The 144,179-nt window shown below is 45.6% G+C and overlaps 1 protein-coding gene across 1 annotated transcript; it reads left to right on the top strand.

Annotated features, from left to right (window-relative positions):
* The first annotated feature begins 41,304 nt into the window (after positions 1–41,304).
* RGS9 (regulator of G protein signaling 9) lies at positions 41,305–100,160 on the top strand. Its single transcript, XM_038757228.1, has 19 exons — positions 41,305–41,573; positions 47,585–47,681; positions 50,858–50,908; positions 52,634–52,740; positions 52,950–53,001; positions 53,555–53,613; positions 54,231–54,307; positions 56,773–56,854; positions 58,739–58,801; positions 63,903–63,932; positions 66,190–66,251; positions 73,384–73,497; positions 75,612–75,727; positions 80,643–80,730; positions 81,839–81,977; positions 83,596–83,681; positions 90,056–90,173; positions 98,348–98,826; positions 99,980–100,160. Exons 1-19 carry the CDS (start codon positions 41,517–41,519, stop codon positions 100,158–100,160), a joined length of 2,058 nt encoding a protein of 685 aa, XP_038613156.1. The 5' UTR covers positions 41,305–41,516.
* The last annotated feature ends 44,019 nt before the right edge of the window (positions 100,161–144,179 follow it).

Raw genomic sequence — 144,179 nt, forward strand, 5'->3', positions numbered from 1 at the left:
CATTCAATCGCATTTAATAATAATAATGTTGGTATTTGTTAAGCGCTTACTATGTGCAAAGCACTGTTCTAAGCGCTGGGGGGGGGGGAACACAAGGAGATGAGGTTGTCCCGTGTGGGGCCCACAGTCTTAATCCCCATTTTACAGATGAGGGAACTGAGGCACAGAGAAGTGAAGTGACGTGGCTTTCATTCATTCATTCCCTCACTCACTCATTCATTCATTCATTCCCTCACTCACTCATTCATTCATTCATTCCCTCACTCACTCACTCATTCATTCAATCGCATTTAATAATAATAATGTTGGTATTTATTAAGCGCTTACTATGTGCAAAGCACTGTTCTAAGCGCTGGGGGGGGGAACACAAGGAGATGAGGTTGTCCCGTGTGGGGCCCACAGTCTTAATCCCCATTTTACAGATGAGGGAACTGAGGCACAGAGAAGTGATGTGGCTTTCATTCATTCATTCACTCACTCATTCATTCAATCGCATTTAATAATAATAATGTTGGTATTTATTAAGTGCTTACTATGCGCAAAGCACTGTTCTAAGCACTGGGGGGGGGAACACAAGGAGATGAGATTGTCCCGTGTGGGGCCCACAGTCTTAATGCCCATTTTACAGATGAGGAAACTGAGGCATAGAGAAGTGAAGTGACGTGGCTTTCATTCATTCATTCCCTCACTCACTCATTCATTCATTCAGTCGCATTTAATAATAATAATGTTGGTATTTGTTAAGCGCTTACTATGTGTAAAGCACTGTTCTGAGCGCTGGGGGGGAACACAAGGAGATGAGGTTGTGCCGTGTGGGGCCCACAGTCGTAATCCCCATTTTACAGATGAGGGAACTGAGGCACAGAGAAGTGAAGTGACGTGCTTTCATTCATTCATTCCCTCACTCATTCATTCATTCAATCGCATTTAATAATAATAACGTTGGTATTTGTTAAGCGCTTACTATGTGCGAAGCACTGTTCTGAGCGCTGGGGGGGGGGAACACAAGGAGATGAGGTTGTCCCGTGTGGGGCCCACAGTCTTAATCCCCATTTTACAGATGAGGGAACTGAGGCACAGAGAAGTGAAGCGACGTGGCTTTCATTCATTCATTCACTCATTCATTCATTCAATCGCATTTAATAATAATAATGTTGGTATTTGTTAAGCGCTTACTATGCGCAAAGCACTGTTCTAAGCGCTGTGGGGGGGAACACAAGGATATGAGGTTGTCCCGTGTGGGGCCCACAGTCTTAATCCCCATTTTACAGATGAGGGAACTGAGGCACAGAGAAGTGAAGTGACGTGGCTTTCATTCATTCATTCACTCATTCATTCATTCAATCGCATTTAATAATAATAATGTTGGTATTTGTTAAGCGCTTACTATGTGCAAGGCACTGTTCTAAGCGCTGGAGGGGGGAACACAAGGAGACGAGGTTGTCCCGTGTGGGGCCCACAGTCTTAATCCCCATTTTACAGATGAGGGAACTGAGGCACAGTGAAGTGAAGTGATGTGGCTTTCATTCATTCATTCACTCATTCATTCAATCGCATTTAATAATAATAATGTTGGTATTTGTTAAGCGCTTACTATGTGCGAAGCACTGTTCTGAGCGCTGGGGGGGGGGGAAGCACAAGGAGATGAAGTGGTCCCATGTGGGGCCCACAGTCGTAATCCCCATTTTACAGATGAGGGAACTGAGGCACAGAGAAGTGAAGTGACGTGGATTTCATTCATTCACTCACTCATTCATTCATTCAATCGCATTTAATAATAATAATGTTGGTATTTGTTAAGCGCTTACTATGTGCGAAGCACTGTTCTGAGCGCTGGGGGGGGGGGGAACACAAGGAGATGAGGTTGTCCCGTGTGGGGCCCACAGTCTTAATCCCCATTTTACAGATGAGGGAACTGAGGCACAGAGAAGTGAAGTGATGTGGCTTTCATTCATTCATTCCCTCACTCACTCATTCATTCATTCATTCCCTCACTCATTCATTCATTCCCTCACTCATTCATTCATTCAATCGCATTTAGTAATAATAATATTGGTATTTGTTAAGCGCTTACTATGTGCAAAGCACTGTTCTGAGCACTGGGGGGGAACACAAGGAGATGAGGTTGTCCCGTGTGGGGCCCACAGTCTTAATCCCCATTTTACAGATGAGGGAACTGAGGCACAGAGAAGTGAAGTGACGTGCTTTCATTCATTCACTCACTCACTCACTCACTCATTCAATCGCATTTAATAATAATAATGTTGGTATTTGTTAAGCGCTTACTATGCGCGAAGCACTGTTCTGAGCGCTGGGGGGGGGGAACACAAGGAGATGAGGTTGTCCCGTGTGGGGCCCACAGTCTTAATCCCCATTTTACAGATGAGGGAACTGAGGCACAGAGAAGTGAAGTGACGTGGCTTTCATTCATTCATTCACTCACTCATTCAATCGCATTTAATAATAATAATGTTGGTATTTGTTAAGCACTTACTATGCGCAAAGCACTGTTCTAAGCGCTGTGGGGGGGGGGGAACACAAGGAGATGAGGTTGTCCCGTGTGGGGCCCACAGTCTTAATCCACATTTTACAGATGAGGGAACTGAGGCACAGAGAAGTGAAGTGACATGGCTTTCATTCATTCACTCACTCACTCATTCATTCATTCAATCGCATTTAATAATAATAATGTTGGTATTTATCAAGCGCTTACTGTGCACAAAGCACTGTTCTAAGCGCTGGGGGGGGGGGGACACAAGGAGATGAGGTTGTCCCGTGTGGGGCCCAGAGTCTTAATCCCCATTTTACAGATGAGGGAACTGAGGCACAGAGAAGTGAAGTGACGTGGCTTTCATTCATTCATTCCCTCACTCACTCATTCATTCATTCAATCGCATTTAATAATAATAATGTTGGTATTTGTTAAGCGCTTACTATGTGCAAAGCACTGTTCTGAGCGCTGGGGCGGGGGGAACACAAGGAGATGAGGTTGTCCCGTGTGGGGCCCACAGTCTTAATCCCCATTTTACAGATGAGGGAACTGAGGCACAGAGAAGTGAAGTGACGTGGCTTTCATTCATTCATTCCCTCCCTCACTCATTCATTCATTCAATCGCATTTAATAATAATAATGTTGGTATTTGTTAAGCGCTTACTATGTGCAAAGCACTGTTCTGAGTGCTGGGGCGGGGGAAACACAAGGAGATGAGGTTGTCCCGTGTGGGGCCCACAGTCTTAATCCCCATTTTACAGATGAGGGAACTGAGGCACAGAGAAGTGAAGTGACTTTCCCAAGGTCACACAGCAGACCTGTGGGGGAGGTGGGATTCGAACCCATGACCTCTGCCTCCCAAGCCCGCGCTCTTTCCACTGAGCCATGTGCTGACTGTGTGCAGAGCACTGTACTGAGCGCTTGGGAATTCCAAGGCAGCCACATATAGAGATGATCCCTACCCATCAATGGGTTTACAGTCATCATCATCAATCGTATTTATTGAGCGCTTACTATGTGCAGAGCACTGTACTAAGCGCTTGGGAAGTACAAATTGGCAACATAGAGAGACAGTCCCTACCCAACAGTGGGCTCACAGTCTAGAAGGGGGAGACAGACAACAAAACAAGTAAACAGGTGGCAAAACTGTCAGAATAAATAGAATTATAGATATACGCACATCATTAATAAAATAGAGTAGTAAATATGTACAAGTAAAATAAAGTAATAAATGTGTACAAATATATACAAGTGCTGAGGGGAGGGGAAGGGAAGGGCAGGTTCAATCGTATTTAATCAATCAATCAATCAATCGTATTTATTGAGCGCTTACTGTGCGCAGAGCACTGGGCTAAGCGCTTGGGAAGTCCAAGTTGGCAACGTATAGAGATGGTCCCTACCCAACAGCGGGCTCACAGTCTAGAAGGGGGAGACGGAGAACAAAACCAAACATATTAACAAAATAAATAAATAGAGTAATAAATACGTACAAACATATATACATATATATAGAGAAGCAGCGTGGCTCAGTGGAAAGAGCCCGGGCTTTGGAGTCAGAGGTCATGGGTTTGAATCCCGACTCCGCCACATGTCTGCTGTGTGATCTTGGGCAAGTCACTTAACTTCTCTGGGCCTCAGTTACCTCATCTGTAAAATGGGGATGAAGACTGTGAGCCCCACGTGGGACAACCTGATCACCCTGTATCCTCCCCAGCGCTTAGAACAGTGCTTTGCACATAGTAAGCGCTTAACAAATGCCAATTATTATTATTATTATTATTATTATATACATATATCCCTGACGTTTCCCCAGATTGAGCGGGGGGGAAAAAGGGCAATCGACATCCAGGGGGTCAAAGAGGTTCCTTCCTCTCCCCCTCTCCATCCGCCCCCCCGCCTTACCTCCTTCCCTTCCCCACAGCACCTCTATATATGTATATATCTTTGTACGGATTTATTGCTCTATTTATTTATTCTACTTGTCCATATCTAGTCTATGTATTTTATTTTGTTAATATGTTTTGTTTTGTTGTCTGTCTCCCCCTTCTAGACTGTGAGCCTGCTGTTGGGTAGGGACCGTCTCTATATGTTGCCAACTTGTACTTCCCAAGCGCTTAGTACAGTGCTCTGCACACAGTAAGCGCTCAATAAATACGATTGATTGATTGATTGATTTGGGCAAGTGACTTTATTCATTCATGCATTCAATCATATTTATTGAGCGCTTACTGAGTGCAGAGCACTGTACTGAGCACTTGGAAAGTACAATTCAGCAACAGAGACAATCCCTACCCAACAACGGGCTCACCATCTAGAAGGGGGGAGGCAGACATCAAAACCAGTCAACAGACATCAATAGCATAATAATAATGATGGCATTTGTTAAGCGCTTACTATGTGCCAAGCACTGTTCTAAGCTCTGGGGTAAATACAAGGTAATCAGGTTGCCCCAAATGGGGCTCATAGTCTTCATCCCCATTTTACAAATGAGGTAACTGAGGCACTTCCTTCCTCTCCCCCTCATCCCCCTCTCCATCCCCCCAATCTTACCTCCTTCCCTTCCCCACAGCACCTGTATATATGTTTGTACATATTTATTACTCTATTTATTTATTTATTTTACTTGTACATATCTATTCTATTTATTTTATTTTGTTAGTATGTTTGGTTTTGTTCTCTGTCTCCCCCTTTTAGACTGTGAGCCCACTGTTGGGTAGGGACTGTCTCTATATGTTGCCAACTTGTACTTCCCAAGTGCTTAGTACAGTGCTCTGCACACAGTAAGCGCTCAATAAATACGATTGATTGATTAAGTGGCTTGCCCAAAGTCACAGAGCTGACAAGGGCCCACTGTTGGTAGGGACTGTCTCTATATATTGCCAACTTGTACTTCCTAAGCGCTTAGTACAGTGCTCTGCACACAGTAAGCACTCAATAAATATGATTGATTGATTGATTGACAAGGGGCGGAGCCGAGATTAGAACCCATGTCCTCTGACTCCCAAACCCTTGCTCTTTCCACTAAGCCATGCGCTTCTCTAATCCATATCAATAAATAGAATTATAGACATCCATCCCAGCCCCTCCCAGCCTCCATCAATAATAATAATAATAATAATAGTGGCATTTGTTAAGTGCTTACTATGTGCAAAGCACTGTTCTAAGCGCTGGGGGGGAGTACAAGGTGATCAGGTTGTCCCACGTGGGGCTCACAGTCAATACCCGTTTTAGAGATGAGGTAACTGGGCTCAGAGAAGTTAAGTGACTTGCCCAAAGTCACACAGTTGATAAGTAGCAGAGCTGGGATTAGAACCCATGACCTCTGACTCCCAAGCCTGGGCTCTTTCCACGGAGCCACACTGCTCAATTCATCAGCCACAGAACTAATCAATGGAACTGATGGAGCGAGAGTCCAATAGAGAATCAATCAATCAATAGAGAGTCCAATCAATCAATCAGTGCCCTGGGGGCAGGGCACTGCACTAAGCGTTTGGGGGGAGTACAATAGAGTTGGTAGGCACTTTCTCATCTGCTGTGTGACCTTGGGCAAGTGACTTTACTTCTCCGTGCCTCAGTTACCTCATCTGTTAAATGGGGATGAGATCGCGAGCCTCCACATGGAGCAACTCGGTTTGCTTGGATCCACCCCAGCGCTATGTTCAGTGCTCGGCACAGAGTAAACGCTTAACAAATACCATCATTACTGTCCCCTGCCCATAATGAGACTGTGAGCCCACTGTTGGGTAGGGACTGTCTCTCTATGTTGCCAACTTGTACTTCCCAAGCGCTTAGTACAGTGCTCTGCACACAGTAAGTGCTCAATAAATACGATTGATTGATTGATTGATTTACAGTCTAGAGGCGAGACAGTCATTAATATAAATTATGGGGATGTAGTGCTGTGGGGCTGAGGGAGGGGTGAATAAAGAGTGCAAAGTCCAGAAGCAGCATGTCCTAGTAGAAAGAGCCTGGGCCTGAGAGACAGGCCCATTTGCCAACTTGTACTTCCCAAGCGCTTAGTACAGTGCTCTGCACACAGTAAGCGCTCAATAAATACGATTGATTGATTGATTGATTGACCTGGGTTTTAATCCCGGCTCCACCACCTGCCTGTTCTGTGACATGAGGTCACTTTCACTCATTCATCCATTCATTCATTCAATCATTCATATTTATTGAGTGCTTACTGTGTGCAGAGCACTGTACTAAGCGCTTGGGAAGTACAAGCTGGCAACAGATAGAGACGGTCCCTACCCAACACTGGGCTCACAGTCTGGAAGGGGGAGACAGACAACAAAACAATACATATCTCTATATGTTGCCAATTTGTACTTCCCAAGCGCTTAGTACAGTGCTCTGCACATAGGAAGCGCTCAATAAATACGATTGATGATGATATTAACAAAATAAAATAAGTAGGATAAATATGTACGAGTAAAATTAATAAATTATTAAATTGTTCAGCGCTTACTATATGCAAAGCACTGTTCTAAGCGCTGAGGGGATCCAAGGTGATCAGGTTGTCCCACGGGGGGCTCCCAGTCTTCATCCCCATTTTACAGATGAGGGAACTGAGGCCCAGAGAATAATAATGATAGCACTAATGATAGTCACTTCATTTCTCTGGACCCCAGTTTCCTCCCTTGTAAATGGGGATTCAATTCCCGGCCTCCCCATAAATTCACTGTGGGCAGGGAACAGCTACCAACTCTATCATACTGTGCTCTTCAAGGGCTTACAACAGTGCTCTGCATATAGTAAGCCCTCAATAAATGCCATCGAATGATTATTCATTCCTTCAATCGTATTTATTGGGGACTTTCTGGATGCAGAGCTCTGTACTAAGCGCTTGGAAAAGTATAATACAACAGTGAAGAGTGACATGCCCTGCCCACAGACCAGAAGGGAGGAGACAGACATCAATCAAATAAATAAAATTACAGATCTGTTCATAAGTGCTGTACCTAAGTACTGTGGGGCGAGGAGGTGGGGGGAATGGAGAGCAAAGGGAGCAAGTCAGTGTGACTCAGAAGGGAGTGGGAGACGAGGAAAAGACTGATTACTTATTCCAGCTCCACCACTTGTCTGCTGTGTGATCTCGAGGAAATCACTCAACATCTCTGTGCCACAGTTACCTCATCCATAAAACGGGGATTAAGACTGTGAGCCCCATGTGGGGCATAGACTGCGTATAACCTGATTAGCTCGTATCTATCCCTGCGCTTAGAACAGTGCCTGGCACATAGAAAACACTTAAATACCATTTAAAAAAAAATTATGCAGCCAATGAACTGTGTCCAACCTGATTAGGTTGTGCCTACTCCAGCCCTTAGTAAAATGCCTGGCACACAGAAAGTGTTTAACAAATACCACAACTATTATTATTCTTCCCTGCCTTCCATTTGCATTTGGGAACCCAGTTCCTGAGTGGCAATATATGCATAGTTACTGTTCCTCTTTTTTTTTTTAATGATATTTCTTAAGCACTTCCCATGTGTCAAGTACTGTTCTAAGTGCTGGGGAAGGTACAAGTTAATCACGTTGGAACAATTTAATCATGTTGGAACAAGTTAATCATGCTGCTGATCTGGGCACTTAACATGTGAATTGCTTTTTTCCCAGCGTGGCACAACTATAATAGGGAACATCTTTTTTTTTATATATACCGGAGCCAAGAAGATATAAAATGTGGTTAATTCATTGGCAATGCTGTGTTAGGTCTTCATGTGGGAGAGGACAAGCAACAGGACACAGGGAGCCCTAGGCTGAATAGAGCATCAACTAACCACCTCTGGGAAGGAATTTTATTAGCGTGTAATCAAACTGTACAGGCAAAGCTCTTGACCCTTTGAATGTTCAATAGCACTGAAATCGCTGAATCGTAGCAGCAGATGAGGTCAGGGAAAACCCCCAAATTCCGGACCTTGTCTACACGCAGGGTCTTCCCTATGAAGAAGCAGATAGTTAAACACCCGGGGATTGAAATGACAGGAGAAAACTTTCCTGCCAGATGAGGTTGGGTTCTGACCCTCCCTGGGACCCTTCTGTCCTGACGGCAAACTCACAATCAATCAATCAATCAATCAGTCGCATTTATTGAGCACTTACTGTGTGCAGAGCACTGTACTAAGCGCTTGGGAAGTCCAAGTTGGCAACATATAGAGGCAGTCCCTACCCAACTGTGGGCTCACAGTCTATAAGGGGGAGACAGAGAACAAAAACATACTAACAAAATAAAATAGAATAGATATGTACAAGTAAAATAGAGTAATAAATATGTATAAACATATATACAGGTGCTGCGGGGAAGGGAAGGAGGTAAAATGAGGGGGATGGAGAGGGGGACGAGGGGGAGAGGAAGGAAGGGGCTCAGTCTGGGAAGGCCTCCTGGAGGAGGTGAGCTCTCAGTAGGGCCTTGAAGGGAGGAAGAGAGCTAGCTTGGCGGATGGGCAAAGGGAGGGCATTCCAGGCCTGGGGGAGGATGTGGGCCGGGGGTCGACGGCAGGACAGGTGAGAACGAGGCACGGTGAGGAGATTGGCGGCAGAGGAGCGGAGGGTGCGGGCTGGGCCATCCCGCGGCCTTTGCCTCAGTGTGTTGGTTCTGGTTGTAGAGCGGGCATCTGGCCTTCTGGGCAGAAAGGCACGCGGGTTGCTGCTGCTGCTGCTGCTCCTCCTGCTGCTGCTTGTCCTCAGCCTCCTGGTCCTGGTCACCGCCTGACTCCCGACCCAGGTCCCACTCTGGTAGTACTTCACCATCGTCCCGGCGGTGGGTCGGGGGTGGTAGGACCAGCGCCAGCCTCGCCGCCCGTCGCTCACCTCGCCGCCGCCGCCGCCATGAGGAGGCCTCTGAAGCGTTCTTAGTTAGACACTGAGGCCAATTAGTGATGACAGTTCGTCTGGGAGGGAGATGGAGTTCGTTCTCCATCACTAAATCACTAAATCCTGTCGGTCCCACCTTCACAACATCGCTAAAATCTGCCCTTCATCTCCATCCAAACTGCCACCACATTAATACAATCACTCATCCTCTCCCGCCTGGACTTCTGCATCAGCCTCTTTGCAGACCTCCCAGACTCCTGTTTTTCCTCACTCCGGGCCATTTTTCACTCTGCTGCCAGGATCATTTTTCTACAAAACGTTCAGGACTTGTCATCCTGCTTCTCAAAAAATTCCCTTGGTTGCCCATCCACCTCCAGGTCAAACAAAAACTCCTCACCATTGGCTTTAAAGCAGTCCACCACCTCACCTCGCTACTCTCCTTCTACAACCCAGCCCACGCACATTACTTCGCTAATGCCAACCTTCTCACTGGGCCGCAAACTTCGCCTATCTCATCGCCAACCCCCCGCCCACGTACCGCCTCAAGCCTGGAACGCCGTCCGTCCTCAAATCTGAAAAACAATTACTCTCCCCCTTTTCAAAGCCTTATTAAAGGCAATCTCCTCCAAGAGGCCTTCCCAGGCAAGCCCCCCTTTCCTTTTCTCCCACTCCCTTCTGCGTTGCCCTGACTTGCTCCCTTTGCTCTACCCCTGCCCCAGCCCCACAGCACTTATCTGCAATTTACTTATTTGTATTGATGTCCGTCTCTCCCACTCTAGACTGTAAGGTCGTTGTAAGTAGGGAGGGTGTCTGTTGATTTTTGTATCGTACTCTCCCAAGTGCTCAGTACGGTGCTCTGCACACAGGAAGCTCTCAGTAAATACGACGGAATGAATAATTCTATTTCAAATGGAAAAGACATTTAATGTATACAATTGCTGATGGTGACCATTGTCACTTTGAGGCTTGGAAAACCTAGAATTGCAGAATAATACTGCTGGAGGGGACCCTGTGAGGTCATCTGGGCCATCCCCCTGCCTCGAAACAGGTGACTGAACCCCTTGGAAAATAGGATGATCTATTTTCTTAAAGATCTTCAGTAATGGAAATTCCACAACCTTCCCTAGTCTTGCCTGTCTTGCATTGTGCATCACCTAGAGAAGCTAAAAGTTCTTCCTTCTAACCAGTGGAACTCCCTTCTGTTTAAGCAAATTTCCTCTTGTTTCGTGCCTTTTTACTTATTAAAAACAATTGGTCAGCCTCCTCACAAAAAACCCAGTTCAACAACACCAATTGCTTTAACTTTTTCCCAAAGGACCAACTTTCCAACCCTTTATTCTTTTTTTTTTTTTGGTCATTCTCCCCTGGACCCTATCCAGTTTTTCCATATCCTTTTTACAATTTGATAACAAAAACTGGACACAATACTTTATTAATAGCCTGTCTATTGCAGCATATAGCAGAAGGATTACTGCTGAGCTCTTGCATGTCACTTTCCTGTTGAAACATCCAAGTATCCTGTTGGTTTTTTTAATAGTGACATTCAATTGGAGGCAGATAGCTTGTGGATGACTCTGTCTTCCAGATCTTTCTCTGCCTGATGTGTGACCAAACCAATACTATTCTGGCATAACGTTTGTCTTTTCATCACCATGATTATCAGTGGTATTTATTGAGCACTTACTATGTACTAAGTGTTTGGGAAAGTACAACAGAGTTGGCAGGCACATGCCCTGCTGACAGCGAGCTTACAGTCTAGAGGGGGAGGCAGACAATCTTTTGTCCCCACAGGCACCATTCTTGCTCTTGTTTCTCTTGAATTACTTCCAATTTTGAAACAAAAGTTTTCTAACTCTAAAGGACCCTTTGAATTTTATTCTGGTCATTCAAAAGCAGTTTACTATGAACTGCGGATTTGATGAGCCTTCTCTCCATTCCCCTGTGTAGGTCATTAATAAAGATGTGGAATATAATTAGTCTCAGGAATTGATCCTTTGGGATCAGTAGGCCTCACTGGGTAGTTACTGAACCATTGAATCTGTCAATGGTTCAGTAACTACCCAGTGAGGCCTACTGATTGACAGATTCACTTAATGGGCCCCCCTGAGTCAGCTATAATGATAACGGTAGTGATATTTGTTAAGTGCTTACCATGTGCTGAGCTGGAGTAGATACAAGGTAATCAGGTCAGACACAACCCCTGTCCAAGATGGAGCTCACAATCTAAGTTGGAGGGAACAGGATTTAGTCCTCATTTTACAGATGAAGAAACTGAGGCACAGAGAAGTTACACTAATTGTCCAAGGTCACACAGCAGCCAAGGGATAGAGAGAAGATTAAGCCCCAGATCCTCTGACTCCCAGACTCGTGTACTTTCCACTAGGCCTTTCCCTTTGTCTTCTCTATTTCATCTATTGCTTCTCCCTTGCCCTGTCACTGCATAAAAGGAGATTAATTGGTCTGCCAGGGGGTTACTTTTAACAAATCTGGGTGGTTTGAGAACTTTATTCTCTTTTAAGCAGCTACAAACTGGTTGATGATTTCTCAAAGTATTTGCAGAGATGTCAAGGTTAAGATGACAGATCTGTAATTCTCTGGGTCTTTTTTTCCCCATTTTTAAAGATATTTTAATGGCTGTTTCCCCCTCCCAACTGTAAACTCCTTGTGGGCAGGGAACTTGACTCTGTTATATTGTACTGTACAATACACTGTTGTCTTGTACTCACCCTAGCACTTAGTAGTTTAGTGAACACTGTAAGCTCTCAATACTATTGATTGATTGATTGATTGACAAAGATAAAACAGTAGTATTTGCCCTTTTCTAATCCTCAGAGACTTTTGCAGTAGCGTTTTAGATTCAAATTCAAGACAGTGCTTTGCACATAGTAGGGGCTCAGTAAGTACTACTGGTACTTTGCTGATTTATAGATCCATTTCTTAAAGATCCTTTCTAATTATTTCTGTCCTTGGTCTAGTTTGGCTTCCCAACATTCTGGTTGGTACTCCATATTTACTTTTGGTCCATAAAGACTACAAAGAAAATGCAAAGCCTCTCAGCCTTTATGTATTCATCTGTAATCCAGTGAGACAATGAGGACTTTGCTCATCCTCTTTTACTTTAATATAATTGAAAATGGTTTTTTTGATACCTATTGAGTTGTACTGCTCAACGTGGGCAGGGAGTGCAAGTTTGTTATATTGTATTCTCCCAAGCAACTTAGTTCAGTGCTTTGTACACAGTAAGCACTCAGTACATAGGACAGACTAACCCCTTTCCACATTAGCTGTTTGGGGAATCAGGCTATTTCTCTGGATTCATTTTTAGCCAGCCGGCTGCATTTCCACTTTCTCATTTTCTCATTAGTCATTCAGGTTTCTGTTGTGATCCTTCTTGTGGTTCCCTTTCTCTGATTTGGTTAAGGCGGAATTAAAGTTCTGCCTTAAGCAGAAGGAGCCCTAGGCAACAGTTCACCCTCTACCGTGCCCCCTGGAACACATAGTTACTCCTCTTGATCTTCTTTATCTCCGCAGACAACAAAAATGCCTCCCTGACACACTCTCTTTAGAGGGGAAGGGAGAGAAGTGGGGAAATAAAGGAGATCGATGGTCCCGCAACCTTGGTGTCATCCTCGACTCCGCTCTCTCGTTCGCCCCACACATCCAAGTGGATTGTGCTCAGTGGAAACAGCACCAGCTTGGGAGTCAGAAGTCGTGGGTTCGAATCCCAGCTCCACCACTTGTCAGCTGTGTGACTTTAGGCTAGTCACTTAACTTCTCTGTGCCTCTGTTATCTCATCTGTAAAATGGGGATTAAGACTGTGAGCCCCATGTGGGGCAACCTGATAACCTTGTATCTACCCCAGTGCTTAGAACAGTGCTTGGCACTTATTAAAGTGATTAACAAATACCATCATTACTATGACGATGATAATAATTGTAAGTACTTACTATGAGCTGAGTGCTAATAATAATTGCGGTATTTGTTAAGCGCTTACTATGAGTCATGCGCTGTACGAGGGTGGATTCAAGCACATCAGGTCCAACACAGTGCCTGTCATTCATTCATTCATTCAATCAATCGTATTTATTGAGAGTTTACTGTGTGCAGAGCACTGTACTGTCCCGTATGGGGCTCACAATGTCAATATCCGTTTTACAGATGAGGGAACTGAGACCCGAAGAAATGAAGCTTCACTGCCAATCTAATAAACCAGGTACTGCAGGGAACATCCTTTTGGGTACAAGCTTTCGGTTCAGCGGCAAAATCACCGACCAGGACACTGGATTCCCAACCAACCAGGCTAATGCCAAGTTCCAGGAGGTGATGAAGATCCCCCTGCCCCTCTCCAGCACCCACGTCTAGTGAATCAGCAAGGTCACACAGTATTCCAGTACTGCCAAAGTTAACACAGCAGACATGGGACAGAGCCGGCATTAGAACCCAGGTCCTTCTAAGTCCCAGGCCTGTGCTCGATCCACTAGGCCATGCTGTTTCAGCGCTGTGCCCTGAGGTAGACACAATACAATCAGTTCAGACACCATCCCTACCCCACATGGGTCTCACATGCTAAGGGGGAGGGAGAACAGGGTATTGAATCCCCATGTTACAGATGAGGCCCAAAGAAGTTCAGTGACTTGGCCAAGGTCACACAGCAGGCAAGCGACGGAACCAGGGATTAGAGCCCGATCTTCTGATTCCCAGCCCCGTGCTAGACATTAATATAAATTATTCATAATCTATCATTTGAAGATACAGATGAAATGAGCCCTTCACTTCGATCTGAAGAAAAATTCTCCCCGGAGATAGGCGTGCCGAGACCCACAGAGGCCGACCTGTCCTCTAACTGAAAAATCTGTGTTCCCCAAAGGTAAAGGAGAGAATCCGGTAAATCAGGTACTTCGCATCCTGTCCCGGAAGCGTGCATTCAGCCCTCAGAAGTCAAGGGGATCCAGAAGCAGGAGAGCCTCCCTGCCGAGCCAGTTCTTGTTTCTACCTGCCCCTTGTCAGACAGAGGCGCCGGAGTCCTGACGGGAGGAAGCCTCCGCCGTGGAACCGCTTGGCAGGCCTAAGAGCATTTCTTCTGAGACAAGCTACGCGTGAAGCCTGAAATTTTGTCGGCCACTGCCCCTGGGGCATGGCACCCAGCCTGGATTCAAGTCACAAAGGATTCTGGAAACCTGAACTCTGCTGCCCCAAATCTGTACTCAAACTGTCAGTCAGTTGTATTGATTGAGTGCTTACTGTGGGCAAGGCACTGGACTAAGCACTTGGGAGAGAACAATATAAGAGTAACAGGCACATTTCCTGCCCACAGTGAACTTGAGCCTCCTGTGGATCCTTGCTGATTACCTTGTAGAGTTCCTTGATTTTATACAGCACTGTTTTCCTCCAAAGTACTTTCACAACACTTAGGTCCTTTTCATCTTAACAACAACCAAGTGTGGGAAGGAAAGGCTGGTTTTATTATCCCCCTTTTGCAGTTGGGGAAACTGAGCCATGGAGAGATTGAAGTGACCAGAAGGTAAGTGACAGGCCTGCGATTCAAACCTAGGTCCTCTGACTCTCAGACCCAAGCTTTTTTCACTATACTGAGCTGCCCAGTGCTTAGCCCAGTTCTTTGGCACATAATCCCTTACTCTCCCAACCTCTTAGTACAGTGCTCTGCATAAAGTAAGTGCTCAATAGATACCACTGATTAGTAAATACCACTATTTTCCCCATAACACCTAGATATGCTGTGACAGATAACTGAAGAAAAGTGTGTAGCAACTCAGTGTTCTTCTATCTTATTACAATAGTAATAATAATAATCATAATAATTGTTAAGTGCTTACTATGTGCCCAACACTGTACTAAGTTAAGCTTTGAGGTAGATACATGATAATCAGTCAGTCACAGTCCCAATCCCACCTGGGGCTCACAGTCTAAATAGGAGGTAGAGCAGGTATTAAATCCCCACTTTACAGATGAGGAAACAGAGGCCCAGAGAAGTTAAGTGACTTGCCTGTGGCCACACAGCAGGCCGTGGATTAGATTAGAACCCAGGTCCTCTGACTGCCAGACCCAAGCTCTTTCCTGTGGGCTCTGCTGCTCCTTATGGAACAGATCTGCAACCCAGTAATAATAACAATAATAATGATGGTATTTATTAAGCACTTACTATGTGCAAAGCACTGTTCTAAGCGCTGGGGAGGTTACAAGGTGATCAGGTTGTCCCACAGGGGGTTCACAGTCACAGTACCCACCAGAGGGGGTCAAGATGTCCAGAAACGGGGCTGCATGTTTTTGATGGAGTCAATTTCCCATGGAACAACCTCTCCTAGGAAAATCCTCCAGGAGAAACTGTAAGAAGCTGCTTTAAACTGACTTCTAGTCTCTGCCCTGCCTTAGCTTTTCCACTGCTTGGAGCTCAGGCGTATCCCCTCCCCAATCTGGGCGGGAGGAGAGGAGAGAGAAGGATGGTTGTTGTCCCACGCCCCCAGGCAGTCTGGGAGACTTTGTCAACGAGGTGTTAACATCAGCTGTCCAGCACCCTGCTCTCCTTGTGCATTAATAGTAATAAGAACAGAATTCATTAAGGATACCCGGATGAGAATCAGCCGCGGTCCTCAGTCCTCAAGAGGCTCGTAAGACTACAAGGTAAGCAGACTGGCCACAGACACAGAAGGAAAGGTGAAACAATAAAACATTCAAGCACCATACCTCACAAGACCAAATACAAAAAGTGGTAAGGTCTTAAGGCTAGAGGAGTAGAATTTCTGCGGTGGGCCTACTAGCAGCAGTTTGGGAAACAGATGCTCAGCTGGCCAACTGAAAGGAAGAAAATATGCTATCTGAAGGGTTGTTGTGATGATTCATATGGCTAGTTTGTTATGGTCTTTCTTAAGTGCTTAGTCCATGTTGAGCACTGAACTGTGCGCAGGGAGTATATTCAATGGATTGAGTGCTCAATAAATATCACTAACTGACACTGTCCCTTGTGGGAATTGGTGGTTTAAGGAAGAGGAAGACTGTCATCATCAATGGTATTCATTGAGCACTTTCAGTGCACTGTACTATGACCTTGGGAGAGTACAATACAACAGAGTTCATTCATTCAATTGTATTTATTGAGCACTTACTCTGTTCAGAGCACTGTACTAAGCACTTGGGAAGTACAAGTTGGCAACACATAGAGACGGTCCCTACCCAACAATGGGCTCACTTAGCAGACATGTTCCCTGCCCACGATAAGCTTACAGCCTAGAGGAAAGTAAAGACACTTGAGTGATTTTTTTCTCAGGAAAAAGGCAGCAACCAAGTTTTCCTTGTGGATCAGAGATTGGGAACACAGTTGCTTTGAGAACATGGGAGAAGATGTGGCAGAAACCCCTTCCATCCCAAAGAATCCTCTAAGATGGCAGCACCAGGCCAAAGGCCTACTAGCCCATATCTTAACCTGGCCACCCAGGGCGACTGTCCTTAATGGCATCTGGATTTCTGGGAGAGAAAAAGAGTCTGGCATCAGTGGGAGGGCAAATATCTCACTCTTCAAACCCTCAATTTTCTCCCCTACCTCACCCTCTCCACCTCCCACTTCTTCCCCACTTTCACATCTCCAGGAGAGAGCTCACCTTTTAAAGATGATGTTGAGGTAGTGGAAAGCTGCGGACCTTTGCTTAGAGGAAAAGCCATTATCCTTAACTAGACTAATAGCCTGATCAAATGCCAGGGGGGGCGGCAGGAGCCGGGACTGTGGAGAGACTGAAGAGAGACCGACTGGGGAGTAGTAGTGAGAGCTGGGTCTTGGGGAGGGGTATGGAAATGGGAAGAAAAGAGGGGGTCCCTATGAAGCCCCCTGGAAAGATTCAACCTCTTTGGGCTCCTCCTTTAAGCCCTCCAGGTCTTTTTTTTTTGCCAGCCTTTGGCAGGGAAATCGATTGGTCCTAAATGGATGCTTCTGATGTCTGAAGCTAAATTGCCTTCAGTTTTGATGCACCCTGGAGCCAATAATATAGTAGACTCACAGCGGGGTTCGTCAGCATGATGAAGGAAAATTCGGAGGCTACTTGGCTCCTATCCTGAGTGCTTAAGCACTTAGTACAGTGCTCTGCACACAAAGTAAGCAATCAATAAATACCACTGATTGGTTGATGGTGCTTGTGGTATTTTATCTTTAATCACAAGGATGATGACGGTACTTGTTAAAAGGCTCACTATGTATCAAGCACTAAACTTAAGTGCTGGAGTAGATTGAGACTATCCAACTGGACATGGTCTTTGCCTCACATGGGGCTCTAAGTAGGAAGGAGTAGGATTTAAACCCCATTTTACAGATGAAGAAACCGAGGCACAGAAAACTTAGGTGTCTTGCCTAAAAACCACACAGCATTAGAACTCCACCCCTCTGCTATTGTAGCCCCCTGTTCAGCATACAAGTTCCTTATTAATGCATTTAAATGGTCCGGCATGCCCATTTTCCTTAATGTGCTCCATGGTTTCTCATGATACACGCAAAGGCCTTACTGCAATAAAGCACATACTGACTTCTTTTGATATTCTCTTGTCCTTTCGATTACCTAACAGTCCTCAGCAATAATAACTCGCGTCCCTCATCCTTTCCAGAATCCTGCTTGAACATTGGGCAATTACCGTTCCATGTTGGTCTCGATCGATGCTGCATAACTTTTAGCAGTACCTTGCTGGTGCGTTAGATCAAGGAAACCGTATGATAATTGTCACATTTAGTTTTATCACCTTTCTTCAGTGTTGGACCATAAACTGATCTCTTCCAGTCAGATGGCCATTGAGTGGTTAGCCATACAAGTTGACGTAATTTGGTAAGGACTTTAATGGATTCCTCTCCAGCTGCATGAAACACCTCAATAGGAAGCCTATCAAAGACAGGCACTTTATTTTTGGCAAGACAGTGTAAAGTTGATCTAACTTGACTTTCCATGATGAGTGGCTCTAATTCAAAAGGAACATCTTCAGATACTTCTTGTATATTGCTATCTTTCTGGTACAGCTCTTCTGTGTATTCCTTCCATCTCTGTTTGATTCCACTGGCATCATTTATCATCAGTCCATCTTTGCTTTTTGACAAAGCCAATCTGAGGATGAAATGTTCCCTTAATTTTCTTAATCTGAAATAGTGATCTTGTTTGCCCACATTTGTTATTGACTTCCATTTCTGTACCTATGCTGTTATAATAGTCACATTTGTCCTTCCTGGAAGAGAACTGGAATTCTTGGCTCAGTTCCTTAACCAGATTCTTTTGTCCTCTAATTTTTGCTTCCTTCTTTTTTTTTGGCTACTTTCAGAGTTATGTTGGACATCCATTTTGGCTTTTTCTTCTTCCTGACCTTTTGCAATACTGTGTCACTTTCTTGATGACATTTTTAATTTCCATCCACATTTTCTCTCCTTCCTTGTCTGCGATGTTAAGTGACTCAAGTCTATTTTTTACATGATCCTTAAATGCAGGGGGAATATTCGTCAAGTCATATTTGGGCAGCTGTAAGACATGATTGATCTTTCTAAGTTTTAGCCTGAGTTTACATATTAACAGCTCATAATCTGTTCCACAATTAGCTCCAGACCATATTTTTGCTGCCAAAATAGAATTCCTCCATCTTTTTCTATGAATAATATAGTCTATTTGATTTCTATATTGTCCATTTGGTGAAGCCCATGTACACAGTTATCATTTGGGTTGGATAAGGAAGGCGTTGGCAATAAAAAAGGTCATTTGATTCACAGAAATCAGTGTTAGTCCCCAGCTTGAGTGCGATTTCCAAGGCCATATTTTCCAACAACCTTCATTTCCATTCCTTTTCCAACTTTTGTATTCCAATCACCAGTGATAACCAACATATTTTGCTTGCAGCTTTTATCAATCTGTCTCTGCCCTTCATCATAAAACCTATTTCTTCTTGCTCTGCATCTGTTGTTGGGGTTTATCTCTGAAGTACTGTCATGTTGAATGGTTTTCCTCTGAATCTAACAGATATCAATTGGTCACTGACAGCGTTATATCCAATAACTGTGTTAGCATTTTTCTTTGTCACAATTACTGCTATGCCACTTCTTCTTTTTCAGCATGGGCAGAGTAGTAGATGATGTGCTCATTCGATTCGATATGCCCAATACCTGTCCATTTCAGTTCAGCTATTCTGAGGATGTCGGTCTTCAATCGGTCCATTTCATTCTTGACGCTTTCCAAGTTTCCTTAGTTCATACTCCGCACATTCCACGTTCCAATAATAAAGATACCTTCACAGCTTCGAATATTCATTTCTCGTATGGCAACATCAGCGACCGGAGGTCCCGAAGGCTTAATTCTGGCCGCATAATAAACACCCATGATACTCTGAGACATCACAGTCCTTCTGGTATGTGTATCCATTGAATTTTCTTGGTAAAACACAGAAGTGGTTTACCATTGCCTCCTTCCGCTCAGTGAAAACTTGAGTGTCTGCCGTCATCTTTGAAAAGCATTTTGATTATTTGATCAACTGCTTTTGACTCTTTCCCAGGCCACTGCTGCCCAGCACGGGTGAATCAACTTTAATGCTTCCATTTAGACCTTTCCATTTTGGGTAACCCTAGCAACAGCCTCTCTCAGTGGCATAGCTCTAAGCTTCACTGGCATATGCAAACTCCCCTGCCACAAGTAAAGCACTGATTCATAGGAGACGACAGGACAAATAATAATGATTAATACCCTTAAAGCACTTACCATGTGCCAAGCCCTGTAGTAGATACAGGATAATCAGAACCCACTTGATGGGGCTCGTAGTCTATCTTCTTCCCATTTCCCTCCTGAGGGAACTGAAGCTTAGAGAAGTTAGGTGACTTGCCCACAATCACACAGCAAGCAAGTGGCGCCCCAGGTCCAAACTCCCAGGTCTAAACTCCCAACTCCCTGCTCTTTTCACCAGACAGCACTGTCCCTCGATCCCAAATATCTCCACAGAGATCTCCCGCTCTCCAGCATCATTTACACGTACAGATTCTGGACTTGCTCCTGGGAGATAAAATCCCAACGGGGGAAGCAGCATGGCCTAGAGGATGAGCATGGGCCTGGACATCAGAAGAACCTGGGTTCTAATCCCAGCTCTGCCGCTTGCCTGCTGTGTGACCTTGGGCGAGTCACTTCACTTCTCTAAGCCTCAGTTCCCTCAACTGTAAAATGGGGATGAAGACTGAGAGGCCTGTGTGGGACAGGGATTCTGTCCAACTTGATTTACTTGTATCCACCCCAGCACGTAGTACAGTGCCTGGCACATTAGAAAGCATCACAATTTCTTGTTATTATTAAAAATCACTGGGTGTCCCTAACCCACCCCACCAAAGCCTTGGCTGAGCACAAATCAGCTGTATTTCCTCTCTCTCTCTCTCTTTTTCTCCAGGAAGATCCTGGCTCAACGGGCCCCGGCCTGCCATCTCACTGGACCACACCCGTGGCTGTTGGACTCAGGTCGGGGCCGGGCCCTGTTGGGACCTGCCTTTCTTCCCCTCCCCGCCTCGGCCAGAGCCAGAAGAGCAGACTCCTGTATCTTCTTCTTCACCACTTATGCCCTCACGGCCTTCGGGAGCACTTACACACCGATCAATCAGCCAATCAGTGGTATTTATTGAGCGCTTATTGTGTGAGCAGAGCACTGTATTAAGCATTTGGGAGAGGACAATCGAGAACAGGCACTTTCCCTCTATAGACTGTGAGCAGGGAATGTGTCTGTTATACTGTAATCTCCCAAGCACTTAATGCAGTGTTCTGCACACAGTAAGTGCTCAATAAATATCCTCAAGGAGCTCATTTGTACATATTTATTACTCTATTAATTTATTTATTTATTTTACTCGTACATATCTATCCTATTTATTTTATTTTGCTAGTATGTTTGGTTTTATTCTCTGTCTCCCCCTTTTAGACTGTGAGCCCACTGTTGGGTAGGGACTGTCTCTATATGTTGCCAATTTGTACTTCCCAAGCGCTTAGTACAGTGCTCTGCACATAGTAAGCGCTCAATAAATACGATTGATTGATTGATTGATTGATTGATTAAAGGTCAGGGAACATGTCTGCTCATTCTGTTGAACTGTACTCCAAGTGTTTAGTACAGTGCTCAGCACAACTGCTCAATAAATACGATTGAAGGAGCTTACTGATCTTATAGACCATAATAATAATAATAATAATAATGGTATTTAAGTGCTTACTATGTGCCAGACACTGTACTAAGCACTGGGGTAGATACAAGCAAATTAGATTGGACACAGTCCCTGTACCCTGTGGGGCTCACAGTCTCAATTCCCACTCTACTTCTCTGTGCCTTAGTTACCTCATCTGTAAAGTGACTTGTCCAAGGTCACACAGCAGACAAGTGGCAGAGCCCGGATTAGAACCAGTGACCTTCTGACTCCCATGCCTGTGCTCTATTCACTACACCACACTGCTTCTCATAGCAGCATAGTACTATTATTTAACCACTAGAACGCTGATACAAATCTCCTTTTCTTTCTCTCTTCTCTCCATAGATTATTTCAGTGCCTCTCTAGACTGTAGGCAATTTCAGGGCAAGGATGTCTGCTAACTTTATTGCACTGTCCCAAGCATTTAGCACAGCACTCTGCCCATGGTAGGTGCTCTACAAATACAATCGAGTGATGGACTGATTGCTTCCGCTGAGGAGGTTGCCAAAGTAGCCTTCATCAAACCTGGAAATTGGGATATCAATCGTATTTATTACATGCTTACCACGTGCGGAGCACTGTATTAAGCGCCTGGGAAAGTGCAATACAAATGAGCTGGCACACACAATCCCTGCCCTCAGTGAGCTTACAATCTAGGGGATAGCAGTCAATCAATGGAATTTGTTGAGCACTTAGAGCGCATAGCCCCATACTAGGCACTGGGCTAGATACAAGGTAATTGGATTGGACATACTAGTAGTAGGACATCAATCAATCAATCAAATTTATTGAGTGCTTTCTGTGTGCAGAGCACTGTAGTAAGTGCTTGGAAGAATGCAATTCCATGAAGTCGGCAGATACGTTCCCTACCATATCACCCAAAAGACACTGCCAGAAAGACAGGAACTTGGAACTCCCAGGGTGAGCAACTGGAATGTGAGGGGAATAATCAATCTCCTGTAGGAGAGAGTGTTTTCTTTCTCTTTGCTGCTGCTTTCAATAGTGGTGGTGTCAGAGAAGACCAAGCCAACCGAACAAATCATCCCAGTTGACTCAAGCCTACAACTTGTGGTGTATGGAATTATTTCCTGCCTCCTGCCTTCCACCCCCGCTATGGGAAAGAAACAACCAACCCCCAGGATGGGGCCTCCAGAAAACCTCGGGGAGACCAGTGACTGCTAGAGTGGTTGTTGGGGCTGTGGGTGGGCCTTGGACTCAGCCACGAGGAGCCAGAGATTCTGCTCCTCCAGCCACAGCACCCTTATGATTTGGTTTCTCTTTCAGGGATTTTGGTGCTGAAAAGTTTCACTTTCCCGATGAATCTGTCTTCGATCCTCTATTCCCTCTTACACGGTGAGCCCCCCAAAAGATAGGGGCCCTGTCTAATTCCCGCTTGCATATTCTCTCCCACCGTTTAGTAAAGTCCAGCGCTTAGAACAGTGCTTTGCACATAGTAAGCGCTTTACAAATGCCATCATCATTATTATTAGTATTACAGTGCTCTGCATGCAGTCGGCACTTAAATGCAATTACTCCTCCTCCTCGTTTTTCTTTGGGGTTAACAAGATTTTAGGCCTGGAAGACACGTCAAGAGATCGCACGCAAGGTCAAACTGGCAGCAGGGTCTCCTTGGGGGAAGGGGCAGTGGCTGAGGAAGTAGAGGGGGCAGTGAGCTTAGGGGTTGGGAGATTCCAACATCATCTCTAAAGTTCTGGGTCTCTTTCGCTCCATCCCAGAAAGACAAGTTGCTATGGGAGGAGGATGGGACCCGCTCTCATCTTTCTGTTCCTGACTCCTTTGACGTCCAAATTTGCAAAGAGCAATTCCCAGAATGCACAGCAGGCTGGGAGTACTATGGACACCCGGGATAGGATAGAGGCAAAATGAGAGGTATTATCCTGTTAAAAACATTTAACAACTTTCCAGGTTCAATACATAGTAATCTAAGTCTCCTCCACTGCAGTCTCCTCAGTACTAGAACTCACCCCGCTTTTCCCTCCTACTTAGACTGTCAGCCCCATGAGGGACAGGGACTGTGTCCAGCTTAATTAACTTGTGCTTATTCCAGTGCTTAGAACAATGTTTGACACACAGTAGGTGCTTAAAGACCATAAAATAAAATAAAGAACACTCACAGTGAGCCTTTGAGTGTTTGGACATAGTTATTTACTCCCCTCTCAACATCTCTCAACTACAAATTAGTACCAGTTCTTTCACTTTTTCTTTCAGTTTCTAATTTCTAGAACTCTGATAAGGAAGGATAAAAAAGCAATGAAAGAAAGCAATTCATATCTACTGCACATTTAGCCTCTTTTAATGCTGCATGGGTAGTAGAGATAATAATAGTAGTAGAAGAATCATACTTGTTAAGAGCTATGTGCCGAGCACTGTTCTAAGCACTGGGGTTGATACAAGTTAATAGGGTTGGACACAGTCCCTGTCCCCCATGGGACTCACACTCTTAATCCCCATTTTACAAATAACTGAAGCACAGAGAAGTTAAGTGACTTGGCCAAGGTCACATAAGAGACATGTGGCGGAGCTGGGATTAGAACCCATGTCCTTTGGAATCTCAGGCCCTTGTTCTAACCATTAAGCAATGCTGCAACAGTACTAAGTAAGGTACTTATTCGACATCCAATGGGTGCATTGTACCCATTCGCTTTCACTTGGTTGGCTGTTTCGCTTGGGAAAAGACAACAGAAGTAAGAGACTTGTGGCCTCCCCACAAGGAGCTTACATTCTAATGGAGAACACCAATGGGGGTAACACGGTACACTCATTGCCAATACCTGGAGAAAGCTAAGTGCTCAGTACAGCATGCTGAACACTGTCAGCTTTCAATAAATACGATTGATTGAAAGCTGCTTGAAGGAGCAGAGAGCTCAGGAGGGAAGACAAAGGAATTCATATTTACTGCTGCCAAGTCTTGATCCACAGCAAAACTATTCATATATCTGTTTTTCGTTTCGCATTTTTCCCGCTTTCTCCCTTCAGCCGGGAGTTTCCGGCTAGGGGCACCTGGACCTTGGTCGGGGGAAAGAAAAAGAAACAAAAACAGCCTCACCAACACAGTGTTGGCAGTGAGGTGGGGCTGTTTGACTTCAAGGCCAGGTAAATAAAGCAACACTCACTTCTGCCTCCCACTTGCGCTGGGATCACAGGATGGCCTAGTGGAAAGAGCAAGGGCCTGGGAATCACGGGACCTGGGTTCTAATTCTTGCTCTGCCAGTTGGCTGCCACCTAACCTTAAGCAAGTCTCAACTTCTCTGTGCTTCAGTTACTCCATCTGTAAAATAGGTAATGAGATTTTGAGCTCCATATGAAACAGGGACTGTGTCCAACCTGACTAGCTTAGTTCTGTGCCTGGTACATAGTAAGCACTTGAACACATTTCCTTTAAAGAAAGAGCTAATCTGGATCATTTTCCACTTCTTTAAGCCAAGGCGGCCCTGATCAGAGAGAAAGAATAAGTTTCCACATTTTCGCTTGGCTCATGTTTGCCGAAGAGACCATTTAGAGAGAACAGATAGGAGTGTTACCTCTTAAATAATTCATCAATTGGTAATGGGTAAGGGATGCTCTACTCTGATATTCTGAGCACTTTGATACTCCCCCTAGTTCCACAATACTTACGTCCATATTCTTACACCTCGACTGTTTTCCTTACCTGTAAAATATTTTAATGTCTGTCTCCCCATGTAGACTATAAGCTCCTTGTGGGTAGGGATCATGTCTAGCAGCTCTGTTGTAGTTTACTTTCCCAAGAGTTTATATATATATACATATATATATATATATATGTATATATATACATGTATATATATATACGTATATATACATATGTATATATATAATTATATTATATATCATAATCATGGCATTTGTTAAGCACTTCGTATGTGCCAAACACTGTTCTAAGCACCAGGATAGATAAAGTATATATTAATACATTAATTATATATTCATATATTAAATATTATAAATCAATAATAAAATTAATATATCAAATTATAATGTACGGTTTATAATATAAAATAAAATAATATAAAAAATTAGTGCCCAGCCTACATTAAGCACTCAATAAATGCCATTAATGATGATTAATGATTAGTACCATTAGTGATGATGACAATAACCACTCACTGATAGATATTCCTCCTTTTTCAAAACCTACTTACCCTCCAGACTCTATTTCCAAAGACTTCCCGGGGGCTGGAGCCAATGACATTTTACTTTCCAGCAGTATATAAATTCATCTCCAGCAATCAATCAGTCAGTCAATGGCATCTTTAAGAGCCATTACCACGAATCCTTTTACAATGGCTTTTGGTTTCAAACCTCTAGGAAGCTGAGAGAACTCTATTGCCGCTGAGGAGGTAAATCATGGTGAATCCTTACTCAAAGAAAATGGAGATGGAGCAGCTTAGCATTCTTCTTTCCACACATTCCTTCCCCAGTTGAGTTCTAGTGAGTTACCCATATACACTCTGAAAGAGCAGGAAAGGAGATCATTGATTAGCCAGTTAGTACAGTGCTCTGCACATAGTAAGCGCTCAATAAATGCGATTGATGATGATGATGTTGATGATATTTAAGTGCTTACTATGTGCCAGGCATTCTACTAAGTGCTGGACATCCAGTGAGACCCTCAGCGGTTCTCATGGACAGGGCCGGCGTGAGCTGAATTGGCAGCTCCTTGGAAATAAAAAGGGGTCATTATCATCCATCTATCAATGGTATTGACTGAGTACTTACTGTGTGCAGAGCACTGTACTAAGCACTTCAGAGAGTACAACAGAATCAGAAGGTATGTTCCCTGCCCATACTAAGCTACAGTTTAGAGGGGGACTACAGTCAGTACAAAAGGTTGGAACAAGAAGAAAGTCAGGAGGCAGTGCAGCCCGGTGGAAAGAGGGGGGTGGAACTGAGAGTCTGGTGACTTACATTCTAGTTTAGGCTCCGCTGCTTGCCCGGCCTCTGTTTCCTCATCTGTAAAATGGGATGAAATGCTTGCTCCCCTACCTCTTAGCCATGTGGGTCAGGGTTTGGGTCTGATCTGATTATCCTGTCTCTGTCCTAGAGCTTGGCATATAGTAAAGCACTTAATGATATTATCATCATCATTATTATAGTGGCATTATTGCATCAACAACAATAATAATAATGCATAGCTATTTAGAAACAACATGAAGGATGACTGTTCACCTTGTTCTTTATCCACAAGTACCTTAGAGGTGGGTGGATGGGGATGGGTGTTTGGAACCATCTTCAGAAGGCTGCTAGAATCTGCCCATTGTTTCCATCCTCCTTCTCGGCCTCAACTGACACGGGGCAAACTCACCTAATGGCATGCCCCCTCACTGGCCCGCGAAATTATTTTAAAGGCCCAAAGTCATTTGGTGCCTCAAGTTTTCACTTCCTTATTTCCCATGATATTTGTTAAATGCTTATTTAAGATGAGGACCTGAGGGAGAGACAAGAAAAGCAGATGTCACAGTCTCCATCCTAGAGAGACTCCCACTCTAAGATCTAGGGTGACTGACTATCTTAACCCCATTTTACAGATGAGGAAACAGTGACAGAGAGATCAAGTAATTTCCTCGAAGTCCCAACGTCGGGAAGTGGCAGAGCTAAGCTTGGAACCCAAGTCCCTCGCCTCCCAGTCCCACGCTCTTTCCACTAGGCCGTGCTGCCTTTATCCTGCCACTTGTCAGCTGTGTGACCTTGGGCAAGTCACTTAACTTCTCTGTGCCTCATCTGTAAAATGGGGATTAAGACTGTGAGCCCCACATGGGACAACCTGATTATCTTAGATCTCCCCCAGCACTTAGAATAGTACTTAGCACACAGGAAGCGCTTAATACCATTATTATTATATGCCAGTTCACAATTTCAATCCTCACTGTATGCCAGACATTTTTCCTATGTAGCTAACTATTGAGCATAGGTCAGTTCCATAAGGGATTAGTTCCATTTTGAGCTCCAACCCATTTATCAGGTGTAGTCCTTCAAGATGACGGGATAGTTGGTCTCCTCCTCAGTTGCTCCTCTACTGTTTAAGTTTCTTCCATTGTCTCACCTGCAGAAACCAGAGGAAACAGCTTAGTGGCTCCCAAATCAATCCCTTCATTTAGGTAGAGGATGATCAGATGAAGCCCCCACATTCATAATTCAATCAAAGCAACTTAGTGGCTCCCAAATCAAGCCCTTCATTTAGGTAGAGGATCAATCAATCAATCAATCAATCATATTTATTGAGCGCTTACTGTGTGCAGAGCACTGTACTAAGCGCTTGGGAAGTACAAATTGGCAACACATAGAGACAGTCCCTACCCAACAGTGGGCTCACAGTCTAAAAGGGGGAGACAGAGAACAAAACCAAACATACTAACAAAATAAAATAAATAGAATAGATATGTACAAGTAAAATAAATAAATAAATAAATAAATAAATAGAGTAATAAATATGTACAAACATATATACATATATACAGGTGCTGTGGGGAAGGGAAGGAGGTAAGATGGGGGAGATGGAGAGGGGGACGAGAGGGAGAGGAAGGAAGGGGCTCAGTCTGGGAAGGCCTCCTGGAGGAGGTGAGCTCTCAGCAGGGCCTTGAAGGGAGGAAGAGAGCTAGCTTGGCGGATGGATGATCAGATGAAGCCCCCCCACATTCATAATTCAATCAAAGCCACCTCAGGTAATTAGCATCCCCCCCCCCTCCCCCCCCTCCATGAACCTGCTCCATCTATACTGTTTCTGATTTGGTGAATTCCTCATTCTTTCCCAGGCATTTTGACACCAGAGCAGTAAGCTGGAGGATGGAAACCACTGCTCTGTGGAGTCACGTCTATCACATGACCACCACCTACTGAAACTCCAAGTCTAGTTCCTCCTCAGCCCCTGAAAGCAGGTTCCCTAAAAGCAGTCAGCTGACTTTGCTCCCAGACACTCCTCCCTTTGCCTGGGTTTCTCTGTGCTGTTTCTTCAAATGGAGAATTAACAGCCCCTCCCCATTGTGTCAACATTTGGATAAAAATGTTCTTTGCCCTTGGTCCTCCCCATGGGGAACTTGTCTCTCTAAAATCTTTTCCTTCAAAGTAAACGGGTTGATTGATTGGAATGGGAAACAGAAAAGGGGGGAAGGTAAGCGTTCAATAAATACGATGGAATGAATGAATGAGTGCTCCCCACACCACCTGTGTATATGTTTGTACGCATCTATTACTCTTTTCATTTCATTTGCACATATTTATTCTATCATTTCGTTAATATGTTTGGCTTTGTTGTCTGTCTCCCCGTTTTAGACTGTGAGCCCACTGTTGGGTAGGGACCGTCTCTAGATGTTGCCAACTTGTACTTCCCAAGCGCTTAGTACAGTGCTCTGCACACTATAAGTGCTCAATAAATACGATTGAATGAATGAATGAGTGAATCCCCCCACGCCTTACCTCCTTCCCCTCCCCCCACCACCTGTATATATACGTTTGTACGCATTTATTACTCTTTTTATTTCATTTGTACATATTTATTCTATCATATTTCGTTAATATGTTTTGTTTTGTTGTCTGTCTCCCCCTTCTAGATAGTGAGCCCACTGTTGAGTAGGGACCGTCTCTAGATGTTGACAACTTGTACTTCCCAAGCGCTTAGTACAGTGCTCTGCACACAGTAAGCGCTCAATAAATACGATTGAATGATTGAATGAATGAAAGTAAAAGAGGGTTGACTGACTGGAGTGATTTCCCCCTGTAAACTGTCAACTCCTTGTAGGCAAGGATCACCAAAGCCACACTGTTGTATTGTTCTCTCCCGAGAGCTTACTTGCTCTGCACACAGTTAATGCTCAATAAATACATTTAATTGATAATAATAACACGTGCATCTGTTGCAATCTATCAGACTGTAACGAACTCAGCCTCCATAATTCCCTAGTTCCCTCTCCCTTCTGTGTCAGCTATGAACTTGGCTCGGTGACCTTTGTGCATTTGCTATTTGCCCCCACCCTCAATGCCACAACACTTATGTATGTATCTATAAATTATTTGTATTAATGCCTGTCTCCCCCTGTAGACGTGTAAATTAATCGTGGTCAGGGAATGTATCTGCCGACTATGTTTTATTGTATTCTCTCCCTGATGCTTAGTACAGTGCTCTGCACATACTAAGTGCTCACTAAATATGATTGATTGACTGATGTGTGCCAAGCACTGTACTACCCTGCACAAGGTCGGTTACAGTCCCTTTACAACATGCAGCTCACAGTGTAAAGGGGAGGGAGAACCAGTATTTCATCCATGAGGAAACTCAAACACAGAGCAGTAAAGTGATTTGCCCAAGATCACAGAGCAGGCAAATGGCAGAGGTGAGATTAGAACCCAGGTCCTCTGACTCGCGGGCCTATGCTCTTTCCACTAGGCCGCAGCTGCTTCCCAAGTCCCTTATACTTTCCTTTCCCGCCTCTTTGCAAGAAGCAGGGTGCCGGGTGGGGAAAGCAACTGATAAATCCACCACTTCTTCCCCCTTTCGGAGTTTCTGAGTCACAAAGATCATGAATCAGTGGGTGTAGGCATCCCCAGTCATGGTGTCCTTGTGCCCAGACCCGAGGAGGGGAAGGTTGGGGGTGGTGAATGGAAACTGATCTATATTCGTGTCTACCACTTAGAAACCTATTTTAATACTTGCGAAGCAGGGGGTAGAGAGGCTCCGCCTGGTAATTAGGAGCTCTGGGTTCTAAACCCAGCTCGGGCACTTGACTTGCCCAAGGTCACACAGCAGGCAGTTCGCTTCTCTTTGCCTGTTTCCTCATCTCTTAAATGGGGGATAAAACTCCTGCCTCCCTTCCTTTGTCCCTCTGTATGGCAAAGTGACCAAATCTGATCTAATTTTCTTGTATGTGCTTGGTATGTACTATGCCCATAATAAATACTAAGAACTTATCCTTACCCTTCTTTACCATCTTGTGTACATGTCTGCTTCATTTATTTTTGAACACTATTTGTTAATTTTTTTTATGGTATTTGAGCACTTGCTCTGTCAAACACTTTCCTTAGCTCTGGGGTAGATAAAATTTAATCAGGCCGGACATAGTCCCTGGCCCACATGAGGCTCACAGTTGAAGTAGTAGGGAGATCTGGCATTGAATTCCCATTTTACAGTGGAGGAAACAGGCACAGAGAAGTTAAGTTACCTGCCCAAAGTCACACAGCAGGGAAGCGGAAAGGCCGGAATTGGAACCCAGGTCTTCTGGCTCTCAGGCTGGCACTCTTTCTCTTAGGCCATGCTGCTCCTCTGGTACTGCTACTACCACCATCACCACCACCACCACCATTTTCTAATTTAAAAATATTTAAGCACAAAACTTCAGTATAGTCACACCATTCCAGTTATTGTACAAGCAAGAATTACAGGTATTATACCTGGCATAATCTTCCTTTCCCTGAAGACTAACTACACACAAATGTACAAGAAAAAAAAAAATCAATCCAGAGGTCCAAAAGTCAATGGTATTTGAGCACTTATTATATACAGAACTGTTCTAAGCACTGTTCTAAGCACAATACAAAATAAATTAGACACATTTCCTACCCCTAATTAGTTTACAGTCTTTCTTAAAGCCAGTTTGTCAGGAGTGCCAAACCAATGAAGGGGAAAGTCACAGTTACAGTGAGACATAGTTCTATGTGTTACATCCTTTTTCTTCTTGCTCCTAAAAGGAAATGCATTACATCTGCACATCTTCCCCTTTTAAATCCTAAGTTCTTTGGGGACAGAAAATGTGTGTTCTGCTTCTTCTGAACTCTCCAAATTAATTAGTGCAGTGCATTTAACCCAGTATATGCTCAATAAGTACCGAAGATAGTATCCAAGTAGGTTTCTTTTCGTTTGATCCCCTGGTCATGGTACCCATGTCTTCTCACTCGATAATTCAGTCAAAGGTATTTGAGCTCTTACAGTGTGCAGAACACTGCACTAAGCCCTAAGCACTGCAGTACAACTACTACTAATAAAAGAAATTATGGTATCTTCTAAGTGCATATAATATGCCAAGTACTTTCCTAAGCACTGGGGTAGATTCAAGGTTATCAGTTTATATGCAGTCCCTGTCACCCATGAGGCTCACAATCTAGGTAGGAGGGAATAAGATTTAATTCCCATTTTACCAATGAGGAAACCAAAGCACAGTGGGCGTTAGGGGCGGAGACAAGGAAAGCATGCTAATAACCTGACAAGAAGGAGCAACATGACCTAGAGGATAGAGCACAGGCCCAGGAGCCAAAAGGATCTGTGTTTCAAGCCCAGCACTGCCCCTTGTTTGCTGTGTTTCTTCGGGCAAGTCACATAACTTCCCCGTTCCCCATTTACCTCAACTGTGAAATGGGGATTAAGACTGTAAGCCCCATGGGCGACAGGGAACATGTCCAATCTGCTTTGCTAGTATCCACCCCTGTGCTTAGTGCAGTGCCTGGCACCTAGTAAGCATTTAACAAATGCCATTATTATAATCATCATCATCATTACTAGTTTCATAAAACCCTGAAACACAGGGCTTTAGAACAAACAACTTCAGCACGGGTTTGAGGGGAGGGTTTGGAAGCTCCTTTCAGTTTACAAACTCTTGCCACCAAAGTGACTCTGAACCCCACATGAATCACCCTCAAACTACTGCTCCGATGCTCCCAGAAGAAATTACTTTGTACTGACAATTGCCATGAACAACTATTATGCTTCCATCCCCCTACTAGTTTGGTCTCAGCCTGGATTCCCTTCAATGCTCCTCCTCCACAAGTGATGGGACAAACACACACACACACACACAAACCCACACTGCCAATTCAATCCTTCCTGATGCTACATGCCCTTTCTTCCCAGCCCCCCTCCCCGCAAAAAATCAACACCAAAGGGCTGCTTTCTCTGAAGGCCAGAGTTCTGCGTGGGGCGATGCTGAAGACTGGATTGTGGAGTAAGGGAGGTTTGACCCATCTACAGATTTAAGGATGCCGGGTCTTCTCTGGCCCACAATTTAGTTGGCAGAGTCTCTTCCTGGTACAGAGTCCGAACCCCCGGATCCAGGGCCAACCTCGGTGCTGAAAGAACGGAGGCACCCCTGCTGTAGCACCTTCATCACCCCCACAGTGGTCAACCCCATGATGCACACAATCTCCACACAAACCCATCACTTTCTGGAGGAGGCAGCAGATAGCCCTGGGCAATACAATGTTTAGCCTCAAAAAATGGCATTTTGGGATTGGGAGCAAGGGCTGTTCTTAGCTCAGTCTCTGTAGAGGCCCGGGGAACCATCCAGTCAGGATTCACACTACCCAGTGAAGATCCTCATGGCAGTAGAGACCGAGCGGTCTGTGTCCACTGGAATGCCCGGCAGGTGGTCGGTTGCAATCTAGTCAATTTTGGGGGCACCTTCCTTCTCACCTCAGACCCCCTGTGAACACAATCGATGGTCAGAAAAGGATGACCTAGATGAAAAGGATGATTTTAGGGTGGACCAGGTACGGCTCTATACCCTGGCTACTCTGAGCCAACTAAATTAAGGCAACTACTTTGGGGAGTGTCTTGTTAGTTCCAGATAAGCCTGAGTACTCACCGTTGCTCTCTGGGCCACCTCCGGAGATGTGGATAAGAAAATATCCATTCCCGGGGAGAGAATAATGTTTCTCTACTGGTTCTGACCCAGGCACATCTAGGATGATTGATCCTAGCCCCAAAACACACTTGGATCCGCTATAGACGTTTCAGTCCACCATCCCATTTACTGCACACAATAATAGTAAGTGCACAACAAGTACCATAATTATCATCATTAGTCCTCTGTGATAAGCACTGGTGTAGACACACATTCATCAGGTTGGACACAGTCCCTATCCAACAAGAGTCTCACTCTTAACCCCCATTCTATAGATGAGGTAACAGGTACAGAGAAGTGAAGTGACTTGCCCACGGTCACCCAGCAGCTAAATTGCAGAGCTGGATTTAGAACTCAGGTCCTTCTGATTCCCAGGCCCATGCTCTATCTACTACGCCATGCTGCTTCTTGAAAGATTGAGAAAGAGAGGACAGAACAGCATCCTGACAGATTTGGGGAGGAGGTGGTAATCGAGGAGGTGGTAATCTGTAATCTCGAAGGAGTGAGCTCAAATTGTAGAGGGATTGAGGAGGTTGTTAGAAAGGAAGTAGAGGTAGCTGGAATAAATGACCCATTCTAGAAGTTTCGTCAGGAATAGTAGGAAAGAGATGAAGTTAGATGTGTGTGTGTGTGTGTGTGTGTGTGAGAGCGTGAGAGAGAGAGAGAGAGAGAGAGAGAGAGAGAGAGAGAAATTGTGGGCACAGATTGTTTTTTTTTTAAATTTATGACTAGGCTAAGTGTGGACATATTTGAAAGCAGTGGGGAAGGAGTTCATTTGGCTCAGAGTGACTGGTTCAAGATGGTCATCAGAAAGGGAAGAAAAACAGACACAAGTATGCTGACAGTGTGAAAGAAAAGCAATCAGAGGCAAAGTTTGAGGTGACTAATTTTGAAATCAGGCAGCTGGGAAGGAAGAAGGTGTATGGGGAGTGGGTGAAGAACATTTGAGGACAAGCCAAAACTAGTGGCTTCAGTGTCACTAGAGTCTTTTGTAGTGATAGTACTGATTAAATACTTCCTAAGTGCAAAGCATGGTATTAAGCCCTGGCAGTTAGAAGCAGCATGGCTTAGTAGAAAGAGCATTGGCTTGGGAGTCAGAAGTTATGGGTTCTAATCCTGGCTCCACCACTTGTCAGCTATGTGACTTTGGGCAAGTCACTTAACTTCTCTGTGCCTCATTTGCCTCATCTGTAAAATAGGGATTAAGACTGAGTCCCACGTGGGACAACCTGATTACTTTGTATCTTAGAACAGTACTTGGCACATAGTAAGTGCGTAACAAATACCATCATCAGGTCAGTTGCCTCCAAGACAAGGATGGAGTTAGGGGCACTGGGAGTTTAAAGGCAGGAATTAAAAGTCTAGAAAGAATGGTGAGGGTAACAGGCATGGGAATCAATGAGGGAAGGGAATCCTTGTGGTTGAGCTGAAGAGAGAGTCAAGTTAAATTCAGTCTCACCAGCTATGAGATGGTCAAGGTGGTCCTGGTGCCTGGATTCCCCCAACAGCACTCTGTGGCTTGAGTGGTCTGATGGTGGTCTCAGTAGTCTGAGAAGGAAATGCAAACAATGCAGTTTCTCTCAGAGAAATTCCTCCACCCCACCCCCTGCCAAATCAACCTCTTGTTTAACAGTCAAACTAAAGGAGAACAGTCCTCACGCCAAGGCGAGGTGTTTAGAGGCCTGTTACCAGAGTAACAGTCAGTCAGATCCTTGGTTATCCAAACCCAAAGTGTGAAGTGCTGCGTCAGACCCAAACAGAAACGGAGGCGGGAACCTCAACACTCCCCACTGAGGCCTTCTCCTGAGTCAGTCCCATGGGAATAGGCTGACACTTGAGCACTGGTCAGGATTAGTGGAGAAGCCCACCTGGAGCTACGGAACATAGCTCCTGGGACAGCTTGAAGGTCCAAGTCTCCTTCCCCATGTAATAACAACAATAATAATAATAATGGCATTTATTAAGCGCTTACTATTTGCAAAGCACTGTTCTAAGCGCTGGGGAGGATACAAGGTGATCAGGTTGTCCCACGTGGGGCTCACAGTCTTAATCCCCATTTGACAGATGAGGTAACTGAGGCACCGAGAAGTTAAGTACGTGAAGACCACACACTTCAAACCGAGGGAAACACTGGGGTTTATAGCTAGAAGAGCAGGTAGAGGATTGTGGGCAATATAATGTACACAAACACTCGTCTCCTTTCCCCAACCCACCAACACTGATTTCCTTTTTGAGTTAGAGTTGTCTGACATTGATTAGTGCACACTGTAACCCACTCCGCAGAGTGAACCCTTTTAGCCAGACCCCCAAGTCTCAGGCCAGGAGGGGAATGAGCTCTAATTGAGAGCACTTCAGAGCTACTAAAAGACTGAGTTGTGTCTGCTTAGCAGCTGAATACCCACCTTCTCAAAAAGCTGCAGGGTGGACAGTGGCAGACACTCACACACACACACACATACCCCACCTCCCCCACCCTCCCCAATAAGTCAATTTCATGCTGGAGTTCCTAGAACTACTCAAAAAGGAATAAGATGGATATATACCCAGCCAGCTATATTCTTAAATAATAATAATAATAATAATAATGATTTGTTAAGTGCTACTATGTGCAAAGCACTGTTCTAAGCGCTGGGGGGGGTTACAAGGTGATCAGGTTGTCCCACGGAGGGCTCACAGTCTTAATCCCCATTTTACAGATGAGGTAACTGAGGCACAGAGAAGTTAAGTGACTTGCTCAGTCACACAACTGACAGTTGGCGGAGCTGGGATTTGAACCCATGACCTCTGACACCAAAGCCCGTGCTCTTTTCACTGAGCCACACTGCTTCTCCTCTTAACACCAAACTCTCCCTCCCACCTCTTAACCCCAACTCCCTTAGAGGCAGCCACCATCAAGCACGGAGGGGTTCCAGCTCTGGAGGGGCTGAAGTTGTGTAAGGTGACCCTGTGGACAAGACTGTGGGTTCAGGGAGGATTGATTAATCAAGAGAATTAAGGGGCCTGGGTCTTCTCCATCCCACAGTCAAGTCAGGCAGAACTAGTTCCCTCCACAGAGCTGTAGTCCCAGTTTGTAAAACCAGCCATAGTGCTAACAGTGACAGGCCCCTTTATTCACCTCCTCCTCCTGCGGTAGCACTTACCCACACATAACCACCCACCCATCACCTTCTCTTACGGATGGAAGCTCAGCTCCTGATTCCAGCTGTCTATGGGAAGCAGCTGCTCTGCATCCTCCCTGAAGGAAGAACAGTCTTCATGACCAGGAAGTGGAGTGAGAAGCATCTGGGAGGAGAAGCAAGCTGGTCCCTCTCTTCCCGTCATCAGGGTGGCTCTGAGCTGGGTTTGGGAAGCCTCTGAAAGCTCCATCTTGCTCCTTGGCCCTCATTTTCACCACACTCACCCTCAGCCCATCCCACACATCCTCCCCCCCAGAACTCCCACCCCCAACCCACAAAATGGGCATACCAGCTGACTCCCAAAACTTTAAAAGCCCCACTGAAATTGCTTCTTCTCCAAAGACGCCTTCCCTAACTAAAGCTCTTAACCCCCACCCCCAACCCCACCACAAACACGGTTTCTTTTCCCTTCCAACTCATCCATGTTCTTAGTCCAACCCACTAAGCACTGAAGTGTTCACCCCACAGGAGTTAGGTACATCTCCTTATACTTAGATGCTTCCCTTACCTGTATTGTATCACCTGTGTCCCCAACCGTTCAACCAATGCTGGACCTAAGATTGTAGGGTGAATAGGTTAGAATATAGCAAACAAGCATATCTGAAGGTATAAGGGAATGAAAAACCATGAGCAGAGCAGAGAAGTGGGGATGGGTGAGTCAGGGCTGTAGGGAACGTGGCTTCTAATTCTGTTGTACTGTACTCTCCCAAGCATTTAGTACAGTGCTTAGTACACCTAGTATACATTCAATAAATACCATTTATTGCAGAGGTAAAGTGTCTGAGAACTTCCACAGCCACAGAGAGAGCCTGGAAAAGAAAAAGGCAGTTTGAGGTACCAGTAATCTTTTTGAGATAGTTAGGCCTTTCACCCCAAACCCACCCACCCCCACCTCCAAAAAGAGCACAAATGAGATTAGAATAGGTGAAAAATGATACCCCCACAGAACAACCCTGGGGGTGACTTGGGGAAATTCCCTGGCTCAGAAGAGTTCCCACTTAGACTCAAGACTCACCCACAAATTCAACACCTCTTCTTCTCCCAAAATCACCAACCCAGATAATTACCTTCTGTAAAATGGGGATTAAGACCGTGAGCCCTATGTGGGACAGGGATTGCGTCCAACGTGATCGGTTTGTATCTACCCCAGTGCTTAGTACTGTGACTGGCACATAGTAAGCACTTAACAAATATCATACAGATAGAATATCATAGAATAAAAATAAATAAAATAAAAAAGTACAAGTTAACAGGTACCGAGATATGAATGTGCCCAAGGACAGACAGCAGGCTGGACTGGGCTAAGGACTTCCTATGTGCCAAGCACTGTGCTGAGCTCTGGGGAAATAAAATCAGATCAGTCCCTGTCCCATTGCACCAAGCACTTGAAACAGTACAGTAGAGAAGGTAGATATGATAGGTAGAGAAGCAGCGTGGCTCAGTGGAAGGAGCAGGGGCTTTGGAGTCAGAGTCCATGGGTTCGAATCCTTGCTCTGCCACATGTCTGCTGTGAGACCTTGGGCAAGTCACTTAACTTCTCGGAGCCTCAGTTCCCTCATCTGTAAAATGGGGATGAAGACTGTGAGCCCCACGCAGGACAACCTGATCACTTTGTATACCCCCAGCGCTTAGAACAGTGCTTTGCATATAGTAACTGCTTAACAAATGCCATTATTATTATTATTATTATTATATGATCTCTTCCCCCAAGGAGTTTATGACTTAGCTAGGGAGACAGCCTAACTAGGAATCAATCATTGCATTTAATAAGCATTTTCCGTGTGCACAGCACTGTACAAAGCACACATGTCCCAATGGATAGAATACAGGCCTAGGAGTCAGTAGGCCCTGGTTTCTAATCCTGGCTCTGCCACTTATCTGCTGGGTGACTTTGGGCAAGTCGCTTCACTTCTCTGGGCTTCAGTTATCTCACCTGTAAAATGGGGATTAAGATAGTGAGCCTCATGTGGGACAGGGACTGTGTGCAACCAGATATGCATGCATCTACTCCAGCACTTAGTACAGTGCCTGGTACATAGCAAGCAGTTAACACAACACAACAGAGTTAGCAGATTCACTCCCTGCTCACAAGGAGCTTACAATCAAAGGGATCAGCACCAATTCTTGCTGTAAACCCCAGTTATTTTTCCTTCCTATGGCTGAGGAAGCTAGCAGTCATCAATAAGGCTGGGACAGGGTGAGTTTGCCTTTTTCCGCTCCCATCCTTGTTTAATGCCTTCCTGCCTTTGGCATTCACTTTTTATGACCCCAGACTTCTTCTTCCAGACATATATTATCTCCCTGAACAAAGCCTGGCCTGGGAAACATCACCATCAAAGTTCACTGCGATTCTGGAATGTTAAGGGAGCCGTCACCCAAAATTGGACAGCTGGGACAGCATGGTGCTGAGTTGTGTGTGTGTCCACAAAGCAAATCCAATCCAATTTGCTCATACCCATCCCAACATTTAGTAAAAAGCCTGGCACACAGTAAGTGCTTAACAAATACCATAATTAACATTTATTATTAGAGTTTCTCACCATTCCTCTAAAACAACCCAAGTGCATGTCCTGCTGGCATTTCCTCCTGCTCCGTCCCCTCGAGTCTCCAACCTAAAGGGCTATGGAATCAGCCTGGGAGTCAGAAGGATCTGAGTTCTAATCCTAGATAAGTCACTTGTCACTGTGTGACCTTGGGCAAGTCATTTAACTTCTCTGTGCCTCGGTTACCTCGTTTGTAAAGTGAGGATTAAGACAGTGAAGCCCATGTGGGACATGGACTGTGTGCAACATGACTTGCTTGTATCTACTCCAGCACTTAGTACAGTACTTGGCACTTAGTACAAATACCATAAAAAAAATGAGGAACTAAGTGAAGTCCTGTCTCTCTGTTGCACCAAATTGGAGGAGAACAATTGAATCCTGGCTTTGCCACTTCTCTGCTATGTGACCTTGGGCAAGTCACTTCACTTCTCTGTGCCTCAGTTACTTCATCTAGAAAACAGAGATTGAGACTCTGAGCCCTACATGTGACAGGGGCTGGTGTCCAACTTGATTTGCCTGTATCCATCCCAGTGCTTAGTACAGTGTCTGGCATATAGTAAGTGCTTAACAAATCCGATCATCATCATTATTACTATTGAAGAGCACACTGCACAAAGTAAGGGCTTAATAAACATCATTCCTCACTGTCCCGAACCTTTTTCACACTAGTTATCTATTTCATTATTTTCATGGTGTCCCTGCTGGGGGAAGGAGAAGAAGGATTTATCGTGCTGGCGCAGATTGTTCAGACCGGAGAACTGAGGCCCCGAGAGGATACTAGGCCGTGCTCTCTCAGCTTTCAGTTTCCAGATCTTCCCCTGGGCACTTGGGACATATTTTAAAATTCCTCGGTAGACCGGAGAAATCTCTCATCTTGGGAAACGTCCCTGATCTATCAATCAATCATATTTAGTGAGCACTTATTGCATGCAGAGCACTGTTCTAAGCGCTTGGAAGAGTACACTATAACAGAGTTGGTAGACTCATTCCCTGCCCACAATGATCTTATTCTCCAAGAGTGTTGAAGTGCTGTGCAAACAGTAAGCGCTCAACAAATACCATTGATTGATTACAGTTTAGAAGGGGAGACAGACATGAATATAAATCAATTAAATCACAGATATGTATATAAGTGCTATGGGGATGAGGGAGAGGTGAAGAAAGAGTGCGAATCCTAGGGCAAGGGTGATGCAGAAGAGAGAGGGACTAGAGGAAATGAGGGGTTAATGGGGAAGGCCTCTTGGAGGACATGTAGTTTTAATAAGACTTTGAAGGTGGGGAGAGTAGGATATAAACAGGGAGGGTGTTCGGAGCCAGAGGCAGGATAAGGGCTGGGTGGCGACAAAGACCAGATTGAAATAAAAAGCCCTGTTTGGCTCTTTCTTCTTATTTTTTTTAGGGTATTTTAAAGTGCTTCCTATGCGTCAAGCCCTCTTCTAAGCGCTGGGGCACCTACAAAATAACCAGGCCAGACACAGTCCCTGTCCCACATGGAGCTCACAGTCCAGTAAGAGGATTTATCTCTTAAGAGAAGCAGCGTGGCTCAGTGGAAAGAGCATGGGCTTTGGAGTCAGAGGTCATGGGTTCGAATCCCGGCTCCGCCACATGTCTGCTGTGTGACCTTGGGCAATATTACTCTATTTATTTATTTATTTATTTATTTATTTATTTTACTTGTACATAGCTATTCTATTTATTTTATTTTGTTAGTATGTTTGGTTTTGTTCTCTGTCTCCCCCTTTTAGACTGTGAGCCCACTGTTGGGTAGGGACTGTCTCTATATGTTGCCAATTTGTACTTCCCAAGCGCTTAGTACAGTGCTCTGCACATAGTAAGCGCTCAATAAATACGATTGATGATGATGATGATGTAGTCACTTAACTTCTCCGATCCTCAGTTACCTCATCTGCAAACTGAGGATTAAGACTGCGAACCCCAGGTGGGACAACTTGATCCCGTTGTATCCCCCCAGCGCTTAGAACAGTGCTTTGCACATAGTAAGCACTTAACAAATGCCATTATTATGATTATTATTATTATCTCCAAACCGTATTAATAGGTTTCCGGGGGTTGGGAGGGGAGTACTTTTTATTAGTCATCTTTTGGACTGCCTTTTCACTTGTCACTGTCACCAGCTAGGGCTCCACTGCTCGTGCCTTTTATGTAACGCCTCTCAAGGTTGCGAAAGTTAATTTCCTCCTCCCAATCCTCCTACTTCCTTATCTTCCCATTATCTCCTGGCAAATCCCCATTGGAATTAGGCCGGGTGTGTTGCCTCCCCCTGGTGGCGGGACGCCAGACGTGCAGCTCCTCTTAATAAACTCCCCCCCGAGCCACTTGCGGATTGGGCGGGATTCTGGTTGCACAGCTGCATTTTTCAAGGCTCCAGCCCGGAGAGAATGAGGAAAGAACAACAGCAGCAGCAGCAGCAACAAAGCAGCAGGAGCAACAACCACAAAGCAGCACTAACTAAACATCATCACCAGCCCCAGCAACAAAGCCTCATCTGCGGCCAGCAGCATCTTCTCCCAATCTCCTCATCACCTTGCTGATTTTTTGCCACCATCCTGGCTTTTTAGCTTTGCTTTTTCGTTTCTCCTTCCTCTTCGTGATTTTGAATCCTTAGTGTCTAAGTATCTAAGTATTTTGAATACTTAGTATCTACGATGACAATCAGACATCAAGGCCAACAGTACAGACCAAGGATGGCATTCCTCAAAAAGGTAACAGTCCCAACCCGTCCCCTGGCTGGGTCAGAAGTGGGAAAGAGGGGACCTGGCCTGTCTTTGAGCAACTCTTCCCTCGGGCCGAAAACCCGCAGAAACCCTGTGGCCGGACTTGGGACACGTGGGGTGTGAGGGAGCAGGCCGGATCTCGGGGCGTAGATGTCCCCCTCTCGGTCCCCATCTTCGGTGGGAAGATGAGTCTCTTAGAAAACCGTTTGGATTTTCCGGCTGCCTGCTGATCCCGAAGGATCAGAGGCGAGGAGGTGACACGGCCGATCTCGGCTGTGGCGGTCTAGCTAGCCAAACAACCTGTTACGTGGGAACGCGAGGCTGGCAGAGAGGAGCGGGGTTTTGTGTTTACTTGTTTGCTGGTAAAAAGATCAGCAGGATCATTGCATGGGCTCCAGATCTTGCCATTCCCTGACCGAAGTGTTCTATTGGAAAGTTTCTTTACCCCAGAACATGCTAAAGTGTTACATTCCCTAATTACCCTCGGAATCCATATGCAGATGGATACGGTCAGTACCTATTCTTACTGCAGAGAGTGTATTTTGTAGACCAAGCAACCTGTCCGTACCTTGCTCATTTCTTTGTGCTTCTCGGTGTGTTTTTCATCGGTGAACTTCTCTCTGCAGGTGGGGAGCATGGTATGGCTCTTCACGGGTAACGTGTCTTGTTTCACGCTATATTTCACTTTGCGGTGCGAGGAAATCTGTGCTTGCAAAGATTTTGTAAGGATTAGACATTAATCCAGGCATCCTCCTGTCCCCCCTCCTCCCCCAGGCCTTCCCTAGTTTATCCCGCTGAATTGAATTACTTGAATTCTCTTTGATGAACAAGGCCACCTACTTTGGGGTTATGGGGGCATCACTCTTCCTCAGAAAGGCCTATGGTGAGATAATCTACCCACAGATAATCTGGGAGAAACGTGGGCACTGCCCACAGAAAAAGGAGGGAGTTGGATCCACCGAAGAATGGGTCAATTTGGCACATCAAAATCATTATCATCAGTGGCAGTTACCGAGCACTTACTGTGTGCAGAACACTGTCTGTCTCACCCTCTAGACTGTAAGATCGTTGTGGGTAAGTAAAGTGTTGTATTCTCCCACGCGCTTAGTATGGTGCTCTGCACACAGTAAGCGTTCAATAAACACGACTGATTGAATAAACACTTGGGAGAGTACAGTACTACAGAGTTGGTAAACACGTTTCCTGCCCACAAAGAGCTTACAGTCAATAAAGGGAGACAAACATTGCTGTAAATAAGCAGCATGGCCTAGTGGAAAGAGACAGAACTGGGAAATCAGAGGACATGGGTTCTAATCCCAGCTCTGCCACTTGCCTGCTTTGTGACCTTAGGCACACTTCACTGGGCTTCAGTTTCCTCATCTGTGAAATGGGGACCTGTTCACCCTCCTGCTTAGACTGTGAGCCCCATGTGGGACAGAGACGGCATTAAATTTAACTTGTCATCTTTCCCAGTGCATCGAATAATGTTTGGCATGAAGCTGCTTGGCTTAGTGGAAAGAGCGCGGGTTTGGGAGTCAGAGGTAGTGGGTTCTAATCCTGGCTCCGCCACTTGTCAGCTGTGTGACCTTGGGCAAGTCACTTCACTTCTCTGGGCCTCAGTTACCTCTTCTGTAAAATGGGATTAAGACTGAGAGCCCCACGTGGGACAACCCAATTACCTTGTATCTACCCCAGCGCTTGGAACAGTGCTTGGCACATAGTAAGCGCTTAACAAATACCATCATCATCCTCTTCATAGAAAGCACATAACAAATACCATAACAAATATATGTTGTGTGTACACATATAATACATAATTTATACATGGGTACATAAGTGTGGTGAGGCTGAGGGAGGGGCAAATATCCAATTCTCAAAGATCCAAGTGCAATAAGCAGCGTGGCCCAGTGGAAAGACCTTGGGCCTGGGAGCCAGAGGACGGTTACCCCAAGTTACCCCAAGTCCCAAGTTACCTGCTGTGTGACCATGGACAAGTCATTTCACTTCTCTGTGCCCCAGTTTCCTCATCTGTAAAATGGGGATGAAATACCTGTTCTCCTTCCTACTTAGACTGTAAACCCATTTTGGACTGTGTCTAACCCGAATATATTATATCTACTCTAGCACTTAGTACAATCCCTGAGATATAGTAAGTACTTAAAAATACCTCAATTATTATTATTATTCAGAGCGGGACCCACAATAATAATTTTTGTAGAATTTGTTAAATACATACTATGTATCAGGCACTGTACTAAGTGCTGGAATAGATAGAAAGGTAATCAGGTTGGACACAGTCCCTGTCCCACAAAGGGCTCCCAATTTTAATCCCCATTTTACAGGTAAGGTTACTGTGGCGCGGAGAAGTTGTGACTTGCCCAACACGGCAGATAAGTGGCAGAACTGGGATTAGGCCGGTGGTCTATCTTCTTGTCCTTGCTACTTTAAATCTGGGCTTTCCCGGCTCCTGGACGGTGGTGATGGAGGGGCTTACAGGAAGAACCCCTCCAAGGATCCCCTCTGCAGAGCAACTGGAGCCAACCCCTAGACACAGACAACTCCTCTGACAGGCTCCAGGCAACTACCCTCTCTTCTCTCCCTGCCTGGATGGGGATAGGGCAGCTGTCCCCGTTCTGGTTGCTGAAGGGGACAGGGGGAGAGGCAGGACATGAGCCTTATTTATCCCGTTAGAGTAATTCTGGTTGGGAGCCAAGTACAGTGCTCAAGAGCTTAGTACAGTGCTCTGCACACTGTAAGCACTCAATGAACACCACTGGTTGACTGAGACTCTGGAATAGAGCAGGGGCCTATCAAGTGGAAGGGTTGAGTGAAGTCCACTGTGCTAAGCAATTGGGAAAAATAATAATAATAATAATGGTATTTGTAAAGCGCTTACTTTGTGTTTTATGTGCTGGGGTAGATACAAGTGAATTAGGTTGGACACAGTCCCTGTCCCACAGGGGGCTCACAGTCTTAACTTGTACTTCGCAAGCGCTTAGTACAGTGCTCGGCACACAGTAAGCGCTCAATAAATACGATTGATTGATCGATTAATCCCCATTTTCCGATGAGGTAACTGAGGCACAGAGACGTGAAGTGAAGTCCCCAAGCCCACACAGCAGACAAGTGGCAGAGTCAGGATTACAACCCAGCTCCTTCTAACTCCCAGGCCCGTGCTGTATCCACAAGCGCTTAGTACAGTGCTCTGCACACAGTAAGCGCTCAATAAATACGATTGATGATGATAAGGCCATTCTGCTTTCATAAAATACGATGGAATGAAATCCCCTTCTAGAGTGTGTGCAGACCTTTTTCTGGGAAACTGGGACCTATGTTCCTCAAAATGAACCCCTCTCCTCAGCCCAAGAGGTCTGGGCTCTAACGGATGAAGTCACCCGAAACAGGGAAACGGGGAATGAAAGCGGTGACCATGGAGACTGCTTTCCAGAGAAACGATTTGCCGGAAAAATGAGATTCAATTGTACTCAGGAATGGTCAGATCTTTCCTCGGGGGCTGGGTCTTGGCCTGTAGGGAATTTGGGGAATTTAGAGAGGACTCTGAGGTAAGTCATCAATCGTATTTATTGGGCGTTTACTATGTGCAGAGCACTGTACTAAGTGCTTGGGTAGTACAAATTGGCAACATATAAAGACAGTCCCTACCCAACAGTGGGCTCACAGTCTAAAAGGGGGAGACAGAGAACAAAACCAAACATACTAACAAAATAAAATAAATAGAATAGATATGTACAAGTAAAATAGAGTGATAAATATGTACAAACATATATACATATATACAGGTGCTGTGGGGAAGGGAAGGAGGTAAGATGGGGGAGGGAGAGGGGGACGAGGGGGAGAGGAAGGAAGGGGCTCAGTCTGGGAAGGCCTCCTGGAGGAGGTAAGTCTCAGAAGATGGAAGGATCAAGAAAAGAGGAAATCTTTAAGGAACTGGGAAGCTCCTTGAGGGCAGGGATTGTGTTTACTAACGCTGTTGTGCTCTCCCAAATGATGAGTACAGTGCTCTGCACAGAGTAAGCGCTCAACAAATGCTACCGACTGGTTACATTAATACAGTGGCTCTGCACACAATAAGCGCTCAATAAAGACAATTGAATTAATGAATGAATTTGATATTCACCCCATCCTCAGTCCTACGCACTTATGTACATATCCGCAATTTATTTATTTATAGTAAAACATGTCCACTTCCCCTTCTAGACTGTAGGCTCCCTGTGGTCAGGGAAGTCTTCCGCCCTGGGAGCTGTTATAAGGGGGTCTCCTCTCCCCACCGCTGCACGGCACAGCCTTCCTGCCTTGAAAGCCGAGCCAAGGAACGGAACAAAATGAACAGTTTCTGCTGCCAAACACCCCGTCAACTGAGGAGGCCCCCGATGCAAACACAGCCCACGGATCTAAATCCGCACCCACTGGGAGCGGATGCCGAGCCGACAGGATCTGTTTCCGTGTCAGGGAGAAGCAGCGTGGCGTAGCGGCTAGAGCTCAGGCTTGGGAGTCAGAGATCATGGGTTCTAATCCTGGCTCCGCAACTTATCTGCTGTGACTTTGGGCAAGTAATAATAATAATAATGACGGCATTTATTAAGCGCTTACTATGTGCAAAGCACTGTTCTAAGCACTGGGGAGGTTACAAGGCGATCAGGTTGTCCCACGGGGGGCGCTCACAGTCTTAATCCCCATTTTACAGATGAGGTAACTGAGGCACACAGAGAAGTTAAGTGACTTGCCCAAAGTCACACAGCTGACAGTTGGCGGAGACAGGATTTGAACCCATGACCTCTGACTCCAAAGCCCGTGCTCTTTCCACTGAGCCACGCTGCTTCTCTAGTCACTTCACTTCTCTGCACCTCAGTTACCTCTTTGGTAAAATGGGGATTGAGACTGTGAGCCCCACATGGGACAGGGAACGTGTCCAACCCTATTTGCTTGTATCCAGCCCGGTGCTTAGTACAGTGCCTGGCACATAGTAAGCATTTAACAAATACCACAATCATCATCATCATCAGGGAGCCATATGCGGCTGCGACAGACAACTAAAGAACACAACAACTGTGCTATTTAAGCACTAAACACCGTGCTAAGCACTGTGGTAGATACAATACCATCAGATCAGGCACAGTCCCTGTCTTACAGGAGTTTCACAGTTGAGGGAAAGAGCGACCGGGTGTTGAATCCCCATTTTACAGAATCAAAGAGCGAGGCACAGAGAAGTTAAGTGACTGGCCCTGACAGGTGTCTGAGCCACCATTAGAACCCTGGTCTCCTGATTTCCAGGCCCTTGCTTTTCCAAGTAGGCCATTCTGCGAAATCCAGAGTTCCAGTTATATCCCAAGTGCTTAGTACAGTGCTCTGCACACAGTAACACTCAGTAAATACCACTAATTGATTGATTGACCTCCCTCCATTTGTTTTGGGACTGAGGGTTATCTGTGCAGGTGGGAGGGATGTTGAACCCAGAGGAATATGGGATCAGGAGCACCTGTGAGCAGCCTCTCTTTGTCATATTCCCCCTCCTTCAAAGGGAAGATGCCTCAGTCATTAATTAAATTCACCCCTGAATAATAATAATAATAATTGTAGTATCTGTTAAGCTCTTACTATGTGCCAGGCACCGTACTAAGGGCTGGGGTCGGTACCAGCTAATCAGGTTGAGATACAGTCCCTGTCACATAGTCCCTGTGGCCTAGTGGAAAGAGTACCAGCCTGGAAGTCAGAAGGATGTGGGTTCTAATCCCGGCTCCGCCACTTGTCTGCTGAAGACTTTGGGCAAATCACTTGACTTCTCTGGGCCTCAGTTTCCTCAGATGTAAAACGGGGATTAAACTGTGAGCCCCAAGTGGGACAGGGACTGTGTCCAACCAGATGAGCTTGTATCTACCCGAGACAGTACAGTTCCTGGCAAACAGTAAGTGCTCAACAAATACCATTTTTAAAAAATAGATACCTGTAGACATTTAACTCCTCTCTGTTCTGTCATGCAGATTGAAGTCTTGCTGAAAGAGATGCAGAATCCAGAAACGGGAGTCAAAATGCATGCACAGAGGCTGATGATCACCAGCATTCCCCATGCAATGACAGGTAAAAACAAAACAAAAAAAACCTTTCAGACACCATCATGGATCTCACGTTAGACTGGAAGCTCCCTGAGGGCAGAGTTCAGCTCTACTAACTCTGGTGCACTCTCCCCAGGGCTTAGTATAGTTCTCTAACTGTGGTATTTGTTGAGTGCTTACTATATGTCAAGCACCGTTCTAAGTGCTGGGGTAAAGATAATCAGGTCCCATATGGGGCTCTTAGTATAAGTAGGAGGGAGAAAAGGCATTGAATCCCCATTTTGCAGATGAGGCAACTGAGGCACAGAGAAGTGAAGTGACTTTCCCAAGGGCAAGCAGCAGGTAAATGGTGGAGCTAGGATTAGAAGCCAGGTCTTCTGACTCCCAGCCTGTGCTCTTTCCTCTGGGCCATGCTGCTTCTCATGTAAGCTCTAAATACTAAACCTTCAATAAATCCTGTTTGTGTGCAATATAGGGTACTAAGTTCTTGAGTAGGACAAAAAAAAAAAAGGGACATATGGCCTGGCCACAAGATGCTTCCACTCTAACAGGAAACTACTGATCAACAGAGTAACTGATCAGACTCTCCCAAGTGCTTTGTAAAGTGCTTCACACACAGTAAGTACTCATTAAATATCACTGATTCGTTAGATGCATGTCTGAATGAATTTCTAATCATAAAAACTGAGGATAGCTAGACTGTAAGAGCTAGACTGTAAGTTCATTGTGGTCAGGGAATGTGTATCAACTCTGTTATACTGTACTCTCCCAAGTGCTTAGTACAGTGCTCCGCACACAGTAAGCACCCAATAAATACCATTGATAAATTGATTCTGGGCTCCTTGGGCTGTGTTTTCAATGATGGGTCCTGAGACCACTGGTGACAGTTCACAATATGTCAAAGAGGTATTATTCTTATCATTATTATTATTATTGTTGGATTTATTAGGTGCTTACTATATGTCAAGCACTGTTTTAAGCACTAGAATAGATACGTTATTCAGATCAGACAATCCGTGTCCCACATGGGGCTCCCATTATAATTAGGGGAGAACAGGGATTGAAACCCAACATTAGAGATGAGGAAACTGAGGCCCAGAGAAGTTAAGTGACTTACCCAAAGACACCCAGCAGGCAACTGACAGAGCCAGGATTAGAACCCAGGTCCTTTGACTCCCAGTCCTGGGCTCCTTCACTAGGTCAAGCCGTTCCTGGTAACTAACATCTGTCCAACAAGAGAAGACTGATGATTTCTAGAGGCAAGAGGGTGAAAGACAAGTTCAGTGGTATATCTTCAATCAATCAATCAATCAATCAATCAATCAATCGTGTTTATTGAGCGCTTACTGTGTGCAGAGCACTGTACTAAGCGCTTGGGAAGTACAAGTTGGCAACATATAGAGACAGTCCCTACTCAGCAGTGGGCTCACATCATCATCATCATCATCAATCGTATTTATTGAGCGCTTACTATGTGCAGAGCACTGTACTAAGCGCTTGGGAAGTACAAATTGGCAACATATAGAGACAGTCCCTACCCAACAGTGGGCTCACAGTCTAAAAGGGGGAGACAGAGAACAAAACCAAACATACTAACAAAATAAAATAAATAGAATAGATATGTACAAATAAAATAAATAAATAGAGTAAAAAAAAATATGTACAAACATATATACATATATACAGGTGCTGTGGGGAAGGGAAGGAGGTAAGATGAGGGGGATGGAGAGGGGGACGAGGGGGAGAGGAAGGAAGGGGCTCAGTCTGGGAAGGCCTCCTGGAGGAGGCTAAAAGGGGGAGACAGAGAACAAAACCAAACATACTAACAAAATAAAATAAATAGAATAGATATGTACAAGTAAAATAAATAGAGTAATAAATATGTACAAACATATATACAGGAATTGAATATACATATTCAATGACCTCCTGTTATTTGGACTGGTGCCTCTGACCCACATGTGATTGTCTTAATAGAGTATCTCAAGGTATGATGCTGTCTCTGAAACGGTTGAGTCACCTGGAAGAATGGAGTCTGAGCAGAACACACAATGGCCACTTGGCAAGTGGCTTGGTGTAGCTGATAGAGCCTGGGCCTAATAGTCAGAAGGTCATGGGTTCTAATTCCAGCTCCTTCACTCGTCTGCCGTGTGACCTTAACCAAGCCACTTCACTTCTCGGTCCCTCAGGTACCTCATCTGTAAAATGGGGACTGAGACTGTGAGTCCTATGCGGGACGGGGACTGTGTCCAACACGATTTGCTTGCATCCACCCCAGTGCTTAGTACAGGTAATCAATCAATTAATCAATCATATTTATTGAGCGCTTACTGTGTGCAGAGCACTGTACTAAGCGCTTGGGAAGTACAAGTTGGCAACATATAGAGACAGTGCCTACACAACAGTGGGCTCACAGTCTAGAAGGGGGAGAAAGAGAACAAAACCAAACATATTAACAAAATAAAATAAATAGAATAGATATGTACAAGTAAAATAAATAGAGTAATAAATATGTACAAACATATATACATATATACAGGTGCTGTGGGGAAGGGAAGGAGGTAAGATGGGGGGATGGAGAGTGGGACGAGGGGGAGAAGAAGGAGGGGGCTCAGTCTGGGAAGGCCTCCTGGAGGAGGTGAGCTCTCAGTAGGGTCTTGAAGGGAGGAAGAGAGCTACAGTAAGTGCCTAAACACCATAAAAAAGGAAGATGAAATGCTTTTGATACTGCTGCTGCTGTTTTAGCTTATTTTCAGGGAGCGGTTGGTGTCTGAAAGGTTTCAAGAGCCATTTAATTGGCTTCTCTTTCGTATCTTCTACTGGTTTGGGCATATGGAGTTGAGTGCTGTCTCTTGGGGACAGAGAAGAAGGGAGGGAGGGGGAAAAGCTGCTTCCTCACATGGTAAACATGGGAGGCAGTTTCCTCATGGAGCACTATTAGAGCGGGAGATGGGAATCCTGGCAGCAAGCAACTCTTCAAAGATTTCCCATGCAGAACTCCCAAAGCATGAGCGTGGGCATTTTGAGATCCGCTCATTGTAAAATTAGAATTGTTCTAGTAGATTGCATTTCTCACTTGTTCTTGCCGTTATTAGGTTCTGTACAGAGGACTGGGGTGGGGCTGTCCTGGACCCAGAATTGATCTCTTCTCTCCTCCCAAGGATCAACCTGGCTTTCTGACCTTAATTCTCTGTCTCCTAGGGAGCGACATCTTACAGTGGATCATCCAACGGCTTCGGATCCTCAGCGAAGGTGGGGATGACTTGGGATCTTCAGATTCTCAGGTCCCAAGTGGAGACCCCTGCTTTGGCAGGTGTTCTGACCTCGGTGCCTGCGAGGCCAGAATCAGGAAGGTTCTGGTTTCCATCCTGCTGGAGAAAGATGAAAGTGATGATGGAGAGGAAGGAAGAGTCGTCGAGGTGCAGTTGGGGCAGGAGTAGGGGAACTGAAAGATCCTGCTGAGAAATCTTGGGGTCCCCATGGGCCTCTCCCACAACTTCAGTAGACAAACAGTCATCCACTCTGAGGAAAATAGGAGTGACAGGACACTGACAATCTCCTCTTTCTCTCGCATGTGTTTACTTTGAAATGCTATGGAGATTGTAGGGAATGAGACTCTCATTTAAGTAGTAGTAATAGCATTTATTAAATGCTTGCTATGTGCAGAGCACTATAGTAAGTGCTGGGAGAAAATACCCAGTTGGAAATCAAACACGGTCCCTTTTACCCCCTGGAGCTCACAATCTAAAAGTTTAGGAGGAGAGAGCAGGGACAGACAAATCGGAAGTGATGAAACATTAAAAAACAACACAGATAGACAAAATAGACTCGATGTCTCAGTGGCGATGGAGGAGTACAAGAGCGGGCGGGAGCATGCCGAGAGTGGAGACCCTCAGTGCTGAGAGGGAAGATGGTGGTGGAAGAGTACGAACATGTGTAGCTTATAGCTAAGTGCTTAATACAGTGCTCTGCACACAGTATGCACTCAATAAATACAATTGATTGATTGATTGATGTGTGGGAGCATGCCAGGAGCGGGGATCCTCAGTGACAGGAAGAGGGAGCGGTCTTCTAGAAATGTGAACCGCTCCCCGCAACCCCTGGCATAGTCAGACCTCTTTACAATGTAATCATATCTCCTCCTATGTGGGACCAGTTCATTCATTCAGTGGTATTTAATGAATGCCATGCACTGTACTAAGTACTGGCTAAGAATACAATAAAGGATAAATAGTACTCTTGGAGGCTCAGTCCAAAAAGGGGCCTGGGAAGCTGGCGGGCATGAAAGGGGGGAATAAATGCCAAAAGACAAAGCAATGAGGATGACAAAGAGCCTACTAAGAAGTCGAGAAACTTCGGGTTCTAGGAGCCATTTCAGGGTCCTAAGGGAACTGGCCCGGCTGCCCCACATTCACAGCACTCATGGCCAGAGACTTCCCAGTGTTCTTAAGTCGGCAGAGTTAGTGCCAGCCACTGTCTGGATACTTCCCACCTTGCTCAGTCAAGGCAGGTTGGGAGAAGAGCCCACGGAAGACATGGGAGTGGGAAAGGTGGCAGTAATCTCTGATTACTCAGAGGTCTGTTAGGCCACTTGGGGCCAAAGGAGGGTGAGAGAAAGTGATAAATCATCTTGATCTTTTTCCTTTCTTTCCTCTTTCTTTCATTCCCTCTCTCCCTCTTAACTGGAAACATCTTATGGGCAGGGAACATGCATACCAACTCTGTTGTGTTGTACTCTTCCAAGCTCTCAGCACAGCTTAGTACTTAGTGCTTACAAATGCTTAGTACAGTGCTGTGCACACAGTAAGTGCTCAATACATGACTGCACAGCACGGTGCTCAGTGCTTGGAAGAGTAAACTATAACAACAAACAGACACATTCCCTGACCACAAGGAGCTTACAGCCTAGAGGACTGTGCACACAGTAAGAGCTCAGTAAAGATTACTGATGGATTGCTCTGATCCGCTTCTCCTCAGAGGCCCAGAATGTGGGGAATTTCATCGTCAAGTACGGATACATTTACCCTCTGCAGGACCCGAAGAATCTCACTCTCAAACCGGACCACAGCCTCTACCGGTTTCAGGTGAGCTGCTTGTCTGGCAGGCTCCGCAGGACACCCCGAGGCCTGCTCTTTGTAGGGCAGGATTCATTTCCTCCGATCAAAAGCAGCAGCAGAAATGAGCAGTTGCTGGGGATGGGAGGAAGTGAGCATAGGCCGGTAATTTGGGGTGTTTTTTGACGAGGCTATGTCTACTAGATAACCATGTGTGGTTTCTCTGATTCCTTTTATAGACACCCTATTTCTGGCCTACTCAGGAGTGGCCAGCTGAGGACACAGACTATGGTAAGCGCTCTCCCCTTGCCGATTGATCGTGGTATGTAGTCAGTGCCTACTGAGTATTAAGCACTGGGAAAATTAGTAAGGGCTGTGATATTTGTTAAGCGCTTTACTATGGGACACATAGAAAAGAAGTGAGGCATAGTGGAGGGAGTACAGGCCTGGGAGCCAGAAGGACCTGGGTTCTAATCCTGACTCCAGCACTTGCACATAGTGAGTACTTAACAAATGCCATTTAAAAAAAAAACTGTAAAAAAAAATTTTGGAGTAGGTACAAGATGATGAGATCAGACACAGTCCCTGTACCACACTGCGCTCATGATCTAAGAGGGGAAAGAAAGGCATGGGAAAAAACTTGAAGGTTGTAAAAATTGGGAGCAGATAATTAACACACGCTTGAGAATCTAAGAACATTAATGAGAAAGGAGTTGGTGGGTATTCCTTTCTGAGTGTTCTGCTCCACCAAAGTCACTGTCACTCTCTCTATTCTTTGTTTTCTCCCTCCCACGAAATAGCTCACTTTTGACTTCTGCCATCCAAATTCTTTGTTTCTTTCCAGCCATCTATCTGGCCAAGAGAAATATCAAGAAGAAAGGGATTTTGGAAGAATATGAAAAGGTAAGAAGTCTGTTGCTTTTAGCGTGTGTGTTCTTAAATGTGGTTGAACGTTCATCCCTGGAGTATTTTTTAATCAGTCTCCTGAATGCGTGACCTAAATGCATTAATAATAATATGTTCAAATGGAAGAAATGTGCTTTAACATGTTGTTGAAATCAGCTTCTAGATGGCCTGTCGTGGGAGAATTTAGAAAGCTATGTTTTATTTATTGCCCATTGATGATTTATGATGGCTGAATTTTATCGCATTGGCTGGGGTCCCAACTTAATTGACGCATTCAACCTTCAACCGTAACTCTGCTAAACCCCTGTTCTAGAAGCTAGTGGGCCTGATGGGTGGGATGGGGGAGGTTGCAGGAATAAGGGGTCTATTTTTGAATATTTTTTTGTTATCATTCTAATTTTTGAAAACATATAAAATGACCTTACCTTGAACCTACCCTAGCCCTTAGCACAGATAAGCTTACACTGGTAAGCACTTAATAAATACATTATTATTATTGCCATGTGGCTGCTCATCTGTGTTGCTGGTCTAGCCCTGGGTGGAGGCCATATGGAGAAGCCTTTGAGGCAGGGGGGCTCTGAGGCTTAAAACTTCTCAAATTCTTCTTGTTCTAGGAAAACTACAACTTATTGAATAAAAAAATTAACCACAAATGGGATTTTGTCATCATGCAGGCCAAGGAGCAGTACAGGTGAGTGAAGAAACACCAGCCCTCTTTGCCACAACTATTTTCCTTCCTCTCCCCAGCTAATAACCCATGCCAGGCACCAAGTTTACATGGCAGGGGCAATGTGAGGAGGGGCACAGGCTCGGAGGTATTATCATTATCACTATCATCAGAATAATGATGATAACTGTGGGGCTTAGTTAACTCTGTGCTAAGCACTTGGATAGATCCGACTTGCCCAAAGTCACACAAAAGAAAAGTAGCGGAGGCAGGATTAGAACCCAGTTCCTCCGGCTCCCAGGCCCCTGCTCTTTCCACTAGGAAACGCTGCTTCTCCTATAACCTTCCCCGTGCAGTAGCAACAAGAACTATGGGCACTGTGACTTGCTTGACTAAGCAGTGTCCATTCCAGCCAGCAATGATTTTACTGACTTTTCTAAAAATCCAAGGAAGGTTGGCAGTTTGGTTGGCACTGTTTGCCTCATCAAACAGCAGTTAGAAAACAAATCCACCGACTCAGCTTTTCAGATTACACGGTAGCCACAGGCCTCCGCTTGTAAAAAAAAAAACACAAAACAACCATTTGCAAGTGTAAGCCAAGTGCGTCATGTTATGTTGGTAATGGGGTGCGAGTAATCGGAAATGCAGGAGTTGGTGATATCTGAAGAGATACGGTTTCATTCTCTCAGATTTTTCTGGAAGAGCTCAGCCTGGTCCACTGCAGCTGTTGGATAGAGGGGGGAAATGAATTTTAGAATCAAAAGAGGCTTAGAAAAGCCCTCAGGCCTTTAGGGAATGATACAGTGTGATAGGGAAGCAGGGTGGCCTAATGGATAGAGCCTGCGCTTGGGAGTCAGAAGGACCTGGCTTCTACCCAGCTCCACCATTAGCCTTCTATGGGAATTTGGGCAAGTCACTTCACTTCTCTGTGCCTCAGTTACCTCATTTGGGATTAAAACTGTGAGCCCCATGTGGGACAGGAACTATATCCAACCCAATCACCTTGTATCTCCCCAGAGCTTACTATAGCACCTGGCACATGGAAGGCACTTCACAAATACCACAATCATAATTATTACCATCATAGAGCACTGCAGACAGGCAGCCGGCAGAAGAATTCTCCCAGGTCTGTCTGTCTCTTTATCACTAGACCTCGGTCTTGATATGAGCCAGGTTCTCTGACTCTCTCTCACTCCCTGATATTGATTACCCCCGGCAATGGTCCATATGCTTCATTTGTATCCACCCACTACCGTCCTCTCTCAGGTGCTCATTACAGTGCTCTCATACTCAGTAGACGGTACCGTTGGGTTGATTCATAAAACCTTGCATTTTTAGAGACCTGGTATTTTTTCAAAGCATTTTACCCCCACACCATCCATGTGATACAATGGAGGGGCACACATTCTTATCCTGATTTTTCTTATCAAGTTCAGGGAGGTTGAGATGACTTGTTCAAGATCACACAACAGGTCAGTGGCGAGGTTGGGATTAGAACCCAGGTCTTCTAATTCCCAGTCCCATGCTCTTTCCACTTGTCCAACCTGTCTTCTCATGTCCTCGCCTGCGGACATCAGTTTCGAAGGCTTGTGAGCGCAAGCGGGTGAGTTTTTTGTTTAATGGTATTTGTTAAAAATTTACTATGTGCTAAGCACTGGGGTAGAGACAAGCTAATCAGCTTGATCATAGTCCCTGTCTCACATGGGGTCCACAGTCTTAATCCCCATTTTACAGATGAGGTAACAGGCACAGAGAGATGACTTGCCCAAGGTCCCACAGCAGACAAGTGGCAGAGTCGAGATTAGAACCCAGGCCCTTCTGACTCTTAGGCCCATGTTCTATCCATTAGTCCACACTGCATGGGTTGAGATGCTAGAATCTTGTAGGGATATGCATGGGTTCATCATCATCATCATCAATCGTATTTATTGAGCGCTTACTGTGTGCAGAGCACTGTACTAAGCGCTTGGGAAGTACAAATTGGCAACATATAGAGACAGTCCCTACCCAACAGTGGGCTCACAGTCTAAAAGGGGGAGACAGAGAACAAAACCAAACATACTAACAAAATAAAATACATAGAATAGATATGTACAAGTAAAATAAATAAATAGAGTAATAAATATGTACAAATATATATACATATATACAGGTGCTGTGGGGAAGGGAAGGAGGTAAAATGTGGGGGATGGAGAGGGGGACGAGGGGGAGAGGAAGGATCATCATCTCTTTCTTTGCAGAACTTCTTAAAGCCAGACCTAAACTCCTTTCAATCAGTGAATTAATCAATCGATCATATTTATTGAGCACTTACTATATCCAGAGCACTGCACTAAGCCCTTGCTTTCAGTAGGAAAAGACCTCCCATCTTCATGGGGTTAATGATGAATTCTCTCCCAGGCAAGAGTGCTTGTAAACATACCATTACCTACAGAATAGGAAAGGAAGTTTGCCTCTGGCTAAATCAAAATAAGTTTTTGGCTTTGCAGGATGGAAAAGGAAAGGAAAAAAGCAGATAGGAATTCCCTGGATTGTCAAGAGAAAGCTTACTGGCTGGTTCACCGATGTCCTGTAAGTATTTTTTTTAATTCCAATCGATCATATTTATTTAGTTATTACCTATTATATCACGATTATTATTATTTATTGGTTATTTTTTATTTATTTACTGTGTGCAGAGCATCATCATCATCAATGGTATTTACTGAGCATTTACTATGTGCAGAGCACTGAACTAAGCACTTGGGAGAGTACAGTACAACCAAGTTGGCAGACACATTCCACACCCACAACAAACACTGTGTCAAGTGCTTGGGAGAGTACAATATAGCAGTCAGACACGTTCCCTGCCCACAAGGAGCATGCAGTCTAGGGGGATGATATTTATTGAGCTCTTTCCGTGTGCAGAGCACCATTAAGTTTTATGGTTGTTTTGGGCAGCAAACGTTTCTGCCAACTGGGTTGTATTGTACTCTCCCAAGTGCTTAGTACAGTGCTTTGCACATAGTCAAGGCTCAGTAAATACCATTGATGATGATGATGAAGCACTTTGTAAATGTAAGTGTGGAGGTGGATGCAAAATAAGCAGTTTCCTGACCCTTACAGTGCTCACAGTCTAACAGGAAAGAAAAAACTGACATTTCCCCCCATTTTATAGATGACGAAACTGAGAACTTTTTGACTTGCCCACGGTGACCAGCAAGCAAGTGGCAGAGCAGGGACTAGAACCCAGGTCTTCTGACTTCCAGTCTGGTCCCACTCTGCCTCTCTTGAGTAGCCAATCTGAAGCACTCTCCATGCTGGAGGTTTTAGTCTCCAGTGGGGAGGGGAGGGGACACAGTCCACATCCCACATGCGGCTCACAGTCTTAATCCCCATTTTGCAGATAACTGAGGCCCAGAGAAGTTAAGCGACTTTCCCGAGGTCACACAGCAGACAAATGGCAGAACTGGGTTTAGAACCCAGATCTTTCTTACTCCCAGGCCCATGCTCTATCCACTAGGCCATATTGCCTCTATCTAGGGAGAGTGCAATAGAACACATTTGGTAGACACTTTCCCTGCCCACAAGGGGTTTACATCTACAGGGTGAAATAGATATTAAAATAAATTATATAGATGTACCTAAGTGCTTTGGGGCTGAAGGTGGGGTGAATAACAAGTGTTTTAAGGGTACCTATCCAAGTGAAAGGGTGATGCAGAAGGGATTGTACTTGTACTTCCCAAGCGCTTAGTACAGTGCTCTGCACACAGTAAGTGCTCAATAAATACGACAATGAATGAATGAATGATTGATCAACCAAAACATGTTTATTGAGCACTTACTGTGTGCAGAACACAGTATTAAGTGCTTGGGAGAGTACAATATAATAATTTAACTAACATATTTCCTGCCTACAACAAGCTTACAGTCTAGAAAAGGAAAAAGAAATTAATCTAAGTAAATTATGGATATGTACAAAGTGCTGAGGGTGGGAGGGTGAATAAAGGGAGCAAATCAGAGCAACACAGAAGGGAGTGGGAGTGAGAAAATGAGGGCTTAGTCAGGGAAGGCCATATGGAGGAGATGAGCCTTCAATAAGGCTTAGAAGGTGGGGAGAGAGTAATCCTCCCGGATTTGAGGGTGTTCCAGGCCAGAGGCTGAGGTAGGAGAGAGGTCAGCAGTGAGATAGATGAGTTTGAGGTACAGGGAATAGGTTGGCATTAGAGGAGCAAGGTGTGAGGGCTGGGTTGTAGTAGGAGAGGAGAGAAGGGAGAAGGAATAGGGGAAGTGGAGGGGAAAGTCTTCTGCAAGCGATGTGATTTTAGCAGGGTTTTACAAGTGGGAAGAGTGGTGGACTGTTGGATATGAAGTTTTGGGGCTGGGGCAGAGTTGCAGACTAGGGGGGGAAGTGAGTAAGGGGTCAGTGGCGGAATTCTAACGGCTGGGCTTTGATTCTGTTCTTTTTTCTCCTAGCCGGGAGCAGACAACGTCCTTGACTATGGCCTGGACAGGGTGACCAATCCAAACGAAGTTAAGGTAAACCAGGTAAGAAAGGAGCTGGGTAGCCAAGGTTCAGCTTGGTCTCGGTGGGATCTCGTATTAGGGTTCAGTTCAGTATTGGTGTATCAATCAATGATATATCTTGACTGCTTACTCTGGGCACAGTACTAAGTATATGAGTGCGTTCACCAGAGTTAGTAGACAAGTTCTCTGACTTCAAGGAGCTTCCAATCCAGCAGGGAAGACAGACACTAAAATAAATGACAAGTCAGGGGAAGTGGATTTTGGGCAGGGCTCAGTTTGGCCCGCTCCCGGCTGTCTCTCCTCTGATTCGAAGTAGCGGGTTGGGAGTCAGAGGGATGGAGAGACAACACTTTATGACATCAGGACCCTAAGAGGCACAATCAGAATGCAGAATTTAACACAGCCAAATAACTGTGATCAAGGACTAAGAAATGGAAATCTACTCACTGTACTTCTATCTCGTCTATCTCACTGCCGACCTCTCACCCATGTCCTGACTCTGGCCTAGAACATACTTCCTCTTCATATCTGAGACAGTTTGCCCACTTTCAAAGCCTTATTGAAGGCACATCTCCTCCAAGAGGCCTTCCCTATGTCCTCATTTCCTTCTCTCCCACTGTCTTGTGCTTTGCCCTGATTTGCTCCCTTTTTTCACCACCCCTCTCCAGCCCCAGAGCACTTATGTCCGTATCCATAATTCAAGACAACCTCTTTCTCCCTTCATTACCAACCTAGAGCCTGCCACTTTGTTCCAGGAAGGAAGAAACTTATAAATAAAAGAGCTATCAGCCTGTTCACCTCATAAGAAGCCTGGTCTAGTGAATAGAGCATGGACCGAGAGTCAGAAGGACCTGGGTTCTAATCCTAGGTGTCATATGTACTTTATTTATATCAATGTCTGTCTCCCCCTCTAGACTGTAAGCTCCATGTAGACAGGGAATGTGTCTGTTATATTGTTGTATTATACTCTCTCAAGCACTTAGTCCAGTGCTCTGCACACAGTAAATGCTCAATAAATATGATTGATCCCTTCTGCATCACCCTTTCACTTAGATAAGTACCCTTTAAGCCCTTGATATTCACCCCACCCTCAGCCCCACAGCACTTATGTACGTAGACTCAATTTATTTTATTGTCTGTCTCGCACTCTGGACCTTAAGCTCCCTGTGGGCAGGGAAAGTGCCAACCAAATCTGTTCTATTGCACTCACTCAGGAGAGAAGCAGCATGGCCTAGTGGATAGAGCACAGGCCTGGGAATCGGAAGGACCTGATAATATGATTGACTGGCTGACTGGAAGACTGTAAAATTCCTCCCTTCCATGTTGGACCCTGGTGGAGGCTTGACTTGGTAAAAGGATGTTTGGCCTTCTGAGGGACCAGAGATCCTACCGCTTTCCTTTGATGCAGCTCACCATCTAACCTGTCAACGTGACATTTCCATCCCGGCTTTTCAACGTCACCACTGTCGGGCACAGATCATTGCTGGGGATCTGTGGACTGGTCTCCATGGAAACGGAATCATGGAGTAAAATCCTTATCCGAGTTGGTAGTTTGGGTTTTTTCACGGACAACTAAATGAAAGCTCTGAAATTCCTGGGGAATGGGAATCACAGTGAACGGCTCTCATCTCATCTCATCTCATATTTAGGAACTCCTTAGAAATCTGAAAATTCAGTAAGCTAATCCTGTGACCATTAATTAGTCTTCTAACTGGTCAGGATTGTAAATTTGGTGTCCGCCTCAGCCACAGCATGAGAGGCCTGACTGATGGTCAGAGTATCAAATGTCAAATAGAACAAGCACCTTTCCCCCACCCCACAAACTCATTTTTTTCCCTTTTCAACTATAAAACCCTAAAATCCTTCACTCAATCAAACAAAGGTAGGTATTTGCTGAGCATTTACTATTCTATCAATATTCTTACTGCACACAGTAAGCGCTCAATAAATACGGTTGATTGATTTGCTTCAAACCCCGCACTATTCTAAGCGCTGGGAAGAGTACAATAGATTTGGTAGAAAGGCTCCCTGCCCTCAAGGAGCTTGCAATCTATGCCCCATTGCGGGCAGGTTAAGAGAGTTCCTTCCTATAAATTCTGATTTTGTTACTTCAGGATCATGATTCTGTTTTCAAGACTGCTTCTTGGTATCCCGATCTTCACAAAGTCACCACTTTAATAGAATAACCCCTCTTTTGTTTACTGCTGCCTGCCTCTTCTATCTGCATCAGTGATCCCCAAACGGTACACTGTCATATTACTCCCTTGCACTACCTAAGATTGTGATTCTAGGTGTCTTTAAAACATTTGTAATAACAATTCTGGCATTTGTTGATGATGATGATGGTATTTGTTAAGCGCATACTATATGCCAAGCACTGTTCTAAGCACTGGGGTTGATTCAAGGTAATGAGGTTGTCCCACGTGGGGCTCACAGTCTTAATCCCCATTTTACAGATGAGGCAACTGAGGCACAGAGAAGTTAAGTGATTTCCCCAAGTCACATAGCTGACAAGTGGCAGAGCCGGAATTAGCAACGCCGGTATTAGACCTCTGACTCCCAAGCCCCTGCTCTTTCCAATAAGCCCTGCTGCTTCTCTGTGTTTATTAGGTGCAAAACACTAGACTCAGCACTGGGATAGATACGGATAATCAGGTTGGACACAGTAGCTGTCCCACAGGGGGCACAAATCAACTAAGAGGGAGAACAGAATTTGAATCCCCATTTTACAGATAAGAAAAATGAGGCACAGAGAAGGGAAGTGATTTGCCCAAAGTCACACAGCAGGCAAGTTGTTGAGCTGGGATTAGAATACAAGTCTTCTGACTTCCAGGACTGTGTTCTTTCTACATGGCCAAGCTGCCAAAAGAGAGCCAAGAGCAGGGAGGAGGAGGAGAAAGCGCTATATTGACCACCTGGGAGACTACAATAAAATGGGTAGAAATTATTCCTACCCTCTAGGAGGGTAAAGTTTATATGCACAGCACTGTACTAAACACTTGGAAGAGTCCAATAGTTAGTAGACTTGATCCCTCCCCTCAAGGAGCTTGCAGTCTAGATGGAAAACCGACACTAAACTAAATTATAGGTAGGAGGTAAAGCAATAGAGTATAAAGATACGGACCTAAGTACAACAGGCTTGAGCAGGAGGCAAAATGTGAAGTAAAAGTGTTTTGGGAGAACTGAGTGAATTTAATTTTCTAGATTAGTATGGGTCCCCAAAGCCCTGAAAAGAAGTCACGTCATGAAAGTCAGACGTCTTTCCCAGCAGGTCCTTCCGCCGAGAAGCACAGTAGCTAGTACAATGAACACCAGTTTTCTTTTCTTTAAACAGTTACTTGCCTCAGATGAGTGGGTATTTGCAAGGCTGGCCTCTAGTTCAACCACATTCAAGAAATCCCTGCCGGATTCCATTACTTCCACCAAAAAACTCTAACCATCCCCAGCCAGTTCGCAGTAAATAGAGATTTGGTTTGCATTGAGTGAGTTTTGGTATTGGTGATATGATTTTTCATTCTCATTTTTCTTCTCTCCCTCTCTCTCATTTCCACCAGGCTTTTTTTCCCTCTCTCTCTCTCCTTTGTGTGGTGAGGCATCTCATTCTGACCCTGCCCTGCCGTGCGCTAGAAGAAGAAAGCGTCGTAATTTTCATGCAAGCTGGGATCCAGCTGTAGCTTTGAGGCCTGGCGCTCCCCGTCCCTCTGCCCACAGCAGCCGGGCAACAGCTGCTCAAGGAACTGAAGATCAGCAGGGGCGTTTGCTGTCCTTTAGAGAAAGTTTCAGTTTGATCGGGCTTTACTGAACGTCGGGACGGCAGCTTTCCTTTACCTTATGTCTTCCGTTTCCCCGCTGAACCCAGAAGAATCATCTTTGTATTCTGCCGAGCGGGAGGGTTGAGAGGAAGAGCGGGTTTCTTATTTTTGTCCCTGGGCCCCTCTTCAAGGAGGAAATGAACTCTCATTATATGGGAAATGGCTTGGTTGGAGAAGACTGGGGTTTTAGAAAAGCAAATGGTACCAGTGCTCTGTGATTGTGGTGCTTAGGCCAGCCCCTCAGTTAAATGGGTGGAAACAGATGTCTGTCCCTGTGGAGGTGGATGGGAGAAAGCAATAGAAGCCCAGGGGCATCAAAGTGTTATAGAATGGGAAGGGGATGTGGGAGACCACCTAGCCCCCAGCCCCTGTTTGCCAGTCAGGACAATGGGCAGAACCAGGGAGCAGTTGAAGGAGGTTTCAAGTGAACACTGGCCCATCTCTGCTCTGTTCTGCGTCCCAGATCAGCCGAGACCGGGCCTATCCTGGAAGGTGAAGCTAATAATAATAGTAAGTATTAAGTACTTACTGTGTGTGCCAAGCACTGTACTAAAGGCTAGGGTAAATACAAGATACTCTGTTCAGACACAGTCCCTGTCCCACATGGGACTCACAGCTTAAGGAGGGAGAACAGGTAATTAATCCCTATTTTACAGATGAAGAAAATGAGGTTCAGAGAAGTGAAGTGACTTGCCCGAGGCCACGTAGCAGGCCAGTGACGGAGCCAGGATTATAATCCAGGTCTCCTGACTCAATCAATCAATCGTATTTATTGAGCGCTTACTGTGTGCAGAGCACTGTACTAAGCGCTTGGGAAGTACAAGTTGGCAACATATAGAGACAGTCCCTACCCAACAGTGGGCTTGGACTTTATCCAACCTGATTAACTTGTACATACCCCAGTGCTTAGTACAGTGCTTGGCAGAGGGTAAGCGCTCAACAGATACCCCAATTATTATTATTATAAGCTCTTGGGAGAGCACAACAGAGAAGGTAAACACGATCCCTGCCCCCAAGAAACCTACAGTCTAGCGGAGGAGACAGATGCTAAAATAAATTACAAGCAGAGGGAAGCAAACAATTTTACATATGTGAACCTAAGTGCTACCAGAAGGGCATCCGGCGGGGAGGGGAGGTTAGTTCATTAGGACTAGATGAAAACTCCTCACTCCTTACTCTTGACTGTATTTATTTTAAATTGAAAGAAAAGGAAAACTGGACATACTGGATTTCATTCCTTTCAGATGGATTCTGGGATGGAAATGATTATGATGATTTAATTGTTTTTCTTTGTTTTTCAGAAAAAAACCATCAGCTTTCTTAGAAAAGAGGTAATTAGGGCAACGGCTTCTCGTAAATTGTACATATGTGGAATTTGCCCGATGATATGTTCTGCCCTTGGGTATGTGCTTGAATGTTCGGTGTTGGTCAATCCACTGGTAACGCATGGTCTCATTACTGAGATGTTCCCTGCTCTGCCAAAATACGCGGCTGACTTACATTCTGAGATCTGGAATGATCTATTCCGTGTTTACCAGAGGGACCCAATGGGAACACTTATTTTGGGAACCTGTTTTCCTCTACCATCTGCCCTTTGATTTTTTAACCCAAGAGTAACTAAAAGATTTAAAAAATTATGATATGTGTTAAACCCTGGCTCAGTGGAAAGAGCATGAGCTTTGGAGTCAGAGGTCATGGGTTCAAATCCCAGCTCCGCCAGGTGTCAGCTGTGTGACTTTGGGCAAATCACTTAACTTCTCTGTGCCTCAGTTACCTCATCTGTAAAATGGGGATGAAGACTGTGAGCCCCAGGTGGGACAACCTGACCACCTTGTAACCTCCCCAGCGCTTAGAACAGTGCTTTGCAAATAGTAAGCGCTTAATAAATGCCATTATTATTATTATTATTATACCTTTGCTAAATGCTGGAATAGATACAGTAGAAGCAGATCTAATAGAAGCAGATAAATACGATTGAATGAATGAAATCTAACACAGACTCCGTCCCACTTGGGGCTCACAGTCTAAGAGGGAAGGAGAGCAGGTGTTTTATCCCCATTTTAAAGATAAGGAAACCGGGACCCAGAGAGGTTAACTGACTTGCCCAAAGGCATCCCGCAGGCCGGGGCCAGAAATGGGATTAGAACTTGGGTGTCATGGCTCAGATATGAATTTTTCAAGAGCCTAGTGGTACAGGGCCAAGTGTTTTTATTGCTTCTTTTCGAAAAAGCAGGGTGGCCTCATTGTAAGGGCACAGCCCTGGGAGTCTGAGGACCTGGGTTCTAATCCCAGGTCCACTCTGCCACTTGCCTCCTGTGTGAACTTGGACAGGTCATTTCACCTCTCAACCACTCCATTTTCTCCTCCATAAAATGGGGATTCAATAATGTAATAGTACTCAGAAATAGTATTAAGTGCATATTGTATGCCGAGCACTGTACTAAGCATTGGAAGAGCATACATAGGAGGGAATTAGACGTGGACCTTGCCCCTCGGGAAGTTTACAATCTAGGAGTTTAAGTGGGAAAGGAATTAAAGACAGGTATATCAGGAGGGATGCAACATTTAAAAACAAAATACCTCTTACTTAGACTGTGCCAACCCCCTGTAAGACAGGGGTTATGTCAAACTTGATCATCTTTAGCTACCACGGGGCTTGGCACATTGTAAGTGCTTAACAAATAATTGATGAATGGTGTTTACTGAAATCTGACAGTATGAAGAGCACTGTACTAAGCACTTGGGAGGGTACATTTCAACAGAGTTGGTAGGCACATTCCCTGCCTACAAAGAGCTTACAGTATAAAGGAACCCCACAATTACAATACCGCAAAAAATACTGTGGTGGAAGTGTGTGGTGTAATGGAAAGAGAATGGGCCTCAGAGTCAGAGGACCTGGGTTCTAATCCCAGCTCTGGGTGATCTTGGGCAAGTCTCTGGGCCTCAGTTTCTTCCTCTTTATAGGGGATTTCACAACCTATACTCCTTCCTACTTAGACTGTGGGTCAGTCAGGCAATTGTATTTATTGAGTGCTTACTGTGTGCAGAGCACTGTACTAAGCACTTGGGCGAGTCCAATACAACAGACACACGCCCTACCCTCAAAGAGCTTCCAGTCTAAAGGGTCTGGGAAACTTGTATCTACCCCAGCGCTAAGAACAGTGCTTGACATATAGTAAGCACTTAACAAATACCCCCCAAAATTATTGTTTTTATTACTTCGAAGGGCTTGCAAGAGGTAGGAGTCCAGCAAATAGGCATGAAGCCCAACAGGTCATACGGATGTTGGTCACTGGGAGCAGGTGGGCCCACCTTTGGGGAAATTGGGGTGTCGATATCGATCTAGGAGCAGGTCTGTTGTTTGGGACAGCGACACCCCATCCTCTTGACAACATGCTCATTGGGTATGCGCTGGAATGTTCAATGTTTATCCCTGTACAGTGGGAACGTGTCTGCTAATTCTTTTGCATTGGACTCCCCCTAGCACTTAGTACAGTGTTCAGCACATAGTAAGCACTCAATAAATACCATCGATGGATCCTCTGTGGGGCAGAGAAGAATGATACCTCCTGTCTATATCCTTTTTAGATTATGTACTACAAGCAGGCCCTCATGCGGACCACGGTGAAATCTTCCGTCTCCCTTGGAGGGTAAGTTCCTGAAGTCCCTGGTGGGTTGGGGCTGGAGCCCAGGAAAATGGAGGAAGGGAGGGTAAGGGGTAGCTGAAGGCTGCAGGGAATAAACCTGACTTCCTAAGACCTGACTGGTTGGTTGAGAGAGGTGGGTCAGGAATTTGTTGCCTTCAAAAGACGTGGAGACTTCATAAAGCGGATCAAGTCGGTGGACTTTTTCAAGACAACTGAGGGAACTGGGGTTTTTTGAATGGTATTTGTTAAGACTTACTATGTTCCAAGAACTGTACAAAGTGCTGATGTGGAAACAAACCAATCGGATTGGACCTGATCCACGTCCCAGATGAGGCTCACGGTATTAATCCCCATTTTACAGATGAGGTAACTGAGACACAGAAAACTGAAATGACTTGGCCAAGGTCACACAGCAGACAAGGGGCAGAGCCGGGATTAGAACCCAGGTCCTTCTGATTCCCAGACCCGTGCTGTATCCATTAGGCCTCGCTGCTTTCCTGTGTCAGTTAATCGGTGGTATCTGTTGGGGGCATACTGTGTGGGAGAGCACTGTAACTAAATGTTTGAGAGAGTCCAATACAACAGAGGTTGTAGACACGTTCCCTATCCTCCAGGAGCTTACGGTCTAGAGAGTCAGAACCGCAGACCTGTGCTGTTGACCTTCCGTTTCCCTGTTAGCCAGAATGACTCCCTCCAACCCGGAATGGTTTCTAGGGGGGTCCAAAGTTGAGGTAACAAGGAAAGGGATGGACCAAGCTGGCCAGCAACGGCACTCAAAAAACCCAGATCCCGGATGCGTGCGTTGTGTGCTTTGCATCCTAACTGGATGACCTTACTCAGATGCCCCATGGGCGGAAATCCACCCTGACCCCTTTCCCTAATTGTTCTAGAGACATTATGTTTCCTCCCAGTTCCCTGTAAATCCAGCTCCGCTTCCAAGTCACTCCCGTGGCACGGTGAGGCTCAACAATGAAAATAAAAATACCTTATAGAATGCTTGGCACAGACTAAATGCTTAACAAATACCATGGTAATTCCTTAGAATAATAATGATGGCATTTATTAAGCACTTACTATGTGCAAAGGACTGTTCTTGTCAGTCCCATGTGGGAAAGAGACTGCTTGTTCTGATGATCTTTGACCTACCCCGGCGCTTAGCACAGTGCTTGATACATAGTAAGCACTTAACACCGCCATTTGGATTATAAAAGTGTTTGGTGCCCAATCTGCACAGGGAATGGACCAGCTAGGAACCGCATTGTTGGGTTGAGCACTCTTTTGTGGCTCTATTTTTTTTAAAAAAATGGTATAATAATAATTATAATGGCATTTGTTAAGCACTTACTATGTACAAAGCACTGTTCTAAGCGCTGGGGAGGTTACAAGGTGATCAGGTTGTCCCACCTGGGGCTCACAGTCTTAATCCCCATTTCACAGATGAGGTGACTGAGGCACAGAGAAGTTAAGTGACTTACCCAAAGTCACACAGCTGACAAGCGACAGAGCCGGAATTTGAACCCATGACCTCCGACTCCAAGCCCGTGCTCTTTCCTCTGAGCCACGCCTAATATAGGCTGGACTCTGCACTAAGTGCAGGCACAAGATAATCAGATTGGACACAGTCGCCGTTCCACATAGGGCTCGCAGTCATAATCCCCATTTTAAAGATAAGGTAACAGAGGCACAGAGAAGTTAAGCGATTTGCCCAAGGTCACCCAGAAGACGAGCGACGGAGCCAAAATTAGAACCCTGCTCCTCTGACTCCCAAACCCGTGTTCTTTCCAGTAGACCACACTCCTTCTCTTGGAAGCCTGTTCTTTACCCAATCTCCTCCTCCCACAAAATCCCCGTCACTTTCTTTCTCAAAATGAAAAGTTGTCCCCACAGCACCTGTATATATGTATATATGTTTGTACATATTTATTACTCTATTTATTTATTTATTTTACCTGCACATATCTATTCTATTTATTTTATTAGTATGTTTGGTTTTGTTCTCTGTCTCCCCCTTTTAGACTGTGAGCCCACTGTTGGGTAGGGACTGTCTCTATATGTTGCCAACTTGTACTTCCCAAGCAGTACAGTGCTCTGCCCACAGTAAGCGCTCAATAAATACAATTGATTGATTGATTGATCCTTGCATCCACCATTTCGCCCATAACGTTTGGTGGCAGTTTTAGTCCAAGGGGGTAGGCAGAGATGGGGACCTCAGGGTGGGAAGGGTTTCTGATTTTAAGCTGTCCTTAAAAATTTCGTGGGTGGAAGCAGAGTATTTGTGTTGAAGTTACTGGCCCAATTTGCATTAAAATAGCCCCAGCTAAGGCTTTGAAGCAAAAAGCTTCATTAGGATGAATAAGGAAACTCCCGTTTGATATGCCAGCCTAGGGTCAGATGCCTAGCCTTCAGATCCCACTGTGAGCTGCCTCAAACGGGGTCTCAACTTTCTACTAGAAAGGCCCGCTTTCCCTTTCAAATGAGAGAGATTCATCTTCCAGGAGTTTTCCAGGCAGATGACAGTGGACTCTTCCCAAGCAGAGAACCTGAACGGGGAATATAAAAGGCCGGAGTGGTATTATCCTCGAGAGGTGTAGTCCTGCCAACTCTGATAGTCTAACTTCGGGGATCACAGGGTCCAGCTGAGACTTACCGTACCCTCCTATTCCCCCACCCCCGAAAGCTGCCATGGCGTGATACTGCCCCTGAAGTAGCTCTCTTCCTCCCTTCAAGGCCCTGCTGAGAGCTCACCTCCTCCAGGAGGCCTTCCCAGACTGAGCCCCTTCCTTCCTCTCCCCCTCGTCCCCCTCTCCATCCCCCCCATCTTACCTCCTCCCCTTCCCCACAGCACCTGTATATATGTATATATGTTTGTACATATTTATTACTCTATTTATTTATTTTACTTGTACATATCTATTCTACTTATTTTATTTTGTTAGTATGTTTGGTTTTGTTCTCTGTCTCCCTCTTTTAGACTGTGAGTCCACTGTTGGGTAGGGACTGTCTCTATATGTTGCCAATTTGTACTTCTCAAGCGCTTAGTACAGTGATCTGCACATAGTAAGCGTTCAATAAATGCGATTGATGATGATGATGATAGTAGGAGTAGCATATACTATTTATCAAGGACTTACTGTGTGTTTAGCACTGTGCTAAATGCTGGAAAAGACCTTAATGAGGGGTCATTAGACACGGACCCTGTCCCTCTATGAACACTTAGGTACATATCTTATCGGGTACTTATCAGCACTTATGTACACATGTAGAATTTATTTATATTAATGTCTAGCTCCCCTTCTGTCTCCCCTGCTCACTGTGGGCAGGGAATGAATCATTCAATCATATTTATTGAGCGCTTACTGTGTGCAGAGCACTGTACTAAGCGCTTGGGAAGTACAAGTTGGCAACATAAAGAGATGATCCCTACCCCAAAACAGGCTCACAGTCTAGAAGGGGGAGACAGACAACAACACAAAATATATTCACAAAATAAAACAAATAGAATGGTAAATAGGTACAAGTAAATGATTGTTATATCATACTCTCCCAAGCACTTAGTACAGTGCTCTGCACACAGAAAGCACTCAATAAGTATTATTAACTGACTGACTATGAAGCAAGGCCTGGGGCTCCTGAGTGGGGATGCAAGGGTCTTCTCATTCTTGTGGGTCCATCCTGCCCCAGCCACGGGCCTGGAGTACTTATATTGGGATCTCCCAAACGCTTAGTACAGTGGTCTGCACACATTAAGCTCTCAGTAAATATGACTGATTGATTAATTCCAGCAGTGCTGGAATAGGGCAGCTGCCATGTCAGACTGGAATATTCTCACCCCTTGTGGCATGCACCCCAGCCCACGGTCACCCTGAGACTCTGGTAGCCCCCAGGCATGTGGCCTGACAGAGGATGGGGACTCCAATCAATCAATCAATCAATCAATCAATCGTATTTATTGAGCGCTTACTGTGTGCAGAGCACTGTACTAAGCACTTGGGAAGTACAAGTTGGCAACATATAGAGACAGTCCCTACCCAACAGTGGGCTCACAGTCTAGATATCAATAATCAATAATTACTAAGCCTTAAGAATGCAGACTTGTATTATCAAAGTAAACATTTCCTATGCCCTTTCTGATCTGATATTACAATCCACATAAATACTGGATTACAGAGCTAGGCTGAAGAAAATAGACGAAGGAGTCCTGCTCTTTCCCTATAATCAGAAATGAAATCGGTGAAAACGACAGCCTTGCAACAGCTTTGGAAGAAGAAAAGTGCCAAAACCCACTTCTCTGATCACTGATAGCCTATTCCTAAAATATACTGCAGTGATAAAGGCAGTGCTGCAAACTAGAACCTCAAAATCTTATAACTAAGATCTACGGAGCTCAGCCTTTATTTGTGGAGAAAAGGGCACAAAAGTACTCTTGTCAATTACAAAGCTAAGACACTGCAAAAACAAGAATCAAGGAACTTAGATCTATCTAACGCTAAGGCAACCACTGAGCAGTAGGTAGTGGCCTTTATTAGGCAGACAACTTTTACTCTCCCTCCCTCCTGACATACCACAGACTCCAGACTTTATAGACTCCAGACTATAAAGACTAATGATGGCAATAAGGGAATAATCTGGACTCCACTTTAACAACCTCACTTTAACTATTCATTCATTCAATCATATTTATTAAGCATTTACTGTGTGCAGAGCACTGTATTAAACGCTTGGAAAGTACAGTTCAGCAACAAGGAGAGACCATCCCACAATGGGCTCATAGTCTAGAAGCAGAGAGACAGACATAAAAACAAGTAAACGGGCCTCAATACTATCAATATAAATAAATAGAATTATAGATATATGCTCATCATTAATATAATTAATAGAATTATAAATATGTACATATGTGCTGTGGGGCGGGGAGGGGCGTAGAGCAAAGGGAGAGAGTTGGGGTGATGGGGAGGGGAGGAGGACCAAAGGAAAAAGGGGGCTAAGTACGGGAAGACCTCCTGGAGGAGGTGAGCTTTCAGTAGGGCTACAACTCATTCATTCATTCATATTTCTTGAGCACTTACTGTGAGCAGAGCACTGCACTAAATGCTTGGGAAAGTACATTACAACAATAAGCAGACACATTCCTTGCCCGCAAATACTATTACTACTATGATTGCTGCTACTTCTACTACCCCTCCTCCTCCTACTGCTACTATTACTTTTACTACTACTATTAATTATTATTATTATTCTGGTATTTATTAAGCACTTACTATGTGGTAGGCATTGTGCTGAGCACTGGGATAGATACAAGGTAATTGGATTGGGCACAGTATCTGTTCCACTTAGGCCTCACATTCTTAAACCCCGTTTTACAGATTTTACAAAATCCCCATTTTACTGAGTCATAGAGAAGTGATTCGCCCAAGGTCACAGAGCAGACAAGTGGCAGAGGCAGATTAGAACCCAGATCCTAGAGGAAAGGTAACAGCCTTGAAAAGCTGGAGGCCTGGGTTCTAATGCCCTCTCTGGAAGGAGAATTAAAAAAAATTGTGAATACACAGGAGGGTTTCAAATTAGTCAGGAGGGCTGAGATAAAATTTTAGAGAGGCAGCGTGGCTCAGTGGAAAGAGCACGGGCTTGGGAGTCAGAGGTCATGGTTTCGAATCCCTGCTCTGCCACTTGTCAGCTGTGTGACCTTGGGCAAGCCACTTAACTTCTCTGTGCTTCAGTTACCTCATCTGTAAAATGGGAATTAAAACTGGGAGCCCCCCGTGGGACAACCTGATCACCTTGTAACCTCCCCAGCGCTTAGAACAGTGCTTTGCACATAGTAAGTGCTTAACAAATACCAACATTACTATTATTATTATCTTCCTTACCCCCAGACCCGTGCTCTGTCCACTAGATTAAACCGCTTCTCTATTCTACTACGATTGCTGCTCTTTCCATTACCACTCACTCCTCCTATTGCTGCTGCTATTATTACTCTTACTATGACTAAAAAAAATGGTATTTGGTTAGCGCTTACTATGTGCAAAGCACTGTTCTAAGCGCTAAGGGGGATACAAGGTAATCAGGTTGTCCCACATGGGGCTCACAATCTCAATCCCCATTTTACAGTTGAGATACCCAAGGCCCAGAGAAGTGAAGTGCCTTGCCCAAAGTCACACAGCTGATAAGTGGCAGAACCGGGATTCGAACCCATGACCTCTGACTCCCAAGCCCGGGCTCTTTCCACTGAGCCACGCTGCTTCTCTCACCACCACCACCACAATTATTAGTATAGTATTTGTTAAGCATTTATCAAGCACCGCTCTAAGCACTGGGGTAAATTCAAGTTAATCTGGTTGGTCATATTTCCTGTCCTAACTTGGAGCTCACGGTCTAAGTAGGAGGGAGAATGGTTGGGAATAGCCATTTTCCAGTTGAGAAGATAAGAATAATAATTATGGTATTTGTTAAGCACTTACCATGTGCCAAGCACTGCTCTACGCACTGGGGTAGATACAGGGTAATCAGGTTATCCCACGTGTGGCTCCCAGTCTTAATCCCCATTTTCCAGGTGAGGTAACTGAGGCACAGAGAAGCTAAGTGACTTACCCAAAGTCACACAGCTGACAAGTGGTGAAACCGGGATTAGAACCCATGACCTCTGACTCCCAAGCCTGTGCTCTTTCCACTGTCATGCTGCTTCTCATAAGATGGGAAGATGGGAAGCAGCATGGCCTAGTGGAAGGAGTATCGACCTTGGAGCCAGAGGATCTGAGTTCAAATCCCAGCTCCTCCACTTGCCAGTTGTGAGAGCTTGGGCAAGTCACTTAACTTCTCTGTGCCTCAACTTCCTCAACTATAAAATGGGGCTTCACCTGCTAAGAGGCTACCTGAGCTGGTGACTAAGCTCTGCAGCAGGAAGGCGCTGAGTGAGGAGACAGAGTGGGCTTGAAGGAAATTGGAGAAGAGCAGACTGGGAATTCTAGAGTGCGGGTCATGGGAAGCTCTCCCCTGTTTAGGCTGTAAGCTCCTTGAGGGCAGGATTCATGTCTACTAACTCTATATGACACTCCCAAGTGCTTAGAATAGAGCTCAGCACACGGCAGACACCCGAAAAGTATTACTGACCGATTGATTTTCCCCCTTGGCTTTCCAGAATCGTGAAGTACAGTGAGCAGTTCGCTTCCAATGATCCACTCATGTCTGGCTGCCTCCCCAGCAATCCTTGGATAACCGATGACACCCAGTTCTGGGACCTGAACGCTAAACTGTATGTCCCGATGACATTGCTTTTTCCAAGCAACTTGCTCAGTTCCAAGGGTCTGGTGGTTTCTCTCGATTGGATGCACCAGGAGGGCAGGCTGGGTGGCATTTGACCGGGACGAAGTGCCTAGAGAGAGGTGGGGAGGGGGAAAGGAAGAAGGAAAGCTGAGAAGTAGAGGCGGAGAGGGAGAGAGAGTGCTTCCATTAGGTGTTAAGACCTGAGCCTCTCCCTGCTTGCCAACGCTAAAGCTTCCAGTTGCCTGGCTGGTGGGGATGGAAGGGTGCCGATAATAATAATAATGGTATTTGTTAAGTGCTTACTATGTGCAAAGCACTGTTCTAAGCGCTGGGGAGGTTACAAGGTGATCAGGTTGTCCCAAGTGGGGCTCACAGTTTTAATCCCCATTTTACAGATGAGGGAACTGAGGCACTGAGAAATTAAGTGACTTGCCCAAAGTCACACAGCTGACAGTTGGCGGAGCCGGGGTTTGAACCCATGACCTCTGACTCCAAAGCCCAGGCTCTTTCCACTGAGCCACGCAACTTCTCCCAATAATAATGTCATTTATTAAGCGCTTACTATGTGCAAAGCACTGTTCTAAGCGCTGGGGAGGTTACAAGGTGATCAGGTTGTCCCACGTGGGGCTCACAGTCTTAATCCCCATTTTATAGATGAGGTCACTGAGGCCCAGAGAAGGTAAGTGACCTGCCCAAAGTCACACAGCTGACAATTGGCAGAGTGGGGATTCGAACCCATGACCTCTGACTCCAAAGCCCGTGCTCTTCCCACTGAGCCACGCTGCTTCTCTGGCAGTCTTCAACTGCTTACCTCTCTTGGTACATCTTCGGCAAAGCAATGAAACCAGAAAGAGAGAGAAAGTGTAGAGAGAGATAATGGAGAGGGAAGGAGGGAGGGAGGGAGAGAGAGAGAGAGAACTAGAGACATATTACCCTACCCAGTAATCCTCAAGTGGCCAATTCTGAGTATCACCCGATGACTTCATTTTCCAGGAACTGAACGTTCTTCTGTTGTTTTCTTCTAAAAGCTCTTGGATTCATATTTTAGTGTCTTAAAATCAATTCTGCCTCAGACAGTTCTCCTGTCACATGCCTCTTCTCAGAGATGTGTGTGTGTGTGTGTCCTACCACCTGATCCACTGTGTCTGGACTGGGTCACTCCCTCCCTCTTCTTGCTGGGCTAATTGTAGGGCTCACTGGTCATTCAGTGAGTTGGGCAAAATTGTTCCCCCATCCCTAAAGTGGTCCCTCACAAAAGTACAGGGTGGGGTATTAGCCTGTGTTAGCAGAGCAACTAGCAATGCCCAGGTGTCCAGACTTATTAGAGCATTTCTTTAGCGGTACCCTGGACTCTCTGCTCTTCTTCTATTTATTTTATTTTGTTAGTATGTTCGGTTTTGTTCTCTGTCTCCCCCCTTTTAGACTGTGAGCCCACTGTTGGGTAGGGACTGTCTCTAGATGTTGCCAACTTGTACTTCCCAAGCGCTTAGTACAGTGCTCTGCACACAGTAAGCGCTCAGTAAATACGATTGATAGACTGATTGATTGATTGATTCTGCCTTCGATCCTTGTCTCAGAGCCATTTTTTTTTTATTTTTTTTAATGGCATTTATTAAGCGCTTACTATGTGCAAAGCACTGTTCTAAGCGCTGGGGAGGTTACAAGGTAATCAGATTGTCCCACAGGGGGCTCACAGTCTTCATCCCCATTTTACAGATGAGGTAACTGAGGCCAAGAGAAGTGAAGTGACTTGCCCAAAGTCACACAGCTGACAATTGGCAGAGCCGGGATTTGAACCCATGACCTCTGACTCCAAAGCCCAGGCTCTTTTCCACTGAGCCACGCTGCTTCTCATTGTGTCATTGAGCCATTGTGTCCCCTTCCCTGTTCTCACAGGCTCCACTTCTGGAGAGATTGGGGGCTTTCAAATTTTCCCCTGCGACAACTGCCTCTCTGCTTCCCGGCTATTTCTAACCGTCTAACTAGAGCAAAGCAGACTAGCTGGCCCTGCTGGCCAACATATGACTTCAGACCAGTGAGAGTTTGGGTTTGTGTGCCGTGCACGGCGTGTGCATGCTCATGCATTTGTAACGATTGTTTCAGGGTGGAAATCCCCACCAGGATGAGAGTGGAGCGATGGGCGATCAACTTTAGAGAGCTGATCAGAGACCCGAAGGGCCGACAGAGCTTCCAGCTGTTCCTGAAGAAAGAATTCAGTGGTGGGTTTGTTTTTCTCTTCCCGGGGACCCTCCTCTAATCAATTAATCACTCGAATTGATTGAATACTTACTGTGTGTAGAGCACTGTACTAAGCACTTGGGATGTTCAGTCCATGTTTCCCCGGTCCTCAAGGACCTCCAGTTGTTGCCCGTCCACCTCCACATCAAGCAAACGCCTCACCTTTGGCCTTAAAGCATTCAATCACCTTGCCCTCTTCTACCTCACCTTGCTACTCTCCCACTACAACCCAACCCACAAACTTCACTCCTCTAATGCCAACCCACTGATTGTACCTCGATCTTGCCTATAATAATAATGATTATGGTATCTGTTAAGCGCTTACTACGTGCCAAGCACTGGCCTAAGCACTGGAGTAGATACAAGGTTATCAAGTTGCCCCACGTGGGGCTCACAGTCTTAATCCCCATTTTACAGATGAAGGAACTGAGGCACAGAGAAGGTAAGTGACTTGCCCGAAGTCACACAGCTGACAAGTGGTGAAACCGGGATTAGAACCCATGACCTCCAACTCCTAGGCCCATGCTCTTTCCACTAAGCCATGCTGCTTCTCTATCTCACTGCTGACCTCTCATCCACATCCTGCCTCTGGTCTGGAACGTTCTCCCTCTTCATATCTGGTAGACAATGACTCTCCCCATCTTCAAAGCATTATTGAAGGCACATCTCCTTCAAAAAACCTTCCCTAAGCCCTCATTTTCCTTTCTTCCACCCCCTTCAGCATCACCCTGATTCACTCCTTTTATTCATCCACCCCTCAGCTTCACTTATGTACAGATCAGTAATTCTATTTATTTATATTTTGTCTCCCCCTCTAGACTGTAAGCTCGTTGTGGGGAGGGAATGTGTCTGTTATACTTCCACAAATGCTTAGTATACATTATACTCTCTCAAGTGCTTAGAACGGTGCTCTGCAAAGAGCAAGCACTCAGTAAATACAATTGATTGATTGATTGGGAGAATACAATGTAACAGAGTTGGTAGACATGTTCCCTACCCACCAGGAGCTAACAGTCTGGAGGGGAAAGCAGACCTTGAAGTAAATTAAAGGTATGTAATAATAATAATGGTATTTGTTAAGCACTTACTATCCATCAATCAATCAATCGTATTTATTGAGCGCTTACTGTGTGCAGAGCACTGTACTAAGCGCTTGGAAAGTACAAGTTGGCAACATATAGAGACAGTCCCTACCGAACAGTGGGCTCACAGTCTAAATGCACTATGCACTGTTCTAGGCACTGGAGTAGATACAAGGCTATCAGGTTGCCCCACGTGGGGCTCACAGTCTTAATCCCCATTTTACAGACGAAGGAACTGAGGCACAGAGAAGTTAAGCGACTTGCCCAAGGTCACACAGCTGACAAGTGGTGGAGCCGGGATTAGAACCCACGACCTCTGACTCCCAAGCCCGGGCTCTTTCCACTAAGCCATGCTGCTTCTCATAAGTGTACATAACTGTTGCGGGGCTGAGGATGGAGTAAATAAAGGGTACAAATCCAAGTCCAAGGGTGACAAAGAAGGGAAATGGAGTATAGGAAATGAGGGCTCCTCTAGCCCTCCCCTTGAGATTCAGGAGGCTGTTTTGAGGCAAGAAGGAGTCGGTGATAATTTGATTGCCCGCTGGTTTTTGGCTTCCTTTATCTCCCTCTGCCAACCAAATCACAACTCTGCCTAGGATCACCCCACAGAGAGCCTCCTCCCTCAAAATATACCAGCATTGGCTCCGTCCGTCTCATCTCTAAAACCCTCCTGACTTCACCCCCCTCTTCCTCTTGCCTCCCACAAGGTGAAGAGGTCTGAGCAACCAGACGCCATAGTTCCCTTCAGACAACCCATTCCCGTCAAGCCATAAATAAGGGCAGAGCTTAAAGACGCTCCCTACCTTCCCTTAAGCTCTCCTTCCTCTTCCTCTAGGGATCGAGATGGTTTCTCATCTCCCTGGTTGGTCAGAACCCCTGGAAGGGATTGTCAGCTACTTCAGTCAATCAACCAGTGGTATTTATTGAGCGCTTACTGAGTGCAGAGCACTGTATTTAGTCATTAAGGAAGTACAGCACAATGGAATCCCTGCCCATAAGGAGTTTAAAGCCTAGGGATCATGTTTAGCAACTCTATTGGATTTTACTCTCCCAAGTGCTTAGTACAGTGCTCTGCACGCAAAAGGGTCTCAATAAATAATAATAATGATGGTATTTGTTAAGCACTTACTATATGCGAAGCACTGTTCTAAGCGCTGGGGGGGATACAAGGTCATCAGGTGATCAGACCTGATCACCTTGTACCCTCCCCAGCTCTTAGAACAGTGCTTTGCCCATAGTAAGCGCTTAATAAATGCCATCATTATTATTATTATCAGGTTGTCCCACGTGGGGCTCACAGTCTTCATCCCCATTTTACAGATGAGGTAACTGAGACACAGAGAAGTTAAGTGGCCTGCCCAAGGTCTCACAGCTGACAAGTGGCAGAGCCGGAATTCGAACCCATGACCTCTGACTCCCAAGCCCGTGCTCTTTCCACTGAGCCATGCTGCTTCTCTCAAATACGTTCTCTTAAATACATACCATTGATTGATTGATTGAAGGGTGTAGGGTGTCCAGGTTTGGGGGGGTAGAGGGGTGGGTGAGTTTTCATGACCGTGGGTCACCTAAAAAGGCAGTTTGGTTAACCACAAATTCAGGTGAGGGGATTCCACTTCCTTTTTTTTTAATGGTATCAAGCGCTTATTATGTGCCAGGCACTGTAATTGTCAGCTGTGTGACTTTGGGCAAGTCACTTAATAATAATAATAATGATGGCATTTATTAAGCGCTTACTATGTGCCAAGCACTGTTCTAAGCACTGGGGAGGATACAAGGTGATCAGGTTGTCCCATATGGGGCTCACAGTCTTCATCCCCATTTGACAGATGAGGCAACTGAGGCACAGAGAAGTTAAGTGACTTGCCCGAAGTCACACAGTTGACAAGTGGCGGAGCCGGGATTTGAACCCACGACCTCTGACTCCAAAGCCCGGGCTCTTTCCACTGGGCCACGCTGCTTCCCTAACTTCTCTGTGCCTCAGTTCCCTCTTCTGTCAAATCTAGATGAAGACTGTGAGCCCCCCCTTGGAACAACCTGATCACCTTGTAACCTCCCCAGCGCTTAGAACAGTGCTTTGCACATAGTAAGTGCTTAATAGTGCTTAAGACATGATATATATATACTAGGGAAGCAGCGTGGCTCAGTGGAAAGAGCCCGGGCTTTGGAGTCAGAGGTCGTGGGTTCAAATCCCTGCTCCGCCACTTGTCAACTGTGTGACTTCGGGCAAGTCACTTAACTTCTCTGTGCCTCAGTTCCCTCATCTGTCAAATGGGGATGAAGACTGTGAGCCCCACATGGGACAACCTGATCACCTTGTATCCTTCCCAGGGCTTAGAACAGTGCTTGGCACATAGTAAGCGCTTAATAGCGCTTAAGACATGATATATATATATATATATTATATATATATAATACATATATATATGTATATATATGTATATATATATAAAGTGCTGGGGATCCATCTACCTCCTCTTTGGGCCAGTCTTATCTTTCACTCAGTTGCATTAACTATATTCAGGCTTCCTGGAGCAGAATATCATATTAAGCCACGGGTTTCCGGAAGCCTTTCTCCATAACAGGGCATAATTGCCTGATATAATAAAATATTAGAACATCTAATGGAAGGAAATTCAGCATAGGGGAGCATAAACTGCAGACCACGCGACACCTAGTGGCCCGAGTCACAAATGTCAATCTTCTGTTAGGACTAACAAAACATCACTGTAAAGCCTGTGAGATTAAGCTATTATTATTATTACTGTATTTGTTAAACGCTTATTATATATCAAGCACTGTTCTAAGCGCTAGGATAGATACGGAAAAACCAGGACAGACACAGTCCCTGTCCCACATGCCGATCCACGTTATTAATTGAGCACTTATTATATTGTACTCTCCCTTGTGCTGGCTACAGTGCTCTGCACACAGAAAGTGCTCAGTAAATACTACTACTATAATCATCTCTCCCACAGTCCCTGGCATACACGTGGCTCATGATCTAAGAGGGAACAGGAAACAGATGTCATCCTCGTTTTACAGAAGTGGAAACTGAGGCCCAGTCCTCCTCAGGCACCCATCACTGCACACCCAGGACCCTCAGGCTTGCCCTGATTTAAAACGGGAGTTGTGCTCCCCTCCAGAAGCAGCTGACTTTCTGGAGCCCGGGGGAAATAATAATCATTGTGGTACTTGTTAAGTCTTAATATGTGCCAAGCACTGTTGTAAGCTCTGTGGCAGATACGAGCTAAGCAGGTTGGACACGGTCCCTGTCCCACATGGGGTTCACAGTCTTAATCCCCATTTACAGATGAGGAAACTGAGTCCCGGAGATGTGAAGTGACTTGCCCAAAGTCATACAGCAGACAGGTGGAGGAGCTGAGATTAGATCCCAGGTCCTCTGACTCCCAAGCACTTTCCACTCGGTCAATCCCTACTCCATCCTTAGTCCTGCCCATCCCAGCTCACCAGCTCACATGCTCCCAGAAGCTGTGTTTCCCTCTGGAGAGGAGGTTGGGAATCATGGCTATTTGCCCAACTTAATGGGTAGTCCAACCCTGGGCTAACACCGACCCAGTCTCTCTTTGAGAAAAAGGGACCAGGCCCACAGAAATCGATCCCCAGGGCTGAGGAGATGCTAGAACAAGAGACAGAGTGCTTTGTTGTCTTTTCTGGGAAGCGTAAACAACCACATGAATTTATAATGAGGCAGTAGATAATGAACAAGATTTGAAGGGGCTTCTAGCGGCCCACTGTTTATCTCTCTCTCTCTCTCCCTCTTGTTTCCCTGCTGCTTCCTTCCTCACTGCTGCAGGGGAAAATCTGGGGTTCTGGGAGGCGTGTGAAGATTTGAAGTACGGAGATCAATCCAAGGTCAAAGAGAAAGCGGAGGACATTTACAAGTGAGTATCAGAGAGCTCAACGGAGCAAAGCCCCCAAAGCCTGCTCCTGCCCAGAGCCTTGTCATCCCTCTCTGAATAATTGATCAAATCCACACGGCTGAGGGGTAGCTTGTGTTGGCGCCCATCAATCAGATTCCCGTTTATGGGAAAGGAACGCCAGACTTTCTCTTCTGAGAAGCTCCTGGCTTCCTTCTGAGCACCCTAAGTGAGAGAAGCCTCCTACAGGCATGGGAGTACTGTATATTTCTTTTAGACTCTTAATGCTCCCCCAGTCCCGTGGTCCAGTGGAGACAGGAAGCTGAAACCTCAACTCCCCAAAGAGAATAATGACGATGCTATTTATTCAGTGCTCAGTGTGTACTCTGGGGTAGATACAAACTAATCAGATCAAACACGGCCCTTTTCCCACCTGTTACTCATCTTCTAGGAGGGAAGGAGAACAGGTATGTTGTCTCCATGGTACAGGTGAGGAAACTGAGGCCCAGAGAAACTAGGTCACACGACAGGAACATGACAGAGCTAATAATAATAATGGTATTTGTTTAGTTCTTACTATAATAATAATGATGATGGCATTTGTTAAGCACTTACTATGTGCAAAGCACTGTTCTAAGCGCTGGGGGGGATACAAGGTGATCAGGTTATCCCACGCGGGGCTCACAGTCTTAATCCCCATTGTACAGATGAGGTAACTGAGGCCCAGAGAACTTAAGTGACTTGCCCAAAGTCACACAGCTGACAAGTGGCGGAGCCGGGATTAGAACCCACAACCTCTGGCTCCCAAGCCCAGGCTCTTTCCACTGAACTACGCTGCTTACTATGTGCCAAGCACTCTTCTAAGCACTAGGGTAGATACAAGTTAATCAGGTTGAACAGAGTCAACCACAGGGCCTCTGAGGCCCACAGGGGCCTCACAGTCTTAATCCCCTTTTTACAGATTAGATAACTGAGGCACAAAGAAGTTAAGTCACTTGCCCAAAGTCACATAGCAAACAAGCGGCAGAGCCAGGATTAGCACCCAAATCCCCTGATTCCCAGGCCCGTGCTCTTTCCACAAGGCCGAGCGCCTTCTCAACAACCACTGTCCTTCAATTGCTCTCTACTCCAGGCTGTTCCTGGCCCCGGGTGCAAGGCGCTGGATTAACATAGATGGCAAAACCATGGACGTCACCCTCAAGGGGCTGAAACACCCTCATCGCTACGTCCTCGATGCTGCTCAAACCCATATTTACATGCTCATGAAAAAGGTCTGAGAGGGGATCGGGCTGGGAGCGAACCTCCACCTTCTCTTCCCTCCCTGAGGTGTTCCATCGATGTATCGTAGAAGAAATGGCACAAGTTCAATAACCGCAAAATGCCGACAGAAAGCCAGTCCCTGGGGAAATTTTAATCACTGTTGGAAATGGGATTCTTTCCCAGCTCTAGGGTTTTTTTTACGGTATTTGTGAAGTGCTTACTATGCGCCGAGCACTGTACTAAGTGCTGGGGTAGATACAAGGTTGACAGGTTGGACACAGTCCCTGTCCCACATGGGACTCACGGTCTTCATCCTCATTTTGCAGATGAGGTAACAGGCACAGAGAAGTAATATGACTTGCTCCAAGTCACCCAGCAGACGAGTGGTGGAGCCGGGATTAGAACCCAGGTTCTTCTGACTCCTGGGCCTGTGGCCCATCAGCTAGGACACACTGTTTTGTATAAACACTTGATAAATCCAGTTAGTGCCTTGCTGGATTGGAAGAGTGGATATGGGATGCCTGGGAGTCAGAAGGACCTGGGTTCTAATCCCACCTCCGCCACTTGTCTGCTGTGTGACCTTCGGCCAAGTCACTTCCCTTTTCTGTGCTTCAGTTACCTCATCTGAAAAACGGGGATCAAAACCGTGAGCCCCATGTGGGACGTGGACTGTGTCCAACTTGATTAGCTTGCATCTACTCCAGCACTGAGTATAGTGCTTGGCACAAAGTAAGCATTTAGCAAATACCACAAAAATAAATCCCATTCATCGTTATCTACTGTCCTTATGGGGTAAGTGCTTGGCGGGGGAGGGAGGGGGACAGGGTGTGTGTGTACATGTGTGTGTGTGTGTTTGTGTGTGTAAACAGACATTCCTGTTGGAAGAGGATGCTTCCGACATTCCTGTTGGAAGAGGATGCTTCTGCTTCTGACTATATTCATGTGGGTGGAAGTCGCTGAAAAAATACCAATTGATTATTCCCCCCACAACAAGTGCATTTGGATATGAAGTAAAAACATAAGCTCTGCCTTCAAGGGACTCACAGCCTAATTATAGCAATAATAGTAACTGTGGCATTGACACACTAGGTGCCAGGCACTGTACTAACCACTGGGATAAATACAAGTTAATTAGGTCAGACAGAGTCCCTGTCCCACATGGGGCTCACAGTCCAGGTAGGAGAAAGAATGAGTACTTCATCCCTATTTAACAGATTAGGAAGCTGAGGCCAAAAAAGTGAAGTGACACGTCCCAAATCACATAGCAGACAGATGAAGGAGCCAGAATTAGAAACCAGATCCTCTGATTCCCAGGCCCACACTCTTTCCATGGTGGGACTACTAAATAAATGGGCTTTTCCCGAGAGTGTGAGTGAAGTGACACGCTCAAAACCACACAGCAGGCAAACGAAGGAGCCAGATTTAGAACCTAGATCCTCTGATTCTCAGGCCCGCACTCTTTCCATCTTGGGACTACTAAATAAATGGGCTTTTCCCGAGACTGTTTCCCAGACACAAGCTGATCAATTGCCTCCTGGGAGGGGAGGAGGGCAGCGCGGATAAGCTGTGAGCGGGGATTTGTCCATTTTCCACCAGTTCTGACCACTGTTTTCCCTTTGCCTCCACAAGGACTCTTACGCTCGCTACCTGAAATCTCCGATATACAGGGAAATGCTGGCCAGAGCCGTGGAGCCCCAGGAGGGCACCAGGAGAAGGCAAGTTGCGCAGACTCGGAGCTGGGGCCCAGAGTGGAACCCAGAAAAATCGAGGGTGGGGAAAAATGATCATTATAACAATGGTGACTTCATGACAGGGTCCTTCTCTAGTGGGTCGAGAAGCCTGGGTTAAAGGACTGTTAGCCATTTTCCTGCTATTTGCGGCGGAACTGGTATTTATTGAACACCCGTTTTAGACTGTGAGCCCACTGTTGGGTAGAGACTGTTTCTATGTGTTGCCAATTTGTACTTCCCAAGCGCTTAGTACGGTGCTCTGCACATAGTAAGCGCTCAATAAATACAATTGATGATGATGATGATGACCCGCTTGAAGTGGTACACTGTACTAGCCACTGAGGAAGTACAGGATAAGCAAGTGACATGCTCCCTGAAACTTACCTGCTTCCTGCCCACAAGGAGCTTGCATGGTAAAAAGGGATTAAAGGGCTATTACTTCTTTGCCTGCTACTGGTATAAGCACCCATTTGGAATGGTGCATTCATTCATTCATTCAATCATATTTATTGAGTGCTTACTGTGTGCAAAGCACTGTACTAAGCGTTTGGGAGAGTACGATACAACAACAGACACATTCACTGCCCACAATGAGCTCACAGTCTACTAGTCACGTGGGAAGAAAAGCATAATGAAATGACACACTGCCTGCCCACAAGGAGCTTACACTCTAACAAAGGGTTAAAGGGGCATTACCCATTTGCCTGCTACTAGTAACAATAATAGTTTTTGAGCACCCATTTGGAGTGGTACACTGTACTAACCACCTGGAAACAACAGCCTAATGAAATGACACAGTGCCTGCCCACAAGGAATTAGGCCTCTAAGAAGGGGGTTAAAGGGACATTACCCATTCGCCTGTTTCTAGGAACACTAATGATATTGAATGCTCAATAGAAGCAGTGCACTGTATTGGGTGCTTGGAAATAGAGAGTATCAAAGTAACCCATTCCCTGCACAGAAGGAGCTTGCTCTCTAAAGGGGGTGGCTAAAGGACTGTTACCCATTTGCCTGCTGCAAGAAGCAGTAATGAAGTCTATTGAGTTCCCATAGCATGCAATGCACTTTATTTATTTTTTTTTAATTGGTATTTGTTCAGTGCTTACTATGTGCCAGGTACTGATCTATGCATTGGAGTACATAGAACAAGGTAATTAGGTCGGACACAGTCTATGTCCCATGTAGGGCTCACAGTTTTAATCCCCATTTTACAGATGAGGTAACTGAGGTACAGAGAAGTTAAGTTACTTGCCCAAGGTCACACAGCAGACAAGTGGCTGAGCCCAGAAAAGAACCCAGGTCCTTCTGTCTCTGAGGCCTCTGCTCTATCCACTTGGCCACGCTGCTTCACTTGGGAAAGTACACCAGAAGCCCAAGATGTGTTCCCTGCTCATGAGGAACTTGCACTCTCTTGTGGGAAACCTACAAACATTTGCAAATAAAGTAACTAATGAATCAATCAATCTGGCATATTTATTGAGCACTTACTATGTGCTGAGCACTGTACTAAGTACTTGAGCGAGTACAGTATAACAGAGTTGGTAGACACGTTCCCTGAGTACAAGGAGCTTAATTATTCTATAATAATTGTGGCATTTTTTAAAGTGCTCACTGTGTGCCAAACAGCATACTAAGCACTAGGGTAGATACAAAATAATCAGGTCCCACGTGGGGCTCTTAGTATAAGTAGGAGGAAGAACAGGTATTGAATTCCCATTTTGCAGATGAGGGAACCGAAGCATAGAGAAGTGAAGTGATTTGCCCAAGTTCATCCAGCAGTCTAGAGGACCAGAAGTAGCAATGACACTTCAGTTAGATAAAAAGAAGTTCCCAGCTTGTGAGGATTATTATTCACTGTCTTAAGTTGTCAAGGGCCGTGTTGAAACCTCCTGCCCTATTTAGAATAAGACAGAAAAGCTTATGGAGAAATAAACAAGTAGACAAGAAGGTTGACTACTGAGTCCGATGACTGTGTCCCTGGCAGCTAAGCAGAAGATGAGAAGCAGTGTGGCCTAATGGATAGCACACGGTCCTGGGAGTCAGAAGGACCTGGGTTCTAATCCTGACTCTGCCATTTCTCTTCTGCGTGATCTTGGGCAGATGACTTCACTATTCTGTGACTCAATTTCCTCATCTGTAAAATGGGGATTAAGACAGAGGCACCCGGGTGGAACATGGACTGTGTCCAACCTTATCCACCTGTATCTACCTCAGCACTTAGTATAGTGCCTGGTACATAGTAAGCACTTATTATTATCATCATCATCAAGTGCTGCTGAGTCATTTCTGATTCATAGCAACTCCATGGATATACTTTCTCCAGATTGTCCTGCCCTCTGCCATAATCTGCAACCTTTCTAACGGTTCTCCCATTATCATTGTTATAGTCTCTATCCATCCAGCTGCTGGTCTGCCTCTTCCATGTTTTCCCTGGACTTTTCCTAGCATTAGTGTCTTCTCCAGAGAATTAGTCCTCCTGATGCTGTGTCCAAAATATGCTAAGTCAAGTCATTTGGCCTTCTAAAGACCACTTTGGCTTAATTTGCTCCAAAAGCCATTTGTTTGTTTTTCAGGCAATCCATGGTATTCGCAAAAGCCTTCTCCAATACCACATTTCAAAAGAATCGACGTTCTTTCTATCCTATTTTTTCACTGTCCAGCTTTCGGATCCATACATTGTCACTGAAAACACCATGGAATTGACAATTTGTATTTTTGTAGCAATTGTTACTTCAGCATGTTTCATGACTTTTTTCCAGGCTCTTCATAGCAAGTCTTCCTAACATTAATCTTTGATGTATTTCTTGACTACTAGTTCCTTTACTATTATCGATCCCAGGAGAGAAAAACTGTCAACTATTTCAATCTTCTCTGCAGCCACTACAAATGTATTAAAACTTCCAGTTGTCATGATCTTGTTTCCTTCACGTTCAAATGTAGGCCCATCTTTTTGCTCTGTCCTTAATGTTTAACAATAAGCCCTTCACATCTTCTTCACTTTCTGCTAGTATGGTAGTATCATCAGCATAACAAAGTTTGTTTATATTCCTTCCTCCAATCTTTACTCCCCGTTTGTCTTCATCCAATCCGGCTTCTCTCATTATGTATTCGGTATAAAGGATGAGCAGATGAGGCGATAAGATATATCCTTGTCTTACACCCTTACTAATGGGAAACCAGTCTGTTTCTCCATATTCTGTTCTTATTGTAGCCTCCTGTTCAGCATACATGTTCCATATTAATACAATTAAATGGTCTGGCATGTCTGTTTCCCTTAATGTGCTCCAGAGTGGATCCACACAGACCACTGTCAGACTGTGATCCACACAAAGGCCTTACTATAACCAATAAAGCACGTGCTGACTTCCTTTTGATATTCTCTTGTCCTTTCAATTATCCAACAGACATCAGCAATAATATCTCGCGTCCCTCATCCTTTCCGGAATCCTGCTTGAACATCGGGCAATTCGCGTTCCATGTAGGTCTCCATTCAATGCTGTATAACTTTTAGCGATCCTCACTGGCATGTGAGATCAAGGAAACTGTATGATGATTGTCACATTTAGTTGTATCTCCTTTCCTCAGTATTAGAAGATAAACTAATCTCTTCCAATGAGATGACCATTGAGTGGTTAGCCATACCTGTCGACGTAATTTGGTAAGGACTTAACTGCTTCCTCTCCAGCTGCATGAAACACCTCAATAGGAAGCCTATCAAAGCCAGGTACCTTATTTTTGGCAAGGCAGTGTAAAGTTGACAACGTCACTTTCCATGATGAGTGGCCCTAATTCAAAAGGAACTTCTTCAAATACTTCTTGTATATTGCTATCTTTCTGGTATAGCTCTTCTGTGTATTCATTCCATCTCTGTTTGATTCCATTGGCATCATTTATCGTCAGTCCATCTCTGCTTTTGACGAAGCCAATGCAAGGACAAAGCGTTCCCTTAATTCCCTTAATCTTCTGAAATGGCGATCTCGTCTGCCCACATTTGTTATTGACTTCCATTTCTTTGCATATGCTGTTATAACGTTCCTGTTTGTACTTCCTGGCAGAGCGCTGGAATTCTCAGCTCAGTTCTTTAAGCAGGTTCTTTTGTCCTCTGATTTTTGCTTCTTTCCTTTTTCTGGCTACTTCCAGAGTTATGTTCGACATCCATTTTGGCTTTTTCTGTTTCCTAACCTTCTGCAATACTGTGTTGCTTTCTTCCTTGATAACATTTTTAATCTCTTTCTACATTTTCTCTGTTTCCTTTTCTGTGAGATTAAGCGCCTCACATCTATTTTTTACATGATCCTTAAATACAGGGGGAATATTTGTCAGGTCATATTTGGGCAGCTGTAAAGCATGATTCATTTTTATAAGTTTTAGCCTGAGTTTACACATTTACAGCTCATGATCTGTTCCACAATCAGCTCCAGGCCATGTTTTTGCTGCCAAAATAGAACTCCTCCATCCCTTTCTACAAATAATATAGTATATTTGATTTCTATATGGTTCATCTGGTGAAGTCCATGTGTACAGTCATTGTTTAGGTTGGATAAAGAAGGTGTTGGCAATGAAAAAGTCATTTGACTCAGAGAAATCAATAAGTCGGTCCCTGGCTTAATTGCGATTTCCAAGGCCGCATTTTCCAACAACCTTCATTTCCATTCCATTACCAATTTTTGCATTCCATTCCCCAGTGATAACCAACACATCTTGCTTGTGGCTTTTATCAATCTCCCTCTGCACTTCATTGTAAAACCAATCTATTTCTTCTTGCTCTGCATCTGTTGTTGGGCATACACCTGAAGTACTGACATATTGAATGGTTTTCCTCTGAATCTAACAGATATCAATAGGCCATTGACAGCATTATATCCGATAACTGTCTTAGCAATTTTCTTTGTCACAATTACCGCTATGCCATTTCTTCTTTTTTCAGCATGGGCAGAGTAGTAGATGATGTGCTCATTCGATTTGAAATGTCCAATACCAGTCCATTTCAATTCACTTATTCCTAGGATGTAGATCTTCAGTTGGTCCATTTCATTCTTGACTATTTCCAGCTTTCCCTGGTTCATACTCTGCCCATTCCAAGTTCTAATAATAAGGGTATCTTTACAGCTCGTATACTCATTTCTCTTTGTCAACATCAGCAATCAGAGGTCCCAAAGGCTTTATTCCAGCCACGATACTCTAAGACATCATCTTCTCTTCCCCAGTAGCTTGTTGAGTGCCTTCCGACCTGAGGGGCTCATCTTCCAGCATTATATCTGTAGTCCTTCTGGTGTATCCACATGATTTTCTTGGTAAAAATACGGAAGTGGTTTACCATTGCCACCTTCCACGCACTGAAAACTCGAGTCTGCCACTGTCTTTGATCAACATTTTTATCAGTTGACTCTTCCCCATGCCACTGCTGCCCAGCACAGGTCAATCAACTTTGTCTGACACATCCACTTAGACGTTTCTTTTATGGGTAACCCTAGCGAGAGTATCTCTCAATGGCAAAGCCCTAAGCTTCAATGGCATACGCAAATTGTCCTGTCATGGTAAGGTGTTGATTCACAGGAGAGAGTAAGCACTTAAATACCATAAAAAGATAATCAGATTACATAAAGTCACAAAGTGACTTTGGGCAAGTCACTTAACTTCTCTGTGCTTCAGTTAACTCATCTGTAAAATGGGGATGAAGACTGTGAGCCCCCTGTGGGACAACCTGATCACCTTGTAACCTCCCCAGCACTTAGAACAGTGCTTTGCACATAGTAAGCGCTTAATAAATGCTATTATTATTATTATTATTATTATTATTATTATCATTATTATTATAAAGGGTGATGGCAGAACCAAACTCCAGTTCCGGATCTTCAAAGTTCTCCCTGGCTGGCACATAGTAAGCACTTAACAAGTACCATTTAAAAAAAACCCCAAAAACCAAAAGAACAAAATTTTCCATGGCAATCCAGTCTCCATAACAACTGCAAATCACAGACTCTTGTTTGGTTGTCCCAGGACCCGAAGGGCCTAGGCTAGATCATGTCTGTCGGTCAATCATAGTACTAAGCACTTGGAAGAGTGCACTCTAACAATATAATAGATACATTCCCTGCCCACAGTGAGCTTACAGTCTAGAGGGACTGTACTGTATTGGACTCTCCTGAGCACTCTACACCCAGCAAGCGCTCAGTAAATACCACAGATGGATTGATTGACTATGGCCTGCACTTCCACAAGCGACGCGGTCCAGGAGGGGCAGGTCCCAAGGGGATCGTCTCTCCCTCCGGGGTCTCCCCTGGGTGGTCGGGCTGGGACACCCTTGAGCCCGGTGGAGACCCTGCTGACCAAGCCCTTTTTGCCCTCCGCTCCTCTAGCTCCAGCCTCCCGTTCGGACGCCGCCAGCTCCGGTCCAGTCCCAGCCCGGTCATCTTGCGGCAGCTGGAGGAAGAGTCCAAGGCGAGGGAGGCGGCCAGCACGGTGGACATCACCCAGGTCATGAGCCGGCTGGACCGGAGGAGCCAGTTACAAAGGGAGTTGCCTAAAATGTAATGGGCTGAGCTGGGGGGGATGGGGGACTGAAGCAGGGCCAGGGCGGCGCGGAGGGTCCTGCTCTGCTCTCTAGTCTCCCCCATCCCTGTTAGATTAGCAGCTGCTCATCCCACACTGCCAGACGCAACAGAGAGGGTGTGCTTCCGGAGGGAGGTAGCTCAGCACAGTTCCCTGCCGGACTTGGGTAGGAGCCGTTTTTCTGTCCTCTGTGTCCCTTTCTCCCCTTTCTAGAGTTTTCTAGAGCCCATGTCTCCCGTCTCCCAACCACATGTTCTTTCTATGGGTTACGGCATTATTACCATTTCCCCCAAACTCTCAGCATGCCACTTCTGCTACTGTATAGCATCTTTGGTGGGGAAATTTCTGAGATTTCAGGGGCAGCTGAAATTTTTTTAAGGTTTGCATTGAACCCTCTACAGGTAGAATCCTCCAATCCATTTATCCAGGGCCTGCTCCCCTAAGGGTATCTGAGCTCTTCACCTCAATCAGTCAGTCAATCCTATTTATTGAGAACTTACTGCATGCAGAGCACTGTACTAAGCACTTGGGAGAGTACAAGAGAACAGTATACCAAATACATTCCCTGCCCACAACAAGCGTACAGTCATTCATCTGTGTTCAGAAAATCTCAATGAATGCTAAGGGATTGCCCTGCATCTGCAAAAGGAAGTTGCTTGTGCAAGGAGAGAGCAATAGTGATATTTACTGAGCACCCACTGGGTGTGTAGACTGTACTAAGCACTTTAGTGGTCAGTATACTTAGCTGTAGCCTCTAGCCTGAGCAGCCAGATGCAGACTTCTTAGCGTCCAAGGGCAAGATTGATCGTCACCCAACATCTCTAACGGGTCTAGAATAAGGTCCCCACAGTACTTACTATGTGCTAAGCATGAGGGTAGATACAAGGTTACCAGGCTGGACCCAAACCCTGTGCTCCTGGGGCTCACAATCTATCTTATCCCTATTTTAGAGATGAGGAAACTGAGGCCCAGAGAGGTTAAGTTCATTCATTCATTCAATCGTGTTTATCTGTTTCTTACTGTGTGTAAAGCACTGTACTAAGTGCTTGGGAGAGTACAATATAACAATAAACAGAACATTCCCTGCCCACAACCAGCTCAAAGTCCTACCCAAGGCCACACAGCAGGCCAGGGCAGAGGTGGGACTTTAGCCAGGGTCTCCTGACTCCACAGCTGGTGCTGTTTATACTAGACCACACTGCTCCTCCACCCTACCCCAAAGAGAAGAGTGAAGTGTTTTCTCGCAAATTGTAATTATCGCTATTATTATTGTATTTGTTAAGCACTTACTATGTGTCAAGCACCGTTCTAAGCAAGTTAATCAAAATGCAAGTTAATCACAGTCCCTGTCCTGCCAGGGGCTCACAGTCTAAGTAGGAGGGAGAACAAGTATTTTATCCCAATTTTAGAGTTGAGGAAAGACACAGAGAAGTTCAGTGACTCGCCCAATGTCACACAGCAAGCAATTGGTAAAAGACCACATTAGAACCCAGTTCTTCTGACTCCCAAGCTCCACTCTTTCCACTAGGGCATGCAGTGAAGATTTGGGGATTGCTATCACCCATCCCAGAAAGGCCTTGGTGACTCTGATTAATAATAATTGTGGTATTTGCTAACTGCTTACTCTGTGCCAGGCACTGTACTAAGCGCTGGAACAGATACAAGGTAAGCGGGTTGGACAGAGTCCCAGTCCCACTCAGGGCTCACAGGCGTAATCCCCATTTTACAGATGAAACAGGCACAGAGAAGTGAAGTGGTTTGCCCAAGGTCACACAGCAGACGAGTGACAGAGCTAGGATTAGAACCCAGGTCCTTCTGAATCCCAGGCTCAAGATCTGTCCTCTAAGCCACAAAAAGGGTAAGAAGGGCTGTCTTGTCTTTGGGATTCAACCTGACCCTCAATTCAGAGATAAGCATTACCTGGCTAATCCCATCTCTGCTGAAGTTCTATAACAAAGCCATTAAGTTTTGACTTTTACACCTCAGCTTTGATTTAGTTTATACTTTCAGAAAAGTTTTGGAGCTACATGTTGGCACTGTTTTGTGGGGGCCTAACATGAGGAGGGCAATCAGTAGAGGTCCCCACATAGCAGGCCAGCCTTGATCACCTCTGTAAATATCAGGGATGCTTTGAATGGGAATTAATAATAATAATAATAATGACATTTATTAAGCACTTACTATGTGCAAAGCACTGTTCTAAGCACTGGGGAGGTTACAGGGTGATCAGGTTGTCCCACGGGGGACTCACAGTCTTAATCCCTATTTTACTCACAGTCTTAATCCCTATTTTACAGATGAGGTAACTGAGGCACAGAGAAGATAAGTGACTTGCCCAAAGTCACACAGCTGATAACTGGCGGAGCCGGGGTTTGAACCCATGACCTCTGACTCCAAAGCCCGTGCTCTTTCCACTAAGCCACAGTGCTTCTCTATTCTTGTTACTACTATGGTTTTTGTTAATCAATCAATCAATCGTATTTATTGAGCGCTTACTGTGTGCAAAGCACTGTACTAAGCGCTTGGGAAGTACAAGTTGGCAACATATGTTCAAATCATAATAGCATAATACCCAACAGTGGGCTCACAGTCTAAAAGACTGTTAAGTGCTTAACTGTTAAGTGCTTAACTATGTGTCAAGCACTGTCCTGAGCACTGAGATAGATACACCTTAATCTGGGAGGACAGGGGGAGGCCATAAAATTATAAGCACCTTGCAGGCAAGTAGGGCGATCTGTGTCTTGCTTCTGTGGTACCATTCTAAGTACTTAGCAAAGTGCTCTGCACCCACGAAGGCACTCAGTAAAAGCTCTATATTTATTAGGAGGGCCTCTGTAGGAAGCCACTGCAGGAAATGGACTTGGGGAGAGAAGGGCTATGGGCGCCCCATTTACTCCCTTGGACCAACGAGCCATCCGGCTGTAAATATTCAATACAGTCTCTTGGGCTGCGCTTGATGGAGATGTGATCTCTGACCTCAGCAGTGACAACTCCCATAGTGTGAAGTGGAGAGCTGAGCAACTCTCAGGACAGTTGAACTAAACAAAATCTCCATTTTGGGGCTGAAATAGTCCAGACAGTCTTCCCTTATCTCTCTACTTGACTCTGGGGCCTCAGCCTTGGGAAATATGCTGGAAACAGTGTGGACTAGAGGGTAGAGCACGGGCCTGAAACCCAGAGCACATGGGTTCTAATCCCCGCTCTGCCACTTGTCTGCTGTGTGACCTTGGACAGAGGACTTCACTTCTCTATGCCTCAGTTTCCTCAACTGCAAAAATGGAGATTCGATACCTGTGCTCCCTCCTACCTAGACTATGAGCCCCTTGTGGGACAGGAACTTTGTCCAACTTAATTAACTTGTATCTACCCCAGGGCTAGTGCTCAATAAATATTGTAAAAAAAAAAAATCTGCTGCCTAGACCCATTCTACAGCTGAAATCTATGGATCAATCAATGAATCAGTGGTATTTAGTGAGCACCTACTGGGTGCTGGACAGTGTACTAAGCTCCGGGGAGAATAAAAGTGTAAGCTCCCTTGTTCGATTACAAGCTCTTTGTGGGCAGTGAATGTGCCACTTCTTTGTTTTCCCCTTCCCTAGCATACTGTGCACTTCACCAAGTGAGTACATAATAAAGTACTATCACTGTTATTACTCCTATAATGAAGGTCCACATGTACTGACCTCAGGGAGCTTCCAATTCAGTGGGGAAGCCACTTCTTCATGGAAATCCCCAATCTTGGGGGAATAACAAGGTGGGAAGGAACTTTTCCTCAGTGATGCCTCTTGAGAATCTCATTGTCTTAGGGTTTCTGATGATTCCTTCTGGAGGTCTACCAGTCATCTACCAGTCAATAGTATTTACTGAGCCCTTACTGTGTGCTCAGCACTGTACTAAGCACTTGGGAAAGTACAATACAATTGAGTTGATAGCCGCGATCCCTGTCCACAAGGACCTTATACTTCTTATACAGGGAACTGTTCAAATCATAATAGCAGAATAGTGGACCTGAGATCTTTTTGGCTGCTAAGCAATTAAGTTCTCCTCTGTTTAATTAAAGAATTCTTAACATGTCTATATTTGAAAGACATCTACTTAAGAGTGGATACAGTGTTGCCTAGTGAAAAAGCACAGGCCTGAGAGTCAGAAGACCCAGTTTCTAATCCTGGCTCAGCTATTTAGCTGCTGTGTGACCTTGGGCAAGTCACTTCACTTTTCTGGGCCTCAGTTCCCATATCTGCAAAATGGGGATTCAATATCTCCCTCCTTAGGCTGTGAGTCCCATGTGGGACCTAATTCTCTTATCTACCCCAGCACTTAGTAGAGTGCTTGACACATAGAAGGCAGTTAAATACCGCTGTTATTATTAAGCACTGAAACTTCATCCATCTCATTCTTCCAGTCTTTTCCGCTCCCTTCTGAGACAGCCTAATGCTCTCATTTTATCATCATCATTCTCCTCCTCATCATCAAAGGTTTGACTGAGCTCATCCTGTGAATGGAACTTTGAACAAGGTGTTGAGTTGCAGGGGGAGACTAACGAGTGTTTGGCACAGAGTAAGCACTTAAATACTGCAGTCATTATTACTATTATCATTATTATTATTAAGAGATGGAAGTTGTTACCTGTATCCTGGAGGAACACTCAAATCTAACCATAAATTCACACAACATTGTAGCGAGAATCAGTCAGTGGTATTTATTGAGTGCTTACTATGTGCAGAGCATTGTACTAAACGCTTGGAAGAGTACCATACAACAGAATTAGTGGACACATTCCCTGCCTATAAATGAGCTTACAGTCTAGAGAATAGATGTGAACAATAACCACAAAGTGGATAAATCAATAGCCTTAGTGGATCAGTTACCTCATCTGTAAAATGGGGATTAAGACTGTGAGCCCAACATGAGACAACCTCATCACCTTGTATCCCCTCCCAGCGCTTAGAACAGTGCTTTGCATATAGTAAGCGCTTAACAAATACCATTATTATTATTATTATTATCAGGAGGGAGGGGAAGGTGAAGGGTGAAGCCCCCTTCCTGGAGGAGGGGGCTTTCTAAGAACACTCTGAAAGGGAAACTCATCTGCTTGGTAGGAAAGTGTGACACCAAGAAATTTAGATGTTCCATAAGTGAAACAACCCAGAACCTATGACTTTGGGGGTGTGGTTTAAGGAAGTCAATTGGTTTCTTTTTCTCTTTGGAATCCTGGCATTAACCCTGTTATGTTTTAAGAGGACCACCATCTCCTTCAGCTTGACTCACCCTGCAACGCACCCTTGCAAATATTCACTCAGCCAGAGCCAGTCAAGGGGATTAGTCCGGAATGTTTCCGCTCTGCACACCCTCTAGGACTCTCCCGGAGTCAGGCAGCTTGGTAAATGTTACCATAATGGCTGATGGTGAAGAGCATTTCTCATTCCAACTGGGAAGCACTAGACCTGGATTCCTGGAGCAGCAACAACCAAAGTCGGGGAAGGCGATGTTCTCCGGGGCCTGTCTGTGCTTCAGCTCTGTAGGCTGGATCCAGACCTGGAGTTCCAGCCCCCGGTTTTCTGGCGTTCTCTCCCAGGGAAACCCTAATCCAGCGTCTCCAGCTTTGCCTTCCAACTAAAGAAGCTTCCTCATCCGTCATCTCGCTCCATGCTCCGGGCCATTGGCTTCGTGTCCCCTGCTGCTTTTGTCTGTTAATAAAGATCCACTGTAGCATTACTGCGTCCATCGTGTCACATTTCCTGGGCTTCACTGCATCCATCGCGTCACATTTCCTGGCCTTGTGCTCTGTGTCACTGCTTTGCTGCTTTGTGGGGTTAAAGGAAAGATTTGGAGCGCGGTGAGAGGGGGTGGAGGGATCCACGAGACAGGAAGGGCTAAAGGACATTGGGCAGAAGCTTCATGGAGCCTCTTAGCACCCTGGTTGAGAGAACAGTGACCCCTCTCTCATAGGATGGACAGCTTGGCCATGTTAGGCAGAACTGGGAGGGTTTCACGCACCAACAGATCACAGTTCTGGATCCTCCTGGAATAAACAGCAATGCTTTCTCAGAACAGCCATGAGTGTGACGATCCTGGGGCTTGGAGAGCATTGAGTCCGAGGACAATGTATGTGGGGCCTTGTCGGATGATGGGCGTCAACCCTCAGTGGCCACGGAACTGGTGATTCATAAAAATCCAGCTTGGTGAGGGTGGGGTCGAAGGCCTGGATTGATTCCGTCTCCTTTCAGCATCAATAGTTTTTCCCGGCAGTCAAGTTTCAGGGAATTTACACTGTCCAAAAACTCTCTACTTGAGGTTTTCCTGTGCACGGTACTCTCTTTGGGGCAATGGGGTGCTCTCTTTAGAACATTGCTTTGGAACTCTGGAGTGCTCTCTTTGGAGTTTTCAGTTCTCTTTGGAAAATAGCTCCCAGCTGTTACCTATCCTGATTCCTGTGCCACAGGAACCCCTCCAATGGTCAGGGAATACTGAACCCGTTGTGTGCAGGGATTGTCTCTATTTGTTGCTGTATTGTACTTCCCAAGCACTTAGTACAGTGCTCTGCACATAGTAAGCACTCAATAAATAAGATTGAATGAATGAATCCAGGGAATGCCATCTAGGGAATACCATCCAGAAAATGCCATCCATCAATCAATCAATGGTATTTATTGGGCATTTACTGTGTGCAGAACACCACACGAAGCACTTGGAAGAGTACAATATAGCAGAATTGACAGATATATTCCCTGCCCACAGTGAGCCTTACAGTCTAGAGGGGATCACCATCCAGGGAGTACCATCCATGGAATGCCAGGCAGTGGGAATAAAGCCAGATTTGGCTTCCATCTTCTTCGGCAGTTCAGGTTTAGTCGACCTCCAGGAGGTTGAATGGGGCTGGTGGAATCATGCTAACTCACCAAACTCTTCATCAAGTGCTTGGAAATCCTGGTGTTACCAGGTTCCTGGGAGTTAACTGAGGTCTCTTCTCGTCGCCGCCCCCGTCTCCCACCCTGAGAGTCCAGCAGAAGGCTCCCCGTCAATCACTCAATGGTATCTGTTCATTCATTTACTGTCATATTTATTGAGTGCCTACTGTGTGCAGAGCACTGTACTAAGCGCTTGGGAAGTACAAGTTGGCAACATATAGAGACGGTCCTTATCCAACAACGGGCTCACAGTCTAGAAGAGCGCTATGTGCAGAGCACTCTACTAAACACTTGGGAGAGGACAATACAGTTAGTAGACTTAATTCCTGCCCACAAGGAGTTTACAGTCTAGTGGAGCTTACAACCTCGCTTCCAGTACTGAGGTCCTGGCCACCGCTGCTGCCAATGGCAGCACTTTCTCTGGCCAAAGTGGGGGTCAGGGGGAAAACCTGCTGCAAAGGCCTCTGAGATTTGTCCCTGTACCCAGTGGGTCACGGATGGTATGAGAGGACACCGAAGCCCGTTAAGGACCAGAAAGGGCCAGGTAATGTACGTGTGTGATGTCGGTTGCACAACGGAACAAAATGGCAACACAATTAGAGTTCCTCGAGGGAGATCTGCAGGATCCATACAGGACTCCAGCCCCTGCCCTCACTCCAGATTCACTACATACACCTGGCCCCCCACCAGTGGACACTGGGGTCACCCCAAGGCGTGGGACTCAGCTACAGGAGCCGAGGGAAACGGCAGACCCAGAGGCGTTTGGTGCCATATCTGTATAGGGGTGGAAGAACTGGACCGTCTGATCTGAAACTGGCTGGCTGGTCACCCTGGCTCCGCTAGGTCAGAGAAGCAGCATGGTGTAGTGGGCTGGGGACTCAGGAGGTCATGGGTTCTAATCCCGGCTTTGCCGCTTCTTTCTGTGTGACCCTGGGCAAGTCACTTCATTTCTCTGGGCCTCAGTTACCTCTTCTGTAAAAGGGGGATTGAGACTGTGAGCCCCATGTGGGACAGGGACTATGTCCAAGTGGCTTTGCTCGTCTCCACCCCAGCACTTAGCACGATGCCTGACACAGTAAACGCCTAACAAATACCACAATTAATACCAAAATTATTAGGGCAGCAGGAGGGGGTCCGGCCCTGCAAGGCTGCGAAACCTGCTCTAAAGCTTTCTCCTTTCCTCCTCCACAGCTCTGTCAGTTCACGCTTCCCATCCCACACCTGGCGACGGTCTACTCGGGAACTCGTGGTCCTTCGTCTCCCAAGAGCCCCTCCGTCTCCTGCCAGGCCAGCGGGCATGTGGCCCCGCTGGGCAGCTCTGCCTGCCCCTCGCCTATCAGCGTGGCCCTGGACAGCACCCCTGCTCAGCAGAGGAAGTGGGGAGGAAGCGATTCTGGTTCTGATCTAGTCGCCTCATCCAGCGAGGGCCCCGAGGTCTCCACCGACACCCCATCTGGCTCCCGCACATCCTCGACCCAGGCCCCAGGACTGCCTCCGCTTCTCAAGGCCCGGATGGCCCTATCCTTCGGCAGGATCCTGAAGCGGGGCTGTCTCAATGCACCTGTCTTTGCCCCCCTCTCACCCAAGTGCCCGGCGACGTCCCCCGGGAAGGTCCAGCCTCTCGGGGGCAGAGATCAGCGGCTGCAGCAGAAATCACCCAAGGGGATGAAGTAAGCACCCCTTTTGCTCTCTGAGAACTTGGGTTGGGGGTGGAGGGAGCTGCGGGGCTCATGCGGTACCACTACATTCTGGGAAGGCAGGGGACGGGCTCTCATGGTGGAGGGATTTGCTTTCCCCAGTCTCTCTTTTTTTATGGCATTTATTAAGTGCTTACTATGTGCAAAGCACTGTTCTAAGCACTGGGGAGGTTACAAGGTAATCAGGTTATCCCACATGGGGCTCACAGTCTTAATCCCCATTTTGCAGATGAGGTAACTGAGGCACAGAGAAGTTGTGACTTGCCCAAAGTCACACAGCTGACAAGTGTCGAAGTCAGGATTTGAACCCATGACTCAAAAGCCCGTGCTCTTTCCACTGAGCCAGAGCTCCTGCCTCTGTCTACACAAACTGCTCCAAAGGCCGACTCTCTTCTGCGATAGTGAGGGAGTGTGCTGCAGTGGGAAGAGCACGGGGCTGGGAACCAGTCATATATCCTATTTATTGAGCACTTACTGTGTGCAGAGCACTGCACTAAATGCTTGGGAGAGTACAATGGAAAAATAAACAGACATTCCCTGCCCACAGAGAGCTTACAGTCTAGAGGATGAGCTTAGGAGACCTAGGTTCCAGGACTGCTGGGTGATTTGGGGCGAGTCACTTTACCTCTCTATGCCTCAGGTTTCTCAGCTACAAAATGGGGGTAACACCTGCCTTTCGCTACCTCGTGGGGTTGTTGAGAGAACAAAAGTTAACAAAATAATATGCAAGCACTTTGGGAATAAAAACACTATATAAAAATTAGAAGAATTATGAATCCGGAGTGGGAGAAGATTGAGGAGGAAAGGTGGGAGAAAAATTGGAGGAAATAGGTCTGGAGAGTTAAATTAAAAGGGATGAGGACAGAAGTCTCACATCTTTTAAGGCCCAGAACTAGGCGGCTACTCTGTAGCAGTTACCCCTCTTGGGCTGCGAGGAGATGTGATGGACTGAGAATTGTGTTTCCAGCCCAATGGGGGAATCTTGGCCATCCTGAAGCCTACAGGGAAGCAGGAAGGAGGGGGGCAACCGGATGCCCAAGTTTTTCCTGGAATTTCTCAGGGCTGGGGGCGGGGCAGGTGGACGAGGCTAACCTGAAGAATTGACTTCCCCTCTCGCCGCCACTAGTTTCTTCCAGATCAAAGTGGACGTGCCCCTGAGGAGCAGAATCTACCCAATAGACTCCGAGGAGGAAGAGGAGGCAGCGACCAAAGAAGCAGGCCGGGCATCAGAGAAGGAAGTCATCTGTCCGTGGGAGAACCCAATACAGGGCAAAGTTGGGGAAAGTGGGAGAAGCAGCATGGTCTAGTGGAAAGAGCGTGGGCTTGAGAGTCAGAGAACCTGGGTTCTAATCCTGCCTCTGCTAATTGTTTGCTGTGCGACCTTGGGCAAGTCTCTGCTCTTTATCTCAGTTTCTGCCACTGTAAAATGTATATTCATTCCTACTCTTTCCTACTTAGATTGGGAGCCCCATGTGGGACAGGGACTGTGTCTAAGCTGATTAACTTGTAGGTACCCCGGCTTTTAGAAAAGTGCTTGACACATAGTAAGTGTTTAACAAATATCACACACACACAAAAAAAAATCAAACAGAACCCAGCTCTTCAGTCACGACCAGAGCGGGTGGCCATGGCGGACATGGCCTTGTCAAGTTGTCCCTCACGGGGGCCACTATAGACCTAATCTGCTCTCTGACTAAAGGGCATCAGTGTGGTGCTTTGGGGATCAGGAAGCCTGCAGAATATCGCCTCCCCCTTTCAGGCGCTCCTGAAAGCAGGGAAGCATTATGACCGAGTGGAAAGAGCCTGGGCTTGAGAGTCAGAAGTCCTGGGTTCCAATCCCAGCTCCGCCACCCATCTGCTGTGTGACCTTGGACTAGTCACTTCACTTCTCGGGGCCCCACTTCCCTCATCTGCAAAATACGGATTCAATTCCTGCCTACTTAGACTGCAAGCCTCATGGGGGACCGGATCATCTTTTATCTTTCCCCACTCCCAGGAAAGTGTCTGACACATAGTGAGCACTTAACAAATACCACAATTATGAAGCCCCTCTGGTTCCGGACTTCTTAACTTTTCTGTGCCTCAGTTACCTCATCTGTAAAATGGGGATTAAGAGTGTGAGTCTCGTGTGGGGCAGGGCCTGTGTCCAACCCGATTGACTTGTAACTACTCCAGAACTTAAAACACTGCTTGGCACATAATTAGTGCTTAATGAGTACCATTATTATTATTATTACAATATAGCAGAGATGGTAGATGGAATGACTTTACCCTTACCCTGAGCCTTGCAGCTCACTGTGTACAAAGCACTGTATTACATGTTTGGAGGAGTACAATGTAACAAGCACATTCCCTGTCCACAATGAGCATACACTGTACTGTACTCTCCCAAGTGCTTAGTATAGTGCTCTGCACATAGCAAACACTCAATAAATACCATTGATTGATAGTGAGCCCTCAAATATCTGATCCGATTACCTTATATCTACCCCAGTGCCTAGTACGGTACTTCTTTCATTCTTTCAATGGTATTGAGTACTTACTGTGTGCAGATCACTGTACTAAGTGCTTGCAAGGGTACAACATAACGCTAAATGGAAACATTCCCTGCCCACAACTAGCTGACAGTCCAGAGTACCTGGGACATAATAAGTGCTTAAAAAATACCATTCATTCGATCGCATTTATCGAGCCTTATCGTGTGCAGAGCACCATACCTAATGATTGGGAGAGTACAATACAACAACAGACCATTCCCTGCCCACAGAGACCTTGATTGATTGTAAGTACTTCACAAATACCGTCGACTGATTGATAGTAAGCGCTCAATAAACACCACTGGTTGATGGATAATAAACGCTCAATAAATAGCACTGATTGATCATCCCGGGAGCCACCAACTCCAACTTCTGTTTCCAAGAGGGGGCAGCGGCAGCCTGCATATCGTGCCTGGGAGCAGTTGGCCAGAATTTTCCCAGGGGAAAGATGCTGGGGGCAGGGGGGCTTTTTTTTTTTCCAGGGAAAGAAAGGACTCAGACATTTCATTTTTTTCTTTGGAAAGCAGTGGGGCAGCGGCAGCGGGAGGCCCTGAGCCCCCAGACAATGCACTCTCTGGCTCCGTCTGGGGCTGCCAGAGTTGGCTAAGGTGCGGACTGTTGCTTGGTGCCCGCTCGGCTGCCCGCGGTGCCAGCCGGCTGGAGCAGGCATAGGCGGGGCTTTGCGGTGGGAGGCCAGGATCTGACCATCCCTCAGCCGTCAGGGGGGACGTGAGGGGTGTGGGAGAGCTCTGGGGCCTAGAGAGGGGTTCAAACTCACAGAAATGCCATCCTGGACTGCTTTTTCCAATAGACACTGGGCCCCGGGGCTTGCAGTGTGTGTGCATGCGGATGTGTGCAAAGGCTGGAGGGATTTCCCTGCAGGAGGGCGACCACGTGTGTGTGTTGGCATAGGAGCTGCTTGTGAGTTGGGAATGTGGGAATGTGGACCCCATCAACTAGTGCCTGTTGCCGGGGTAACCGAGCAGACCTCGCGCGTAGAAGGAGGGCGGGATATTGGATGGAACAAGCGCCCGCTCAGCTTTTCGTTGATTTTCTCCTTTTTTCCAGCAGCCAAGATGCAAGCTTGTTTTTCCCCTACGCTCCCCCATCTTCAAAGCCTTACTGAAGGCACACCTTCTCCAAGAGGCCTTCCCTGACTAAGACCTCCTTTCCTCTTCTCCCACTCCCTTCTGCGTCGCCCCGGTTTACTCCCTTCATTCATCCCCTCCCAGGCCTACACCACATATGTACATATCTATAATTTATTTATATTAACGTCTGTCTCCCCCTCTAAACAGTGAGTTCGTTGTGGGCACGGAACGTCCCTCTTTATTATTGTGTTGTATTTTCCCAAGCACTTAATACAGCGTTCTGCACACAGTAAGCGCTCAGTGAATAAAATTGAATTGAATGAATATTTGTTAAACACTTACTGTCAAGCACTGTTCTAAGCACTGGGATTGATACAAGTTAATCAGGCCAGATTCAGTCCCTGTCCTAAGGAGAGTGAACAAATATTGAATTCCCATTTTTGCAGTTGAGGAAACTGAGGCTCAGAGAAGTTAAGCGGCCTGCCGTCATCCAGCAGGCGAATGGTGGTGGTGGGATTAGAACCCAGGTTGACTGGCTCCGAGGCCCGTGCTCTTTCCACTAGTCCACACTGCTTTCTAAACCATTGGGTGTGTAGGTTGTGAGCTTCCTGTGAGCAGGGGTCATGTCTACCAACTCTGTTGTACTGTACCCCCACAACCACTTAGTACACTGCTCTGCAAACACTAAGCGCTCGGTATATACAGGTACTCTCTCAGGTACTGTGCACAGGTGTTGTGTGTGTGCAGGTGTGCATGCATGAACGTGTATATGTGTGTGTGTGAAGGGGTGGAGCGGCTTCTAGAACCCTCATATAATTAATTCAGAGCCCCCGATTTCAGCATAATGGATAGAAAAAGGGACTGGGAGTCAGCTCCGCCACCTGTCTGCTGTGTGACCTTGTGCAAGTCGCTTCACTTCCCTGTGCTGCAGTTTCAGAGAAGCAGCGTGGCTCAGTGGAAAGAGCCCGGGCTTTGGAGTCAGAGGTCACGGGTTCAAACCCCAGCTCCGCCAACTGTCAGCTGTGTGACTTTGGGCAAGTCACTTCACTTCTCTGGGCCTCAGTGACCTCATCTGTAAAATGGGGATTAAAACTGGGAGCCCCCCGTGGGACAACCTGATCACCTAGTAACCTCCCCAGCGCTTCGAACAGAGTTTTATTTCCCTTTTAGACTGTGAGCCCACTGTTGAGTCGGGACTGTCTCTATATGTTGCCAACTTGTACTTCCCAAGCGCTTAGTACAGTGCTCTGCACACAGTAAGTGCTCAATAAATACGATTGATTGATTGATTGATTACCTCAACTGTAAAATGGGGATAGAGACTGTGAGCCCCAGGTGAGACCGGGACTGTGTCCAACCTGATTTGCTTGTATCCACCCCAGCGCTTAGTACAGTGCCTGGCACATAGTGAGCACTTAAATAGCACAATTATTGTTATTATTATGATGATCAATAGTAACCGCATCCCTTGTTCACACGGCCCCACTTTCTGAACACAAAGCAATCTCATGGTCCAGCTCTAGGAAAATCCCTGGGATGCTGCAGGGAAGAGAGGAATCCAAGGATGGTCTGCCAGGAGGTGAGACACAGCCAGGGAGAGGGGCTCGGGGGAACGATCGCAGACACACGAGGACGCAACATGCATTCACCCTGATGCAAAAAAAAAAATCCGTGTCATCTCACAGGGAGCGGGCAGTATTTTCAGCTAAGTCCTGGGGCTGTTGACCAGAGGAATACCATAAATATTCCTATTTTTGTAGTTCTATCCTCAACCAAAAATAGGGCCACAGCCTGTAGCTGTCAAAGGGAGCTGCTGCCCTCTCCTGCTAAGTTTGCCTTTCTGCATCCTTCGCCCAGGATATTTTTCTCCCCTCTAGATTTGAGCTCTTCCCAAAGCCGACTTTGGTGCGATGGGCAGTAATAATAATAATAATGATGGCATTTATTAAGCGCTTACTATGTGCAAAGCACTGTTCTGAGCGCTGGAGGGATACAAGGTCATGAGGTTGTCCCACGTGGGGCTCACAGTCTTCATCCCCATTTTACAGATGAGGGAACTGAGGCCCAGAGAAGTGAAGTGACTTGCCCAAAGTCACACAGCTGACAAGTGGCGGAGCCGGGATTTGAACCCATGACCTCGGACTCCAAAGCCCGGGCTCTTTTCCACTGAGCCACGCTGCAGCGAAGCAGCGTGACCTGATGGAAAGAGCACGGGCCTGGAGTCAGAGGACCTGGGTTCTAATCCCAGCTCCTCCACAGAGCAGGTCCTCTGCTGGGTGACCCTGGGCATGTTGCTTCACTTCCCCTGGCCTCCGTTTCCTCATCCGCAAAATTCTCCAGACGGTGAGGCCCACATGGAACAAGAATGGGTACAGTGCGTTCAAGCCGGTTATACTACGGCCACCCTAGCGCATAGTACACTGCCTAGCATATAGTAAGTGCCTAAGAAATAATGGAGAAGCAGCTAGCTCAGTGGAAAGAGCACAGGCTTTGAAGTCAGAGGTCATGGGTTCGAATTCCGGCTCCGCCACCTGTCAGCTGTGTGACTTTGGGCAAGTCACTTAACTTCTCTGTGCCTCAGTCCCCTCATCTGTAAAATGGGGATTAAGACTGTGAGCCCCCTGTGGGACAACCTGATTGCCTTGTAACCTCCCCAGCGCTTAGAACAGAGCTTAATAAATGCTATTATTATTATTATTATTATTATCAATCAATCAATCGTATTTATTGAGCGCTTACTATGTGCAGAGCACTGTACTAAGCGCTTGGGAAGTACAAATTGGCAACATATAGAGACAGTCCCTACCCAACAGTGGGCTCACAGTCTAAAAAGTGGGACATATCCATCTGATGCTCCCCTTAGAGAAGGCATTCTCACGTCTGTCATTATAACCTCCAGCACTTATAGACTTATACCCAACCCCATTATTTGTTTAAATATGCATTTTCAACCAAATCAATGAGTGGTATTCCACACAGCAGACCGGTGGCAGAGCTGGAATTAGAACCCGTGACCTTCCGACTCCCATGCTCTTGCTCTGTCCACTACGCCATGCTACTTGGAATACCTATCTCAGTCATACCGATCCACTGGGTCAGAGGGTCAAGCAAGACCAGCAGTTCCCAAGCGCTTAGTACAGTGCTCTGCACACAGTAAGCACTCAATAAATACGATTGATTGATTGATTGACTCAGGGGAGGCCAGCAGTGGAAGTTTGATAGACACATTCTCTGTCCACAGCGAGCTCACAGTCTAGAGGGACCAATAAAAATAAGGACAACACAGGAGGCGTTCTGGAAGAGATGTGTCCATGGTGTTGCTATGGGTTGGAGGCAACTTGACAGCAGAAAAGACGACAAGACAAGGATTACATGAGAAGAAGCCTGGCCTAATAGAAAGTATACGTGCCTGGGAGTCAAAGGACCTGAGTTCTGATACAGGCTCTGCTATGTATCTACTGTGCACCCTTGGGCAAACCACTTAAATTCTCTGGGCATCAGTTGCAACGTGGCTCAGTGGAAAGAGCCCGGGCTTTGGAGTCAGAGGTCAGGGGTTCAAATCCCGGCTCCTCCACATGTCTGCTGTGTGACCTTGGGAAAGTCACTTAACTTCTCTGAGCCTGTTACCTCATTTGTAAAATGGGGATTATGACTGTGAGCCCCACGTGGGACAACCTGATCACCCTGTATCCTCCCCAGCGCTTAGAACAGTGCTTTGCACATAGTAAGTGCTTAACAAATGCCATTATTATTATTATTATTATCATTGTTATTATTATTATTATTACAGAATGGGGTTACAAAATCTCTGTTCTCCCTCCTACTTGGACTGTGAGTCCCATGTGAGACCTGATTATCTTGGGTCTACTCCAGAGCTTAGTATAGTAGCTTAGCACGATTATTATTATTACCCCCTCCTTCCTCTCCCCCTCCTCTCCCTCTCCATCCCCCCCTTACCTCCTTCCCTTCTCCACAGCACCTGTATATATGTATATATGTTTTTACGTATTTATTACTCTATTTATTTATTTATTTTACTTGTACATATCTATTCTATTTATTTTATTTTGTTAATATGTTTTGTTTTTGTTCTCTGTCTCCCCCTTCTAGACTGTGAGCCCACTGTTGGGTAGGGACCGTCTCTAGATGTTGCCAACTTGTACTTCCCAAGCGCTTAGTACAGTGCTCTGCACACAGTAAGCGCTCAATAAATACGATTGATTGATTGATTACTATTGTTAGGATCAATCCATCCATCAAGATGAGTAATTATATCATACACCATCATCATCGTCACAACTTCTCCTTTAGGTGGGGAGCATGTCCCTTTTTTTAAAAAAAAAATGGCATTTGTTAATCGCTTTCTATGTGCCAAATACTGTTCTAAATGCTGGAGTAGACATAAGATAATCAGGTTGGACACAATCCCTGTCCCACACGGGACTCACAATCTCAATCCCCATTTTACAGATGAGGGAACTGAGGCACAGAGAAGTGAAGTGACTTGCCCAAGGTCATGCAGTGGACAAGTGGCAGAACCAGGAATAGAACCCCAGGCCCGGTTCTGGGAACTTCTGACTCACAGTCCCGTGCTCTATTAGGCCACGCTGCCTCTCTAAGGTCCTTCTTTACTTGATATTTCCCAAAAGCTTTAGTAGAGTGCAATGCACCGACTGGCTGCTCAATAAACGCTGCAGCTACTATTACTCTTTTTATTTCTACTGCTACTAGCTCTGCTTCTTCCTGCCCTTCCTCACCCACTGGAGTCTAAGCTCGTTGTGGGAAGGAAATATGTCTGTTATATTGTTGTGTTGTACTCTCCCAACTCTTATTAGAGTGCTCTGCACATAGCAAGTGCTCAATAAATACCACTAATTGATTGGAGCTTGGGCCAGCTTCTCTCTTCACCCCGCACATTGGAAACCAGAAGGGATTATCTAGTAGATTCCTTGGCCCATAATTCCCCCCTTTTTCATCAGCTAGAACCCAAAGGAATCTTTAGAAATCACTTCAGTAGCCACTGCCGATCATTTTGGCCGTGAGGACAACTCTGACGACAATTCTTTCCCTTCTCCCATTGAATCCCCTGCATCATCCCAAAGGAGTCAGTTGGAGTCGAGGCTGAGGTTGAGGGGTAGGGGAGAGGGATAGAGGGGGAGAGAGAGGAATGGAGGGGGGAGAGAGGGGGATGAGAGGAGACTGCAAGGGATGGAGGGAAGAGAGCTCGGGATAAAGGGTAAAGGATAAAGGGATAAAGGGAGAGTGACTAATGGTGGGTGGGAAGTGAGGAATGGAGGGGAAAGAAAGGGGGAGAGTGAGGGATGGAGGGGGAGAGCAAGGGATGGTTAGCACACAAAGAGAGATGTATCTCAAGAGGACTGCGTCTCCTGCCCAAGAAAAACACCCAAGTGAGGGAAAAGTTGAAGAACTTGGAGGTGAATTATTGATGTAGCACCATGCCATAGGTAATTTCAGCCAATCCCTCTATCTCACCAAGACAGTTAGCAATTGATTGAGATCAAAGGACCAGAAACCCCTGCTGCTGCTGCTGCTGGGCCGAAAGGCAAAATTTTCAGCACCCCCTCCTCCACTCTTATAATATCATCTTTATGTAGTTAATAAACTGCACACTTCAGTCAAACTAGATCATTACAGAAGACTTAGGGAGCTAATCATTTAAAAGCAAAGAATCGCCTCTGTTCTTCGCTTTGAACCGAACAACATTCTGTTGAACGAGAAAAGACAAAGCGTGATCCCAATCACCCGTATGGTTTGTGCAGAAGGCATCCCAGTGTGTAATTCAGTCATCAAGACAAAAATATGATGAAAGATCTTGCCTTATAAAGCCGCAGGCACTACCTGATGAGCTTTTGGGTTTTGGGGGTTTTTTTTGGTTTTGCTATTGTGGAAGCAACAGGTGGTTTGCTTAAAGATGCCTTTCTTGTTAAATTAATATTAATAATGATAATAATGGCTTTTATTAAGTGAACCTTATGTGACAAGCACTGTACTAAGCGAAGATAATCAAAGCAGCATAAGCTAGTGGATAGAGCATAATCCTGGGAGTCAGAAGGACCTGGGGTCTAATCCCGGGCCTGCCATATGTCTGCTGCGTGAAGTCATTTCACTTCTTTGGGCCTCAGTTACCTCATCTGTAAAATGGGGAGCCCCAGGCGGGACAAGGACTCTGTCCAACTTGATTAGCTTGTATTTAACCCAGCGCTTAGAACAGTGCTGAACACTTAGTAAGCACTTAACAAATGCCATTATCATTATAACCATGTCCCTCATGGGGATCACAGTCCAGTAGGAGGGAGAACAGGTACTGAATCCTCATTTTCCAGATGAGGGAATCAAGGCACAGAGAAGTCATGACTTGCCCAAGGTGACATAACAGACGAGTGACAGAGCCGGAATTAGAACCCAGGTCCTCTGACTCCCAGGACGCTGCCTTGTATATTAGTCATACTGCTTCTCAAAAAAAGATGGATCTTTGTGAATTGGAGCTAACTTTTCACTCCACTCATCCTTATCTTCTTCGATGTTCTCCTCATCAACTTCTGTTTATTACCTTCTCGCTGCCCTTGAAGCTGTTAGTTCAGTTTCGCTGTCCACCGCCACTTCTCGCCACACTGTTGTAAAGTAATAGTAGCATAAAAAGTGGCCATAGTAGTAATGGTATTTATTGAGCACCCACTAAGTACAATGCACTGTACTAAGCGCTTGGGAAGGTACAACAGATACACGAGTCATGTTCCCTTGTCTGCAAGGAGCTTCCAACTTAGTGATGAGTGAGACAAACCAATATTTACAAGTAATCAGCATGATTACTTCAAAGCTCCCTTCAAAGCCTTATTGAGAGCTTTTAGACTGTGAACCCACTGTTGGGTAGGGACTGTCTCTATATGTTGCCAACTTGTACTTCCCAAGCGCTTAGTACAGTGCTCTGCACACAGTAAGTGCTCAATAAATACGATTGATTGATTGAGAGCTCACCTCTTCCAGGAGGCCTTCCCAGACTGAGCCCCCTCCTTCCTCTGCCCCTCCTCCCCCTCCCCATCCCTCCCTCCTTACCTCCTTCCCCTCCCCACTGCACCTGTATATATCTATATAGGTTTGTACGTATTTATTACTCTATTTATTTTATTTGTACATATTTATTCTATGTATTTTATTTTGTTAATATGTTTGGTTTTGTTCTCTGTCTCCCCCTTCTAGACTGTGAGCCCGCTGTTGGGTAGGGATCGTCTCTATATGTTGCCAACTTGTACTTCCCAAGCTCTTAGTACGGTGCTCTGCACAAAGTAAGCGCTCAATAAATACGATTGAATGAATGAGTGAGTAAATGCACGGCATAGTGGATAGAGCACAGGCTTGGGAGTCATAAGGCTGTGGGTTCTAATCCTGGCTCCGCCACGTGCCTGCTATGTGACCTTGGACATGTCACTTGACTTCTGTGCCTCAGTTTCCTCATCTGTAAAATGAGGACTAAGACTGTGAGTACCATGTGGGACAGGGACTGTGTCCAATGAGACTTGCTTGTATCCATCCCAGTGCTTAGTACAGTTCCTGGCACACAGTGAGCACCTAACAAATATCAGAATTTTTTTTTTATTATTATACCTCTATGCAGAAGTGCTGAGGATAGGCATAAATAAACCCGCAAGACTTCGCTTTTCCCTGGTGTGATAAATTCTCCTTATTCCTATCTTGTTCCTCTCATGGTCCCCATTACAGACGGGAATGTAAAAAGCAGAAAGTAATGGCTTATCGCCTTTTGAAATGCCATCTTTACTCCAAACCACTTAAATATATACAGCTTTCGAAGTCTTTTCTTTCTACCAAGGGAGACCAATTTGGATTCAATGCCCCTTACTTCTGTAGAAGTTCTTATTGATTTCCCATGTCAGAAAGCACAGATAGGAGAAGAACAGACTGGCCATTTGCTCTGGGTAACAAGTGATTTTCTGCAACTTCTTGTTCCAATTATTTTTTCAAATACTTTAAGAAGAAAAACTTTAGGAAGGAATCAGCATGGCCTAGTGGATAAAGCCTGGGGCTGAGAGCCAGAGGACCTGGGTTCTAATCCCAGCTTCACCACTTTCCTCCTGTGTGACCTTGGGCAAGTCATTTTACTTCTCTATGGCTTAGTTTACTTGACTGAAAAATGGGGATTCAGTCCACTTTCTCCCTCCTATTTAGACACTGAGCCTGATGTGGGAAAAGGACTGTGTCTGACCTAACTGACTTTTGTTTACTGCTTAGAACAGTGCCTGACACATAGTAAGAACTTAACAGATGCCACTAAAAACAGAAAAACAAAAAACTTGAACAAGAAAGAAAGGCCCACCAGTGAAGATGGTGTCATTTGCTGATCGGTGTATATGACTTCCACTCCCCTTTTCCTTCCCTCACCCCAGTAGAGAGTGTCAATGGAGAATTATCAAGCCAGATGGGATATAGGAAAGACAAGACTGTTAGGTATCAGACTCTTCTTTTATGGTATTTGTTAAGCACTTACTGTGTACAGATAAAATCACTATCCTCATCTCACAAGCCTGGAGCCTTAACATTATCCTCTCCTCATCTCTCCATTCAACCTACATCTTCAATCTTTCACCAAATTCTGTCGATTCAACTTACATAACATCGCTAAAATCCTCCTTTTCCTCTCCATCCAAACTACTAAGTTAATCCAAGCACTTCTCCTATTCCACCTTAACTACTGCATCAGCCTCCTTGCTGACCTCCCTGCCTCTTTTCTCTCCCCAACTCCAGTCCATATTTCACTCTGCTGCCCAGATCATTTTTCTACAAAAACGTTCAGTTCATGTTTCCCCACTCCTCAAGAACCTCCAGGTCCAGGCCCATCCACCTCCTCATCAAACAGAAAACTCCATACCATTGGCTTTAAAGCTCCCCATCACCTTGCCCACTTCTACCTTACCTACCACAGCCCAGTCTGCACACTTCGCTCCTCTAGTTCCAGCTTGTTCACTGTGCTGGCCTGTCTCACCGCTGACTCCTTTCCCATATAAAATAAATAATAAATGATGGCATTTGGTAAGCACTTACTATGTGCAAAACACTGTTCTAAGAGCTGGGAAGGATACAAGGTTGATCAGGTTGTCCCAGGTGGGGCTCACAGTCTTAATCCCCATTTGACAGATGAGGTAACTGAGGCACAGAGAAGTTAAGTGATTTGTCCAAAGTCACACAGCTGATAATTGGCTGAGCCGGGATTTGAACTCATGACCTCTGACTCCCAAGCCCGGGCTCTTTCCACTGAGCCATGCTGCTTCTCGGTCTCAGAGGGACACATCCTCCCTCTGTCCTGGAACTCCTTCCTCCTCCACATGCGCCTGACCATTATTCTCCAGACCACTATTCTCCATACCTTAATAATAATACTGATGGCAATTGTTAAGTGCTTACTATGTGCAAAGAACTGTTCTAAGCACTGGAGGGGGTTACAAGGTGATCAGGTTGTCCCACATGGGGCTCCCAGTCTTAATCCCCATTTTACAGATGAGGTAACTGAGGCGCAGAGAAGTTAAATGATTTGTCCAAAGTCACACAGCTGATAATTGGCAGAGCCGGGATTTGAACCCATTACCTCTGACTCCCAAGCCTGTGCTTTTTCCACTGAGCCATGCTGCTTCCTTACTAAGGTCACACGTTCTCAAATTAAGCCCTCTTCTCCCCAATTCCCTCTCCTTTCAGCATCATCTCTGAGCTTCGATCTGTCCCCTTTAAGCACTTGATTCTCATCCCTCCAGCAGCCCCACAGCACTTATGTCCATATCTGTCATTTATTCATTTGTATTAATGTCTGTCTCTTCCTTTAGACTGTAAGCTCTTTGTGGGCAGGGAGGGTGTCTACCAATTCTGTTGAACTCTTCTTGTACAAGCGCTTAGTACCATGCTCTGCACACAGTGAGCATCCAATAAGAGACTCACAGTCCAAGGGGGAGGGAGAACAGTTATGGGATGAGAAAATTGAGGTAAGCTCAACCTCTAGATTGTAAGGTCACCGTAGGCAGGGAATGTTTCGGTTATGTTGTCATAGTGTACTCTCCCAGGTGGTTAGTACAGTCCTCTGCACACAGTAAGCACTCAATAAACAGGATTAATTGATTGATGGATCCATCCAACGTTTTCCTGTTCAAAGCTCGAGCAGAGATTTACATTCGGGACCAAAAACTCTCTTCCTGACTTCTCCTTGGCCAAGAGGAAATTGCAAGCATGTTATTGCGTTGCTCAGTACCAGGCATTACAAAGCCTAAATGCTCTCTTCTGAGCCATGCTCCAGATTCTGACTTGAAAGGGAAATGTTTCATTTTAGGCCAATTTTTCCCCCTCCCCCTCCCCTTTTCCTGGAACCAGAACAAAGCAATTCAAATCAGGAAGCGGAGGGAACTCCATAAGTACCGTCCGTGGGGACTGTGCCCCCAACTGGATTCAATTGAGTTTGACTGAAGTGCAACTTAATCCCACATCATTTGTCCAAAAGTCATTTTACGTATAAAAATAATCCAGCATCTCCATTTCCCATCACTATTGAGGTGCTTCCCCAGTGGGAGCAGGGCACATTACCCAGGAGGGCAGGCAACCTTCCCTGGAAAAGGGCACACAACAGATCTGACTCAAGTGAGATATGGAGGAGCAGCATGGTGCAGTGGCTACAGCACAGGCCTGCGAGTCAGAAGGTCATGGGTTCTAATCCTGGCTCCGCCACTTGTCTGCTTTGTGACCTCGGGCAAATCACTTCACTTCTCCGTGCCTCAATTACCTCATCTACAAAATAAGGATTGAGACTGTGAACCCCATGTGGGACAGGGGCTGTGTCCAACCTGATTTACTCTCATCCACCTCAGCACTGAATAAAATGCCTGGCGCAAAGTAAGCACTTAATGAATACCGCAATTATTATCATCTCACTTCGGCTTGCCGTTGAATCAGGGGGCACCCGGTTGGAGTCCAGTCAAGAGATTTTCCAAGGAGGTCTCAGCTTCTCCTGATGCCAACAGAGCCAGGCTTTGGGCATGTGGACATTACAAAAACCTATGCCAATGTAATGTTAAAAGCAGTGGTGGTGATGGTGAGGGAGAAGCAGGCAGAGGAGATGGTGTGTATTGAACTCCCACTGGTTGCCATGCACTGCACGAGCACATCGTTAGCGCTTATTATATACCATCATTAATCGGGTAGACAGACATCATTCACAAATAATGATGGCATTTGTTAAGTGCTTACTATGTTTTAAACACTGTTCTAAGTGCTGAGCAGATAAGCTAAGCAGGTTGGATGCAGTCCCTGTCCCACATGGGGCTCACAGTCTTAATCCCCATTTTACAGATGAGCAAACTGAGGCCCACAGAAGTGACTTGACCAAGGTCACACAGCAGACAAGTGGCGGAGACAGGATTACAACCCAGGTCTTCTGACTCCGAGGCCTGTGCTCTCTTCACTAAGCCTGGCTGCTTCTCAAATAGGGGAGCAGAATGGCCTAGTGGAAAGAGCATGAGGCCGGGACTCAGGGAATCTGGATTCTAATCCTAGTTGTGCCCACTTGGTCAAGGCCCTTAACTTCTCTGTGCCTCAGTTTCCTCATTTGCAAAGTGGAAATTCAGTACCTGTTCTCCCTCCCCCTTAGACTGAGAGCTCCACATGGGACAGACTGCATCCAACCTTATGATATTTTATCCTACTTAGGGGTTAGTACAATGCTTGGCACATAGTAAATGCTTAATACCATTATTATTATCATTATCATTATTAGTAATAATAATAATACTATTAAAAAGTGTGAATTTTCTGGAATAAATGAAGTGTGAGAAAATTTAGGGCAGAGTACGGCCTAGAACTCAGAAGCAGAACTGGGGGGCGGGGGTCACTGGAGAGAGAATTTAGAACCCAGGCCTCCACCCTGGAAAACCTTAACACATCTCTCTCAGCCCAGAGATACACACAAGATGGTTCACAAAGAGGGAAAGTGAGATTTTAAAAAAGCTGTCTGTCCTCCAGTCCCATCCATCAGAAATAGGTTTTATTCATAACCCTAGTCAAAAGTTAGAGCAAAACCCGCTTCAAGAGGTCTGCCCTTTTGAATCTACTTGTGCACTAGGAAGGCGAAACCACCTAAAAGAATTTGCATTTAAAATTCCACATATGCACTGTTGTTGAGATGAGAGAATAGGTTTGTCACTTTTGAGCCGGGTTCCTTGTGATCTCCAAAGTTTTACTGTTTTCCACAAAGTGTCATTGGATAATTCAACTGCAGTCCCCCCATTCTAGACTGTTAGCCTGCTGTGGGCAGGGACTGTCTCTATTTGATGCTGAATTGTACTTCCCAGGCACTTAGTACAGTGCTCTGCATACAGTAAGTGCTCAATAAATACGATTGAATGAACGAATGAATATGCTTTTAGGTAAGTACTTCCTGAATGGGGAGCAGGGATGAGGAAATGTGACCTCTAGCCTTTAAAGCACTCATCACCTTGCCCCCTCTTGCCTTACTTCACTGGTCTCCCACTTCAACCCAGCCTAACACAAATGGGGTGCGATGCCCAGGCTAGTGGAAAGAGCAGGGGACTGGAGGGAAGAGACCTGGGTTAGAATCTCGGTTCCACCACCGGCATCCTCCAATTATCCCCTCCTGGCCTAACAGTGCCCAACTTGATTTGCTTGTATCTATCCCAGTGCTTAGTGCAGTGTCTGGCACATAGTAAGCACTTAAATACCATAAGCATTCAGGTAGAAACAAGACAATCAGGTTGGACAGAGTCCCTGTCCCACATGAGGCTCACAGTCAACTAGGAGGGAGTAGGATTGAATTCCCATTTTACAGATGTGGAGACTCAGACAGCTCACACACAAGCACACATACAGCTCACACACATGTGGTGATGAAAGCCTGGAAACGAGATGAAGCAGCTCTCAGCCACAGACAGCCTATCCCACACAGATCTTGTTTCCTAATTCCCAGTGGCCTTTTCTCTGGCTTGGGCTCCTTCCTCCTGCCTCCTTGTCCTCCTTCTCCTTTTCCTCCCTGCCCCTGACTGGGATCATCATGTGAAAGTCCACCGTCAGAACTAATCGACGGTATTTATTGAGCCCTTATTGTGTGCAGACCTCTGTACTCTGCTCAGTTTAACAAGCAGCCCCCTGCCCCGCACAAGGGTTTCCTCTGGCCTTTTGCCCAGACAACTCTACCGAGGAGGATGTGGGGGAACTGATGGTTTGAAGATGTCACCAAGACAGACATTTTTTGAATACATAGCCTTATATTATTGTTATAACTGCCTTTGGTAGAATATTTCACACCCTAGCTACTTTATTGTATTAAACACTGCAAAGTTGCAAAAGCACAAAGTCAGGCTGAGCCAGAGGCGAGGCACAGCATGGTGTCACTTCGCCCACAACACACAGACACACACACACACATCTGCATCCCAAGTCTATCTGCCCTAACCTGGGGACCATGTTTTGTCAGGACAAAATTGTGTTGGGGGAAGAGTGTTAACTAGTACTCCAATCATGTTATATAGGAACAGCTTGGCCTAGTGGAAAGAGCCTGGGCGTGAAAACAATGCTTTGCACATAGTAAGCGCTTAATAAATGCCATCACTATAAAGTCAGGGGACCTGAGTTCTAATCTCAGATCTGCCACTTGACTGCTGAGTGACCTCGGGCAAATCACTGGACTTCTCGGGACCTTGGTTTCCTCATCTGTAAAATGGGGATTCAATACCTGTTCATTCATTCATTCAATTGTATTTATTGGGTGCTTACTGTGTGCAAAGCACTGTTTCCCCTTACACCACGAATCTCATGTGGGACAAGGACTGTATTCAACCTTGTGAACTTCTTTATACCACAGTGCATAGAGCAGTGATTAGCACACAGTAAGCGCATTGTAAATGCCATAATTACTGCCATTGGTACATGATAAGCACTTGGTAAATACCATCATTATGATAGCAGCATGTCCTGAGGGAAAGAGCTGAAGCCTGGAAGTAAGAGAATAAAGGATAATGATAATGGTGATATTTGTTAAGCGCCTACTATGTGCAAGACACTGTTCTGAGCGCTGTGGGGGGATACAAGGTGATCAGGTTGTCCCACTTGGGGCTCACAGTCTTAATCCTCATTTTACAGATGCGGTAACTGAGGCACAGAGAAGTTAAGTGGCTTGCCCAAGGTCACACAGCTGACAAGTGGCAGAGCTGGGATTCGAACCCACGACCTCTGATTCCCAAGCCTGCGCTCTTTCCACTGAGCCTCGCTGCTTCCTCTAAATAACGATGGATCTAATCCCAGTTTCACCACATGTCTGCTGTGTGACTTTGGGCAAATCGCTTCACTTGTGACTCAGTTTCCTCATCTGTGAAATGAGGATTTAATGCCTGTTCTCCCTCCTACTTGGACTGTGAGCCCCATGTGGGACAGGGCAGGCATCCGGCCTGATTTTCTTGTACCTAGCCCTTAGCGCTTAGTACAGCACTTGGCACCTAGTAAGCGCTTAACAAATGCCACAATCATAGCAGGACTAGGGGCCAGGGGTAAAGGAAGGTCAAGGCTCCTCTTTGCCAAATTCCCCGAAGCCCGTGCAGGGACAAAGTTGGGCCAAGAGGGTGGGCCCCTGGGAGAGTCGCTCACGTTGGCGGCTGGACAAGCTGGTCACGGTATGAGCCACGCACTCCACTGTGATCCATGGGAAGAGCTTTCTGGGAAAGGCTCCCAGGAAAGGGTCTCGGCCTTAGGAATTCTTGGCCGGAGGTGTCTGGTGTGCTTGTTTCTTCCCTCCTTTCCTGGCTGAGGAGCGTCTTTGCGAACTCTTTTTAATCTAAAATCTCCTGCCGGGTTCTAACAACCCACATTTCTTATTGCACAAGCGAAACCCGTTCATATTTGACATTCCTTCCTGAGGCTCCTCACCCGGGAGCCTTCTTCCGTCGCTTGACCTCATGGATTTGGGGTTACCCTGGTGGGGGGGGAGCCTAAATTCCTAGCACTGGCCAATCGGGGTGACACCTAGTCCATGTGCACATGACCCCTGAGCTTTCATCTGGAACACTTTCTCGCCCTAGGGGATGCTTCCTCTCTCTTCAGGCTCAGATTGACTCTCTGAGACACAGTCTCCCCCACAGAATGCTACCTGTCTCTGGAGACACGGTTTCATTCATTCAATCATATTTATTACGTGCTTACTGCACGCAGCGTACTGTATTAAGCGCTTAGGAAGATACAGTGCCTCTGCATTCTCAGATGCGGCTTTAACTCTCTGAGATACTGTGTCCCCCTAGGAGATGTTACCTGCCTCAGCAGACTCAAATGTGGCTTTGACTCCTTGCCGTTTCACTCCCCGCAATCACCTCACCCCCAACATAGCAGGGCCATGGAAGGTCTAGCAAAGAGATAGGGCCAGTCATGGCCGCTGTGCTCGTAAAAGGGCCCCACTCTGGACTGCTTCATTAGGTTACACATTAGAGAATATGGTCCCTTCCTTCAAAAATCTCACAATCTAACAAAGAAGAAGCTTCCTGTCAATCCGTTGTATTAATTGGGCACTTATTGTGTACTGAGCACTGTACACAGAGCTCTGGAGCACTGGAGAAGCAGCGTGGCTCCGTGGAAAGAGCCTGGGCTTTGGAGTCAGAGGTCATGGGTTCAAATCCCAGCTCCACCAACTGTCAGCTGTGTGACTTTGGTCAAATCACTTAACTTCTCTGTGCCTCCGTTCCCTCATCTGTAAAATGGGGATTTAAACTGTGAGCCCCCCGTGGGACAACCTGATCACCATATAACCTCCCCAGTGCTTAGAACGGTGTTTTATTATAGAGAAGCAGCGTGGCTCAGTGGAAAGAACATGGGCTTGGGAGTCAGAAAGAGCTGGGTTCTAATCCCTACTCTGCCACTTCTCTAATGTGTGACCTTGGGGAAGTCATTTAACTTCTCTGAGCCTCAGTTACCTCATCTGTAAAATGGGGATTAGACTGTAAGCCCCATATGGGACGACATGATCACCCTGTATCTCCCCCAGCGCTTAGAACAGTGCTTTGCACATAGTAAGCGCTTAACAAATGCCATCATCATTATTATTATTACTAAGAGCTCGGGAGAGGACAGCACAGTAGATCAAGTGGGAGAGTACACACAACAGTATTACAAGACATATTCCCCGCCCACAAGGAGCTTATAGTTCAGCGGAGTAAATTGACATTTAAATAAATTACAGGCAGATGCAAGTTATAGATAGATGAGAAGCAGCATGGCTCAGTGGAAAGAGCCTGGGCTTTGGAGTCAGAGGTCATGGGTTCAAATCCCAGCTCTGCCGATTGTCAGCTGTGTGACTTTGGGCAAGTCACTTAAATTCTCTGTGCCTCAGTTGCCTCATCTGTAAAAATGGGGATTAAGACTGTGAGCCCCCTGTGGGACAACCTGATCACCTTGTAACCTCCCCAGCGCTTAGAACAGTGCTCTGCACATAGTAAGCGCTTAATAAATGCCATCTTCATCATCATCATCAAGTTCGTTGTAGGCAGGGAATATGTCTTGTTATATTGTTGTGCTGTAATCTCCGAAGCACTTAGTTCAGTGCTGTGCACACAGTAAGCACTTAATAAATATGATTGATTGATTGGAAATGGGAGAGTATAGAGATAGTTACTTAAAGTGCTATAGGGGTGGGGTGACTATCAAGTGCTTAACTAGTAGTAATAATATTTACTAAGTGCTTACTTTGTGCAGCACGCTATACTAAACACTGAGATAGAATACAAGGGCATGAATTGGACACAGTCCCAGTCCTTCAAAGGACTCAATCTAAGAAGGGTTACAGATCCAAGTGTTGAGAAGCAGCAGCATGGCTTAGTGGAAAGAGCACGGGCTTGGGAGTCGGAGGATGTGGGTTCTAATTCCGACTCCACCTCTTGTCCCCTGTGTGACTTTGGGCAAGTCATTTAACTTCTCTGTGCCTCAGTTACCTCATCTGTAAAATGGGGATTTTTCTACAAAACTGTTCAGTCCGTGGTTCCCCACTTCTCCAGAACCTCCAGTGGTTGCCCATCCACCTTCGCAAGAAGCAGAAACTCCTTACTATCAGTTTTAAAGCACTCAATCACCTTGTTCTCTCCTACCTTATCTCGCTGCTCTCCTACCCAGCCCGCACACTTCGATTCTCTAATGCCAATCTACTCAGTGCACCTCAATCTCGTCTACCTCAACGCCAACCTCTCACCCACATCCTGCTTCTGGCCTGGAATGCCCTCCCTCCTCATATCCCATAGACGATCACTCTCCCCACTTTCCAAACCTTATTTAAGGCATATCTTATCCAAGAGGCCTTCCCTAACTAGAACCACATTTCCTCTGCTTCCACTCCCTTCTGCATCACCCCGGCACCCTTTATTCATCCATCTCTCAGCCCCAAATTACCTTTGTCTATATCCATAATTTATTCATTTACATTAATGCTCATATCCCCTTTTAGACTGTAAACTTGATGTGGGCAGGTAACGTGTCTATCATCTCTGTTACATTGTACTCTCCCAAACACTTATCGCCGTACTCTGCGCATAGTAAGTGCTCAATAAATAAGACTGATTGATTGATAATAGCCCAGTCAGTAGTAGTAGTGGTAGTAGTACTAGCATTAAAAGTAGTAATAGTAGCAGCAGCAGTAGTAAGAACATTAGTAGTAATAATAGTAGCATTTATTACATGACCTCTGGGTATTATGCACTGTATTAAGCCCTAGGGAAAGTATAAAGAGAAGCGGCATAGCTCAGTGGAAAGAGCACGGGCTTGGGCATCAGAGGTCATGAGTTCTAATCCAAGCTCCGCCACTTAACAGCTGTGTGACTTTGGGCAAGTCACTTAACTTTTCTGTGCCTCAGTTACCTCATCTGTAAAATGGGGATTAAGACTGTGAGTCCCACATGGGACAACCTGATTACCTTGTATCTACCCTAGAGCTTAGAATGATGCTTGGCACATAGTGAGTGCTTAACAAATACCATTATTATTATTATTATTATTATTATTATTATTATTATTATTATTATTATTATAAAGGAAGCACTAGTCACATTTACTGCCTACAAGGAGCTTTTGCTCTGGACTGAGAGACAGACATAAAAACCCAAATAGTGGAATCAGAATATTAATAATGGAATTCCTCCTGCTACTTCTAATTGTAAAACTGTATTTCTGTGCCCATCCTCTCTTGCTCTAGACTGTAAGATCATTGTGGGCAGGGAATACATCTACCAACTTTGTTGTATTGTTGTATTCCCTTCCCCAGAGCACCTGTACATATGTATATGTGTATGTATATATGTTTGCACATATTTATTAATCTATTTATTTATTTATTTATTTTACTTGTAAATATCTATTCTATTTATTTTATTTTGTTAGTATGTTTGGTTTTGTTCTCTGTCTCCCCCTTTTAGACTGTGAGCCCACTGTTGGGTAGGGACTGTCTCTATATGTTGCCAACTTGTACTTCCCAAGCGCTTAGTACAGTGCTCTGCACACAGTAAGCGCTCAATAAATACGATTGATTGATTGATTGATTGTAATAATAATAATAATGGCATTTATTAAGTGCTTACTATGTGGAAAGCACTGTTCTAAGCGCTGGAGGGGAATACAATGTGATCAGGTTGTCCCACGGGTGGCTCACAGTCTTAATCCCTATTTTACAGTTGAAGTAACTGAGGCACAGAGAAGTTAAGCGACTGGTCCAAAGTCATACACCTGACAATTGGCAGCGCTGGGATTTGAACCCATGACCTCTGACTCCAAAGCCCGTGCTCTTTCTACTGAACCACGCTGCTTCTCTTGTACACTCCTAAGCACTTAGTACAGTGCTCTACACAGAGTAAGTGCTTAATAAATACCACTGATCTATCGATTGCTCATTTGATAGTAAGCTCGTCAAGAATAGGGACTGGATCTCCATTGTTTCCCGGGAAGGCAGACTCTTACTTGGCAGGGTGCTGAGACCAGCCCCACCCCTGAAAATAGCGATTTAGAATTAGACTTTCTAAATCCCCTCAGGGAATGGAGGTGAAACCCAAGTGTTTGACAACTCGGAAACCTTTTTCAAGAAACCTGCAATGGGGAAGAAACTCCTGTTCTCAATCCAGTTCCCCGGTAGCTTTGTCAAACAATGGGCCTTTCCTGATAACGTTTTATAGTTATTAAGTCAAAGGTCCCACTGAAGCTCAAACTCCCTCAGCAATAAACCATTTGGCAAACGAGCGCATTAAAAGGCTCCTAAGTATATTTAATCCTCTCTAGTGATACTCTTTGCTTTATTTCAGGGGGCAGGATAATGGAGTTAGCAGTATATTGTTTGCAACTGCATCTCTCATGCCTGGAAACCTCCCTATTATCTGCAGCGCTGTAATTAGAAAATGATGTGTCTGCTGCCTGACCCTCTCCCAAAGAGCAGGCTCAGGAGGACACAATAGCATCAAGTTCCCCTTTCTTCCCCTGCCTTTCCCTCAAAAAGGAAAATGGCTTTCAAGGCATCAGTTTAACCCCCCCTTCATTCCTGCTTCCCCAACCCCCTCTCCCAGCTACTTCCCCAGCCTGCTTGGGTGGTCTGGTTAGAAAAGTTTTACAACAGGGTTTGTGGGGGGGGGTTGGTTTGCTTTTGCTTTCCTGCACAAACCCATCCAGGACGAGAGGCAGAAAATCTGGATTTGGACAACCCAACCCACACTCAAAGGAACCAGGGCTGAGGCAGAAGGGTGTTCCTCGCACACAAGTAGCTTGGTCTAGTGGATAAAACCCGGGCCTGGGTTCTAATCCTGACTCCACCATGTACATGCTACGTGACCTTGGGCAAGTCACTTTTTGTGCCTCAGTTACCTCCTCTTTAAAATGGGGATGATCACTGTGAGCCCCATATGGGACATGGACTGTGTCCTAATACATTGCTCTGCTCACAGTAAGCACTTTTTAGACTGTGAGCCCACTGTTGGGTAGGGGCTGTCTCTATATGTTGCCAGCTTGTACTTCCCAAGTGCTTAGTACAGTGCTGTGCACACAGTAAGTACTCAATAAATATGATCGATTGATTGATTGATTAATAAATACACTTGAATGAATTAGCTTGTCTCTACCTCAGCAGCTTAGGACAGTGCCTGGCATCTAATAAGTACTTAAATACCATAAAAAAATAGTTTGTCTGGAGATCCCAATATGAGGGGTGGGGTGAGCCCGTTGTTGGGTAGGGACCGTCTCTATATGTTGCCAACTTGTACTTCCAAAGCGCTTAATACAGTGTTCTGCACACAGTAAGCACTCAATCAATACAATTGAATGAGTAGGGGTTAGGGGGTGATAGGACTTTATCTTCTGTTTTAACCTTCCCTCTTTCCTTCTTACCTGAATGGTTGCTTCGGTGGGGCAAGCAGGAGAAAATACACAATAAAGCAGAATTGGTAGACATGTTCCCTGTCCACAAGCTTACAGTCTTACTATGCTCTGGGGTTGATACAAGATAATCAGGCCAGACAGTGTCCCACTCTTTCATGGGGCCCACCATCTCAGTTGGAGAAAAAAAAGATATTGAATCCCCATTTTACAGATGAGGAAACTGAGGCACAGAGAAGATAAGTGACATGCCCAAGGTCACACAGGCAAATAGCAGAGCTGGGACTTTATCTCATGATCCACTCAGAACATCTGCTCAAAAAGAAGGGCTCCTTTCTTGACCACGGTGCTCCAGGCTGATGTCGGCTTCCGTAGGTCCCCGCTTTCAGCTATTATGCCAGTTTTTTTTTCCCGTATTTGTTAAGCACTTACTATGTGCCAGGCACTGTACTAAGCACTGAGGTAGATACATGATAAGCAGGATGGGTACAATCCATGTCCCATATGGGGCTCACAGTTTTTATCCCCATTTTACAGATGAGATAGAGTCACCAATAAGTGATGTGACTTGCCCTGGGTAACACAGCAGATGAGTGACGGAGTTGGAATTAGAATTGTGGTCCTTTGGCCTACCAGACATGTGCTCTATCTACTAAGCCATGCTGCTTCTCGGTGAATTGTCAGAGTTAGTGCTCTAAGGTATCCATAAATCGTATCTTCTGTTCTCCTGGCTTTTAAGTTCCCCTTTCCAGATCACCACTAAGCAACTGTTTGGGTATTTTCCTTAGGGAGTAAAATTTCAAGTCAATTGTTTCAATCTGGGAAGCAACACAGCCTAGTGGAACGAGCACAAGTTTGGGAGTCGGAGGACCTGGGTTCTAATCCCAGCTCTGCCAAATACTTGCTATGTGAAAGTCAGCTAACTTCTCTGGGCCTCAGTTCTCCTGTTTTCCCTCTTACTTAGATGGCATGTCCCATGGAGCAAAGACTTTTCATTCATTCATTCATTCATTCAAATGTATTAATTGAGTGCTTACTGTGTGCAGAGCACTGTACTAAACGCTTGGAAAGTACAATTCGGGAACAGATAGAGACAATCTCTAACCAACAACGGGCTCACAGTCTAGAAGGGGGAGACAGACAACAAACAAAACAAGTAAGCAGGCATCAATAGCATCAAAACAGATAAATAGAATTATAGATATATACACATCAATAAAATAAATAGACTAATAAATATGTATAAATAGACACAAGTGCTATGGGGCGGGGAAGGGGGTAGAGCAGAGGGAGGGAGTAGGGGCGATGGGGAGGGGAGGAGGAGCAGAGGAAATGGGGGGCTAAGTCTGGGAAGGCCTCCTGGAGGAGGTGAGCTCTCAGAGGGCTTTGAAGGGGGGAAGAGAGCTAGTTTAGCAGATGTGAGGAGAAAGGGCATTCCAGGCCAGAGGTAGGATGTGGGCCAGGGGTCGACAACGGGACAGGCAAGAATGAGGCACAATGAGGAGGTTAGCAGCAGAGGAGTGGAGTATACAGGCTGGGCTGTAGAAGGAGAGAAGGGAGGTGAGGTAGGAGGGGGCAGGGCGATGGAGAGCTTTGAAGACAATAGGGAAGAGGGACTTAGAGAAGCAGCTTGGCTCAATGCAAAAGAGCACAGGCTTTGGAGTCAGAGGTCATGGGTTCAAATCTCGGCTCCGCGAGTTGTCAGCTGAGTGACTTTGGGCAAGTCACTTAACTTCTCTGTGCCTCAGTTACCTCATCTGTGTAATGGGGATTAAGACTGTGAGCCCCCCGTGGGACAACCTGATCACTTTGTAACTTCCCCAGCACTAAGAACAGTGCTTTGCACATAGTAAGCGCTTAATAAATGCCATTATTATTATTATTATTATTATTATTAAACCACCCCAGTGCTTAGAACAGTGTTTGACACTTAATAAATACTATAACCGCCCCACCACAACCAAACCTTCTACTACTGCAAAACGGATTCTCCTCCCTGATGAGGAGACATGAATAGCCAGGAGGAGGGAGAGGAAGTAGGGGCGAGCCATGTAACCTTATTCATTTAGCTATATTTCATTCAATTGTATTTACTGAGTGCTTACAGAGTGCAGAGGACTGTACTAAGTGCTTGAGAGAGTACACTGTAACAGCAAACAGCTGAATTTCCTGCCCACAACAAGGTTACAGTCTAGAGGGGGAGGAAAGAGGAGACACAGGTCCTACCTAATAAACATTCAATAAATGCCATTGATTGATCATCCTGGCTCTATTACTTGTCTATGTGACCCTGGACAAGTTACTTAACTTTCCTGTGCCCTGTAATGATTGTAATAGGATTTATTAATTGTTTACCATGTGCAGAGTACCGAATATTGTACTAAGCCCCAGTTTTTCCATCTGTAAAACAGTTTAAATACCTGTTCTCCCCTCTTTCACAGAATGTGAACCCCACGTTGGATAGAGACTGTGTCCAATCTGATTATCTTTTATCTGTCTCACTTACCATAGTGCTCGACACATTGAAAAATCACATATTATTATTATTATTTGAAAGAAGAAAAGCCAGGGACCTAAATTATCCAAAACCCAGATAATCCACTCCTGCACAATTGGGAACTGGTAATGTTTCTAATTCCACAGCGTGATAGGGGAGGGTATCTTTTCTTACTGCTGGCAAGAGACAAGTATTTCTTACTGCAGAATCAGATTCTGTGAAAACCAGGCCCATTCCGGATCAGAATGAACCAAAGAAGCAGACGGTTTGGGTCAAACAAGTTGCTTTTAAAGGCTTAAACTACACAAGGGACTTTTTTTTTTAAAAAAAAAGGAGGATCAAACAGCGAAAAAACAAACCCAGCCCAACTTTGAACTTGACCAAAATTCCCCCAGATCAAAGGAGAGTAAACCAAAGAGCAGTGCTGGGAAGAATGAAGAATTATGTTTCCATAATTAGATCTCTGCATTATTCTTGGAGAAGTGATTACCACCAAATGAACAGAAAAATAGAATTCAATCCCACGGTTCCCAGGACCAAATGGATGATGGTATGAAGGAGAAATTGAGCACTTAAAAAGGAACAAGTTTCCCTGAGCTAACGGACAAGTGACAAGTCATGAGGCCAGGTCACCCTGGGAACCTGTTCTAGAGACAAGTAAGGACTCGTTATTCTAGAGTTCCAGAATTCCTAGAGAGCCAGAAAGGATCTCAAGAAGTCAACTGCTCCAGCCCCCTGCCTCAAGGCAGGTTGATCATCATCATCATCATCAATCGTATTTATTGAGCGCTTACTGTGTGATGCTTTGACATGGACGTTGGGCTTGTCAATCTTCACATGGTTCCCTAGCTTACACCCTCCTTCCTGCCTTGATGTCCCCACCTTCAGAGCAGTACTAAGGTTACATCTCCTCAAAGAGGCCTTCTATGATTAAACACTCTTTCCTCTGCCTCCTTCTCCCTTCTATGTCATCTATGTGTTTGGATCTCTGACCTGTGAGCCCATTGTTGGGTAGGGACCATCTCTATATGTTGCCAACTTGTACTTCCCAAGCGCTTGGTACAGTGTTCTGCACACAGTAAGCGCTCAATAAATACTATTGAATGAATGAATGAATTTGCTATTTGCCTCACTTTCAACCTCACAGCACATATGTATATGCCTATGAGTTATATATCAAAAATTATTTATATTAATGTCTGTCTCCTCATCTAGACTGTTAAGCTCCTTGTGGGATCAGAATGTGTCTGCCAACTACGTTGCATTGTACTCCCCTAAGTGCTTAGTACAATGCTCTGCACAAAGTAAGCGCTCAAAATATGTCACTGACTGACTGACTGCTGATCTCCCCCGCCATTACACATAGCATTTCATTACTCTCTCCATCTTCAAAGCCCTAGAGAAGCAGCATAGCCTAGTGGATGGAGCACAGGCCTAAGAGTCAGGAGGATCCGGTTTCTAATCCTGGTTCTGCCACTTGTTTGCTGTGCGACCTCGGGAAAATCATTTCACTTCTCTGGGCCTCAGTTACCTCATCTGTAAAATGGGGATTAAGACTGTGAGCCCCATGGGGGATAGGGACTGTGCCCAACCTGATTAGCTTATATCTTCCCCAGCATTTAGAGCTGTGTCTGACACATAGTAATCACTTAACAGATACCATCATTATTATTATTAAAATCACATCTCCTCCCAGAAGCCTTCCCTGACTAATCGCTCACCTGCCACCCTATATTCCTTCCTGCATCTTCAATGCCCTCAAGTCCTCATGTCCTAACCACTTGTTTATCTCATCCCCAGCCCCACAGCCTTTACTTTCAAATCCTTATTCTTAACTCCTACCCCTACCTGCCATTTACTATTAGGTCAGTCACCCCTGCTAGAAAGTAAACTCTCTGCTGGCAGGGATTGGATCTTTTAGCTATACTATACTCTCTCATGCGCTTAGTTCCGTTGCTCTGAACTCGGTGGTAAACTCCTTGAGGGCAGGGACCTTGTCTTCTAACTCTACTGTAATCAATCAGCGATATTTATTGAGTGCTTATTGTAATATAGTGAGCAATTGGAAGAGTACAATATAACAGATTAGGTAGAGAGGTTCCCAGTCAACAATGAGCTTTTCTTTAAAAAAAAAAATGGTATTTGTTAAGCTCTTTATCAATCACTGACATTTATTGAGTGCTTACTATGTGCATAACACTGTAAGAGCACTTGGGAGAGTACAACAGGCACTTACTATATGTCAGGCACTGTACTAATAAGGTTGGACACAGTCCATGCCTCACATGGGGCTCTCAGTCTCAATCCCCATTTTATAGATGAGGTAACAGAGGCACGAATAAGTTAAGTGACTCACCCAAGATCACACATCATCATCATCATCATCATCATCAATCGTATTTACTGAGCACTGGGATTAGCACCCAAGTCTGCTTAGGGAAGCAGCGTGGCTCAGTAGGAAAGAGCCCGGGCTTTGGAGTCAGAGGTCATGGGTTCAAATCCCGGCTCCGCCGATCGTCAGCTGTGTGACTTTGGGCAAGTCACTTCACTTCTCTGTGCCTCGGTTACCCCATCTGTAAAATGGGGATTGAGACTGTGAGCCTGATAATCTTGTAATCTCCCCAGCGCTTAGAACAGTGCTTGCACATAGTAAGCGCTTAATAAATACCATTATTATTATTATTATTAAGTCTTTCTAACTCCCAAGCCAGAGCTTTATCCACTAGGCCACGCTGCTTCTCACAAGCTTACAGTCTAGAGGGGTACTCTAGAGTTTACAGCCTCTATTACAGTCTACTATAATCTCCCAAATGCTTATGTCAGTGTTCTGCATGGAGAAAGCGCTAAATAAATACCATGGATTGACTGATTGATTGGGTTGCTGATTCTCTGTTGAAGGGCTTCCAGGAATGGAGACGCCACAGGCTTCCCGCATCTTTTCAGCATTTGATCTCCCAGAAGGAGCTGAAGATGTTCATTCCGCACAACTGAGATTTCCGCCCCTGTGGCCATAGAAAGGAGCCAGCCTGCTCCTGAAAACCCTTGGTATCCCTGAAAAATCGTTCTACAATCACTGTTCTTCGCCTGCAGTCTGACAAACATGCTCAAAAAGCTCAAAGCAGAACTGCTCTCCGCTGGCTTTTTCCAATAGGTTTGTCTATTCCATTCTCTACAGAAATAAATAATTTTTTATGGTATTTGTTAAGTGCTTACTATGTGACACACACTGCACTAAGCACTGGGATAGCTACAAGCTAGTCAGGGTGGACATAGTCCAGGTCCCACATGAGGCTCACGGCCTTACTCCCCATTTTACAGATGAGGTACCTGAGGCACCAAGAAGTGAAATGACTTGCCCCAAGTCACACAGCAGACAAGTAGTGGAGCCGGGATTAGAACCCAGGTCCTTCTGACTCCCGGGCTGGTGCTCTATCAACTAATCCAGGCTGCTTCTCTAATAATGGCATTTATTAAGTTATTACTATGTACAAGTGCTGGGCCAGGAGGAAGGAAGATATATGATAACCACAGCAGACTCAGCCCTGTCTCACCTGGAGCTCACAGTCTTAGGGGAACAGGGCTCTTTATCCCATTTTACAGACTAGGAAACTGAGTTCCAGAGAGGTTAAGTGACTTGCCCAAGGTCACACAGTAAGAGTTCTTAAGGGAATGTGCCTGTTTGTTATATTGTACTCTCCCAAGCCACTTAGTAAACTGCTCTCCCCTCCTCCCCATCTCCATCCCCCCCGCCTTACCTCCTTCCCTTCCCCACAGCACCTGTATGTATGTATATATGTTTGTACATACTTATTACTCTATTTATTTATTTTACTTGTACATATCTATTCTATTTATTTTATTTTGTTAATATGTTTGGTTTTGTTCTCTGTCTCCCCCTTCTAGATTGTGAGCCCACTGTTGGGTAGGGACCGTCTCTATATGTTGCCAACTTGTACTTCCCAATGGCTTAATACAGTGCTCTGCACACAGTAAGCGCTCAATAAATATGATTGATGATGATGATTGATTGATTGATTGATTGATTGCTCTGCCCATAGTAAGTGCTCAATACATTGACTGAGTGAAAGAGTGGCAGATAATAATAATGATGGCATTTGTTAAGCGCTTACTATGTGCAAAGCACTGTTCTAAGCACTGGGGGGAATACAAGGTAATCAGTTTGTCCCACATGGGGCTCACAGTCTTAATCCCCATTTTCCAGATGAGGTAACTGAGGCTCAGAGAAGTTAAGTGACTTGCCCAAGGTCACACAGCAGACATGTGGCAGATTCAGGATTTGAACCCATGACCTCTGACTCCAAAGTCTGTGCTCTTTCCACTGAGCCACGCTGCTTCTCAAGCTGGGACTAAAACCCAGGTCTCCAGACTCCCAGCCGGATGCTCTTTCCACTAGGCCACAATATCTCCCCAAGTCAGTATTCAACAAGGAGCACCCCATCCCAGGGACACCAGGACTATCCACTCCTTATTGGCTCCCCAAAGCTCCAGGCTGGACGTTCAAGTCTCCACAACCAAGACCTCTGCGCTTTGTAAACTCTTTGAGGGCAGGAATCACGTCAACCAGTTCTACTGCACTGCAGTCTCCCAAGTGTTTAAGACAGTTCTCTAGACAATAACCTCCTTGTGGGCAGGAACCGTGCCTACCAATGCTGTTCTACTGTACTAATCAGTTCTAAACCCTGTTAGAATCATGGGTTCTAATCCTGGCTCCACCCCTTGTCTGCTTTGTGACTTTAGGCAAGTCACTTCACTTCCTCTGTGCCTCAGTTACCTCATCTGTAAAATGAGGACTGAGATTATGAGCCCTGCAAAGGAGAGGGACTGTGTCCTGATTTGCTAGTATCCGCCCCATCGCTTAATACAGTACCTAGCACACAGTAAGCATTTAATATCATTACTATTATTCTCCCAAGAGCTTAGTACAGTGCTCTGCACACAGTAGGTGCTCAATAAATATAAAAATTATTGTTAGTGGTACATGATTGACCGATAGATTAAGGCAGCAGGATAGACCAGAGTGTCAGGATGAGTTGCTGCTGTTTGGGACAGGCAGAGGGGTGGAGGGAGAGAAGATCTCCCTCTTCTTCCTTCTCCTGTTACTCCTGAATTCCCTCTCCTTTCACTCAAGGCCAACCAACTCCCAGGGCCACCTACCCAACAGGCTCATGCCTACTTCCTCCCTGCCTAATGAGACCCACCTGAGTGAGGAGGGTGGGAGGACCTCAAAAGAGCCATCTCCTCTGCGGAAGACCCCAAAATACTTTCCCTGAGATGACGATGAGCCCCAGAACTGGCCGGGGACAGAGTGGTCATTTGGAGTCTGGTGAGCAGATGGGACTGAGCCCTGGAGGCTTTGGCTCCAACCTTCCATTTCCTTCCCGTTTCAAGACAAGGACACCGCTGTGGGCTTGGGACATGGGGGAGAATTGACAGGGAATCTATGCCTTTCAAGGGTTGGATTGAAGCTCCCTGCAGGGCAGAGCCTTTAGACTTTCTTCTGAACTATTTGCGGAGACCACCCGAGGGGCCCCGCCTTGGGTCTGTTTCCTTCCTGCTTCACCTCAGCCGCCCTCCTGACCTAGAATCCCAAGGGGTGGAGATCAGCTACTGAGAGCTTGGGAAAGGGAATCTGGATCAGCAGAGGACTCAGTCAGCAAGAACTTTCTGTCCCTGCCCATCTTGGCTGAATTTCACAGTGCATGTGCCTGCTATACCCAGCTCTTCCCTACAAAGAGTTTTCTGTGGTTTTTTTAATCGTATATGTTAGGTGCTTACTATGTGCCAAGCACTGTACTACATGCTGGGGTACATCCAAGCTAGTCAAGTTGGACACAGTCTCCATTCCACAAAGGGCACACAGTCTTAATCCCTGTTTTACAGATGAGGGAACTGAGGCACAGAGAAGTTAAGTGACTTGCCCAGTCAGTCAATCGGTGGTATTTAGGAAGTTCTTACTATGTGCAGGGCACTGTACAAGGCACTTGGGAGAGCACAAAATGCAATATAACAGCCATTTCCTCCCCACAGTGAGTTTACAGACTAGCGGGGGAGACAGACACTATGAATGAATAAATTATGGATGTATAAGTAAGTGCTGAAGGGAGTGGGAAAAGAGGAAATGAGGGCTTAGTTAGGAAAGGCCTCCTGGGGGAAATGTGCCTTAAGTCTTTGAAAGTGGGGACCGTAATTGTCTGTCAGATGAGGAAGGAGGGAGTTCCAGGCCAGAGGTAGGATGTGAATGAGAGGTCTGAAGACAGACAGACAGGATTGAGGCACCCTGAGAAGAATAGCATTAGAGGAGCAAAGTGTGTGAGCTGGGTTGTACCAGGAGTGAGGTGAGATCAAGTAGGAGTGGGCAAGGTGATTGAGTGCTTTAAAATAGATGGCAAGGAATTTCTGTTTGATGTGGAGGTGGATGGGCTACCACTAGAGGTTCTTGAAAAGTGGTGAAACATGGACTGAACATTTTGAGGGAAATATGAACTGGGCAGCAAGTTGAAGTATGGATTAGAATGGCGAGAAACAGGAGGTAGGGAGGTCAGCAAGGTGCTTGGATTAATGAGGTAGCAGTTTGGATGGAGAAGGAAGGGTGGACTTCAGCAATGTTGTGAAGGTTGATCTGAGAGCATTTAGTCACAGATTGACTATGTGGGTTGAATGAGAGAGAGGAATCAAGGATAACAGTTCCAGGCTTATGATGATGGTGCCGTCTACAGTAATGGGAAGGCCAGGGGAGGACAGGGTTTTGGTGGGAAGATAAGGAGTTCTGTTTTAGACATGTTAAGTTTGAGGTAACGACAGGACATCCAAGTAGAGATGTCTTGAAGGCAGGAGGAAATGCCTAACTGCAAAGGACAGAGATCAGGCCTGGAGATGTAGAGTTGGGAATCATCAGCATAGAGGTGGTGGATGAAGCCATGGGAGCAAATGAGTTCTCCAAAGGAGTGGGTGTAGATGGAGAATAGACATCTCAATCAATCAATGGAATTTACTGAGCTCTACTGTATGCAGAGCACTGTACTAAGTACTTGGGGGAGTATACTATAACAGAGTTGGTAGACACATTCTCTGCCCAAGCACTTACAACCTAGAGGGGAAACTGACGTTAATATAACTAAAAAAAATCACAGAACTATCTTCTTATTGCCCAACTTGTTCCCTGTGTATATGTGTCTCCTCATTGCCACAGAAAAACCTGTACCACTTCTGGTTGTGGTTTTTTTTTTTTTGGTATTTGCTAAGCACTTACTATGTGCCAGGCACTGTACTAAGCAGTGTGGTAGACACAAGATAATCAGGTTGGACTCGGTCCCTGCCCCAAATGGGGCTCACAGTCTTCTTCCTCTTTTCCAGATGAAGGAACTGAGGCCCAGGGAAGTGACTTACCCAAGGTCACACAGCAGACATGTGGAGGAGCTGGGATTAGAACCCATGACTTTCTGATTCCCAGGCCTGTGATCTATTTACTAGGCAACACTGCTGTATCTGCTCATATCCCCTATTGCAGCATAAGCATTGTAAACAAAGTCAGGAATCATGTCTTCTTCCATACATGCTCCCACATGCCCGATACTTTCCTCTGTACACAACAGGTATCCAGTACAGTGCTCTTCCGAGAGCAGGTACTCAAGAAATACTGGCGATGATACGAAACAAGAATTGAAGCAATTGATGCTATACAAAGAATTGGAGAGGTGATCATCTGCTTCATCTGTGGTCTTTCCCTGCCTTTTCCTCTATGTGGATAGATTTTGTTGTTTGATCACTGGAGTTTGAACCTCCATGGGGAGTGAATGGTGGTGTGCTTCTCTTTGCATTCTCCCTAGTGTTAAAGCTCGGGACCTGGCGAAGAAAGTCAATGCCCAGTCCTCCCTATCCCCCAGGTAAAAACCAGTCTTTAAAAGTAGTAAAGTAGTAAGAAGTAAAGTAAACCTTTCTTTCCTTTGAGAAGAGGACTGTGAGCTTACTGTGGGCAGGGAATGTGCCTTGTATATTGTTCTTTCCCAAGCACTTAGTACAGTGCCATGCTACTTTAAAAAAAATTATATTTGCTATTTGACATATGGCATTATGGTATTTGTTAAGGACTTACTATGTAACAGGAAAGGGTGTTATAATACCTGTCCTCCCTTAAACTGTGAGCCCCATGTGGGACAGGGACTGCGTCTAATATCCATCAATCAGTGGTATTTATTTAGTGTTTACCATGTGCAGAGCATGGAACTAAGCACTTGGGAGGTACAGTACAACAGAGTTGGTAATCACATCCCCTGTTCACACTGAGCTAGCCATCTAGAGGGGGAACAGGCATTGAAATAAATTGTGGATCTATACATAAGTGATGTGAGGCTGAGGGAGGGGTGAATACCAGGTGTTCAAAGGGTACATGTAGTACTTGAAGACTACTTCAGATCTTGGCACATAATAAGTGTTTAATGCCAGTATTATTATAATTATTGGACTGACTGGCCGAAAATCAGATTGTCCTGTTTGTGAAATTGGGTGGCCGGCCAGCTGAGACCAAAACAAAAATAAATATCCAAAGCATCCCATATCCAGCAGAGAGAACCCACCTGCCAAAATGTCTCCCCCAGCCCCGGAGGGAAGTGAGAAGCCAACCCCTGCCCCAGCCCACATGGCAACAGCTACACCGCTTGGCTTCCTCTTTCCCGCCCGGTGGTTTGGTTTAGATTTAGGAACAGGACTGGAACGGAGCAATTTGCCAAAAAGAGACTTTTTTTTTGAAGGCTGGCACCAGGCCAGGAAAACTTACCATTGCCGCTCTGAATATAAAAGAGAATAGGAAATCAAAGAAAGCTTTTTGAATCCTTTAACCACTCCCTCCCACCCTCTCATTCTCCCTCCCTGCCACATGCCACCTCAGCCTCACAAGCCCAGGAGGTGGGAGGAAAGGAAGCTTGCAAAGTGTTTTCTACCAAACTCTGAGGAAAGGCAGACCCTTCCGACCAACAAGTGCCCCTCCCCAACCCCTAAAAGTGGCTCATAAAATGGAGTCGATGCTGAGAAGTAGAGAAGTCCCCTTTAAAGTCAGCTTAGTGGCTTCCTACCTACCACCTGCTTTCAAACAAGAGTAAAATTGGTCCCCTCCTGCTCCAGTCCCGGCCCAGTGAGGTGACATTCAGTGGTCCATCCTGCCTGGGAGTTAGACCACACCTCCCCAACTCCCGCTCTCGAGTTAGGGTGACCATTTCAACTGTAGACTGGACCGTCCAGTTTTCAGCCATCCCAAACCCTGCCCTGAATGCTTTTATGCCTGGTGGAATTTTTATTTTCCTCACTCAGCCCCTTTTTTTAAAAAAAAAAAGATATTTATTATGCACTTACTATGTGCCAGGCACTGTACTAAGTGCTGGGATAGATACAAGCTAATCAGGTTGGACACGGTCCATGTCCCACATGGGGTGTACAGTCTCAATCTCTATTTTACAGATGAGGTAAATGAGTCACAGAGAAGTGAACTTCTCTTGCCCAAGGTCACTCAGCTAATAAGTGGCAGAGACAGGATTAGAACCCAGGTCCTTCTGACTCCCAGTCCTGTCCTCTAGCCACTAGGCCATGTTGCTTCTCTTCCCCTGCCTGGGAAGAGCTGCTGCTGCCAAGTACTATAGCTCAGAAGTGGTGCCAATATTCATGGAGATCTGGGAAGGCGACGTAATGCCCCTTGATCAAGGTTGAAGGGGGTTATGGGTTCCTCTTTTCCATGAACCCATGCTAGGTTCCGCAGATTTCTGTCAAAGATCCCATAACACTGCAGTTTGTTCATTCTCCTCCCAATCGAGGGTATTACTTGAGCACCTAGTGTGTGCAAAGCACTGTACTAAGTGCCTGGGGGAATACAAGAGAGTTAGGAGACATGATCCCTTGCCTTCAAATAACTTGCAATTTACTATATACAGAGCACTGTAATAACAACAACTATGGTATTTGTTAGGCGCTTACTATGTGCCAGGCACTGTACTAAGCACTAGGGTGGATACAAGCATATCAGGTTGGACACAGTCCCTGACCCATGTGGGGCTCACAGTCTCAAGCCCCACTTTACAGATGAGGGAACTGAGGCTCCGAGAAGTGAAGTGACTTAACCAAGGTCACACAGCAGACAATCAGCAGAATTGGGATTAGAACCCACAATCTTCTGACTCATTCATTCATTCGTATTTATTAAGCACTTACTTGTGCATAGCATTGTACTAAGCACTTACCTCTTCTCTATCTACTTTGCCATGGGTGCTGGGGTGAGCACAAGAGAGTTAAAAGACATAAGCCTTGCCCTCAGGGAGTTTAACATCTATTTTGTGCAGCACTTTGTACTAAGCACTTGGGAGAGAACAGTAGAGACAGAAGGCAGGATCCCTTGCCCTCCAGGAGTTTACAGTCTAGTCGGGGAGATAGACACTAAAATAAGGAACAGATTTAGAGGTGTGGCTTATTTGAAAACAAATAGGTTCCACCCACCCCAAAGTGGGCCCTATTTTGGAGAGCACTGGTTGAGGGGGCATAGCTGCCATGTCATTTGACCCTTTAGGGGGCTCCTTTGTGAGTCATTTCCTTCAAGTCAAAATTTTCCCCTGGGTCTGTGGTCTCACAGAGTAGTTGGGAATATTTTTGTTCCATTCATGAGAGCGCATGGGATCAAGGCAGGGCTATTTATATTTACAGATGGTGCAAGCTTTAGTGAGAGATCAAATGAGCCACATGTTGTTATTGGGCTCAAGGAAAATGAGTTAACTTGGCTAATAGAAATGAAAGACCCCCTGGAGAGACCCATCCTGAACCTCGAACTGCAGCCCATCGCATAAACACAGATGAGTCCCTTTGCTGCAGAGGATCCAGCCGATTGATCCATTCAGCCTCGGCTCGCCCGGCCCTCACAGTTGACTCTAGCTTGTTTGGCTCGGAAAAAGGAAAAAAAAAACCCTTAGTCATTATCTGTTATATTGTTCCTTCTGAGAATATGCGAGGCATTGGAGCAGGAGACTTTTCTCATCTGCAATTGATTTTGGTAAAGAGGAAAAAAAAAACCAGATGGTAAATGGCAAAGAAAAAATTTCAGAATTGATATTAATGAAAGATGTGGCTTGATCCTGCATGTCTGAGCAGAGCAAAGGCCCAAATACTGTGCTTGGGGTTGGGGGGAATGAGGGGGAAGGCAGTCAGTGGAAGGGAAGGAAGGGAGGGAGGGAAGGAGGCGGTGAGGGAGGGTCAAGTCAGCTGTTCCAAGTAAGCACTGCAACAGGGCAGGGTTGGCATTGGGGAGGCCTTTCCTGGAGAGTAGCCTCTCCCTGAGGCCCTCCCGGCCTCCTGCTGGGTTTTGTCCAATGGATTGGAAAGGAAAGTTGGCTCCACTGGACTCTAAGCTTTCTGGCTCCTCTGGGGCCGTCCAGATGTGGCCCAGAAGAACCCACTGACCTAGCCTGAAGTGGTGGGAATAATGATGGCATTTATTAAGCACTTACTATGTGCAAAGCACTGGTCTAAACACTGGAGAGGCTACAAGGTAATCAGGTTGTCCCACGGGGGGCTCACAGTCGTCATCCCCATTTTACAGATGAGGGAACTGAGGCACAGAGAAGTGAAGTGACTTGCCCGAAGTCACACAGCCGACAATTGGCAGAGCTGGGATTGGACCCATGACCTCTGACTCCAAAGCCTGTGCTCTTTCCACTGAGCCACGCTACTTCTCAGCCATGCTGCTTCTCAGGGGCTTCTCAGGAAATCAATCAATCAATTGTATTTATTGAGCGCTTACTGTTTGCAGAGCACTGTACTAAGCGCTTGGGAAGTACAAGTTGGCAACATATAGAGACAGTCCCTACCCAACAGTGGGCTCACAGTCTAAAAGAAGACCCTGTTAGCCTAGCAGGAAGTGGCGGGCAAGAGCCCGTTCGTCTAGCCAGAAGTGACTGGAAAGAGACCACTGGCATGGCCAGAAAGAGCCTGTTGGCCTAACCCAGAAGTGGCCAGGAAGAGCCAAGTGACATGGCTGGAAAGGGCCTGTTGGCCTAGCACCAAGTTGCCGGCAAGATCCCTTTGGCCTAGCCAGAAGTTGATGAAAAAGCCCTTTCATTTAACTGGAACCAGTGAAAATACACATGTCATCTGGAGCATCAACAAAGTTTTTAGCAGTTTTTTTTTAATTTTTCTCTCCTGATGGCTTTTGTGTTTTCAAGTTCCAGTTAGAAAAGCACGGTAACCCTTTACTCTCTCACTCAATCTCCCTCCCGGGTATAATCAAGACATTCCCTGGTTCCAGGAGATAACAGGGAATCAGTCAGTCAATCATATTTACTGAGTGCTTACTGTGTTCAGAGCAATGTACTAAGCACTTGGGAGAGTGCAATATAACAATCTAACAGATACATTCCCTGCCCACAACAAGCTTACAGACCAGGGAGCGGCAGAAGATCCTCGAACTCATGACCCAAGACCTAGGATTCAGTTCACGGCTGTCAGTGCCCTTTAACCTACTGGGGAGGTTGGGAGGAGAAGGGGACATCCACGACCCTGCATGGAGATCCTAGATAATTCTTCTCAGTCATAGAATGGGGTAGAACTTTGCCTTTTCCATCCACTCATTTCTTTCCAAACCCCAAAAAGGTTGTCAGGAGCCAACTGCCCCAAATCACCATCACTGATACTTATTGAGTGCTTACCATATGCAGAGCACTGTACAAATGCTCGGTAAAAGAACAAAAATTCTTTGGGTTCACTGGACGACACCTCTCTCCAAGTCACTGACCTCATTCATCCAGACATCTCAGCGAGGTAGGGAGGACCCAGCATCATTATGCCCATTTTTCAGATGGAGGACGGCACCCAGAAAAGTTAAGTGACTTGCCCAGGGACACACAGCAAGAGTTCCTTTGTTCCCTTGCACACCTTTCATCCTCAAAAGCATCTTTCGTCCCTCTCAGAGAGCGCCTTTAATCCAAACGGTTCAAAGCACACGAAAAACTACAGCTTTTTCATCCTCCATCACGTGACACGGATGTGGAAACTGAGGCACGGAACTAACCTGGGGCAGAGGTGGAGCCAGCTTTACGCACCCCGGACCCAAAGCAGTGGGGAAGTGAGCTAGGGACAACAGAGAGGCAGAGAAGGTCTGGACAAGAATGTCCCAGGGCCACGGGGTGTGAGACAACTGGTCCCGATCCCGTCTAACAACCAACACCAGCCTAGGTCTCAGGAGGAGAGCCTTTTTGACAATGCATTAATAGGTGGGCCCTCTTTTGAGTTCCACCCAGACAGAGCCTGCTGTCGATTGCCTCTTCCTAACACACAGCATTCATTCATTCAATCATATTGATAGAATAGTGCTTGGCACATGGTAAGTGCTTAAACACCATTATTATTATTATTATTATTATTATTGAGCACTTACTGTGTGCAAAGCACTCTATTAAGTGCTTGGGAGAATGGTATGTTAGGCACTTAATTTGTGCCATGCACTACACTAAGTCCTCCTCCCCATCACCCCCACTCTACCTCCTTCCCCTCCCCACAGCACCTGTATATATGTACAGATTTATTACTCTATTTACTTTACTTGTACATATTTACTACTCTATTAATTTTGTTAATGATGTGCATCTAGCTTTATTTCTATTTGTTCTGACGACTTGACACCTGTCCATATGATTTGTTTTGTTGTCTGTCTCCCCCTTCTAGACTGTGAGCCCATTGTTGGGTAGGGACCGTCTCTATATGTTGCCGACTTGTACTTCCCAAGCGCTTAGCACAGTGCTCTGCACACAGTAAGCGCTCAATAAATATGATTGAATGAATGAAATGACTGCTAAGGCAGATACAACACCATCAGGTCGGACACAGTCCCTGCCCCTCTCAGGATACGGGGGAGAACAAGTATTGAATCCCCATTTTACAGATGAGGAAACGGGCACAGAGCGGTTAAGCCACTTGCCCAGGGTCACACAGCAGGCATGCAATGCTGGCTTGAGCAATACCCAACCCCTCCTCAAAACGAAAAAGAATGGCAATGATCCCTGAGCCTGGAAAACCTAACCCTCGGGAAAGAGGGAGGCAGGCAGCAGGGGCTGTGGGCTGTGGAAGCATTCCCAAAACGTGGGAACGAGGAACGCTCCGGTCAGCCTGGCAGAGGCAGGTCCATCGCAGAGCCGGGCGGCCATTCCACCGACGGCAGCAGGGACTCAGCTGAGTTCTCCTGTGGGAAAATCGATCCCTGGATCGGGCCGCTCCCGCCCGTGCCGACCAACCTATACTTAAGTATGATTAAAACGTCTTCGGCAAAGGAAATACCCTGGAGTGTAGCTAAACGTGGGGGCACCCTTTCCCCGCCGATTGATGGTCTGGTGGTTTGTGTGGCATACTACGTTCTGAACGGGGCCCAACTCTTTCAGGCACTGGTTCAAGCTCTTTTCTCAGGCGACCCAGGGCTCCCTCATGCCAGTCTGTAATCCGAAACTTGATCACAAGAACACGCTCTGCCTGGATTCCCCAGTGGTGGCCTAAAGTCCAAGCAGTGTGATCTGCCAGAAAGGAGATATGATTAAGAGGTTACCCAAGTATCCCGGGAGACTCCGTCAGTCAGTTGTATTTATTGAGCACTTACTGCATGCAGAGCACTGTATTAAGCACTTGGGAGAGTACAATACAACAATAAACCGACATTCCCTGCCCATAACCAGCTTACACTCTAGAGGATGAGCTCACAGCAACCCCTCTCCCCACCATCCCAGTCTGTGGCCAGTCAATCAGCATTCCCCTCCCCACAGCACCTGTATATATATATTTGTACAGATTTATTACTCTATTTATTTTACTTGTACATATTTACTATTCTATTTATTTTGTTAATGACGGGCATATAGCTTTAATTCTACTTGTTCTGATGATTTTGACACCTGTCTACATGTTTTGTTTTGTTGTCTGTCTCCCCCTTCTAGACTGTGAGCCCGTTGTTGGGTAGGGACCGTCTCTATATGTTGCCAACTTGTACTTCCCAAGTGCTTAGTACAGTGCTCTGCACACAGTAAGTGCTCAATAAATACAATTGAATGAATGAATGAATGAATCAATGGTATTTAATGAGCACTTACTGTGTGCAGAGCACTGTACTAAGAGCTTGGGAGGGTGCTTGAGAAGCAGTATGGCTCAGTGGAAAGAGCACGGGCTTTGGAGTCAGAGGTCATGGGTTCGAATCCCTGCTCCACCACATGTCTGCTGTGTGACCTTGAGCAAGTCACTTGTTACCTCATCTGTAAAATGGGGATTAAGACTGTGAGCCCACGTGGGACAACCTGATCACCTTGTATCCCCGCCAGAGCTTAGAACGGAGCTTTGCACATAGTAAGTGCTTAACAAATGCCATCATTACTATTATTAGAGAAGCAGCGTGGCTCTGTGGACAGAGCACGGGCTTTGGAGTCAGAGGTCGTGGGTTCGAATCCCGGATCCGCCACATGTCTGCTGTGTGATCTTGGGCAAGTCACTTAACTTCTCGGAGTCTCAGTTACCTCATCTGTAAAATGGGGATGATTGTGAGCCCCACGCAGGACAACCCGATCACCTTGTATCCCCCAGCGCTTAGAACAGTGCTTTGCACATAGTAAGCGCTTAACAAATGCCATTATTATTATTATTACAATACAACAGAGCCGGTAGACACGTTCACTGCCCACAACAAGCTTACATCCATTTATTGAGCACCTACGATATTAAGCACTTGGGAGACTGAAATAGAGTTGCCTGCCTTCAAGGAGCTTAGGACAGTGGAGGTGAAAGCATATATTGACTTCCCATATGAAAGACTTGCAGGTCCCAGTGGGATCATGTAAAGGAAAAAATGAGGACACATCAGCACAGAAGGGGAATGCAAATGTAGCATTACAAAAGCAGGGACCCCCAAAACCCTTGCCTACAAATAGAGCATGGTTTCCAAAGCAACCATTCTTTCTTGCTCAGTCAGTGAAAACTTGCGATGCATAATTATACACCCACCCACATATATGTGAAATTATCTATGTGCTTGCACACATCTGTTTTCAGAGTCCTAAGATTTGGGGGGAAGGAAAGCTATCTCCATGTAGTAGAAAATTACTAGCCAAGATGTCAGTGATCTAACCACCAAGGAAACTTAATTTCCCTCTCTGTAGACAAGATCTTTTAAACTTCTCTTTGATCCTGTCATTAGAATAGGATCAGTATAAACAGGGGCAATTGTTTAGCACTTACTATGTGCCAAGCACTGTACTAAGCACTGGGGTAGACACAAGATAATCTGGTTCCACATGGGGCTCCCAGTCTAAGGAGGAGGGAGAACAGGTACTGAATTCCTATTTTGCAGATTAAAAAAAATAGTATTTGATAAATGCTTACTATCTGCCAGGCATTATACTAAGCGCTGGGGTACATACAAGTTTATCATGTTGGACACAATCCCGGCCTCTCATGGGGCTCACAGTCTCAATCCCCATTTTACAGATGAGTAAGTGAAGCACAGAGAAGTTAAGTGACTTGCCCAAGATCACATAGCAGGCAAGTGGTGGCACTGGGATTAGAACCCAAGACCTTCTGACTCATAAAAGATGGAGGCACTGAGAAGCAACTTGCCCAAGGTCCCAGAGCAGGTAAGTGGCGAGCTGGAATTAGACCCCAAGTCCTATAATAATAATAATAATGGTATTTATTAAGCGCTTTCTATGTGCAAAGCACTGTTCTAAGCGCTGGGAAGGTTACAAGGTGATCAGGTTGTCCCACGGTGGGCTCACAGTCTTAATCCCCATTTTACAGGTGAGGTAACTGAGGCCCAGAGAAGTTAAGTGACTTGCCCAAAGTCACACAGCTGACAATTGGAGGAGCCGGGATTTGAACCCATGACCTCTGACTGCCAGGCCAATGCTCTTTCCATTAGGTCGAGCTGCTTCCCACTGTGAAGTGCTTTGGAGAAATTTGTTCCTCTGCCTGCCTCCTCTCCCTCCCCCACCTTCTTCCGCCCTCTAAAGTGATAAGGCATCTATAAACACTCTCTGAAATGCTTTACAGAGCTTTTTAGGTTGGCTACTTTGAAGTAGACCTGCAGGAAGAAGGGCAGAACCAGCTGAAAATATCTTGCAAACTGATAAAGAAGTGCGGATACAGCTGAAATCCACTGTGGAAGGAGGATTAGTGAAGCCCTGGAGGATTTGTTTGGATCGAAGGTTGAGTTGAAAAATATGAGGTTCGGAGTCAATCTAAATAACCCGGACCTTGGATTTCATTTTTTCTTTCCTCACCAAACTTCAAATACTCAGCACCCACCTTGGAAAATTCAGAAAAAAAAATCTCTCCATATCAGAACCAGATCAATAGTCCTCTAGCTTAGCAAAAAAGTGGTTACCCAGAACAGAGCCTGAAGATGTCATTTCATGTGCATTTTGAAATAGTGATGGCATTGATTAAGCAGCTACTATGTATCAAGCATGGTGCTAAGTGCTGGGGCACAGAGAAAAATCAGACTGGACACAGCCTTTCCTACATGGGGGGCTCAGTCGAAAAGGGAGGGAAAAATTGGTAGTTCCATCCCCATTTTACAAATGAGGAAACTGAGGCACAGAGAAGTGAATGGACGTTCCCAAAGTCACAAAGCAGACAGTAGGCAGAGCTGGGATTAGAATGCAGAGCCTCTGACTTTCAGGTCGGTGCTCTTTCTATTAAGGCCCACTATCTCCCAGAGAGATGCATGATATGAAGAGATAAACATGCGGTCTAGACAGAAGCCAGGATAGGGTATTTACACACAGTGCATGTGAATCCCTCAGAGCACAAAGCCAAGTTCTCCAAGGTGGGTGAGTGTTGAAACTGATAAACGCATGTGAACTGGTTAATTATATGCAAGGAAATCAAGGATGCTTTTATCTAATCAGAAAAAGGGAGTGTGGTCAAAGCGCATTTGAAAAATGACATGTTTTAAAACTCAACATGACTTGAAACAGAATCCATATAAGTTTCCTCACTAAAACACTTTCAGGACACATTAGGTACAACAATAGTTTTCTGCATGAGAACGGCTTTGAAATCTTAAAAGAGAACTATTTGAAAAGAAAAGAATTTTGGTGGCACATTAAATTGGATGAGAATGTGACAGATTTCAAAGACCGTCAAAATAACGAATTTACATCATAAATGCCCGGGTTCTCTTTTTAAAGGATCTTCAACAACTCAGGAAAGCATTTAATGGTGAGCAAGTTCAAAATGCCATAGACTCCCACTGGCATAAAAAGGAAGCAATACCCACCCGATGCTCTGTATTTCAGATAATGTATCTGTCTCTTTTCAAGTTAATAAACCACCCTCCCGTCAAATTGCGGATAAATGAAAGGGTCTGAGATATTGTTTTCCATCCATATTGCTAAGAAGGTACCTCTCACTATTTCTGAACAACCACTATGTTGAAAAGAACTTGAAATGAATCAACCCCACAGTTATTTTACAGCATCAAAGACGGTTGGATTTCCACAGAGGCATTTTCTGAAGTTTTAAAATGCCCGATTTCTGATAGCAGCTCATTGAGCAGCCTCTATGGCTTTTTTATTGTTTCAAAGGCAGCCAGCTAAATTTTTAATCATTTGCCAGAGTTAAATGGTCATGATGTTACTCTGTGGCTTTCAAAAAAGCTTGATTTTCCAAACAGAAATGTCAATATGCTGTTTTCTTGAATAATCGCTGGGTAAGACAAGAGGAAATGAGGTTTTCCCCTTTCTAAGGAGTGGGGCCTCCTGTGGTTTCTTCACTAGTCTCTTTTCCCTC

The sequence above is a fragment of the Tachyglossus aculeatus genome, chromosome 15, assembly GCF_015852505.1.
Source record: "Tachyglossus aculeatus isolate mTacAcu1 chromosome 15, mTacAcu1.pri, whole genome shotgun sequence".
Classification (NCBI taxonomy): domain Eukaryota; kingdom Metazoa; phylum Chordata; class Mammalia; order Monotremata; family Tachyglossidae; genus Tachyglossus; species Tachyglossus aculeatus.

Coding starts and splice junctions, on each gene's coding strand:
- RGS9 (XM_038757228.1), top strand. CDS start 41,517: ATGACAATCAGACATCAAGGCCAACAGTACAGACCAAGGATGGCATTC. Junction 75,728..80,642: donor CCTGAAGAAAGAATTCAGTG/GTGGGTTTGTTT, acceptor TCACTGCTGCAG/GGGAAAATCTGGGGTTCTGG. Junction 81,978..83,595: donor TTTACATGCTCATGAAAAAG/GTCTGAGAGGGG, acceptor TGCCTCCACAAG/GACTCTTACGCTCGCTACCT.